General features: G+C 40.8%; 5 protein-coding genes across 11 annotated transcripts; 3 read left to right on the top strand and 2 right to left on the bottom strand.

Annotated features, from left to right (window-relative positions):
• Positions 1 to 2,240: 2,240 nt before the first annotated feature.
• LOC135243910 (cytokine-like nuclear factor N-PAC) lies at positions 2,241 to 33,637 on the top strand. 4 transcript variants are annotated; one of them, XR_010326837.1, is made up of 16 exons: positions 2,241 to 2,364; positions 3,190 to 3,226; positions 3,561 to 3,640; positions 3,741 to 3,879; positions 4,044 to 4,190; positions 6,093 to 6,176; positions 10,428 to 10,478; positions 18,743 to 18,793; positions 20,005 to 20,078; positions 20,340 to 20,439; positions 23,282 to 23,392; positions 23,599 to 23,700; positions 27,375 to 27,537; positions 29,566 to 29,714; positions 29,923 to 30,047; positions 31,667 to 33,637. XR_010326837.1 is itself a non-coding variant. In XM_064316047.1 (16 exons), exons 1-16 carry the CDS (start codon positions 2,327 to 2,329, stop codon positions 31,739 to 31,741), a joined length of 1,557 nt encoding a protein of 518 aa, XP_064172117.1. In that variant the 5' UTR covers positions 2,241 to 2,326; the 3' UTR covers positions 31,742 to 33,637. The 4 variants fall into 4 exon arrangements, 3 of the variants coding, with proteins under 3 accessions (XP_064172117.1, XP_064172118.1, XP_064172119.1); XM_064316047.1 differs by having other exon boundaries at positions 29,566 to 29,745; XM_064316048.1 differs by lacking the exon at positions 10,428 to 10,478 and having other exon boundaries at positions 2,242 to 2,364; positions 29,566 to 29,745.
• An 8,239-nt stretch (positions 33,638 to 41,876) lies between these two features.
• On the top strand, positions 41,877 to 51,541 carry LOC135243909 (uncharacterized). The gene is made up of 2 exons (XM_064316046.1): positions 41,877 to 45,053; positions 45,820 to 51,541. Exon 1 carries the CDS (start codon positions 41,877 to 41,879, stop codon positions 43,512 to 43,514), a length of 1,638 nt encoding a protein of 545 aa, XP_064172116.1. The 3' UTR covers positions 43,515 to 45,053; positions 45,820 to 51,541.
• On the bottom strand, positions 51,105 to 62,324 carry smim22 (small integral membrane protein 22). The gene is made up of 4 exons (XM_064316055.1): positions 62,180 to 62,324; positions 53,939 to 54,077; positions 53,621 to 53,691; positions 51,105 to 51,869 (listed from the first exon to the last, which is right to left on the bottom strand). Exons 2-4 carry the CDS (start codon positions 54,066 to 54,068, stop codon positions 51,822 to 51,824), a joined length of 249 nt encoding a protein of 82 aa, XP_064172125.1. The 5' UTR covers positions 54,069 to 54,077; positions 62,180 to 62,324; the 3' UTR covers positions 51,105 to 51,821.
• Positions 62,325 to 71,734: 9,410 nt separating this feature from the next.
• Positions 71,735 to 82,667, top strand: wipf2b (WAS/WASL interacting protein family, member 2b). 2 transcript variants are annotated; one of them, XM_064316053.1, is made up of 7 exons: positions 71,735 to 72,185; positions 74,002 to 74,113; positions 74,588 to 74,720; positions 77,629 to 78,165; positions 78,520 to 78,702; positions 80,744 to 80,845; positions 81,896 to 82,667. In XM_064316053.1, exons 2-7 carry the CDS (start codon positions 74,048 to 74,050, stop codon positions 81,934 to 81,936), a joined length of 1,062 nt encoding a protein of 353 aa, XP_064172123.1. In that variant the 5' UTR covers positions 71,735 to 72,185; positions 74,002 to 74,047; the 3' UTR covers positions 81,937 to 82,667. The 2 variants fall into 2 exon arrangements, with proteins under 2 accessions (XP_064172123.1, XP_064172124.1); XM_064316054.1 differs by having other exon boundaries at positions 73,931 to 74,113.
• Positions 82,668 to 84,179: 1,512 nt separating this feature from the next.
• si:dkeyp-113d7.1 (uncharacterized protein LOC407709 homolog) lies at positions 84,180 to 107,716 on the bottom strand. Of its 3 annotated transcripts, none has more exons than XM_064316050.1 (2): positions 107,397 to 107,716; positions 84,180 to 86,132 (listed from the first exon to the last, which is right to left on the bottom strand). In XM_064316050.1, exon 2 carries the CDS (start codon positions 85,941 to 85,943, stop codon positions 84,459 to 84,461), a length of 1,485 nt encoding a protein of 494 aa, XP_064172120.1. In that variant the 5' UTR covers positions 85,944 to 86,132; positions 107,397 to 107,716; the 3' UTR covers positions 84,180 to 84,458. The 3 variants fall into 3 exon arrangements, with proteins under 3 accessions (XP_064172120.1, XP_064172121.1, XP_064172122.1); XM_064316051.1 differs by lacking the exon at positions 107,397 to 107,716 and adding an exon at positions 106,985 to 107,349; XM_064316052.1 differs by lacking the exon at positions 107,397 to 107,716 and adding an exon at positions 104,271 to 104,452.
• Positions 107,717 to 117,270: the final 9,554 nt, after the last annotated feature.

The raw sequence follows: 117,270 nt of genomic DNA, 5'->3' as shown, positions 1-117,270 counted from the left end.
ATGCAATGTGCTTTATATTTACATGCATATTATGTGCAGTAATAAAATAAGAGCTTACTGCAATATTGTCTCATTTTCATTGTTTACAGGTAAAAAGTACAATGTGGGCAAAGACAACCTTTCGATACGATTTGCTGTAGGTTACTGTAATATTGTTAGTCATAGGGTGTCCCACAAGGTTCTGTCCTTGGTCCCCTCCTCTTCATCATCTATATGCTTCCCCTTGGCCCCATCCTCCGCAGCTTTGGTCTCAATTTCCACTTCTATGCAGATGACACCCAAATTTATATCAGCTCTACATCTACAAATCAGCCACCCACTGCCATCATTGAAAATTGTCTGACACACGTCAAATCCCGGATGCAACACAATTTTCTTAACCTCAACTGTGAAAAAGTTTAAATCATTCGCATCGGACCAAAACCCCAGCTCACAAAACTACACAACTTCTCCCTCGCCATTGACAGTACCCCTGTCTCCACCTCCCCCCTGGTCCGCAACCTCGGTGTCATACTCGATCCATCCCTCTCCTTTGAAAAGCACATCAACAACACTCTCAAGGTTTCATTTTTCCATCTACGCAATATCTCCAGACTCATACCCTCTCTCATCCATCGCGATGCAGAAAAACTCATTCACGTATTCATTTTCAGCAGACTGGACAACTGCAATGCACTCCTCACTGGTCTTCCCTCCCGCCTCCTACACAAACTGCAATTGGTTCAGAACTTGGCCGCAAGAATACCGTCCCGCACATCCTCCCAGTCTCACATCACCCCTATCTTGAAAGATTTACACTGGCTCCCAATCATATCACGCATCACATTCAAACTCCTCCTCCTAGTTTACAAATCCCTAAATGGCCTCGCACCCACTTACCTCTCTGATCTCCTGCTCCCCTACCAGCCACCCAGACAGTTACGTTCATCCACTCCCGGCCTCCTCACCACCATCCCCTCTCAGCGCTGTTCTTTTGGCGACCGCGCCTTCTCAATTGCCGCCCCCAAACTCTGGAATGCCTTCCCCCCTGACATCCGTATCTCAGTCTCACTCACCTCCTTCAAATCTAGTCTTAAAACCCACCTCTTTTCCCTAGCCTTCCGTTGATGTTTGTCTTCCCCCTCTCACACCCCTCCTTTTTTTTCCTCTCTGAATTGTATGTTTCATTGTATGTATGTATGTATGTATGTACCATTTATTGTAAAGCGTCTTTGAGAACATAAAAAGCGCTATATAAAATAAATTTATTATTATTATTATTACTACCCTGAACTACGGTACTACCGACATAATCTAAGCAGAGCAAGGTGGAAATTACTCAAGATACCATTGTGCTGATAAATGTACCTCATCACTAACCATCCCGGTCAACAGTGCTTTATATCTGCGTTTTTTTTTTTTTTGTTATCATGAAATACACGCCAAGAGATGAAATGATCGTATCCTTAGAAAAGCGATGAGTAGTAGCCTACAATTAAAAGGGAACCGCGAAGGGAATTCTATAATAATAATAATAATAATAATAATAATAATAATAATAATAATAATAATAAACTTATTTGTATAGCACCTTTCATACACGAAATGCAGCTCAAAGTGCTTTACAACAAAGAAATTACATGCACACACGGCGGTATTCTACAAACAGCTGTAGCCACTGACGTGATGGTCGGTTTATCACAGCACACAGGCAAATTTTTGTGTGCATTGAATTATGAGTTAGCCAAGAAATAATAAATAAATTAGCAAAATGCAAAATTTACGTCAAATCTTGATAAATTAGGCTTATATATTATATTAATACAATCGTCATCTTCATCACCACTTCATCTTAATTAGCATCATTTGAAACATAATTTAAGAGCAACTTAAACTATGTAAAACTATTTATTTTATTTTATTTATCCAGGAAAACCCCATTGAGATTGAAATCCCTTTTGCAAGGGGGACCTGACATGAAACACAAAATTACCCAACAAGACTTGCACCTAACGAAATGTACAAACATCAAATGGCGAATGAGACAGAGGTGCAACAATAATTAAAAGTACAGAAGAGATTAAAATGCGGACCAAATTGGAATTAAATATAAACTCTTATATCTTCTGTGGGACTCGGTGCCTGGGTCGTAATTAGATCAGTGTGAAGAAAATTTAGAGATAAAAAGTTCTGTCCAAAATAATTTCGTTTGTATAAATATCTTTGGCCATAGGACGTCATTTTTTTACCTATTCGGACGCAGCCCAGTTTCCCCTGGCTCAGGCTATCTGTAAAGAGGGCGTGTTTTCTTTCCCGGCATCCTGTGCGATGTATTAGGAGTTCTAAGATGGCGACCGTGCATTTGAGGATCGGGGATTTGGTTTGGTGAGAAACGTCTGATTGTGTTAAATTATTTCAACTTCTGGTGTATATTACATGGAAATATGCGTACATTGCCGTTTATTTCAGGTTTTCTTTTAGCGTTTAGCGAACCGAGTTGCAAAGAAGTGGTCGAACACTGAGCTGCCTAACGTTGGCTAATGACGTTCTGACCCAAACAAACCGAGTTCCTTTTCAGGAGAAAATAGCTAGCACATTAGCAAAATAGCCGCACCCAGAAATGAACCTCTATGTAACCAGCTGCATTTTATACTGTAGATTTTAAAACAAATCGTAATAGTGTTGTTTTTCTGATCTATGACCAAAACCATTAAGATTGCAGTTTTGCTACGGTTAGGTCTATCTGTATGGCAGCAGATGGTAGCAACAATAACCAGCTTGGTTCTATAGCTTGTGCTTCCGATATTTGAACAATTTAGCAGCTAGCAAAGATGGAGGCTAAGTAGCTAAAATAGCAAGAGTGCACGGACAATCATAGTCTTGTTTTACTGCACAAACATTAAAGTTACGCTTTAAAATAAAAGCAATCTTAGGTAGGTAACGTTAGCCAGGTTGTAAACCAAAATATTGTAGGGGCCTTAGTGGTATCAGAAACCTTGTAGCTAACTAGCTTGCTAATCTTGGGTTTGGAATATACGGCATACAATAGCCTACTTTGCAACTTATAGTTTTATTGTCCTCATTCAGCAAGAACGTTATTGTTTGCTTGCGAGCTAGCTGAGTCTCAGACTTTGCCAGTAAGTTAGCAAGCTCCTCACTGAGTAAATGTGGCCTAATGTATTGATGGGTATTTGGGTTAATGTTTTATAGGGGAAAGCTGGGACGGTATCCACCTTGGCCAGGGAAGGTGAGTTTATCAGTTTAAAAAATATACATTCTACAACGAAACATTGTGGCTTCCTTAAATTAATAACAGGCATGTTTGACAATTGGTGCTGAGAATGCCATCTAGCTTTTTAAGTTTTTGTTTTAATCAATTTAGTTTGGTACAGATGTTGAGTGTACTATGAGCAATATGACCGTCTGCAAATATCAAGATCAGGTTTGAAACTATGTTCTGCTCACTAAGCTTATTCCGTGTAAATATTTTTTGTAAACCTTGTATATATACGTATGTTTTCAGTGGAAAGTTAGTTCCTGGAAATGCTCCATGTAATGTGACAGGTTTTTTTTTGTTTTAGATCGTAAGCCCTCCAAAGGATTTGAAGAAGCCAAGAGGCAAAAAATGTTTTTTTGTGAAATTCTTTGGAACTGAAGATCAGTGAGTACATATCTTATTTTAATAATTTCACATTTCTGAAAGTGCTCTTGTGCACATTGCCAGAACGTTTGTCAGGTCAGTAAATGGGTTGTATTTGTAGCGCCTGGATAAAAGTGGAGCAGCTGAAGCCTTACCACCCCCACAAGGAGGAAATGATTAAGATCAACAAAGGGAAGCGCTTCCAGCAGGCAGTGGATGCAGTGGAGGAGTTTCTGAAGAAGACTAAAGGAAAAGAACAGGTGAATGGGTTACAGCTATGTAACAGATGCACAGTATTGTTGTCAACAGCAATGCACTTTGATTCAAGGTGACTTGTGCCACTTTATTTTTGAGATTCTTAAAGACTAGAAAATAAACTCTTGCTTCGTTGGAATTCCTACTCTTAATTCCTACTTTGTTGCAGGGGTCCCATAATTCCGAAGACAAAAACAAGTCAGCTGCATCTGATGTGAAAGGGCGAAAGAATCCTGGGAAAGCTGTAAAACTGCTTCTGGAACAGGGGGATGACCGGAGTGCTCTTGGAGGATGCTGTCCTCAAAGGGATGACAAGGTAAAGGACAAACGCCATTGTGGGGAGTTCACACTACATTAGGGGTGCACAACCATTTCAGGATTTTGTGCCAACATCTGCTATTAGTTTAACTGGTTCAATTATATCTTCATCTGACATTGGTATAAGCTCCAGCTACAGGTGCGGATTACAAGTGTATCCTAAATATTTAACTGCTTAAGTAGAGTGAACCAGGGTCGTTTATAGAGCTGTCAGAAAACTAAAGCTATGGTAATTGTTTGGGGCAAAGACCAGCATGCGACTGGCCCTCCAGGACTGGAGTTGTGGACCCCTGTACAACATCCACTGTTCTTTTTTAAATTAAGTCATTCAGATCTGCTTCTGAAACAGAGCTGAACTCTAAGACTACCCGCCCCACACCTGCAGTCGGGGTCAGATTATAGTCACGCATTTCTTTCCAGTGCTGTTGACCATTATGGGATTATGGCCTGTGCTGCCTGCTTCTCTCGCTGCCTCTAGTTCTTAGAAAGACAAGCTCATTGTATAGCCGCGTTTCCACCGCAGGAACTATACCCCGGAACTAGGAACCTTTTGAGGAACTCAGTGCGTTTCCACCGCAGGAACTAGGGTCTAAATTTAGTTCTGGGGGCTTTGTTTTACCCCCCAAAACGTTCCTGCTCGGGGGGTAGTACTTTCCGAAAGTACAGGAACCTTTTGGGTGGAGCTTGCAGCGCTGAACATTTCTGATTGGTCGAGAATTCGTAGCATTTGTGTTGTATTTATTTTCCGCCATTACCCGCCATTTTTGAAAATATGCAGCGGCAAACCAATTTATTTTCATAATAACTTCAAATCAAACTTGTATATTATGCGGCGCAGTAGCCTACTTTTGGTTATAACCTGTCAACGCCTTGGAATTATAACGTGTGCTCTTCTGTTCTTTTCTTGCTTTAGTATTCGTTTTATAAAATGCTAAGCATTCGTGCTGGGACAGCATATTACGTAGGCTACCAAAACATTCAAACGGATTAATTCGGTTGCTGAATATTTTCTTCCGGATTTTCTTTGTTAGCCCGTTGTAATTGACTCAAAACGTTTGATACAGTTATGTGAGGTATGCGGTAGTTCTGCATAATTAACATAGGTGATACAGTACAAGCAAACTGGAAATCACCTTCCGCACTTTTTATCCGGGTAAAATAACAGGTTAATTCTAGTAATCTTCGCTTTAGCTTTTTCAGACTGCCGTAATTTTACTCAATTTTACTGCCATTTTTCAATTCCACAAAAAGACCAGGAAGACTATGGACTCATTTATGGTGCATGGTTTGCATCTGGAGGGAACACTTCGCTGCTCGGCTAGCAGTAACTTCGAAGGAAAGCAAACGGTGGCTGTACCACTACTAATTTACATTTTCACGCAAATCCGAGTTTTCGTTCTATTCTTGTCATTTTGCAATTAGCCTCTATGGAATTGACGACGAGAAAGTAATAAAACAGCAAATTGTTTACAACGTGTGCATGTTTTCTGCTGTTAATGAATGTGTTTGAGAGGATATATGAAAATCAATAAATACAAAAGTAACCATATATAGTCATTGTTGGTAACCCGTTGTATATAAGTGGAATAAACCCCTCCGGGCTGTCCCGGTTATTAGAAAATAATGTAGGCTACTTCGGTGGTAGTATGGGGTTACAGAAGAAATCATATGACAGATGGACCGACGACAACGTCAGTGGGCTAATTTGCCTAATCTTCGCGGTACTTTAGACCCCGGTGGAAACGCAGACAACCATTGGCTGAAGGAACCTTTTAGTTCCTGGTAAAGTAGTTCCTGGGACTGAAAGTTCCGGGTAATTTTGGTGGAAACGCGGCTTATTTCAGACATATTACCTGGTAAATCTAAATACAAGGTAAATGTTCTTCATTTCTTCTTTAAGGATTTATCTGACTCTGACCCTGAGCCTTCTTCTGTTGAATGGCTGATGCCTGGAACAGTCACAGGATTCAAATGGGACAGCAGTGTAGGTCATATGAACCCCTTTCTTCACCAATGTATGACAGAGCCTGGCTCACAAACATTTCAATTTTGTATGTGTGCAAAGTGTATTCATCAAACTGATCACATTGCTTGAAAAATCCTAATACGCATTTTTCAGTTCATGAATAGAATTTTGATTCATTTCACTATTTGATTGAATTGAAATGGATTTGACCCCAACCCTGCTGCACATACATATATATATATATATATATATATATATATATATATATATATATATATAGTGAGCACCATAATTCATTAGACAGGGACACATTTTTTGTTATTTTGGTTCTGTACTCTAGCACTTTGAGTTTGAAAGGATGCAATAAAACGAGGTCGAAGTGCAGACTGTCAGGTTTAATTTGAGGGTATTTTTATCCATATCAGATGAACCATTTAGAAATGAGAGCACCTTTTGTACTTCGTCCCCCCATTTTAAGGTACTACAAGTATTTGTTGAATTGGCTTCACAGATGTTTCGTTAGGCAGGTGTATTCATTTGTGTCGTTAGTGAATGCAGAAGAGAGCTGTTGATGTCTAGTCTTGATTCTAGACTTTGCAATTGCCTTTGGAGATTGTTGTTGGGGTGTGACAACATGAGGAAGACAGCAATGTCGATGCAAGTTAAGCTGGCCGTCATAAGTCTCAGAAATGAAAATCAATCAATCAGGAACATTGCAAAAACCCTGGGCATGCCCAAGTCAATAGTTTGGTTCATCATTAACAAGAAAAAAACAACTGGTGAACTCAATTATGTCAAAAGACCCGGTCAACCGAGGAAGACCACTGTAGTGGATGACCGGAGAATACTCGCTATGGGAAGATAACCCCCCTGACAACAGGCCAACAGATCAAAAACACTCTCCTGGATGCAGGTGTAGATGTGTCAAAGTCTACCATACGTAGAAGACTATACCAGCAGGACTACAGAGGGTACACTACACGATGCAAACGACTGATAAGCCTGAAGAACAGAAAGGCGAGATTACAGTTTGCTAAAAAGCACCTAAAAGATCCCCAAGAGTTCTGGAACAAAGTCTTGTGGACATATGAGACAAAGATTAACATGTACCAGAGTGATGGAAAGAGGAAAGTGTGGAGAAAAAAAGGAAATGCCCATGATCCAAAGCATACCACTTCATCCATGAAACATGGTGGAGGGGGTGTTATGGCTTGGGCCTGTATGGCTGCCAGTGGAACGGGCTCACTTGTCTTCATCGATGATGTGACTGCAGACAGAAGTAGAATTGAGAAGTAGAACAATGAATTCTGAAGTCTACATAAATATTTTATCTGCTCCGATAAAACCAAATGCCTCCGTACTCATTGGACGGCACTTCATCATGCAACAAGACAATGACCGAAACATACTGCTAGAGCAATGAAGGGGTTTTTGACTGCCAAAAAGCGGAAAATCCTTGACTGGCCGAGTCAATCACCGGATGTGAATCCAATTGAACATGCATTTTACTTGCTGAAGAGGAGACTGAGGGCAAAAAGTCCCCGAAACAAGCAGGAACTGAAGATGGCTGCAGTACAGGCCTGGCAGAGCATCACCAGGGAAGATACCCAGCGTCTGGTGATGTCTATGCGTCGCAGACTTCAAGCAGTCATTGCATGCAAAGGATATGCGACCAAATATTAAAAATGATTACTTTCTTCTACATTGTTAAACTGTCCAATATTTTTTGATGCCCGAAAATGGGGGGGGGGGACTATGTACAAAAGGTTCTATAATTTCTAAACGGTTCATCCGATATGTATGAAAATACCCCCAAATTAAAGCTGACAGTCTGCACTTCAACCTCATTGTATCCTTTCAAATGCAAAGTGCTAGAGTACAGAACCAAAATAACAAAGAATGTGTCACTGTCCAATGAATTATGGTGCTCACTGTGTGTGTGTGTGTGTATGTATATATATATATATATATATATATATATATATAATATATATATATATATATATATATATATATATATATATATAATATACACACAGCCTAACTTTGTTTAGGTGCCAAGCCACGTTAGATACTAACGTTAGTTCAGTCGAGGTATCTTTATGTAATGTAAACTAACTAGCTTCGCTGGCTAATGTAACTTAATTCAGTACATGAATATCTATGTAAGGTAACTAAGTTAGCAATTTCTTTAGTTGTAAAACTGGCTACATTAGTTATCTTCTCTCTATCTGCTATCGCTATTGTTACCATCCACAAGAATTACTCCTTAACAAAATAAGTTTATACTTCATTTATTCTTTGTATAGGCTTACCTTATTGATGGCTTGCAATTTGCTTATCCGAGTCGATGATTGTGACTACCATTCCAAGTTGACGGTACAGAGAAATATCCAATCAGCGGTTTGATTAGCTTGGCGATGAGCATCTGTCACACACCAAACACACAAACGTTCGTCCAAACACTTATTGTTGATTGGCAGGTCATTCCTGTTGCCGGCTTACCTTTCCGTTTGAGATCAAGCCACCTCTGTTTTTTTTTTTTTTTTTTGTCAACGCATAGAACTCTGACCGTTGTTTTTACATTCATTCTGATATGTCGCCAGCAGCCATACCTCCATGCACTCTGCTCCTGCCAAATGGCTGAAGCTAAGCGGGTGTGGGCTTGGTTAGTACTTGGATGGGAGACCACCAGGGAATACTGAGTTGCTGCTGGAAGTGGTGTTGGGTGGGCCAGCAGGGGGCAATCTTCACACAAGTACAAATAAACCCCAATGCCCCAGTGCAGTGATGGGGACACTGTGCTGTAGGAGATGCCGTCTTTCGGATGAGACGTTAAACCGAGGTCCTGACTCTCTGTGGTCACTAAAGATCCCATGACACTTATCGCTAAGAGTAGGGGGCCGCCGTAGACTTCCATGGCAGAAAGCAATTGAAGCATTTGTCAAAAAAGTTTAATTTGTGGAAGATCACAGCTCTAGGACACAAAATGTCTAATTAGCAGAAGATGGGTCCTAATTGGACGATGGGTCCTTGACGAGTTGCACATATGTGCAAAATTTCATGACTGTAGCTCAAATGGGGCCGGAGATACGCTTGATCAAGTTTATCTAAGAAAAACACCTTTTTGCTCATGACAGCGCCACCTTTTGGCCAATCGGCTTCATATTTGCTCCCTGTCCATTTGGAGTTCCCCAATACATGTGTGCCGAGTTTCGAAAACATCGGCCTAGCGGTTGTGTCTAAACAGAAAATGAGCTCTCTAGCGCCACCACTTTGCTTGATCGGGCCGAAAATGGAGGGTTAGCCTCCACTCATGGCTGCCGATGTGCCTACCAAGTTTCATGGTGTTCGGAGCAACCGTCCAGAATTTACACACCTTCATGTTACAAGCCACGCCCTCCTCAATTTTCATTGGCTCATTGTGGCCATATAAATAGCTTTATCAAAATTCTGTGAATAACTTTTGGTCAGCACCATCTGTAGATCATACGTGCCGAATTTGGTGGTGATCGGATCAACGCCCTAAGACTAGTTCGCAAAAGTAGGTTTTTCGAATAATTCAAAATGGCGGAAAATCTATTATGACGTGTTTTAACGGCAACGGGTGCATTAGCATCGGCATGACCCAAGGATTCAGGGGAAACAATCCCCACAACTCTAGGCCAAACGGTTCAAAAGTTATAAGCAAAAATGTACCTTGAAGTTTGGCCTGTTGGTGGCGCTACAGAGTTGGATGGATTGACCCCAAATTCGATGCCTGGATACATTGGACTGTCCTTTATCAATGTGCGAAATTTCATAAAAATCCACCAATGGGTTCTATGGGCTGCCATAGACTCGCATTGCAGAAATAATAATAATACTAACGATTACAATAGGTGCCCTGCACCTTCGGTGCTTGGCCCCTAATAATAATGCCTTTTTACGTTCATTCAGCTTAAGGTGCTCCGCAGAAACACTTAAAAAGGCTTAAGCCTTTCTATGGTAGGAAAAACCCTGATATATATATATCTGGTAGGTTTGTGTGTTCTGGTACTAAACAAACTCTACCCAAACCCAAAAAACAGTGGAGACATGGAAAACCACACTGCTTTGCAAAACTTGGCCAGTCTTGATTACAGTGCCTTGTAGTGACTTCAAGTAACTAATGTATTATATTTTATTGTGTTGTACCCATGTAACTTCATTCTAGATTTAACTCTAGATTTAACATTGCAGCAGCACTCTTTCAAGCTGAGTTTCCCATGTAACTGTTTTCTATTGTAGCCAGTAAAGGATGATCCTCATTTCCACTTTCTGCTCAGCCACTCTGAGAAGGTAAGCAGCAGCACTGCTGGACTGCACTATGAATTTGAAAGTAACATAGTTTTGCCTCTGTAGGAATTCAATAAATAGAGGGGTCTGCAACCCTAGTCCTGGAGAGCCCATCAGAAATTAAATTATATAGGGATGGGCAAAACTCGTTAAAAAAATGGCTAAACAGTTACAGGATGCAAAAAAAAGATGTATTTGCACGTTTAAATGACAATATATAACCAAGATGTGCCTTTAAATATAAAGTTGCAAAAGCATTCACGGAGCAGATTTGCAATGCAAATGCTGTGGCCTCTCTATAATGGGTAATACAGAGTGCCGTATGATGGTAGTACCGAGCGCTGTATTACAGTAGTACAGAATGGTAGTACAGAGTGCCGTATGATGGTAGTACAGTGCTGTATGATGGTAGTACAGTGCTGTATGATGGTAGTACAGAGCGCCGTATGATGGGTAGTACAGAGCGTCCTATGATGGGTAGTACAGAGCGCCGTATGACTGTAGTACAGAGCGCCGTATGATGGTAGTACAGAGCGCCGTATGATGGGTAGTACAGAGTGCCGTATGATGGTAGTACAGAGTGCCGTATGATGGTAGTACAGAGCGGCGTATGATGGTAGTACAGAGCGGCGTATGATGGTAGTACAGAGCGGCGTATGATGGTAGTACAGAGCGGCGTATGATGGTAGTACACAGTGGCGTATGATGGGTAGTACAGAGCGCCGTATGATGGGTAGTACAGAGCGCCGTATGATGGGTAGTACAGAACGCCGTATGACGGTAGTACAGAACGCCGTATGACGGTAGTACAGAGCGCCGTATGATGGGTAGTACAGAGCGCCGTATGATGGTAGTACAGAGCGGCGTGTGATGGTAGTACAGAGCGGCGTATGACGGTAGTACAGAGTGCCGTATGACGGTAGTACAGAGTGCCGTATGACGGTAGTACAGAATGCCGTATGACGGTAGTACAGAGTGCCGTATGATGGTAGTACAGAGTGCCGTATGATGGTAGTACAGAGCCGTATGATGGTATTACAGAGTGGCGTATGATGGTAGTACAGAGTGCCGTATGATGGTAGTACAGAGTGCCGTATGATGGTAGTACAGAGTGCCGTATGATGGTAGTACAGAGTGCCGTATGATGGTAGTACAGAGTGGCGTATGATGGTAGTACAGTGCCGTATGATGGTAGTACAGAGTGCCGTATGATGGTAGTACAGAGTGCCGTATGATGGTAGTACAGTGCTGTATGATGGTAGTACAGAGCGCCGTATGATGGGTAGTACAGAGCGTCCTATGATGGGTAGTACAGAGCGCCGTATGATGGTAGTACAGAGCAGCGTATGACTGTAGTACGGAGCGCCGTATGACTGTAGTACGGAGCGCCGTATGATGGTAGTACGGAGCGCCGTATGATGGTAGTACGGAGCGCCGTATGATGGTAGTACAGTGCCGCATGATGGTAGTACAGAGTGCCGTATGATGGTAGTACAGTGCCGTATGATGGTAGTACAGAGTGGCGTATGATGGTAGTACAGAGCGCCGTATGATGGTAGTACAGTGCCGCATGATGGTAGTACAGAGTGCCGTATGATGGTAGTACAGAGCGGCGTATGATGGTAGTACAGAGCGGCGTATGATGGTAGTACAGAGCGGCGTATGATGGTAGTACACAGTGGCGTATGATGGTAGTACACAGTGGCGTATGATGGTAGTACACAGTGGCGTATGATGGTAGTACAGTGCCGTATGATGGTAGTACAGTGCCGTATGATGGTAGTACAGAGTGCCGTATGATGGGTAGTACAGAGCGCCGTATGATGGAAGTACAGAGTGGCGTATGATGGTAGTACAGTGCCGTATGATGGTATTACAGAGTGCCGTATGATGGTAGTACAGAGTGCCGTATGATGGTAGTACAGAGTGGCGTATGATGGTAGTACAGAGTGCCGTATGATGGTAGTACAGAGTGCCGTATGATGGTAGTACAGAGTGCCGTATGATGGTAGTACAGAGCGCCGTATGATGGGTAGTACAGAGCGTCCTATGATGGGTAGTACAGAGCGCCGTATGATGGTAGTACAGAGCAGCGTATGACTGTAGTATGGAGCGCCGTATGATGGTAGTACGGAGTGCCGTATGATGGTAGTACAGTGCCCTATGATGGTAGTACAGAGTGGCGTATGATGGTAGTACAGAGTGGCGTATGATGGTAGTACAGAGCGGCGTATGATGGTAGTACAGAGCGGCGTATGATGGTAGTACAGAGCGGCGTATGATGGTAGTACAGAGCGGCGTATGATGGTAGTACAGAGCGGCGTATGATGGTAGTACAGAGTGGCGTATGATGGTAGTACAGAGTGCCGTATGATGGTAGTACAGAGCGCCGTATGATGGTAGTACAGAGCGCCGTACGATGGTAGTACAGAGCGCCGTATGATGGTAGTACAGAGTGGCGTATGATGGGTAGTACAGAGTGGCGTAAGATGGAAGTGCAGAGCGTCGTAAGATGGGTAGTACAGAGCGCCGTATGATGGTAGTACAGAGCGCCGTATGACGGTAGTACAGAGCGGCGTATGATGGGTAGTACAGAGTTGCATATGATGGGTAGTACAGAGTGACGTATGATGGGTAGTACAGAGTGGCGTACTACCCAGCACTACCCATTTAGCATGTTTTCTAATGTTTAACGATTCAATATTTAGAAGTCACTCTGCTGGTTAAAGTTTTGAGTTAGTTACGCATTTGCAGCTTCGTGAAAAAGTATTTGCCCCTTTCCTGATTTTCTCAATTTTTCAGGTCCTGCTACAGCAGGTCTATTGGGTTCAAGTGATGACTAGAGCCGCGTTTCCACCAAAATTACCCGGAACTTTTAGTCCCAGGAACTACTTTTCTCGGTACTAAAAGGTTCCTTCAACCCATGGCTGTCTGCGTTTCCACCGCGGTCTAAAGTCCCACGAAGATTAGGCAAATTAGCCCACTGACGTATGAAAACATGCACACGTTGTAAACAATTTGCTGTTTGATTACTTTCTCATCGTCAATTCCATATAGGCTAATCGCAAAATGACAAGAATAGAACGAAAACTCGGACTTGCGTGAAAATTTAAATTAGTAGTGGCACAGCTTTCCTTCGAAGTTACTGCTAGCCGAGCAGCGAAGTGTGCCCTCCAAATGCGAACCATGAACCATAAATTTGTCCATAGTCTTCCTGGTCTTTTCGTGGAATTGAAGAATGGCAGTAAAATGGAGTAAAATTACGTCTGAAAAAGCTAAAGGGACGTTTACTAGAATTAACCTGTTATTTTACCCTGACAAAAAGTGCGGAAGGTGATTTCCAGTTTGCTTTTACTGTATCACCAATGTTAATTACGCAGAACTACCGCATACCTCACATAACTGTATCAAACGTTTTGAGTCAATTACAACGGGCTAACAAAGAAAATCCGGAAGAAAATATTCAGCAACCGAATTAATCCGTTTGAATGTTTTGGTAGCCTACGTAATATGCTGTCCCAGCACGAATGCTTAGCATTTTATAAAACGAATACTAAAGCAAGAAAAGAACAGAAGAGCACACGTTATAATTCCAAGACGTTGGCAGGCTATAACCAAAACTAGGCTACTGCGCCGCATAACATACAAGTTTGATTTGAAGTTATTATGAAAACAAATTGGTTTGCGGCTGCATATTTTCAAACATGGCGGTTGAAAATAAATACAAAAAAATGCTGCGAGTACTCGACCAATCAGAAATGTTCAGCGCTGCAAGCTCCACCCAAAAGGTTCCTGTACTTTCGGAAAGTACTACCCCCTGAGCAGGAACTTTTTGGGGGGTAAAATAATGCCCCAGGAACTAAATTTAGACCCTAGTTCCTGCGGTGGAAACGCACTGAGTTCCTCAAAAGGTTCCTAGTTCCGGGGTAAAGTTCCTGCGGTGGAAACGCGGCTTAGGTCACTCCAGAACTTTCATTTTGATTATTTTCAGCCATTCAGATGTGGATTTGCTTTTGTGTTTTGGTTCATTGTCTTGCCTCATAACCCGATTACAGTTTAGCTTCAGCTAACTGACAGTTGACAGGACTTTCTACTTAAGAATATTCTGGTACAGAGCAGAATTCATGGTCATGGTTCCTTCAATAATGGCTAGTCCTCCAGGTTCCGAGGCAGCAAAGCGTCCGCACATTACCACACTGCCACCATCATGTTTGACTGTTGGTATGATTTTCTTACAGTGAAATGCTTTATTTGCTTCATGCCAGGCATAATTTGGATGCTCGTTGTCCAAAAATGTCCACTTTTAACTCATCTGTCCAAAGAACATTATCCTAAAAAGCTTGGGGATCATCCAGGTGCTTTTTTGAAAATGTGAGTCAAACACTGATGTTTCTCTTAGTTAGCAGTAGTTTCCACCTTGCTACTCTCCCTTGAATCCAATTTTTGCCTAGTCTCTTTCTTATTTCGGAGTCATGAACACTGACCTTAAATGAGACTAGAGAGGTCTGCAGCTCTTTGGATGATGTTCTGGGATCTTTCATGCCTTCCTAGATGAGTTGTGCCCTTGGATAAATTTTGGCAGATCTGCTTTTCCTGGGAAGATTCACCACTGGTCCAAGTGTTCTCCATTTGGCTCTCACTGTAGTTCGGTGGAGTCCCAGAGCCTTAGGCTTTGTAACCCCTTTCCAGATATTTTTTTCCCTCGTCGCTTCCGGAACTTTCTTTGATCTTGGCTAGAGCCTGACCGCTGCCAGATTTTTGGGTCCGATGCTGATCCTGATTTTGAAGAGTCCTAGCCCACCAATTACCAATGTTTCGACCGATATTTTGTCAAAAAGTGCAAATTTTTCAAATCAATTTGAACAACTTGTATTTTATTAAAGTTTCTATATTTGAGAACATTTAACTATTTGTTAAGCAAACAAATAAATAAAAATAAACACATGTAATTTTATGAATATTATTATTGTTGTTATTAATTTGTTGTTATTGTTTCTTATTATCTATTCTCAGTAAATTAATTTTGTTTTCTTATTTTATTCCTACTACATGATCTCAAAGACTTTATCTAGCAAGCTTCCCTGTCCATAAGAATTCAGTGGTGAAAAAAACTACAATGCGCTCTGACGCGTGACTAGATGACACACACTCACTTGCAATAACGCATTAGCTATTGACACAGCCTCATTATTTCTTATCTGTTCTCAGTAAGTTAAATGAATTATATTTTCTTATTTTATTCCTATTACATGATCTCAAAGAGTAAGACTTTATCTGGCGGAGCTAATGAGTGAATCAAGTGTAACGTTAGATGAAATTAAATTGACTGGATGAAACGTGAGGCTTCCCTGTCCATAAGGATGTCTGGAAATTTGTGTTTGTGTTCGATCATGTCTCTGTTGTCACTGTATTATTAGCATTGTATGTTATATCATTGGAAAGCCTGTTCATTTCCCTTTACAATGATGTCCCATTTGTAAGGATCATGCATTTGTGGGATGAGCAGCACAGCTGATTATGTGGGTGGGGTCCCAAGTGAAATGTGGCAAATTTCCCTGCCAATGTCAAACAGTGTCAGGTCAGGGACAAAGTTGTGGAGAAGTACAGATCAGGGTTTGGTTATAAAAAAGATATCCAAAACTTTGAACATCCCACAGATCACCATTAAATCCATTATTACAAAATGGAAAGAATATGGCACCACAACAAACCTGCCAAGAGAGGGCCGCCCACCAAAACTTACAGCCCAGGCAAGGAGGGCATTAATCAGAGAGGCAACAAAGAGACCAAAGATAACCCTGAAGGAGCTGGAAAGCTCCACAGTGGAGTATCTGTCCATAGGACCACTTTAAGCCGTACACTCCACAGAGCTGGGCTTTATGGAAGAGTGGCCATTGTTTAAAGAACAAAATAAGAAAACATGTGGGGTTTGCCAAAAAGCATGTGGGAGACTCCCCAAACATATGGAAGAAGGTACTCTGGTCAGATGAGAGTAAAATTGAACTTTTTGGCCATCAAGGCCATCACTTTTTGGCCACTGTGTCTGGCGCAAACCCAACACCTCTCATCACCCCGAGAACACCATCCCCACAGTGAAGCATGGTGGTGGCACCATCATGCTGCAGGGATGTTTTTCATCGGCAGGGACTGGGAAACTGGTGAGAATTGAAGGAATGATGGATGGCGCTAAATACAGGGAAATTCTTGAGGAAAACCTGTTCTAGTCTTCCAGAGATTTGAGACTGGGATGGAGGTTCATCTTCCAGCAGGGCAATGATCCTAAGCATACTGCTAAAGCAACACTCGAGTGGTTTAAGGGGTGACATTTAAATGTCTTGGAATGGCCTAGTCGAAGCCCAGACCTCAATCCAATTGAGAATCTGTGGTATGACTTAAAGATTGCTGTACACCAGCAGAACCCATCCAACTTCAAGGAGCTGCAGCAGTTTTGCCTTGAAGAATGGGCAAGAATCCCAGTGGCTAGATGTGCCAAGCTTATAGAGACATGCCCCAATAGACTTGCAGCTGTGATTGCTGCAAAAGGTGGCTCTACAAAGTATTCACTTTGGAGGGGGGTGGGTGTGAATAGTTATGCATGCTCAAGTTTTCTTTTTTTTGGCCTTATTTCTTGTTTGTTTCACAATAAAAAAATATTTTGCATCTTCAAAGTGGTAGGCATGTTGTGTAAATCAAGAGATACAAACCCAGGGTGTTTTTAATTCCAGGGTGTAAGGCAACAAAATAGGAAAAATGCCAAGGGAGTGAATACTTTCACAAGGCACTGTAATCATTATAAACTTTAAACATGCTAAACTTTTATGAAAGTCTCTAAACAAATACATTTCTGTAACTCTCTTCGCCTGGTTCCTGGAGTCAGAATCACCTGTTTAGTCCCTCCAGGAAATAATTAATGCAAATTCAACCAAATTCCGCAATATTTGCAGAGGCTTGCAATTTAGCAAAATTCCCGCGATTTCTCTGCATTAATTGTCCAAATCCAGTGCCGTATATATGCATTAAAGCATATTTTAAAAAATATGTAGCAAAATGCATCTGCAAGGGCTGCAGTCATAAAGAAATGCATGACAAAATGGTTAGGGAAAGTAATCATAAGTACTTATCTGTCACAGGAGTCTTTGATCCATTTTGTGAATAAATTTGTTCTCTGATAAATATCTTTGTTGGCAGATGGCTCCTTTGGACAATTTCTGTTATCAACACTGCTATCTAGCATAATTAGCAAGCATAGCGTAGCTCGACCTGTGTAATGTTACTTGTTGCTCCCCTGGGAAAGACCGTTCATCACTGCATACTGGTTTACTCCAGAAATCCGTATTTTAATACAAACTTTGTATTAAAATAACTTCTCATTTACAGATATAGTTGAGTTGTAGTTTCATACATGAGTTTATACACCCTTACAGTTGAATTCATATTATTTAAAAAGCATTTAAAGCACTTATTTTTACAGAAGATGTAGCCTATGTATTCTATATTGCAGTCCAGACTGTGTTTTGTAAAGCTATGTCACTTTGGAATTTTTTTGTTACTTTGAGCCCATGGTTCTTTATGTTCTGAAAATAAAAAAAGACAGTATGAGATGAGAACTAAAATTATTATTATCGTAGGAAGTGATTACATATGACTCTTTGTTCATTAGGTAGTAGTTAAAAATAGATCACAATTTATTTCCTCGACTTAAAATTTTTGCCATTTCCCACAATTTTACCACAAAAAAATCACATAACCTCGCAAATTGCATTGCAATTTTTGAGAAAAGCCGCTGCAAAATCAAGCATTTTTGATCGCAACAATCACAAAAAAAACGAAATCCTGGAGGGACTACCTGTTGATTTTGAGGTGAAAACAAAAACCACATCAGACCCTGTTGCTCTCCAAGGCCAGGGTTGCAGAGCCTTGCATTAATAATGAACAAATGACAGTGGTTCATTCATTTTTTTATTCATTTCATTTTATGAAATTCTTTTCTCCCCCTGTTTTTTGTTTATATTGTTTCATGTTTGGGAATACTGTGCTCCACGTGTAATTGGTACAATATGTTTGCAAAGAGGTCTTTTGCTCACTTTGAAAGTGCTTTTGAATGCAGCATTGCAGACGTCTGCAGAATTGCTTCTGTTTTGGGTGGAACTTTTTCAAATTCTGATTGGGATCCACCTGTTCTCTGGTGTGTATGTTTTAGTCTGTGAAAGACATGTCTGCTTTTCATAAGGAAACATCTCCCTGAACTTCATTTATTTTCTTCACAGCCTGGTTCGTCGATGGAGCCCATTAGCAAAAGACTGAAGATTATTGAGGAGGTTAGTTATCAGCCTGAAGATGTTTGAGATTATATTTTTATTTTTGTAACTAGGCTTGCCATGTAGAATTGATCATAATTCACATTTTATTTATGAATGTTTGATTGATTACTTGGTCGAGTAATTTGCCTGTCAAGCTTGCGAATGACGGTGTTTACATACACATCATTATTCTGCTCTTTTTTGGAAACTTCAATTATGCTATCAATTCAGCCATTCTGTTATACAGTTATACTTATCTTATGCAATACATTTGTTAGACCACACTTTAGTATTGTGTGCAGTTCTGTGGACCGTGCTACAAGAAAGGCTCTGGAAAAGGTTCAAAGAAGGGCAACTAAATTGAGTTCTGGTATGGAAGATAAAAGCTATGAGGAATGACTTAAGATCTCTTAATCTCTTCAAGCTTAGTAAAAATATGATCCTAACCAAAATAAGGATTGTTACTTGGAATACGGTTGCATGTAAACGTGGTTAGTGTCTTTCCTTGTTTGTTTTCTGTTGAAAGAGATCAGCCTACCTTATTCAGAAGTAACCAGTTTTTGAATGCCTTATACAAAATGTGATTACATTAAGGCAGAGATGTCTCAAAACTATCAGATCACATTTCATCTAGTTGTGCGTGAAACTGGTTTTGGACCTGGTTGCTTTCAGCAGTAAATAGACCTGGTCAGCTTCAGTCCATAAATTTACTGTGACTGTAGATCACCACACATCATTTTTCCATTGTATCTGTGAGGTGCTGGCCTGTTAGCCTTTAGGTCGAAACCTGGGCCTCAGATTCACCAAGGACTGGTAGCCCAGCTAAAACTACACCAGCCCTAACCCTAACCCTAACCGGGCTGGCTCTTATTTCTACCAGATCTGCCACTGGACAGTGACACGCGCTAGGACCTAGCTGTCTTAGCGCATGTCAGTACTGCATTCCTGTCAATTATTTCACATCAGACTTATACTGTTTTTCATTGCTGACTGCACTCATGTTGGCCCTTGAGTGAGTGGGTTTGATGAGTACAGTGTTAAGTAATTACACCAGTATATATCTACTTTACAATCCTGTTATTGTAAACCCATCTCTAAAAGTTGTCAAAAATAGACATGCCAACATGTCCTTATAATTATTATATTATGATTTATATGTACTCCTCCGGTTAAAGTTCCCTTTAAAGTATGGCTTAATCTATATTAAACCCAATGATGACTTTACACAGGACACGGGATCAACTTCTATCCAAGCAGCAGACAGCACAGCTATCAACGGCAGTATTACCCCCACAGATAAACGGTAATAAAATGCACGTTATTCACGCTGTTAGTTACACTAGCACGCAGCGCACGTGTCTCTCTTTATTCTACTCCCACTCTGCTGTTTTCCAACAGAGAAGGTAGTCATAAGTTGAGGTGGAAACATCCCATAATGTCCTTGCACTACTTGCCAGTTTGTGTTAGTGTTACTGACTGTAAACCATTTTGTATGCGGTTTTGATGCATCTGTAGCATAGTATGCATGTGCTGAGAGGGCCTGCTGAAAGTCTGTTCATTCCAGGATAGGATTCCTTGGACTGGGACTCATGGGAAGCGGAATAGTGTCAAATCTGCTAAAGATGGGCCACATTGTGACTGTATGGAACCGCACTGCCGAAAAGGTTGGTTCACCTGCTCCAGTTGAGACCTGTTTGATTAACCCCTTAAACCCCACTTCAAATCCAGGTTTTTTTGTAAAAATCCACCCGTCTTAACTAAACCCCATTATCTCCAAAATTATATAAAGTATAGACATAGTTCCAAGCTTGAAATAAAGAGCACATTGACCAAAATATGGAGTCTCACTCAGCAAATGTACAGGACATGTTTATTATGAAAAACAACACAGAAATCCAAAAATCATTTTCTATTTTATTTATTCTGTTGTGATATTGCCATATTACACTTCCAGTTGCTAATTTCATTGAGGGTGGTACCCTCTGGGTAAGCCATGGCAAAGAAGGGAGACCGTTGTTTCCCAAATAATAATAACAGATGAATTTATTAATGCAAGTTAGACAGAGTGGAGTGGGGCAGTCAGTATTGTCAGCAGTACATGCGGATGCTTGGATGTAAATAAGCGTACACATGTGAGGTGTTGTAGGTGCAAGACAAAGAACACAAACCAAGCAGCGAAAAATTGCCCATGGCTCCAACACAGGCACAAAACAAAGGAAGGGCAGAGCACTTGCAAAGGGCAATGTGGGGTTTTTATTACCTGGGATGCACCAGGCCAGATGCACACCATCAAGAATGATGACTAGCTCCGCCTACCAACCAGTGAACACCAGAGTCGTCACAAACCCCACAAAACATATATTCTTTATTTACCCATTCTCTGTTTTTGACTAAGCCGTGTATTTCAGTCAGATGCTGTCCGTTTGGTGCGCATATATATGCAAATAAAGTGTGCGCTAAGCTTTCACTCGTGCCCCGTGCAAAAACGCAAAATGAAGGCAAGCTGCTACAGGGTAGAATAGCTAAGCCATAGTTTCAGCTAGAAGGAAGCTGTAAGCTTCATTTGAAAGCTATGTAAATGAGCTTGAAGAACACGACACTATCATTATTCTAATCTATATAGGGTTTCCAAGCGGGGGAAGAGTCAGGATGTGTAGATCTTCGGGAGGGTAGTAGTCGCTTGCTTTTAGGTCATTTACTGAGCACTGGTATGATCTCAATTTCTAAGTCTGATAGTTTTTCTTACTGTTTGTAAGACAGACAAGAGGTTTCTTTTCTAGAAAAACCACACTTTGTCATTTTAGTTACATACATAGAAATGCTTGTTTTCAAATGCTCATGCTCACGCTTTCAGTTCAATGGAAATAACGCAAAATGAATAGTGACTTTTGCTATACAAAGAGCAAATTGATTGCTTTGGGCTCAGCGGGGGATTTTAGCAATATCAACACCACTGTAGTATTGGCAGTTGTTTGACTTGTGGACAGTTATTAGGTTATAAAATGCCATAATCATCAACCTGGTTTCAGCCCTCTTTTGGGGAAGGGGACTGTTTCTTCTGTTATCTCTAGTGCTTTTACTGATTGCGACAGGGCTTTTTGCATCGAAGTGCAAAGAGATTTACAATGGTGTAGGTGTTACAGCAGTGGATCAGTGACAGATGAAAGCAATCAATTAATTCATTTGAGATGGGACTCACCTGCTTCACATTGGGACATGTTTAATAATTTCAGATGGGGCTCATCTGCTCCACATTGAGACATGATTAATAGTTTCAGAAAGAGTTAACGTGCTCCACATTGGGACATGTTTAATCATTTCAGATGGGGCTCATCTGCTCCACATTGAGACATGATTAATAGTTTCAGAAAGAGTTAACGTGCTCCACATTGGGACATGTTTAATCATTTCAGATGGGGCTCACCTGCTCCACATTGGGATATGTTTAATAGTCTCAGAAAGAGTTAATGTGCTCCACATTGGGACATGTTTAATAGTCTCAGATGGGGCTCACCTGTTCCACATTGGGACATGTTTAATAGTTTCAGAAAGAGTTAACGTGCTCCACATTGGGACATGTTTAATCATTTCAGATGGGGCTCACCTGCTCCACATTGGGATATGTTTAATAGTCTCAGATGGGGCTCACCTGCTCCACATTGGGATATGTTTAATAGTCTCAGAAAGAGTTAACGTGTTCCACATTGGGACATGTTTAATCGTCTCAGATGGGGCTCACCTGCTCCACATTGGGACATGTTTAATAGTCTCAGATGGGGCTCACCTGCTCCACATTGGGACATGTTTAATAGTCTCAGAAAGAGTTCACCTGCTCCACATTGGGACATGTTTAATAGTCTCAGATGGGGCTCACCTACTCCACATTGGGACATGTTTAATAGTTTCAGAAAGAGTTAACGTGCTCCACATTGGGACATGTTTAATCATTTCAGATGGGGCTCACCTGCTCCACATTGGGACATGTTTAATCATTTCAGATGGGGCTCACCTGCTCCACATTGGGACATGTTTAATCACTTCAGATGGGACTCACCTGCTCCACATTGGGACATGTTCAGTAGGTTCAGGTCCTCTGAATAGCTATGCTGATGCAAGATAAGAAGCATAAATTAGGTGGTCGTGCACCTGTGACCCACGGGCTGTACGCTTGCCTGTTCCCCAGCACTCTGCCTGGCTTTAGAACAAAGCCACTTTATTGACCTGTCAGTGAGTGGAAAAATACCAGGATAATGTTGGCCCATATGCTGTCATGGTCTTTTTATCATGTTTGCACTGACATTGCAAATAGCTCTGCTTTGTTTGCTAATTGAGCCACACAGATTGTGGACAACTGTTTTGGTCTCTTTCTCTGGAGTGTGTAATTGTTCTTGTTGCATGTAAGGTTTTGGTTTTGAGAGTGACCTGAAGTGTTGTGAAGCTGTATAATGTTGACCATGATGAGGCACATCCAGAGTGCTGAGCTCACTAGACTTGCCTTTGTTTCAGTGTGACCTGTTCATCCAGGAGGGGGCCAGGCTGGGCCGAACCCCAGCAGAAGTGGTGTCCATGTGTGACATCACCTTTTCCTGCGTTTCAGATCCAAAGGCAGCTCGGGATGTAAGTGCAGAATCGTATTTTGACCTATTTCTATGTTTTTAAATAGCATTTAGGGAATTTTGTTATTCTATTTATGTAAGTTTTTAAAATGTGAATGAAATGATTTGTGAAATGGCCCCTGGAAAGGACAGTCCTGAAAGAAATTAGAGCCTTAGAGCCCAGTATGCATGCAACATGTGGACACGCCCTGCTCCTGTCTCCTCCAGTTGGTCCTCGGGCCCAGCGGCGTCCTGCAGGGAATCAGGCCAGGGAAATGCTACGTGGAAATGTCCACCGTGGACCCAGAGACCATCACAGAGCTGTCGCAGGTACATGCTGTGCGCAGTCTCACACAGGTACATGCTGTGTGCATTCTCACACAGGTACATGCTGTGCGCAGTCTCTGAGCTGTCACAGGTACATGCTGTGTGCAGTCTCACACAGGTACATGCTGTGCGCAGTCTCACACAGATGCATACTGTGTGCAGTCTCAGCTGTCACAGGTACATGCTGTGCACAGCTTCACACAGGTACATGCTGTGCGCAGTCTCACACAGGTGCATACTGTGCGCAGTCTCACACAGGTACATGCTGTACGCAGTCTCAGAGCTGTCACAGGTACATGCGGTGCGCAGTCAGGTTTTCACAGAGCTATCACAGGTACCCACTCTTTGCAGTCTTTCTCTGAGCTGTCACAGGCACATGCAGTGTCCAAAGGTCCTTTACTCCTCTTTTTCAGACCAGGCTTGAATAACGGTAAACAAAAATAAATACATATTAAAGCCGCAAGCGGCGTTGGGAGGGGTCCAAGTTTTGGCACCATCGCACCCCCTATGGAGCGATGTTAAAATGGCTTTTTCCTCATCATCATATGCCTTCACCCAACATATCTACTGAATATCATGGTGATTGTATAAAATATTGATGACTTATGGCCAATTTTGTGCTAAGAAACGCTGGCGGATGACTGAGTTGCGTCGCCATGGATGTGTCCTGGCCGCGTCCCGTAAAGGTCTTTACTATGTTGTAACATTTAGATGGCATGTCGTAACACTTAGATGGCCCGGTGTGTATGTACAGCTGCAGCGCTTCCATGCCGCAACTAAAAAAGGTGTCACACTAGCGTTGTCTTGATACCAAAATTTTGACTTTGATACCGATATCAGGTTTAGTATCACGATAATTGATACTGAAACGATTCTGATTCAATACTCGGTACCTAACGATACAGAAATTACCTTAATAGATCAGAAACATAATGACCACAAGGGTTGACCTCATTTTCGAATTCACGGTTTATTAAAAACCTGGTTTATTAACAACCTTTAAGTTGAAGCCTGTTCAGCATATCAATAAGCATAGGCCAATAGTGTAGAAAACTATAGAAAACTATATTAAATATATTTCAAAAATTAAACAATTGTAAAGTAAATTATCTTTAAACAGGTCTTTCACTTTAAAATAGATCTAAAAACAGCATATTTCAATAACAATACAGCATCTTCCTATAATAAAATATTTACAAATTAGAACACCTATTGCTACTGAAGTCAACTGAGTCTAAGCTTGCGCTGTATCAGTGACGGAGAATGTACAAGCGCACGTCACCTCAGTTGCCAACCTTAGTTGCTACTGCCATCTAGCGAAGATTCTGACAAATTATACTTTTCATCCACTCAATCGGTAATGCGGGAGACACATTTCCCTGGCTTTGACATTTGACGCAAAACTACCGAACGTCGGAAAATTCTAATAGCGAACCGTTTCTTTTTTCTTTCTTTTTTTTAGTACCGAAAAAGTGGTGAAGTTTCGGTATAACGTGCAACAGTACGTCAGACACATATTCCAATCCATTGCTCAGCTTAGCAGAGAATGCACATTTCAGAGCGCCTCAGAGACAGATAGAATAATAACACATAAATACACATTTCAAATATTAAGTACGACATTGAGAAAAAACGAAACAAAAGGCGAAATATCAACTCGCGACCTGCATGCTGCGCGCAGAGCAGCCTACCATTTTATTTATTTAGACATTGGCAGATGAGAACATTTTCGGTTACGCTGACCTATAAAACGCGATTCCAAAAGCAAAATCAGACATGTTATACATCGTTAGAAAGCTTATACTCTCACCTACTGAATAAATGAATTGTCAATCAAGCCAAATTGCACTAAAAAGGGCGATAACACCGTAAGCAACAGGTGTGGTATTACGCACAGCTATTTTTGAAGAGAGCTGACCCAAGCATCACAAATGCGCGTATATTTCACAAACGAATTGTCCAAGACAATATATGACCACTCATTCACAAAAGGGACATCTTTACGCGTAAAACCAATTGTAAGATTGTATATTTATTCAATGTTTAGTCCCATATATTGATTGTAGAATGACATGGTATAATTTAAAAAAATATTTGTCTCGTTTATTTTGTTATTCAGTGAGCAGCGTTTTCACTGCTGTATTGGCATATTTTAGGGCTAATGTCGGGTTTATCTTGTTGCTACGGAATATTACATTACATTACAGGCATTTGGCAGACACTCTTATCCAGAGCGATGTGCACCAAAGTGTATAAACATAATCAAGAACAAATGTGTCGAAAACCCTAGAGAGAAGTACCGTTCTAAGTGCAGGGAACAACCGCATAGTTCAACTTGGACCCTGTAGGTTAAACTGATTAACACTAACACAAACAAGAACAACAACAACAATGCAGTCTATGCAAAAATACAAGCAATAGTTAAGACGAGTGCATTAACTAAGTCACCTATGAAACAGCTAACTAGTTACAACCCTAAGCTTACAAACAATTTAGAGATTAAATAGAGAATACGATTTATCTCAGCATAATGACGGACTTAAAGACTAAACGAACTCACTCGATATTGTCTTCAAATGGATCCATGCCAAAGAAAAGTGATTCATCCTCTCAAAGCTTTTACTAACAAACTTTTAGTAGCAAAAGATATCAACTCGCCAACCATGCTACCTGCTTCCTACGCTCAGAGTACCGTATTATTTATTTAGACATTGGCAGAGTACAGCATAAATTGCGTCTTTTGTTTATTTAGTGTTTGTTTAGTGTAAATGGCGGGCAAACAATATGGCGGACATAGGTGCTCCCAAAAGCAAAGTTGTAGAGCACATTCAGATGCATCGGCCGATGAAGTTTTGTGTTGATCTGACTTACGGTGTGGGAGTTATGACCTTTTAAACATGACCCTTTGTTATAGCGCCACCATCTGGTCGACATAGGTGATTTTTCGTGCCTGAGTAGTGGGGGGCCATAGGAACCCACCTACCAAATGTGGTTGGTCTACAACTTATGGTTGCTGAGCCTCAGACATTTTAGCGGAGAAAACTTCCACGCCCCAACTAAAAAGTGTAAATGGCAGGCAAACAATATGGCGGACATAGGTGGAGCCAATGGCAAAGTTGTAGAGCACGTTCAGATGCATAGGTCGATGAAGTTTTGTGTTGATCTAACTTATGGTGTGGGAGTTATGGCCTTTTACGCATTACCCTTTGTTATAGTGCCACCATCTGGCCGACATACGTGATTTTTAGTGCCTGAGTAGTGGGGGGCCATAGGAACCCACCTGCCAAATTTGGTTGCTCCAAGACTTATGGTTGCTGACCCTCAGACACTTTTACCGGAGAAAAATAATAATAAGAATAATAATAATCCTAACAAAAACAATAGGGTTCCACCAGCTTCGCTGCTTGGACCCCTAATAATAATAATAATAATCCTAACAGATACAATAGGGTTCCACCAGCTTCGCTGCTTGGACCCCTAATTAAATGAATAAATATGCAAAGTACCCCATGCACTCCTGGACTGTATGGAAGAGGTTTGTGTTTGTGGTTAGGCACTCGCCGAGCTGGTTTCCTTGTCTTTATGAGTGTGACGTTTGTGGTCTTTATGAGTGTGACGTTTGTGGTCTTTATGAATGTGACGTTTGTGGTCTTTATGAATGTGACGTTTGTGGTCAGGTCATCACATCCCGAGGAGGGCGCTTCCTGGAGGCCCCAGTGTCCGGCAGCCAACAGCTCTCTAACGACGGGATGCTGGTTATTTTAGCCGCTGGAGACCGGAGCGTATATGAAGACTGCAGCAGCTGCTTCCAAGCAATGGGAAAGACCTCTTTCTTCCTCGGTCAGTAGAATGAGCAGCGCATCAAACACAGTGTACACGCTTCAGTTCCTGGTGTTAGCATACAAACACTGTACACGCTTCAGTTCCTGGTGTTGGCATACAAACACTGTACACGCTTCAGTTCCTGGTGTTAGCATACAAACACAGTGTACATGCTTCAGTTCCTTGTGTTGACATTTAAACATATAGAGCATATAGCAAATAAATTGTAAATGAACTGTTAGTATACATTTGTAAAAATACACTTTGCAGCAGGTAACCTGCAAGGGGAAAGCACCTTAAAATGGAATATAAATATTATAAAATAGTGTATGTACATCGGTGCCGGATTTTTGGACTGAAATCATAGGTCTGGGCTTCTGTTCCTTCTTTGAACACACAAAAGTTTTCATCTCCTTTTTTTCAAATCATTAACATAGTTGGGAACCAATTGAGAATGCCTTCTGTTCAGCCTTTTCAGTTCGAGCCAGAGCGGGACACTACTCAGCAGGACAGCCCTCGTCAAATATTCAAAACGTTGAAGGTTGGGGGCCAGAGGAGACGAGAGTAGGGTATAAGAGATGGTGTCTGTGCAGAGGAGACGAGAGTAGGGCATAAGAGATGGTGTCTGTGCAGAGGAGACGAGAGTAGGGCATAAGAGATGGTGTCTGTGCAGAGGAGACGAGAGTAGGGCATAAGAGATGGTGTCTGTGCAGAGGAGAGGAGAGTAGGGCATAAGAGACGGTGTCTGTGCAGAGGAGAGGAGAGTAGGGTATAAGAGATGGTGTCTGTGCAGAGGAGACGAGAGTAGGGCATAAGAGATGGTGTCTGTGCAGAGGAGAGGAGAGTAGGGCATAAGAGACGGTGTCTGTGCAGAGGAGAGGAGAGTAGGGCATAAGAGACGGTGTCTGTGCAGAGGAGAGGAGAGTAGGGCATAAGAGACGGTGTCTGTGCAGAGGAGAGGAGAGAGAGTAGGGCATAAGAGACGGTGTCTGTGCAGAGGAGACGAGAGTAGGGTATAAGAGATGTTGTCTGTGCAGAGGAGACAAGAGTAGGATATAAGAGATGGTGTCTGTGCAGAGGAGACGAGAATAGGGTATAAGAGAGGTTGTGCAGAGGAGAGGAGAGTAGGGCATAAGAGATGGTGTCTGCAGAGGAGATGAGAGTAGGGCATAAGAGATGGTGTCTGTGCAGAGGATAGGATCGTAGGGTATAAGAGATGGTGTCTGTGCAGAGGAGAGGAGAGTAGGGTATAAGAGATGGTGTCTGTGCAGAGGAGAGGAGAGTAGGGTATAAGAGATGGTGTCTGTGGAGCAACTGCTCACTTCTGCCAACAGAGTTGCCTTTTAAAGAGCTTCACTTTCTAGCAGCAGCCGTTCAGTCACTCGACCATACAGATCAATCTATCATTTTTGGTGAAACTGAGACGTGTACGTTACAGCCATTAATTTAAATGACGTAACAGTATTATTTGTGTCATATGAGCTTAAATCAATGATAATACCTCTTTAAATGCATAATCCCTAATGATAATACGTGCTGATACACTAACATGTTTTGCTGTTGAATCATCCTCTTTACAGAAAAGTTGTGTATCACACCACACACAAATTCTGTGGCATTGTATCGATATTTTTCACTATTAATAACCGCAACTGCTGGACAAAACAACTGAGTTAACTTCCAGTGCAACCATTTTACGTCATCTACCCAAAGTGTATTGTACGTCAAAATAATGGCAATCTCCATTGGTCAAAATTTCTATTAAAAGCTTCGGTTTTTAAAATCTTTTGTGTGGGCTTTACAATATATTTCCATAGTTTAGGGCATTTGCAACATATTACGCTCTGCAAGTCTTAATAGGCGGGGTTTCCTTTAAGAACATAGTTATTAGTTGTAATTGTAATTTTTTTTTATTCTTTGAATATATTTATATCCTTGTGTGAATACCCACAATGCATTTCTAATCAGCATTGTACGAGTGTGAATGCCATTGTAATGAGAGGTGTAATGCAAACGGCTCTGACGGATTTCGTGGTCTCTCACCAGGTGAAGCGGGTAATGCTGCGAAGATGATGCTCATCCTAAACATGGTGCAGGGCAGCTTCATGGCCACCATCGCTGAAGGGCTGACACTGGCACAGGCCACCGGCCAATCGCAACAGACCTTCTTGGACATTCTCTGTCAAGGGCAAATGGCAAGCATTTTCCTGGATCAGAAATGCCAAAGTATGCATTTTACCAGTGTCTTTGCAAGAAAAAAAATTCACTCATTTCTACATTAAAATGATTTTTTTTCTAATGTAAGGCAATTAATCCAGTGCATTTTGTTCATTATTATTTGGCATAGTTGAAGCATGAAACTGTAGAAGTATAAGCTAATTAATACAATCCTTTTTTTCTCAGATATCTTGCAGGGGAACTTCAAACCAGATTACTATTTAAAACACATTCAGAAAGATCTTAGGTTAGCCATTTCAATGGGCGATTCCGTCAATCATCCAACTCCAATGGCAGCTGCAGCCAACGAGGTAATATTCAATCTTAATGAATTTACCCTGAATACCAAATACCTTCGTACTATGACTGGATCAGGATTTTTCATATCTTTACACACATAGTAGGTGTACTTTAGTATGGATATGTATGGATATGTACTGAAATAACATGTTCATTATTTATGCAGCATGCCATGTACAATAGTTTTTATGCTTTAGAAATTAGTTACACAATTATAGAAACAATGCCTTCAGAAATTTTTCACCTCCACTGATTATTTCTTAAGTCAAATTAAAAAGTATTTACATGGGATTTTTTTTCTACCTCCCATAAAGTAACTCTACCCTGGCAAAAATAATTTTGTCTTCAGAATTATGTATAAAACAAAAACATGAAAAAGGGGGTATACTAACAGCCAGGTGTATTCCATTTTCATGAGAGTGCACACTAGATATGTTAACCAGGTCTGTCTATGTTCAACTACATAGTTGCAGAATTAATATTACTGACTTAGTCGTTGAAATCTGTATGTTGTCACAAAGGTCAGGGAACTGCCCATGGCACTTTGATATAAAGTTGTCAGGAAGGAAAAAGCTGTAGGTGGTTATTAAAAGAACTTCGTAGGCCCATTGTAACAAAACGGAAAAAAATTTGGCACATCTTGGACACTACCTACTAAGATCAGTCGTCCTACCAAACTGAAGAACTGGCGAAGAAGTGAGCAAAGAGGCCTGCTACCACATTGAGCCTTGCATAGCTCATTGGCTGAACTGGGAGAAACTGGCAAGAGATCCACAATCTCTTGAGGACTTCACATATTTAGCCCTTTTGGGAGAATGACTGGATGGAATGACTTGCGAGAAAAGCTAACATGACACCTTCTGGAAAAAGATTTTGTGGTCTTGCAACTAAAGTTTAAGCTCTTAGGTCTGAAAGCAAAACACCAAACAAATTGCATTCCCAGGTGGCACCGTCCCTATCCACAAGCATGGGGGCAGCAGCTGCATGCTATAAGGTTGCTTTTCAGCAGAAATTGTTGCCATCAAAGGCAAGATGGATAGAGCCAAATACAAGCAAATCTTGAGAAGATCCTGTTCCCAAAACATTTGTATTTATGGTGAAGATATCAGTTCAAATGGAACAATGACCCCAAGCATATGGCAAAACAGAGGAATGGTTTAAAAACAGGATCATCAGTATTCTGAAATTCTCCAGTCAAAGCCCAGTCTTGAATCCAAAATCTGTGGTATGACCTGAAAATTCTGTCTGTCATTTCTAACTGTGCAGTTTGAGTAAATTTTCATGGAGGAATGGGGAAAAAATTGTTATTTACCAACATTTAATTGTTCAAATCTCATTCAGACAGCGACAGAGCTATAATTGCTTCCAAATGCCTATTTACAAAGTATTAACTCTACTAGGGTGAATACTTCTGTAAATCTGAAATTTCGTAGTAAAAAAACAACTTGAATAAAAACAAAAATTGTATCGTGCTGAGTTCATTAAATGTGAAAAATATTTTTATGCTTTAAAATGTTTGTGTAACATGAAAAAATATGAAAAAGGAGAGTGAATACTTTCGGAAGGTACTCTGTGTCTCCTTTACTGATTTGAAGGGAAGATGTAAAATGTTTTATGTAATGTCTCCTAGGTCTACAAGAGGGCAAAAGCATTGGACCAGTCCGACAATGACATGTCTGCAGTCTACAGAGCCTATATCCACTGAGCCGATAGACTCACTTCAAACTGGACCACGTTCCCCACCTCCCTCCCCCATATTTTGTTTATCAATATGATCAGATATCTGCCTGCCTGGAAAGCAGCTGTATTATTTCCCACAGGTAATGGGAACTTCCAACAGCCAAATGTGAGCATTGCACTGACTTTATAAAAGAGCTAAATATGTGCTCTAATTGGAGGTTTTCAACTTTAATAAATGTGCAAGTTTAAAAAGTATAAATATACACTTTGCTAGTGAGTCAGTTTGGTAGGTGAAATTAATGCTGTGTGTTCTGTATAATTTTGAATTTACCCACTGCAGATAGTCAAGTAGTCTTATCTGATGTGTTTTGGTTAAGGATTGTTTGTGCTCATCTGCACACTGAGTTTATTTTGTTTATATAATTTGCTTTGAATATCCAATATTCCTTAAATTGGGAAACTCATAATACAAACACCTTAGGAAAGCACCATGACAATGCCATTTCTATGCCTTAATGTTGTAACCCATGACTAATAGTGTATTTATTTCTTTTCTTTAGCTATCATTATTCTGCAGTCAGTACTTTTTGGCTGTACATTTATTGACCATACTGAAAATGGGGATAAATTTGTAATGTCTTACAAATTTAGAATATTCCAATGCCTTAAAATACAGTATGTATTTTTGTTTACTGTAAAAAAGAAAATGCAGAGGTTAGTCTGAACTGTGAAACTTCAATGTCATTGAATTATGTCAATGAGTCATTGTACCAGTCACCTGCCCTATTTTAAGAGGCATGTTCAGTGTTTCTAGAATCGCAAACTGTAAATTGTTACTTGTGAATTTATTTGCAGTTTGTCTACCTGTGGTTCATTCCATGGCAAAATGCTATACAGTAACTACAAATTGTTTCACTGTAGTCATACAGCTAGTGTGATTAGAATTTTTGGTGGTGGGGGCCTATAATTGTTTTATAATGCAAAGTGAGAAGAGCAGCGAAACTGTGAGAATAATCATTTGTGAAGGAGGCTTTTTATTAGCCCACCCCCACCCCCCGTGCTGCCTTTATGGATTTAAACCCAGTTTTGCATGTTCACACTTTATTTTAGCTTTAACATTTCTTCATTGAGAGTAGGGAATACTGCCACAGGTTGAGTGTTTAAGGAAGCACAGGCAGTGGGTAAATTTAGCCATGGTCAAGGTAACAAAGTGAATTACTTTTTTATGAAAGAAATGGCATTCATATGAATTCATATTTTATGGAAGTTTAATTTGCTAGAAGAAGAAATTATAAGCTAATTTTGTAATGTTTTTATCCCTTTTTATTTGAGTAAATATTGTTTATGACAATGTAATTTGAGAAAGTTTGATAAGGTTTATAAAGTGTTTTAAATCATGTGCAGCCCGTGGCATTCTGCAGAAATCCCACTTAGTTTCTTATGGAAAATTAGTTTGCATGTGCAAAACTGGTCAAAATCATCCCACTTCTGTTTGATTTATAAGCGTTTTCTTCTACCAAATACAGATGTGAATTGGCTGTTACACAGAGCTGTGTATAAAAACCTTTTATTAATTTAAATATGATGTAAATAGCCCAGTCAGTCACAAGGCGGTGATATGCTTTTGATTGGACTGAATTTATTAATCATTTAGTGTCTTATTACTGTAGATTGTTCTGTTAAGTGTTTGCTTCTGGGTTTTGTTCCTGTTTTGTTCCTTTTATTGTGAATTGATTACTGACCTATAGGACACATGCATTCACTGATCAAGTTAAAAGGCATGGAGAAGTTGACTAATTAGTCACATACGGTGTTGCAATTTTGTCTGGGGAATATTTATAATTTGGTATACTGTTGGAAATGTCCAGGCATTTTGTGTAGTTAAATGAAGCCTTTGCTGATTAAAGAAGCAAAATACTCAGTGTGTCTACTTCATTATCACACATGCAAAAAACACATAGATGTTTAAGGGTGACGCAAACCGGAAGTTGTACTCAAAGGAGGAGCAAGCTTTGAGTATATGATATGGAGAGACAGCGACGCCCATAGAAACCTATGGAGAGCACTGTTGCTGCCCGATCTGTACCTGCTGCCCGATTTGTACCATGTATGCACATGGTTTGTACCTAAATACGTAAATAATGTATTTCACAACAAGATGTCTTCGTCTGAGGCAAAGATTGCTACCTACCTGAGAAAGATGGAGATCGCATGCTTGCTAGCCAGTGACAGAGAGAAAGATTGCTACCTAGTTCGGTAGTGAGAGAGACATATTTCACTAGCTAGATGGCAACAAATAATTATCAGTGTCATGACATAAATATAGAAATTTAAGGCTATATGCCAAAACTATGTATTTGCTGCATTGTGTAATGCTATTTCTTTCGAATGATTAACGAAGTCGACAACACAAACAACTTCACACGTCCACAAAACAAAGCCCTAAACGTTTTGTTTTTTCCTCCTCCTGCTGCTTTTTCCTGCTGATTACATCACAAATGCCCAGGCCCACAAAGAATGAGTCTCCCAGTTGGACATTTAGCTACATCAGCCAATAAAAACATCAGATACACATGCAGAATGGACATAGGATATAGAAGTGCATACATCTTTAAAAAATGTAAAATTGCTGCCCGTGACACTAGCTTGGTTGCTGACTAATAATTGCCTTAAAAAAAGTAAACTTGCTTTTGCAACTGTATATTTGCAGAAACTCTTATTTTCAAAAGTCCATCCTCTCGCTTCACTCCCACATACCCCACAATATCATTTATTGACTAGGCAAGACATCCCGGGCAAGATGTATTAATGAATGCATGTTATAGCCCACAAATTCAGGGCCATAAATCAAACTTCAGCATAGTTGCAATATTCTATACATATCTCATGGCTAAGTAAAATTCTTATTGAAACAGAAAGAAGGATAAAGTTTCTATACATTCTATGTGGTATATTATTCATTAAGACAACAGGCCCAGTATACAGCAAAAACTGTCTTAATTCAGTTGCCTTCCACATACTAATTTCCAATAGAGATCTGGGTTTCCTTGCAAACTTTTTGGGCAAATCTTGCCTAATGGAGACCATAAACTCATAAATTACTGAGAGAATACCAATGGATTGTCTGCATTTTAGAGGTCCCTTCAGCCAAAGATAAATTAGCTTGCGCATAGCCCCTAAGCACACAAGGTGCATATAATCAAGCATAAAAGTTGACACTAAACCCACACCTAACTCTTTTAGGAGTGAAACTCCTACTTGGTGCTCTTCATAAACTCCATCAAATCTAGGATCAGTCCTTTGCTCTGCATTAATTTCGGGAAAAGTCATTCTTCCATTTGTATACACACCTTTGTGTGTGCAACGTTCACAAGCGTAATTACCAGTGTGACCTTTCACACATTTTTGAAAAGCTTGCGCCGGAGCATCGCAAATGAAGGCATCAGGGGGAGCAGCTCTGAACTGTTCACCATTAAAGTGCAATCCCTCCTGAACAACAGTGTTTAGATCAAGTGGCCAAAAACAGACTTCGTTTTTGAAGCTCATTTCCTGGTCTTGTTGTTCCTGGTTGCTCACTAGCGCCACTGCGGTTGGCTCCAGTATAGGTGTTTTCATATCCGGTTTCCATGTAAGTCTACAGTACAAATGCGGTCAAAATACAAAGTCAATCATTTTTTCTCACAAGAACAAATAATCACAATGGCCCTCTGTGGTGTGGGGATGGCTGGTTTAAGCAGCCACACCTGCCCTGGGTCAAGCTAATTAGACCTGGCCAGTTGGATAATTGGTTATTAATTAGATAATTGGCCAGGCTAATTGGACCTGGGAGCAGGAGTGGCTGCACTTGTGCGTAGTGAGGTAATCGGTGCGCACAGGTTAAATCTGCCATCCCCACTCACACGGGAGAGCTTCTCTGTCATGACAGTGTTGGAACATCATCTCCCTGTGTCTCTGTGCTGGAGGGCCCCTAGGAAAGCCACTTCGGTGGCCTGTGGCAGGCTTGTTTGTCACAGTGGCGCCCAACGTGGGGCTGCTCCGGCACAGGAAAGAGGCACAGGAGGGCCAGCCAGGAAGCACACTGGAGGAGGGGCAGCTGAGGTGTTCCCGACAGGGCTTCGGACAGATCCTCCAGGCCAAAGACAGAGACACAGGGAGAAGATGTTCAAATAGTCCACATTTATTTACAAGGGTTTGGCAAGATGTTACCATCAAGGAGCAGATGTAAAACACTGTCATGACAGAGAAGCTCTCCCGTGTGAGTGGGGATGGCAGATTTAACCTGTGCGCACCGATTACCTCACTACGCACAGGTGCAGCCACTCCTGCTCCCGGGTCCAATTAGCCTGGCCAATTATCTAATTCTTAACCAATTATCCAACTGGCCAGGTCTAATTAGCTTGACCCAGGGCAGGTGTGGCTGCTTAAACCGGCCATCCCCACACCGCACCCTCATTTACGAAACGAACGTACAACAGAAAACTGGGCGTACGGTCATTTCCACGCAAAGCTCGGCATTTATCAATTTGGACGTGAGCGGAGGCTACGATCAAATCTCACGTCAAGTCTCAACTCGTGTACGCAAGTTTTCATGTCAGCGTGGACTTGCGGTGCAGCATAGTAAATCTGGCTGAGTCGGAGAATTGTTATTAGACCATATTCTGACTGGCATCTAAGCATATGCAGCCACATATTCATCACTTAGAATATTTTGCCATAGGCTACATATTTTTATTTTGTAAAGGCCTACATCGACTGTGTCATATCCCTAACATAAATAGTTATTTTCAAATTGTTTGCAATTAACGGGGTTAACAGTTTTTTGGTGTAGGCTATGAGATTTATTTCTCTTTCATTTTGAGATAGCCTACTTGTTAGGCTACGCTACTGGTGACATAATTACAAGCTATTAGGTTAGATGCTTATTCAGTCACCTATTTAAATGAGCTTTGACAGTCATCAAACCTCAGCAATAGCAGATCTGGATCTGTTAGAAGACCTCTACGCGCCCGTAAGACGAAAATGAAACGAAAGCATGTTTATAACATCATTAAAATATCATTAAAATGAAGAAATGAAATAACCCTTCAACCGTGAACCAATTATAATTATTTAAAAACTAGTAGCCTAGGCTATTAAATTTTTATCATTATCCGGCTCGGACACAGGTGTCTCCTCCGCCACCTGTTATGCCCAAAATGGAAGCAGACCCGATAAGCCCGGACACTCGCTTCTCAGTCTGCGCCACTGCAAGGCTGGAATCCAGCTGGCCTCCTCCAGTCAGCTGGGTGCTGTGCCTACGGGCTGCAACACGCTTTTTGGTGGCAAGTTCGAGTTTGAGGTCTGACCATTTTTTTTCACCTAAATGTAAAGAATTACAATATAAGCTAATTACTATTATACATATATATATATGCTATACATATCACGGATGTATAAATTAAATATTCCAACCTCAGCTGGAGTTCGATTGTCTACGGCAATGCTGTTGACCGCAGCAGTGATTTCCTTCCACACTGCATTTTTCTGAATTCCTTCTATGCCACTTTTCAGGCTGCCAAATAGAACTAATTGGTTCAGATTCCATTTCTAGGTCGGAGAAATTTCTCTTCTTGGCCGTATTACGCTTCTCCATGTCGTAAACTCTAGGGGCGAAGCCTCTAAACCAAGAATATATAGGGGCGTGATATTTAAATGACGATTGTTTTAAGCCGCCACATTTATCAACGCCCGATCATTCTTACGCTGTGATTGGCGAGATACAAACATTTCATGAATCACATGTGAACCCTGTCGTAAGATGATTTCTGTGCTTGGATCTGCACTGGTTTCTACGTTAGATTGATAAATGAGGGCCAATATGTGTATTTTTTTTGTCTTATGACTGTCCATGGGTCGATTTCATGATTTATTGTGTCATTTGGGCACTGTTATAATATATGTTGTGGACCAATGAGGTACAGTTTGCGTCACTTCCTGATTACTGCGGAGGACTAAGCTATAGCAGGAGCAACAGTCTATGGTCACTGGGGTGGAAGGTGGTGCCTCTTGGCCTTGACATTGCGGCTCCGACTCATCGTCCACGGTCCACCTGTGCGGTCAGAAAATGCAGGCATCCCATTTCGTAGTGATGTCATTATGGCGTGTGCTATTTATAGCTGCACTAGACAACCATAAAATAATCCTCCTCTGAAGTTTTTTCGGTAGCCAAGTCATTTTTATTATTTCCTTTAGCCTACTTAACCGAATAATTCGTTGGCAGAAAGAGTAATCAGCTAACACTTATTTGCTATATTTGGTAGTCCAGTAGCCTATGATAAAACAGTTCGCAACTTCGGCTACCAAGCCATTTGACTAGCTAGCTAACCCTAACCAGCAAATATTCAATCTGTCAAACGTGTTTGACGGCTTGTCAGTCGTCATCCCGCAGCTGGCTGAGAAAGACAAGCCTCTGCGAGACCTCATGTCAAAGAAGAACTTCTGGCTGTGGGGCGTCGAGCAAGCCAGAGCGTTTCAAGATCTGAAAGATGCGCTGTCGTCCCCACCGGTGTTAGCCATGTATGATCCAAACAGGGAATGCAAAGTCTCAGCAGACGCGTCTTACGGCTTAGAAAGTGTGCTTCTCCAAAAATGGGATGAGGAGTGGAGACCGGTAGCCTACGTGTCGCAGTCTCTCACACAGACGGAGCAGAGATACGCACAAGTGGAAAAGGAGGCCTTAGACGTGATCTGGGCTTGTGAGAGGTTCCACAACTTTCTCATCGGCAAACACTTCCAGCTGTAGACAGATCACAAGCCTCTCCTGAGTCTCCTGGGGTCTCAGGCATTGGATGCTCTTCCTCCATGGATTCAGCGTTTTCAGATGCGCCTGATGCCCTATTCCTACTCCATTGCTCCTGTGCCAGGAAAGTGCCTGTGGACAGCCGATAAGCTGTCACATGCTCCTGTGAAGAAGGGAGAAACACCAGACGAAAAGGAGTTGAGAACACAAACATCTATGTGGACATGATAATGGAGAACCTGTCGGTGAGCACTACCTACCTGGATGAGCTGAGACAGCAGCTGAAGAGGGACAGTGTGCGCGCACGAGTGATGTAGCTCTGTGAAGAATGATGGCCAGCACACAGCAACAGTGAACCGGCACTCAAGCTATACTAGGCGGAACAGGCGTTCCTCACAGTAAAAGATGGACTCTTGCTGAAGGGAAACAGACTCATCATCCCTTCAACCCATGAGAAATGACATGCTCGCCAGAAAACATGAAGGTCACCAGGGCGTGGTGAAGTGCAGGGAGTGCACGCGACAGTTAGCATGGTGGCCCGGGGTTCATATAGGACTCAAGTTAAAAGTTATTTGATTTGCTCAGGTTCAGATAGGAACAGACCTTCTAGCTATAGAGGCAGAATAATCCACTAAGGTTTAGTGAATCAATGGCAGTCTACCCATTGATTCTAGGAAGGGGAGATTTGGTGTTATTGTTACTGTTATGTGGAGCGATACTACAAAAGACTACAGGCGACTTAGTGTGACGTCATACAGGGGCCACGGGGGGTAGTAGCGAGGACCTGTGGAATGTAAGCATGCTCGTGGAAGTTGTCGATTGAACACTCACGTTCAATATACAGTCAGACTCATGTGTATTCATCAAATAACACGACAGTTAACGCAAGCCTCAAAAGGAGAGATCAGACTTTGAATGATTTTTGACCAAGCTACAGGCGACCCAACTCCTGTCGAATACGAATGAACCAAATGCGCACTGCGCACAGCTGGAACTGTTTACAAACAAACAGGACTTTCCTCAAATTAAATACTTAGAAAAACTATTATCTTACCTCAGACATACGGCTAGCCGCTGCTCCGGGTCAATCGGCTCTCTGAAATTACTCCTCTGCTTCTTCAAGCTAGGTGCCAGCTGTTGCAGCAGTGCTTCAAATTATCCAGTGGACATCCTGAAGTACATTATGAAGCAGCTGTGGTACAGTTTAAGCTCCGGAACCTCTCTTTGCCAATATTGGGTGTACGTAGGTATTTCGTTTTTTTTCTTCTTTTTATTAAGTAAAAGGAGCACCAGGTCATCATCGCTTGATGTTGTTTCCATTTTTTTTCAGTGGCACGATTTTTTTTAGAACCTTAATAATTTATTTGCAAAGTCGCGTCGCGCTTGATGTGAATAGTCAGGCGCGTCAAAATTCACCTCCAAATTATTCGCATTTTCAGTCATTTATTCGTCACGTCCCTGGTGTGTAAAGACCTTTACTTGAGTCCTTCAATTCTGTTGCTGGAAATGATTCCTGGGTTCCAGTGCAAAGTCTGTGGGAGTTGTGGTGGAAAAGGGGAAGCCGCCAGCCATTCACCCTTCTCTCCTGGTTCCAAAGCATGCAGCATGATCCTTGATGCAGTTCGCATGCTTCATGGGACATTCTCTGCAGGATGCGTCGGTCATGCGTAGTACTCTCCTGGTTCTTCGACCACCGCTAATCATAGGAGCGCTTTGGAGCGCCTCGTTCCTCCCATGTCCGGTAGCCAAGGGTATACGCGCCTAGCTCTGTTGCAGGCCTTGCAACCTCTTCCTGGCATGTGGACTCACACGAGAGGGAGACGGGAGAAAGGTGGCGAGTCCAGGGAGAGGAAAATGGAACAGAGAGCGAAACAACAGCAACCTCCATTTTAGTGCACATTTCAAATTTACAGTAAGCCAATACTGTAACAGGAAAGCTGTGGTGGGGGCGTGGTTAAATGAGTCACTGAGGTGGACAATATGGGCTTTGTAGTTTATGTCTTTTGTAGACCATGGTACCTACAGTACTATTCTGCAAAGAGCTTAGATATACCCATTTAGTGCAATAAATTAAATATTTTATTCTGCAACTGGTTTCCAAATAGGGTTTATCTTTCCCTAAATTCAGTGTTGTCTGACCTTGCTGGGGTACTTGCTAGGTAAAATATTTAAACTGTGATATCCTGACTAATGTGACATGCGTTATTAATATTGTGCTTTTGGTCCACAGTGCATGTTGACTTTGAAGTTCAGTGCTGCTTCAATCTTGAACCAGGTGTGGCGTGGATCGGGGCGTGGCCCCGCAGCGCCCCTCTCAGCCTAAACAGCGTAAGCTGAAACCGGACACCAGACAAGCGATTCAGGACCCGGGACAGCGCCGGAGTAAGAAGCCCAGCCGCAGGACCCTGGAGAGCGGCACGCTGGAAAATCACCAGCTCCCTGATTGCCAAGCTACACACCTGGAAGCACTAAGGAGACACAGCTGCCGCCACTCCAGGGAACTGGGCTGGGCACATAAAAGAGGGAGCCTAGCTCCCTTGGGGAGCGCCGTTAGTGAGTGCTGCGAAACACCACGTTCGCTCTGCTGACCTATATTCTCATTTTATTTCAGAATCTGGTTGAGACGCGGGAAGGTCACCATTCAAAAATTGAAAGAAGGACTTCTCTCTGCACCGTCACACCCAGTACGGTGCCACAGTGGTGGAGAATGCGGGCATAGGCACGGAGGAACAGCAGAAAAGCAACTAGCTACTCCGAGCTCAAGCTTTAATCTTGTTCTCGCAAGAAAAAAAAAAAAGAAAAAAAAAATCCTCCCCGTGGAGGATTTTCTCTTAATTGTGTTTTGTTTTGTAGTTGCGACATGGAGGACCTGTTGAAAGCGTTGGTGGAGGCTAACCTGGGGCAACAATATGCCGCCCAGGCTATGGCTGAACGGGTTGTCCGGCTCACCGACGCGGTCCAGGCTCACCCCTCGGCTACTGTACCGCTCCCGCTCACAAGGACGAAGGCAAAGAACGTCCTCACAAAAATGACGGAAGCCGACGACGTGGAGGCCTACCTCCACACCTTCGAGCGGGTGGCTGAGCGCGAGCTCTGGGATCCCCGGGAAATGGCCGACATCCTGGCCCCCTTTCTCACCAGCGAATCCCAGCAGGCCTACCAAGACCTGGACACCATGGAGGCCCGGGACTACGACAGACTGAAGAGGGAGATACTGGCCAGAGCCGGGGTGTCCTCCACGTCCGCCAGACAGCAGGTCGCCACCTGGGCCTACCAACCAGGGGGCAACGCACGCAGTCAGATGGCAGCACTGTGCAGGCTGGTCACGCATTAGCTCCAACCAGACCACCTAACGGTGGAGCAAATCCTCAACCGGGTTGCCATGGACCGGTTCCTCCGGGCCTTACCATACGAAACGAAGAAGTTGGCGGGACAGCATGCTCCACAGGGGCCGGAGGAGCTAGTGGAACTGGTGGAGCAAGTGGAAGCCACGCATGAGATGCTGAAGGTAGGGCAGACTGAACGCTTCCCCTTCCGGGCCCGAACAGGAGACGACCGGAAGCCGACACCACTAGACGCGGCCCAGGCCCGGGCCCCAGGCGACCATGGCGGACATGCGTGGACACCACACTTTTCCCACCAGTCTGGAAGAGGAGGGAGAACGCCCACCCTGCTACCCACCTCCGGAAAGATGCCATCTGACGTGTCCATGCCCACCGACCCGGCCCCCGCACCAGCTCGCCTGCCTTACGGAAGAACCTGCTTAGCGGCGGAGCAGTTAAACCCTCACCAGGCGACCTGTCCCCTCCACTGGCCTGTGATCGTCGGTGGCCAACCCTGGAAGGTCCTCCTTGACTCCGGAAGTACAGTCACTCTGGTCCAACCCCGGGTACTCCCCAGCAGTCAAGCCGCCTCCTCCGACCGAATTTCCCTCACCTGCGTACACGGAGACGTGCACCAGATCACGGCAGAGGGCCTAGAGGTGCAGAGCGACAGGGGCTGCTGGGCGGTCACGGCCGGGGTGGTGCCAGAACTTCCGGTCCCACTACTGCTCAGCCGGAACTACCCTGGCTTTGACGCCCTATACCAGGCTGCCAGAACAATCCATGGAGGGGGCAGAAAAACCCAAAGCAGGGGAACAGGGAGGCAGCGGTCCCGACAAACCAAACCCCAGATCCGGCCATCAGGGGAGCCCTATGACGCTTGGCTGGGGGAACGTGCTACAGCGGGCAAGGTGGCAGAAGCGGATGGGGAAGGTGAGCAATTACCATTTATAACAAGGTCTGATCTCTTTCCCCAGGCACAGCTTAAAGGACAGTTCGGCACCGCGCAGGTCCAGGATGACCGGTTGCGACACTGTTGGGGCCAGGTTCGAGTCCTCGAGGGGGTGAAGAGGGGAGAGGGGCCCCTGGAAGCGAATTACTTCTCGGTGCGGAAAGGGCTCCTGTATTACAACACCACGAGAAGAGGAGAAGTCCGGGAGCTGTTGGTGCTACCCAGCCAGTACGTAGCCACCGTCCTGCAGCTAGCCCACACCCACATCCTGGGAGCTCACCTGGGTGTACAGAAAACCTTAGAGCGGGTAGCAGACCGCTTCCACTGCCCAGGAATGCGCAGGGTGGTGGAGGACTACTGCCGCAGCTGTGAGGCGTGCCAACGCACCTCCCCGGTAAAGCCACCGCCGGCTCCTCTAATCCCTCTCCCCATAATAGAAACCCCGTTCGAGAGGATCGGCCTGGACTTAATCGGACCCCTGCCCAAGTCAGCCCGGGGACACAACTACATCCTGGTCATCCTGAACTATGGCACCTGCTACCCGGAAGCTGTGCCCCTCCATGTCACCACCTCCAAACTTTGTTTTTTGCGCGTAGTACGGGGTTTCCCCGGTTGTACTACGCATGTTAATGATAATAAAAAGCCCGACTGGGTTAATTTTTCTAAAACCTCCGCTCTGTGTGTTCTCTGTGCTGCCCACCTGCACCGTCACACCCAGTACGGTGCCACACAGGGAAAAAGATAATCTAAAAGAGAGAAAATATGGCATAAATTCTGTCTGTGATATCAGATACTGGGGTTATTTGTGTTGTGTGTGTGCTTTTTTTTTTTTTTTTTTTTTTTACAATCAGCATTACCACGTAAATGTGAGTTCAGCCTCAGAGCATCATTTGGGTATGGCAGACTAAAAAACAACACAAAGCTTAATAAAATGTTAAGCATTTGCAGTTCCTGTTCAAAATAATCACACTTTCATATGCTAGTTACCAGTTAAAGCTAATTTCCTAGCACGACGCACCAAGTAGGGCTGCTAACCGTTCCATAAAAACAGCCTACAGAATCGTCACATAATCAGAAAGTTAAAAACATGATCTGTATATGGGTCGGTGAGGGCCCGTATCCCCACTGTGAACAACAGGTACTACCAATACTTTGCCCTGCATGGCTTCTCCACAGCCAAACACAGATATGGCGCAAGGAATGTTTATAATCCAATATGCAAATCACAAATGGCCTCAGTTTCAGTATGGCAATGAGTGGGAGAAGCCTGTCTCTGAGTCTCAGTGTGGCAGTTAGTGGGAGGCGCCTGTCTCTGAGTGGCAGAAGTAAGAAGCCTGCAATAGTTATGAATTGGCTAACTAAATTGATTGTAGCTAGCTAGCTAGCTAAACGTAGCTAACATTGTATAAATTATGCACAGTAACGTTAGATCAATAACGTAGTTGATACGCTTTAGCTACGTTTTGAACTAACGTTATGATACCTGTTTCCAATGACTTCAGTGTTACATTGCCTGATCATTTTTTGTTGTGGTAACCTAGCAAGATGACCCAAATTATTAAGAGCCACAATGTTTTTCCAGCAATGCATGCTACACAAATAAATAACCTACAGTAATTGCATTGGCTACACATGCTGCCCACTACTAGCCCCAGTTTGTGTCTCTAATCATCGTTTTTAAGCAATATCATAGAAAGAGTGCACTTTTTACACAGGAATGTGCATGAAACCCAGAACAGTTATGGATTATGCAAGGAATGTATGATGCTCAGCAAGGTGCAATACTGTCAACAGTTATCTGTTTGTGTCACTTGTTTTTCTGGTAGTGTAACGTTATCACATTTGAGTTTGGCCAAGTAACGGTTCGTTTCTTCGACTGGTAACCTCAAATAATACTGGCTAGACATAGATTTAACTAGCTAGCTAATGTAATTTACTTGTTATTTAGTTTGCTTGTTATCAGAAATAGTTTAGAGTGGCCAGAACAAGGCACATGCGCAGTAACGTTTGTTTATGTTGTTACCATTGAAAGCGTCTACATGTAAAGCAGATGCTTCCATGTTGGTGTGGTTTCTGATTTATTCAAGCCATTAACATCCCAGCATGCAGTTTCATTCTTGGTATGAATGGCTCCAGGAGACCCAGAGATGTCGCTACAGATCTGTATTTAACTATGGTTTCACTCTAGATCCAAGATGCCAGGAACCACGTCAACCAAGCACTACAGCTACTTGTGAGCAGGGACAAGGCATACCACTTTAACACTGGAGCCCAAGTTAATGAGGTGTGTATTCACATGGGATCCCCCTTCTGTGCCGGCTGATTGGTGTTAAACATGTCCTCATCAGTAATGGATGGGGCAGTGAGCCAATTACTTTATTCAGCTCACTTTAAAGACATCCAAATAGTGTTGAAATGCCAGGCATATTCTTAAAAAGGGTAGAATGAGTGTCTGTCTCAGATTCAGTGCTTGGGCTGCAGCTGGCCTCAGTTGAATGGGAATCCTGGGAGCTGCCTTCAATTTAGCCTGTTCATAGTAGCATCTTGCTCAAAGCTGCAATTGTATTGATCTTATGCAAGAGTGTGTTGCTTAAATTAAACCACATGGTGCAATTATTTGCAGAATTTTTTTTAGTGAGATTTTGGTATTTTGAGGTGTGTCACAACAAAAGTAATAAGCAATGAATGAAATGTATTGCTGTCTCTTGGTGACTTCTGTCATTTAAACATTGAGCCGTTGTACCATTTGTTTTTATTTCTCCCAGGAACTAATGATTTCAATTAGCAAGTTCCAGTTGTATAATGTGAGATGGACGTTTGTAATCACCTTTCATCAGAAACCATGCAATAATTGTTCATGCGATTGTGAACAAGGTAGTTAATGAGTGTGTTCCTGAAGCAGCTGATGGATGTAGAAATGTTGAACTGGCTGCCAGCGGGCTAATGGTGAGCCTGTCACACACCCCTACTGAAAATCACAATGCCTGCCCCCCTTCCTAAAATCCCAGCCTCTCACAACTTTCTGCTGTTTCTCTTTGTCTCTTCCCCAGAAAATGTCCCCCATGCCAGGAGACATGATGGTGAACTTCTACATCAACCTCAGCAAGCTGTGCCTGACTGCATGTCCTCCTGCCAGACACCGCCAAGGCATCACCATGCCCGATTCCCACACTCCCAAACACCGCCAAGGCATCACCATGCACCATTCCCACACTCCGAAAGGTCCAAACGGTGGAATGTGTGGTTCCGTGGCCCAATGACACGCTGGTCTGAAGTACGTGAAGGTACTTTTTCACGTGGACTACAACTAGACATGAAAGTGTTTGGCATGTTTGAAAATCGAAGTGTTTAATGGGGTGTTGTAGACACAACAGATGAATAAATTGTGTCAGTTCAGAACATGGCTTGCTAACGTGGCGTTTGCAAGCAACATTAGCAAGTAGGCTATTTAAAAAGTTGGTAAACAGTAGAACCGCCACAGCAGTGAGCTATTGTCAGTTTTTCAGAAAATCAATAAATCTGCCATCATTAAATGCATATGGCTCCCCATTAGTGATTTGTGCTAAGTATACTGTATGTATTGAACATTGTGATATAATTAGGATATCAATATTACATTACAAGGGAATAAAGTTATAAACACCTACTTAATGAAATGTCCACGAGCGGCTTTGCAATGAGATGTTGTTTAATGCCGTCATTTGCTTGTGCTTTTAAAGAAGGTAGTCCAGTAAGCACAAGCCCGAATATAAAATGAATATAGACGTCTAAAAGGGATGGAAATATAGGTTGACATGATTTGGCATACACTACCGATCAAGTTTTAGAACACCTCCATTTTTTCAGTTTTTATTGAAATTTACACAGTTATCTCAATGTACTCTGAAACAAATAAACACAATGGACATAAAAAAAGAAATCATGGAATCGTTGTTTAACACAATTTATTCAAATTTTTTTGACTCATCAAAGTAGCTGAACACACTTGTGGCATTCGTTCTACAAAGGAAATCAAATATTGTTCGGAAAGATATTCTCAACACTGTCGTAGAAGTTCCCACAAATGTGTTGCACTTGTAGATTGCTTTTCTTTCACCCTTCTGTCCAGTTCAACCCAAACATGCTTGATGGGGTTTAATTCCAGAGACTGTGTTGGCTATTCCATATTTGAAGCCTACCGTCTTGTTCTTTTCTTCTAAGATAGTTCTGACATAGCCTAGAGGTATGTTCTGGGTCATTATCTTGCTGTAGGATGAACCCCTGACCAACTAGGTGTGACCCAGAGGGTATTGCATGGCACTGCAAAATGCTGTGGTAGCCCTTTTGGTTCAGGGTGCCAGTCACTCTGTGCAAGTCGCCAACTCTGGATCCAGCAAAAGAGCCCCAGACCATCATGCTTCCTCCTCCATGTTTGACAGTTGGTGTCACACACTGAGGAACCATCCTTTCACCTACTTGACGGTGTACAAAAACCCTGCGTGATGAACCAAAGATTTATTTAGTCATTTTAGCAATGGCTTTAGTACTGCCACTCGACCTGTCAAACCTGCAGCTCAAAGTTTTCTCCTCTTGTTGAAACTGAGACTTGCTTACTTCAACCACTGTTAAGCTGTGCTTGAGGCTGTTGTCCTGTGAGCCACCTATCATGGAAGCTGTTGACTCTCAGCCAGACCTCTTCCTGTCAGAGTTTCCTCCAGTTTGTAAGTGCCTTTCCATGGTGTAGGAAGCTGTATTCACTGACACCTTGGCTTTCTTTGAAATTTCTCTAAAGAAAGACCTACACTTTTAAGGGTTATAATGGTCTGTCTGTCTTCCTTTGTAAATTGCCTGTTTACTGTAAACAGTCTGTTCCAACACTGATTTTATGCAGACAGAGGGTTTGTAAGTAATCAACAAAAGTTTGGAAACCTGTAGGACTTGTTTGCATCAACTTTCAAGGCTTAATTTACTTCCATTGCTGCAGAAAAGCTGTAAGTTGTCAACTTGTTCCCTGAAAAAGGTCTTTTTTATAACTCTGAAATGTACATTATTTTTCAGTTTTTGGTAACCTAAACTTTTTTTAACCTCTGGCAGTTTACCACTTACCTTTGTACCATTTCATGTCATTCACTGGACTTTAACTGCTTAAATGTCAATAAAATGGGGGTGTTCTAAAACTTTTGACCAGTAGTGGAAAGGAGTAGTTTAGCTCAATTTAACCGCTATCAAGTCAAGTTTTATTTTCATATGGATGGCTCCTAGCCAGCAAGAAAACTTTCATTGAGCCAAATGTAGCCAGTGAACGGAACATGTAGGTATGACATAATACAGTGTATGTTTGGTGAAAGAGCAGCGAGATTAGGTTGAAATGTGACCTGCTAGGACATAGGCAGGCTATATCAGGGTGAAACATGAACGAATTTGAGGTAAATAGAGCCAATCTAGTGCGGTTATGTGAAAATATCAGTCAGCGTATTTACATCTCTTCAGACGTTTAAATAGCCTACACTGTGGAATGATAGAGACAGTTCCCACAAGGATTGTGCAGTTGCAAAATCAATAGTTTTAATGTAACAGGCATTTATAAAATATTAGTAAAGAAATAAGCTTGCATAAGATTCACCTGAGGCGGTATTCAATCCGAGCCTGAATGGTCCCAAAGGCAAGTGCTTTACCAACAAGCCACCGACAGAGTAGCTACACTGGGAGCATATTTTTGGGCATAAGACAACATTATAAACGTTATAAACACCTACTTAATTAAATGGCCATGACTGGTTTTGCAATAAGAAAACAATATTAATGCTCATGCTTTTAAAGGAAGCAGCCTTTAAAAGCTTTTTCAGCTCTGGGTCTATTCCATATGGCCTGGCTGTATCCGAGTCGGCTGGAAAACTTTCACATTGCTAGATTTGGTCCACACGGATCTAGAATTGTACAGTTGCAAAACAAATAGTTGAAAAGTAATAGACAATTATTAGTTAATAAATAAGCATTCATAAGAAATCAAAAATTTGTCCGAGCCTCAGGTGGGATTCGATCCTATGCCACAACAGTTAAGGCAACGACATTACCAGTGAGCCAGCAACAAAGTAACTGCACTAGCCCTGAATTTTTTTGGTCAAAAATATGTTTCGTTACAGCTAAGTTAATATGTTAGACGTCTTGTTTACGTTTTTTTAACGTAATTTATGTGTTTCTATATTTCGTTGTGGTCACTTTAAGAATCACAGGATGTCAGTAACAGGAAGTTATCTCATGTGACCAGTAATCAGGAAGTAAATGAGCATGAGCACGTTGTTTTATTGTATCTGAGCTATTCCAGCCACAGCTACAAACATCTTATGTCTTTGGTAGCATCGTGGGTATGTATTGATTGTTTTTATCGTTATCTACGATTGCAGATCATTATTTTGGGACAATGATACATTCTGTAAAGTTAGATGCTAGAATTCTACTGAGTTGCTATTGCTAATGACTACATTGTTCCTAGGTCATTGGAAGTTCATATAACAATAATTACAAATAAATAAATGAACAGGTAATTGATTACATGTAAAAAATATGATGCCATATACTACGTTTGAAGTGAAATATATAATAAATATATGCAACCTGTAACAGTACAAAACAAGGGGATTTAATTCATATTAAAGATTGAGTTGGTATATTTACATTGTGTATTTCTGTACATGTTAAAAGCAAGCATAGTGGATTATGTTTTTTGTAGCCTATGTTTCAGTTTTACCCTTCTTGCAACGTCAATAAACCTGTGGACAGGGGGCCAACTGTCTTCAGAGTCTTGATGTTAGGAAGGCATTTATCTGCCTGTCAACTTATATACAGCGCATATACTGAGGACAGCACAATATATATGTCTATTTTGCATGTATATGTAATGTTTTGATTGGCTAGTGTAGTTAAATGTCTGTTACGGCCGGCTCGCAGAGCCGCAACAACAAAGTCCAAAGCACAAAAAACAAGACAGAAACTGATCTAAAAACATAAACTCAGACATTTATTAATCTAAAACACAAACTAAAACAAACAAAAACCCAAAAAGTTCACAAAATAAGAGTCTTCACAAAAACCTACCAAACGCAAACCACACAAAAGATACCCCAAAGAAGATCTCCCCAGCCTCATACTGCAGGGCTTATATTAGGCCACAGGCAGGTGGAGGCAATCAAGCAATTAAGCAATTAGGTATTACCTCCACCTGCACTACCCAGGCAAGCAAAGGCTGGAGATGTAACAATGTCCAATGGGAAGACACCGTTTGCGGGCTTGGAGCATTGTGATGATGTATGTAGGCAGGAGAAAGAAGAAGGAGAAAATGCAAAATCCCAGTTTGTTTGCGGCTTTGTTATGTGGCTGTGTGAAGTTGTTTGTGAATTCTGTCTGTTGAAATGGGGTCAGAAGATACAGAAATTAATGTTTTAAGGGCTGAAAATGTGTGGTCATTGTGGTTATTTCTGTTGGAAACCCTGAAAAGTGCCAAACTCTCGGTACTGTATAGGTATGGGGCATGCCGCCCCGCAAAGGCATAACTTTCCCTGCCAAGGCATAACCTGGCAGGATGGCATACCTGCCATCCCAATTTCTGTGCACATTAAATGGTGCCCTGTGTGAATAACACCAGTTCCTGACAGCCAGCGAGCGAGCGAAATGGAGACGAAATCGCTTGTAAAACTGTCCTGATATGTAGCGACGCCTGTCATAGAGAGACTAGCCTGAACTAATCGAATTAACTAGGGGCGTAAACAACTCCTCGGGCGGTAAACAACGCTATTTTTGGACATTTTCCATTTGCGCTGCATGATGAGTGAGTAGCTAATCCTTCTCATTTCAAATAAATGGTTGCTAGCAACTACATAATTAATGCAAATAACATCCTATGTCTACAGCATTGTAGCATGTTAGCTGCTATCATGTCTCAAAACCACTATGCAAGACTACATATAGCAATGCTAACAGGTGCAAAGTAGCCTGCGGATCTCGACCAATAAAAAGTGTTTGGGGGCGGGACACGGCCACGAAAACTCACTCAACTAGAGACACACCAAACAAATATTTGAGGGGTGAACAACATCGCTGCTCAGTTCACTGTCGCTCGCGGCAGGTCAGGATAGTCTGATTGAAACAAATGCCTTTTAATCACTTTTTCCTTGCTCGCTTTATGTGAGGAACGGGTGTGACAGAGTGCTTCCCCTACAACGGTGATATCAACAAGGCAGTGATATCAGCAAGTCAGCCTGATATCAACAAGTCACCCTGATATCAACAAGGTGATGTTATTTTATTGTTTTCCTCTCAGAACATTTGTACATACATGCACACATGCCCACAGACCGACTGTGCTTTCATAAAAAATTTAAGCCATACTTTTATTTTGAAAGAATACACAAGGTACAATCATTGATTCCTTTTAACTTTTTTACCTACTTTATAGTGAAAAAGGTGTTAATTTTGTTATTTCAACAACACCCTTACAGGGTTCAAAAGTTTAAACCAAGAAAAATAAAATTTTCAGATGATATTCTAATTTCAAAAAGTAAAAGGAAAGTAAATTAGAATAAAATTTTAAAAAATGCAAAATATTTTAATAACAATAATCCCACATAGCAATTTTTGTTTCTGTGGTTGTGACATTCACAAAATGCTTCTCAAAATAAGTCTGATCTACTGCTCTCACTTCATATCAAAAACAGACATTTCTTCTTGGTCAGACAGCTTTTTCCCTGAGGAATTAGTCAGTGCATTAAAATTTTATTCATTTTATTTATTTATTTATTTATTTAAAAAAAAAGTTTTTCCCCACACAGATTAAAAACTTACAGAAAGTACAACTCAGAGGTTTTTTCATACATATTCATAAGACATTTTAAGTATAGCAGTTCCACCCTTGATATGGTCATTTCCGATGGCGTTGCAATACATAGTTCAAGGAGTGGGAATCAAAACTGGTGGTGAAATAGATTTTAACTGGTTCCATATGTTTGTTCTCTTATGTCTTCATATGCCAGGAGTTTGGCAAAGTTGAGTCAGGCCTCCTCTCCACTCCCTGCACCTTCTATGGCTCCATTGCTAAATTCTCAATGCCCACTTTTGTCCTATATGGCTGTGGGGGGGGGGGGGGGTGGCGGGGGGTGGCATGGGAGAGAGAAACACCAGTGTAAATGCACAGAACACCATGTGGACCAGGCTGCCATAGGGTAAAGAACAGAATTTTCCCCAGTACTGTATCATGCTTAAAAATCTTACGAACCATAGGTCCAACAGACTTGCAATTTTTCATATGGAATATTTACCCCTGCTTAAATTGAGATGCAAAAGGTTCTATGTCCAAATATGACCAAATCAGAGTCACTCAGTGTGCAGTATCAACAAATTGGCATTCATGACAAAATAACATACCAAATTCTTATTTTAGCAGCATGAATTGCACATTACCAGTCACCAATGGTAATTCATTGCATTTTGTTAAGCATACATGGTCAAAGATGGCTAAAAGAGGCAAAGTGATACCATTATTAGTGCATGGGTGCATGAATGATGCCAATTCTATAAAACTATGATGTTCTACCTCGCCCGTCCAACCTGTTCTGCTAGGGAACGGCAGAGTCACCAGCATGCCCGCTGTGCCTCAAAAGAGGAACCCTGGAGCGCATCCTCAACTGCTGTTTAAAAGCCCTGGGTGAGGGGCGCTACCGGTGGCACCACGAACAGGTCCTGAAGACCATCACAGACACCATCTGCAGCGGGATCAGCCAGTGTAAGCGCCTCCGCCCAGTGAAGAAGACTATCGCTTTCCTCAGGGCTGGGGAGAAGCCAACACCAGCTGCCAGGACCACCTCCGCTGGCCTGCTTGCAACAGCACAAGACTGGGAGCTGAAGGTTGACCTGGGGAGGCAACTCAAGTTCCCAGGAAATGTTGCTGTGACAAAGCTGAGGCCAGATATGGTGCTGCTCTCTGAGACTTCCAAGCAGGTTGTCCTCTTGGAACTCGCCGTTCCACGGGAGGACTGCATTGAAGAGGCCAACGAGAGGAAGAGGTATGCGGAGTTGGTGGAGCAGTGTGGCGTGCGAGGTGCAAGCCCATTGAGGTGGGACGCAGAGGTTTTGCTGGCCAGTCTCTCTGCAGGGCCTATAATATGCTAGGCATCATAGGGGCCAGCAAGCAAAGGGCCATAAACTTAGTCACCGAGGCGGCCAAAGTTGCCTCAAGGTGGCTGTGGATCAGGAGAGGTGATCCGTGGGTTCGGTAGTGCTGCCTGGACACAAGCTGAGACTTGATCAACCCCAGCTGGGTCGCCTGGGTGATGGTGTCTGCTTGTTGAAAGACCCGAAACACAGATGACTCCAGGTAACATCACTGATGATGTGTCCAAGTGCATTGCAAGATGTATTCTACAAAGTCCTCTCATCTTGATGCCCAGCAGACAAACAGTGAGAACATCCACAGGGCTTTGTGCAGATAAGTCCGTCACAGGCAAATTCAGTTTGACCATAAGTCTGATTTTGGGAAATATCATGCGATTCTCACGATCCTTTATTCTGACGCACATTCAATTTGGAACAAATAGGCTGCTTGGGTAGGCCACTAAGTCGCGATACAAGGTTGCTGAATATATTGTCCCAGGCCTACAGTTAGTTTATAGACGGCTGTTCATCTTCATTCCCTGAACTCTAACAGATGCTCAGCGGGGCCATATTCGCGGCTTGCACATATATTTACCTTTGAAATATGAAATAATAGAATCAACAATCATGACTGGGTGCTTGTTCTTCTTTTATCCATGCATTTCTGAGAAAGTGGAAAAGGAGGGAAGTTCATATCTTTATAAGAGCATTTTAAACACAGTGGCTTACCTTCTCTGCATCACAGCAGCAGCAACAGCAGCAGCGAATGAGGACCAGGAGAATGAGGAGCAGAACCATACCTTAAAGACACAAAGGGAGAGCTAAGCCTTCAGTGGTTAGGGCTGGAGGCACGCACTTAGGGATAGGGCTTAGTGTCAATCAAGATACTACATTTTGCTAATTGTTTTAGGGTTTTTTGGCTGCTAATAGTGTGACACCGATTCTAACATGAGTCACTCAACCAATAAGTATGCAACATTAGTATTTCTCTTTTTTAGTTTTACTTGTTTTCTAAAGATATGTGCATGTTTTTATATTTTTACTTACCAATGAAAATGAAAAAGATTGCAAAGGAGGCGATGTCCCAGTCAGACTGGAAGAAGTTTTTGGACTGCAGCCTTGTTAGGATGTCCTGCAGCTGGTTCTTTAGGTCTTCCTCAATGTTCTGCTGCGCCATGGCTGATACCTATTTCAGCACAAGTGCAAGCACAGCTGAAAACACGTCGTGCTGAATATTAAATAATGAGAGTTTTACTATCTGACCTTGAGTGTAGCTCATTATAGGACCATGCTTTTCTAAATTCAGGGATGTGTATTACTTACAAAAAAGATCTGACTTAAAAGGAGAATGAAACCTACTCCACATCTGGCACTGTGGTGTTATGAGCCTGGCAGGGCAGGTTAAAATAGAGCAGGCATATTCTGCCCTGAACACTGATCCTGCATCAGTTTCCCTTATTTAACATAGTGTTCAGGTAAGCAGATTCTGAATTGGCTGTCCGGGAAAAGTTGTGGTTCACTAATGTGCCTTCACTACTATAATGACACAAGCCCCATCTATAATTGTTTTATAAATTGAGTGTTTGTGCAGGGCCTACAGTAAACAAGCTAACTAGTTAAATATAAGAAGTTGTGCTGGAACTTTGATGATAGAATGCTGGTTGGTTGTATAACAGATAGCGTGATATGTCTATGCAATTTGAAAAAACGAATGTTTCTTTCGTAGGCTACATAGCCTACCTCCTGATTACAATAAGTCTACAGTAGGGTTATTTATAGGCTTTTTGGTGCTGCTCAAGCACCAGAAGCATGTGTTTTTTTAAAGAACAACACAGAGACTTGACTAATAAGCTTCTGACTGAAAACATTAAGTTTGCTTACTTTACTGTTCCATAGAATAGTGCGAATTGCGAACAGAATTGACCCTTACACTGTAGACAGTAGACTACCACTACGGATGGGCATTTTCATTTTTTTTTTGTGGTTGACGACTAACAAGAATTTCAGTCGATTAGTCGACTATTCGTGACGTCATCACCCCGCCCCTGTGACGTCATCACCCCCCCAACATAGACCATTAACCGCACGCAACTACCATGAAACAAAGTTACCAGTACATGAATATAGCTACAACAGGTGCTATTTAAAATTATTATTGTATTTTTCCAAATAGGCCAAGTGCTACAGTGACCAAACAAAAATAAGTCTTACCAGAGATGACAAAACGAAAATGGCTACCAGTACACATAACTACAATAGGTGCTATATGAAATAAATATTTTTATTTTTTCAAAATAGGCCAAACATGCTACAGTGACAAAACGAAAATAAGTCTTACCAGTAGGGGTGGGCGATATGACGATATTAGATTGTGAACGATTAAAATGTCTCCACAATCTGCCTTTCCAGAGAGATCGGGAATATCGGGCTACAGTGAAACTGCACATTCTATCAGTTGCACTGACAACACTCATACACAGCATCCAACGTTGTTTTCTCAGCCAAACCTAAAATCACACTATTCGCTAGTCCCTGTAGCGCCTCCCCTAACAGACACACCAATAAACCAATAATAGCAAACAGTACATAGCGCCTTGGATTTATTTTCCTCCCCCTTTTTTATTTGACAACATAGCGGCATGGCTGACACCACAGAGGAGTTGGTCCCTAAAAAAAACCTGACGTCTGTGATATGGGACTGGTTTGGGTTTTCCAAAACCGACACGGCACAAAACATCGTTATTTTCAAAGTTTGCAAAGAGAATGTTCGCACATTGGACGGCAACATGACAAACCTTTTTAATCACCTCAAGAGAAAGCACCCCAAATGGCATGGGGAATTGTTTTGGAATTGTTGAATGTTAGTACTTTGCAGAATTGCACTTGATTAAAATCTGGTACTTTGGCCCAAATGGTCTCTGTTATTCTTTTTCTTTTAGGTTTTGTTTCCTTGAAGGGAAATATTTTCTTGAATAGGGATATTAGTTTGATTGCACTGTTCATTAACTTGCAAAATAGTCTTAAAAACCAACATGAAAAAGAATCATGATCATATCGTGGATCGTGATCATGCCTGAAAAAAATTGTGATGATATTTTTGCCATAACGCCCATCCCTACACCAGAGATGGCAAAATGAAAATCAGTCCTACCAGATTACTTATTATAAAGGAAAACCAGCATGTCAATGTGTTCTGGGGATAGGCGTGTGGGCAGCCTGTTGACAACCTGTCCGTGATGGCTACACTCTTGGCAGCATTCAGATTAGTTAGCAACGTAGCTGCTTCCTCGTACTGGTTTTCAATTTGGCTGGTAATAGTCTTTTGTGATGGCACAGAGTATTCCGGTTCAACAAATTCAATTAACCTACGAAAGCCAGCTCCCTCCACGAAACTTAACGGTAGCATATCGCCAGAAACCATTGAAGCGACTAGCTGGGTGATTTGTTCTTTCCAGCTGTTATCACATTTGCGTTTAGCTCTAACAAAATCAGTCATACTTTTCTGTTGTTCGTCTACTTTGTCTTTGAGTTTAATACTTCGGTGCCGAAGTTGCAAATGACTCCGCATCACACTAGTAGAACCGTGGTAAGGCAGCTTCATCCCACACAACGTGCACTCTACTTTGTTCTCAACTTGGGTAAAATGATGCCACACTTCGCTCCGCCAAGCACTTTCTTCTATGTTACAGGTAGTTTCTGTCTCTCTGCTCCACCCACCTAGCTGTCCACTGCCGTTATAATGTGATGCGTGTGCTACACGTATTAGAGTCTGAGCGGAAACAAAATCATGAATAGTTTCTCGGTCGTGTAAAAAAAAAATCTATAATTATTGATATCAGCTAGTCGACGTCACTGCCCGAGTCAACTAATCGATTAGTCGAATAATCATACCCATCCCTAACTCCTACATGTGAAATAACTAAAAAAAAACATCAATTGAAAACATCTGGCAGTAGAACTAGTAATAGGCAAAACCTAACGTGGGGTAAAATGTAACAGACCATTTAGGTAGATGCATCGAGCTTGAACAATGCATTTCAGCTTAAACCATTACCATTTCTTTGTCTCCAACAACGGCGGGAGAGTTCAATAAATATTTCAGGAGATACTATATATTTTGGCTACAGTATTGTGTGTGTATGTCAAAGAATCCAAATGTATGTAATCATAAACAGTCTTTTAGTGACTAACAGATCACATAGTTTTTATATCGCTTACTAGCTAAACCAAACAGGGTTGCAAGCCTGTTGTCAGTCAAAAATTAATTAACCAATTGATTGGATTTTTTTCAACTCAGACTGGATCTTTGTACATTTGTGTAATGGTGTGTAATCATAGCAAAGGGATGTACATTTTTTTGTATTAAAAAATGATTAATCTATCTCAAGTAATATTTTCAGAACTGCCAAATATGAAAGTTGTTATTTCCCCACTCTCCACTAGCCTACTGCAAATTTATTTCTCAGACCCACATAGCCTACTTCTGTATTAATTTAATTGAAGTGACGACAAGTCGAGAAGGTCGTGTCTCGCTGTTGATGTGTCCCTTAGAATGTGGAGAATATACGCATCAAATTTTCAATGAGGGAACAGTTACCTCGGTCAATAATTCAATTCTTTCCGAGTCATGTATATTGGGACAATGACAATAATCCAATTAAATCTCATTTTTGGCCAAATCAAGCTATTAATATAGCTCAATTTCAACTGTGCATGTAAACGTACTGAGTGGCTCAGAATGAAGATACTCCGGTTTCCCCCCCCCCCCCAAAGACATGCAGGAAGGCTAATTAGAGACTCTAAATTGCCCATATGTATGAGTGTGCCCTGCGATAGATTGGAGGCCTGTCCAGGGTTTATTCCTGCCTCTTGCCCAATGCATGCTGGGATAGGCTCCAGCACCCCTCGCAACCCTGCTCAGGATAAGCGGGTATAAATAATGGATGGATGGGTGGATCTTATTCTGTAGGACTCAGAAACAAAATCGGCGCCTGGAGAGTAATTAGTTCAGTGTGAGCTAAAAAGTTCTGTTCAAAATGATTTAATTTGGCCAGGGTAAATTCGTAGTTTTGAATGGACTTCAGTGGGGAAATTAGCTTTTTGGCACCAGACGCTTACTAAAATGCAATACCTCGAGTAACTGTAATGTTTCTTATTTCAAAGAAATAAAAACATATACGGTTTGGAACTTCACACTAGCTACTTTATTGTACCTACAATAATGCCACATTCTCCCTGCCCCCACTCCCTAATACTTTCTGTATCTACATGTTATATACAGATATTATACTGCTACCCACTGGTAACACATAAGTAAATACTTGTCATAACACTAATCAATACAGTAACTACTGAGGTTTATGAGTTTCACCAAGAATAGAAATCCCTGGTCCCCTGGCAGCAAGCTCGTTTTCACTCAACAGCAGGCACGTGCACAGATAGACCTCAAGCCCCCCCTTGAGGTCTATCTGTGCACGTGCCCTTTTGCCCTCTCACTCGACGAGTGCCCTTTTGGTCGATGGTATTTATAATTTGTATTTAATATAAAATACAAATGATAAATACCACCAACCATAATATAATTATTATATATTATTAATAATTTTATTATATTAATTATATATATTATAATATATGCACAGGTCCGCAGTTTTAGCGTCATGCGTAAATCGCAACCCCTCAGCTGCAGTACAGGGCGCTGCTATTTTGTCTTGATCAACACAGTTGCCCACTTGTTATGGATACACGCTGCTGTACTGACATCCGTAGATAACAGGTAACAATACTGTGAATTTCCTACTATGTACTCTTTTGCAGTGTCATAAAACAAAATCACAGTTGAAACAACAGCACTGCTCAAAATAGAATAGACCGGTTTATATCGGATTTGCCAACTTTAGACTAGGTTAAGTTATCCTATAGGCTACTAGCCCACAAGCAAGCTAGTATAGCAAATTATGGTTAATGATAATTAATGAAAATAGCCCCTTTGTCAAGCAAGACAACTTACAAATAGGCAATGTTTTAAGCATGTCGCTAAGATGAGTGATGTTGTAAGTGTCCCCTTTTCTTTAGTAATGCCACGGACAGTAGTCCGTTTGTTTAGCTGGCTGTTTCAAATGGGTGGTAGTGGCACGCTGCTAATTTTAAAAATGCAACCAAAAAAATGCAGTAGCCTGCTTTTTCATGTTATAGATTACTCAGAACTTAAAAAGGGAAATAGGACACGAGAAGAAACACTGAAAAAGGATTGGTTAACATTTAATTGTTTTCCTTAGTAATGTTTACTTAATTGCTGTTAAAACCAAACATATTTGCATGAATGAAAACCTTTATTGCCCCGAAGGGAATTTTGCTTGCACACAATGAGCGATACAATAAACATATAACAAAGTAACAATAACAGACAGTAATCATAAACAAGTCATACATTTCAACAGTGTTTCCACTATATTTCTGGGTTTACATTGGTTACTTCAGAGAAAAAATATGTTTATCTTTTCAGTTTACCATTAGGTCTGATATTTATTTATTAATGTTTATTTTAATGTTGCTATCTTTCATATTTTTTTATTATCTGCACTTTTCGGCCAAGTTTTCTAGCTCTAACTAGTCCTACAGTTTTTGCACTACATTCAAACTTTTTACACCAAAAATGACCAACTAGTTCCAGACATTATTGCTTGTATTTAGATTTTTTGAAATATTCAACTTTTTGTGAGCAATTTTTGTGGTCACTCCATAGGGGGTCACTCGTGGACCTTCAGTGTGACACACTTCCAGCGGCACAAGATTTTTAAGCACAGCTTTATCGCCTAACATTACTTTAGCTAACCCTAACATGTTAGCGTTTCGCCTACTTTAGCTAACATATCGCGTACGGATGCTATCCTGCACACGAGTAGGAGCTACGGACACACAGCTACAACCTGCGTACGGATGCTATCCTGCACATGTGAGTAAGAGCTAATGACACACAGGTATACCACCGATACAGATGTATGGACACACGGATGCTACAACCACCGATACAGATGTAGGACAACAAATAACATTACAGAGGTGAGGACATGCCATAGCTAGCTAGCTATATAGGTAGCCAAGTTTTACTCATGACACTTTTAGGATATGACTAATCCCTGGAACATAATCGCTACTTGCTGATCCCCGGCTGTATATGTAACACTACGGTACGCCGTGGGTCTTGGAAGGTTTCGTGCTTCTTCTGAGCTATGCGCCCTCACTGAAATGCATTGAGGCTTGAGGACAGTGCCAGTTGGAATTTGAAGCAAGCCCACACAATTCCTTCAGGAATTGTAACCTTTCTAGTTTTACTAAACTGTATGTGACATCTGTGTGAAATGCTGTTGTAGTGTTGTGGGGGATACTATCTGTAGAGCATGAACATGTCTGGATAACTTTATTGGGTCCAAAAATGAATGATGTATTACTTTAAGGAATTATGTTTCAGAAGACCCAAAACAGGGCCCATATTATGAAAATAGTGTGTGATTATGAATGCGGTGTCATGTGGCAATCTCAGGATGAAAATAGTGGGGATGGTGCGTGGGAGGTGGAGGGTGCCCTTTTTTTCCAATTGAGCCCCTGCCCCCCAAAATGTCTGTGCACGGCCCTGCTCAACAGTTGTGAACATGCGCAGTAGAGGCCGTTTCCCAATACTTCCTAGGCTTCATTGACTGGCCACTCCTAGGCTTGGGCCACACCGCTTACCTCACATGTGGGTGACGGCTACCTCGCTGAACTGCTGCAGCTCGCACGCATGTGTGTGTCCACACCGCCAGCGTTGCTGCTGCGGCGCTGCTACTGCCGGCCCTATCTTTCTACATTGAGTTTGCCTTTGATAATGGCCATCAATAATGGAATGTTTGATTTCATTTCATTATAAATTTAATTTATATTTAGTTTAGACAGAAAAAAGTTAAGAAGCGTGTGCTCAATTATTGAAGAAGGAGAAGGAGAAGGAGAAGAAGAAGAAGAAGAAGAAAAGAATGAATGAATGAATGAATGAATGAATATACAGCAATCCCTCTTCACTTGGCCTGGCTCGGTTTAAAAGCCATTTCCATGGGGGGAATAATAACATGCAATTGTTAAAATGTTTTTTTTTTTTTTTAATAATAATTTGATATTTTTTTCTTGTCTGTGACATATTCGGATATAGCCTAGACATATATATAGTGAAAGGTGTCGGTTACGTAATGTTGCTGGTATGATGATATGACTGATATGACTATCAACAGATCTTTTCACTGTCTATTTTTGTTGAGAACCGCGCCCATCGCGCGTGAAAAATAGGCTCCACGCCGAAACTCTAGATGACGCGTCGCAGCAGCAACGCTGGCGGTGTAGACACGCATGCATGCGAGCCGCAGCAGTTCGGCGAGGTAGCCGTCATGCACAGGCGAGGTAAGCGGTATGGACCAGGCGTTACCCTCTCCAGTTCCTATGTACGCTCTATGACGGCAAAAGCTCCAGGTTTGCCGTATGGAAAGGGGGAGACTATCATCCACACTGCATATTACGCGAGTTATTTTGATATAAAGAATTTCAAACACAAAATGTCTATCATGATTTGTGAATCGTGATGATTCTGCGTTTTAACCTCGATGCTGTAAACCGGCTAATTCTACAGCGCAGGTACAAGGAGTAGATACATTTTTTGTATCACAAAGCCGGAAGTATCTTGAGTTTCCCTAAGACCTAATTAAATAGATAAACATGTAATTTCACTTTAAATCACTTAAATAACTTTTTCTGTTGATGTTGATTTTCCTATCCAGTAAACATGTCCCTTCAAAATTACTAAGCTATATCAAAATATATTTTGTTTATTATGTATTTATTTTTTCGTTTGGGATTTGCCCAAGCAGTAAAAAATTCGAATGCGCAGTCTAACGCGCAAGAAGGAAGCGCAAGAAACCAGATAAATGGCTTGATTCGTGACTTAACATGTCCAAGGTTGTATAGTTCTACACATTACGCTTTTACGTATACCCAGGACACCTAAAAAGGGCAGTTATTTATTCTCGAAGTGAAGGAATTAAATCGATGTGTTCGGCTAAAACGGAGACAGAACATAAAGGCTATAAACCTACTTGTGCGAAGTGAACTAGCGTTAAGTTTTCTTAGTTTTCTTTTCTTTTTTAAACTCAAAGACAATGAGTTGTATTATCACAATTATTCTTGTTCTTCTTCTAATATTTTGGTTTCTTCTAATATTTTGGTTTCTCAGCTGATGTATATATAAAATAACTCAGATTTACTTACCTGAGACTGTTTCTATTTTTCTTTAAATGTTTTCCGGTAGCTCTAAGCAACACCTGACCTGGAGACACAAAAATGAGAGTGCATATGCAAATAAGGCACACACGTGTGTAGCCTGCTTGCTGCACTTGTACCATAGAGCGTAGCCTGCAAAGGGACTGGAAGGGAGGGGCCAGGCCAGGCCATAGAGCATACATAGGAACTGGAGAGGGAGGAGAGAGGGAGGGGCCAGGTGGTGAAGCCCAGGAAGTAAAAGGAAACAGCCTCTATTGTGCATAAGTAAGGGAAAAAGCGCTTGCTGCCCATTGAAATAATGTAGAAAGCCAAGGTAATTTAACAACCAAAGAAAACCTCATTGGTCCATTTTTTGTGATTATGAATTTTATTATGTACAGCAGTGTCTGAAACCATGGTCATTTTGGTCCAGAAGTCTTGGGAAAATATTTATAAAAAAGTGTATATTTTATTACATAATGCATTTTTTCAATCTGCTTTTCATATGAAATGTAATAGTCGTCAATCAAGTTTCAAAATACCACCCAGGACGTTTTATTCTTCCTTCAAAAGTTTGATATTCCATGTTCAATTTAATGGGAGCTCCAATGTTTTGCCTTCAACATGTGCAGTACAGGCTTACTTCCGGGACTTCACAGATTAGCTGAAGGCATGCTGGCCTCTCTAGTTAAATATGTATGTCTATGCTTGCTGCCTGGAGGTACAGAATAGTGTTAGCCAACCTAAGTTGTGAAGCCCTAGGACCAATATATGAAGGACTAGACACTGACCTGCCACAACCCATAATCCTTTGCGTTTTTTCCCCAGGAAGTATTCAACCATGGGAGCTGAACCAAGGGGCTGTCACGTGACATTACACAAGCTAACATACACAAATACCCCACACACACAAATTTGTATTCTGTTCATGTGTTTATTGTTTGTTGTACTCATGTTTTTGCAATATGTATATATACGTCATGCCAATAAAGCTTATTTTAATTTGAATCTTCAGATAAAGAGATCTGACTAATCGGCGCAATTTTACGACACAATGTAACACATAACGGCGCAACGTAACCCGGGAGGGAATAGGGGGGATGAAATTTGGAGGGGGGGATGAAATTTGGGCTGCATCCGAATAGTCAAAAAAAAATACGTCCTATGTCTTTTCCTAACCATTTTTACTTGACCTCGATGGAAAACGTCATGAGGTCAAGGAAAGATGTGAACGAGAATTCATAAGGACTTAAGGAAAAGACAACCGCGGTGCTAAGAGAATCCGACTGCACTTACACTAGGCTACGTAATTATGTGATGGCGGATGTTATTAACATGAGTCTGCTGTGGTGAAACTACAATGTTACGAAGATGGACTACTAAAAGCGCATCTTAGATACTTCACCCCGCGCATTCTTACCGTGTTGTTTCATGGAGGCTATATAAATTTGGAGAACCCGGTGAAAAATATTTCTTCATTACCAAGGTTGGAATTGAAATAAAAAAAGGAATATAGGCTACCAGTCACAAAAGTGAAATGAAATGGTTGTCACATTGAGAATGGTTGCTCACGCTCACTGTCCTGTCCACTCATATTTATCGACATGAATCCCAATTAGTATGATGTATGAAAATAATTAATTAATGCAAGATAGGCATAGCATGTGAGGCCTACAAATCTACTACTGTACATATCATCATTCATAAGTTTCAAACATGAATTAAAAACATAATCTGGCTAAAAACGGATCATTTCCCTTTTTCTTGAAAGACAGACTTCTGTGTTATGGTTAATATGCTGATTATGATCTGATTATAAGCCCATGCATATAATAGCTTAAGAACCACCACACAACTCAGTCATGTTGATCGTTTGTTTTCATGAACGGCCGAATGGTGCATCGCTTCAAATGTTGCTGCCGTAAGGAATTGAGGGACGGAATTATCTCCTTTCCTTTCGTAAAGGACGGTCCAGTGTGCCCTATGCTAAAGGAGATAAGAAAGGAAGCACTGAAGCACCTTTCCTTAGCATTTAGAGAATTCGACCAGCTCTTATCATGGCTGCCACTTAGATACTTCCGGGTCATTTCACTCAGTTAGGAACCTTCCTAAGCAAAAAAGACTATTCGGACCAAGCGGCCAAAACCAGACTTCGTTTTTGAAGCTCATTCCCTGGTCTTGTTGTTCCTGGTTGCTTACTAGCGCCACTACGGTTGGCTGCAGTATAGGTGTTTTCATATCCGGTTTCCAAGTCTACGGTACAAATGCGGTCAAAATACAAAGTCAATAATTTTTTCTCATGAGAACAAATAGTCACAATATGTGTATTTTATTCGTCTTATGACTGTCCATGGGTCGATTTCATGATTTATTGTGTCATTTGGGCACTGTTATAATATTTGTTGTTGACCAATGAGGTACAGTTTGTGTCACTTCCTGATTACTGCAAAGGACTAAGCTACAGTAGAGGCTACAGTCTATGGTCACTGGGGTGGGCGGTGGCGCCTCTTGGCCTTGACATTGCGGCTCCAACCCAAGCGGCCAAAACCAGACTTCGTTTTTGAAGCTCATTTCCTGGTGTTGTAGTTCCTGGTTGCTCACTAGCGCCACTACGGATGGCTCCAGTATAGGTGTTTTCATATCCGGTTTCCATGTAAGTCTACGGTACAAATGCGATCAAAATACAAAGTCAATAATTTTTTCTCACAATAACAAATAGTCATAATAGGTGTATTTTATTCGTTTTATGACTGTCCATGGGTCGATTTCATGATTTATTGCGTCATTTGGGCACAGTGCCAATATTTGTTCTGGACCAATGAGGTACAGCTTGCGTCACTTCCGGATTACTGCGCAGGACTGAACTAAAGTAAGGGCTACAATCTGTGGTCACTGGGGTGGGAGGTGGCGTCTCTTGGCCTTGACATTGCGGCTCCGACCACGGTCCACCTGTGCGAAGTCAGAAAATGCAGGCATCCCATTTTGTAGTGGTTTCATTATAGCGTGTGCTATTTACAGCTGCACTAGACGACCATAAAATAATCCTCCTCTGAAGTTTTGTGGTAGCCGAGTCATTTTTACTATTTCCTTTAGCCCACTTAACCAAATAATTTGTTGGCAGAAAGCGTAATCAGCTAACGCTTATTTGCTATATGTGGTAGTCCAGTAGCCTATGCTAAAACAGTTCGCAACTTCGGCTACCAAGCCATTTGACTAGCTAGCTAACCCTAACCGGAAAATATTCCATCTGTCAAACGTGTTTGACGGCTTGTCAGTCGTGTACATTACGTAAATGTCTACCTGGGCTAGGCTGCACGAATGTGACAAAGCTAGAAGCTAGCAAGAAAATAATATTAATTAGAAATTCAATGTACATTATTTTTGTCTTTATGCAACAGGTGCAAAGTGCGTTGTCATATTTACACGCCTGTAGATCAGTTATTAAAATACTTGGTAGATTTGTTAAACACCGCTGACAGTGTCAATTTTTATTCGGTAGAAAGTGACTTGCGAACGATCGGTCAGCTAGCGTCACCCAGCAAGTGAACACCACAAACGACGATGGAGTAGCTAGTAGCAGTTACTGGCTCATTAACTGACTGTGGCGAAAACCTACGACGATAACTTGCTCGGTTAACAGCAGGTCTACCAGACACGTTATACGAGAATTAGCCTAGTCAAATCACCAGTAGCCTACACATCTCTGATTGATTGACCATCATCAGTGTGGTCGATGTTCTTCCCCTGTGGTTCATATTGCTAATGCGTGAGCTAACCACGGATAGCCTACCTAGCTCACTGGCAAGCTGCTACGCTAGCTAAGCATATTCGTTTTGCTGAGAAACATAAATTGAAGATAACTGAACATAATTGTATTATTAATGCCATACATATAACGTGATTACAGTCACGGATGGAAATTAAACTCCGTAAACATTTGATAATATATTTTAAAACATAACGACAGACAGTCAGCTAGCCTCAAGTTCGTTCTGCAATCGTTCGTTCAGGTTGATGTGCTTTTCCGCACCGGACTGTCAATCACATTGTAAAAATCACAGAACCGCTTAACTCTATGGTTTTGGCTCCAAATCGACAACATGGCCACGCCCGCCATTGAGCTTCAAAACGTGTTTTAGAGACCCACGGAGAGTCAATAGGTGACGTCACAGTAGCTTTGTCCATATTTTTTTAGTCTCTGGTTGCCACCCGTCCCTGTCATGGTGAGGTGGAGGGTTAGGACCCAAATGCGGAGGGGGAAAAACTCAAACTCCAAAAAAAGGTAAGAACAAGAGACTTTACTAAACAAAAGGGCAACAAAGGGAACAAAAGGCCTCGCAGGGCAACTCTTCAAAATAAGGAAACTTCAGAACCACAGGGAACATAAGAAAACCAAAAGTCCATAAAGCATGTGGAAACAGAACAGGGCAGGAACACACAGGGCAGGAACAGGATCAGAAACACAACCGAACAAACTAACTAACAACGAACAAGGATCCAGCACTGAGTTCAGGTGACAGGAAACTTAAATAGGCAGACACAGACGAGACACAGGAGGGCACAATGAACAATCAGGCCACAGAGAGGGAAGGGAAAACGAGACACCCAGAAAACAATAATGGGATAATTGAAAACAATAATACAATTAAACAGGACACAAAACAGAAGTGCCGCCATCTGGCGGCCCAACAAGGAAACACAGACAGGAAAACACAGAACCATGACAGTCCTGTATAATACGGGATCGTCCCGGATTTCAAAGTAAAATGCCAGTATTGATTAAGCTCTTCTTATGTGTATTCCGGCTCGAATCGACAGGGAACAATAATCCCATGATCAAAAACAAAATCTCCTTCGTCCTCAGACATTTTCGGTTTCACTAGCTAGTGGGGGCAATTGTAACAAGGGGCAATTGTAACATCTCAAATTACACCAATCAGAAACGAGACAGAACCATGAAACTCATTATGCACATGGTCTGTGATGATCCCTCTCTGCCTGTCAAAGGACAAAATGATGTCTCATACTTCTCATAGTTTTTCTGCTAAGTCTCATTTTTGAGGTATGAAATTAATTGTTTTCATCTACTGTATTTTCCTTATACTGTTTTAACCTTTAGTGTCTATAAATTTAAATCTGTCTAGTTTTGTTGACCATTCTGTTGTCTAACATTTGATATCTTTGTCAAATGTTAGCTTCGTTGTTTCTATGCAGCAGGGTAGCTTGTTTCATGGGTGGCACAGTTGGGGGCAATTGTAACGCTGTGTTACTATTGCCCCCGACACCATCAAAATGGTGTCCGGCTTAGTAACGACATCAAAATAATAGTTTTGTTTTCTAATAATTTAAGAGAAGTGTCTTGTGTTCAGTTTAAATGTCTATGTATACTCTATTTATTATATATTTTGTGGCATAGTCCAGTGGTTAAGTCTTTTGCCTCTCAATCTGGGGACCCAGGTTCAATTCCTGCCAAAAGCCAATTTCTCATGCTGTCAAAATCTTCAATTTCTATGAATCAGAAGTCGTCTTAACTTTAAATACTGCCATATTGGCAAAAAATTAACATTTTTCAACTGTTATTTTGTAGTAGTAGTAGTAGTATAGAAACTCACCCCAACCAACCAGTAGGAGTCGCTAATGCAACAATCAGGACTCATACCCTCACTGGCTTCCCACCTGTGAACACTGCCAATTGTGTTCGTAGGAACATCTGACCAAGCCAGAGGTATCGCTGCTGGGTTGAACCCCGGTCTTTGCAGTGGTAGGTGAGTGCTTATACCTCTACACTACCCAGAGGGCCCAGAGGGCCCTGGAACCATTTAATTTTTTAATAAGAGTTCCTCCATTTGTTTTAACTCCCATATGATTGTGTTCCCATTTTGTCAGTTGTCCGTTTTCCAGTTGTTGTTTTTTTATAACTGTTGGTTATAGGTTTTATATTTGTATAATTATATGATGATACTGTTTTAATTAAACTGGAATTAATTATTTAATGAATATTAAATTGTTTTAACTATATAAATATTCTTGGGAGTTTATTGTGGTCCTTGGTATTTATATGAAGGTATATGAGGGCAGATGTAACATTTGACGTCTAGTGTTTCAATCAATATTGTGACTCAAACATTGCGTGTAAAAACATTTGATGACTGTTAACAAGTAGAACACAGATACAAGTTACCTACATAAAAATTGTATCCAAATAGTTCAAGAGGTTTTTGAGTAATGACATAAAAACCAAAAATTGTTACAATTGCCCCCGGTCTCCCCTAATACAACACTACTTGTACGACTAACCTAGTGTTATTGTCTGCAGGTATGCCCAAATCAGAAGTCGCGCAATGACATGCATCCTCGAGTTCGACACTCAACTGCCTGGATCTACTTCCTGCAGTTGTGAAGGAAAGCAACATAACAGCGTAAAATATGAACCTAATGAAATAATTAATCGAAAAATGAAGGGCGACTAATTAATTAGAAGGACAATATCAGTCATGAGGAGAAGCAGGGACATGTGTTTACAATGAGTCTAACGTGGAGTTTGATGTTGAATGGGCTTCTATTGCTCACACAGGAATCAAAAATCTACAAATATCTAAATATTGAAGCAAGTAACATAAAAACCGTCTGGGATGCACACAAAACTCCAGGTAGCTGTGAAAATGAGCCCAGAAGTGTTATAAGTGCAATTCCCCTTTAATGATTTAAGCAGTTACTGTTTGTTAACTCTGTTATAACCGCCCTGCACATCCTTTGCAGTTGTAACATCGGACAGGTAAAGTTTGTTTAAATTGTACAGGAACAAACTTAATGTGATTTATTGTCAGAGACAAGTCCTCTTTGTAGTATCATTTCACAGCTTTTGATCAATTTACTTCTAATTCTGTAAAAACTGAAAATTGTCACCATTCTGCCAGGTTCTCCCCTATATAGCTTCATCATTTTGTGACCATCAGTAATTTAAAATTAAGTATACATGCCAAAAATCTTTTTTTTTCTTGACACAAATATTGTGCGAGTATAATGGGTAAGCAACTAGTCTTGTGACCTAAAAGGTAACCTGTTTGATTCCCAAGTAGCACACTGCTGTTGTACCCTTGAGCAAGGTACTAAACCTGCATTGCTTCAGTATACATTCTGCTGTATAAATGGATGCAATGTAAAATTAGTGTAAGTCGCTCTGGATAAGAGTGTCTATGAAATGCCTGTATATTATTTTATGTAGAAAAATACTGGCAATCCATGTTCAAGCTGATTAAAAAATGTCCACCAGTAAAATAAGTTGGACTGCTGAATTATGTTGGTATAGGCTAATACTATAATGAGTTTCACTCAAATGCTAATAATTTCCACATTTTTAAAAAATGTTGATATTAAAATGAGAAGATTGTACAAGTTGCATTTATTGTCATTCTTCTCTTTACAGATGAGTGTAAGAAAAATAAAGAAATACATGACCACAATGTAGTATAAGAACAGCCATAAACAATTAAAAATATAAATAAATACAGGAATTAAAATTATTCAAAAAAAAAAATGAAAAAAAAACTCCTGGAATTTATATCAAAATCAAATTTGACAACATATGATCCATGCAAACCATTGATTGCCTTTTGAATAGACTGTGAAACATGCGGGCATTGCAGAGTAAAGCCCCAAAATTACCAATCCGCCAGACAATGTCCTGCGCCATACGCCTTAGATGTGGTCTGGGCAGGCGGGTGATGGATGGCGCAAATGACAGACTGGAATGACCCAAAAATTCCAATGAGCTGCCAAAATTGCACTGTGCCCCAGCAGTGGCTTCCCTCCCACTTTGGTGCACAGTAAGACACAAAATTACCAAACATCTCAGGTGGGTCAAAATATATGACGAAAATACCATTTTGTCAGTGCGACAGCTTACAACATACCATGTGCCGGCTGGAAAATAGAGCCCTTTGTGTAACATGAATTAGCTTGCAAATTGTTAAGAGAAACCTTCTCAAATTAACTCTACTCAGGTCGATTAAGAAGGGAACTCATATTACAGGAATATACAAATTGTAAAATGTTAGTGCAGTCAGGTATCCCTCTTTTCCCATTTCTCCTAAATCTAAAGAAGTCCACTTAAAAATAATTAATGAGATCTGATTTTCATTATATTACATAGCATTAAGGTGCCAGGTTCCGCCTCAGAGGGTGGTTGTCTCAGCGGGAGTTCATCTATAAATAAATGATAAAAATCAAACCATTGTAGTGACCTTTTATTTTTTTGGGTTTCAATTATGCAATGTTTGGTTTATACTGCAAAAGCAAATGTTTAAATTTTGAATACAAACTAAGCACATAGGTAACACTTTTTAAACACATGGACATGTTGAAGAAGAGAACACTTATTCAGAGACGTCACTAGGGGGGTGCGGACCGCACCGGGTGACACCTTCAGAGGGGGGTGACACGAAAATGCAATTTTTGTGCAGTGTTTTGTGCAGCGACGGGTTTACTCTGATGCAGTTTACTGCCGGTTGATTTAATTAGCGGTATTAATGTGACGAGAAGCGACATCAAACCATTTTTTTACTTAATCAGTTGTGCGCCCTTCTCCGGATACAGCGTTCACTGAACGAGTATTAACATCCCATGCATCTTTTTTGTGTTGTTTTATATCCACTACTGACGCTACTAAATATGACAGGTCGTTTGCTGTTCACTTCCTGCAGCAATACCGCCACTTCAGAACTACTTAAGTTTTTCTTACGCTTGGAGTCCGGTGCTTCACCGTATTTAGATTTTCGTTTGGGCATTATTGACTTCGCTCTCAACTTTTCTTTTCGATTTCTGTGTGCAAAAGGCACTGCAGTCTCATGCCCTTTTATGGGGATTGGTGGGCCATTTACCCATGCTAATTAGGACCAACTGGCACGCGCTTTCCATTTATGAGGGCAATGGGATTCATCATTTTAAGAACACATGTGCGAACCATTCTGCGGTTTAAGAACACGTCGTGAATCTGACGTAGGCTAGACTTTTCTTAGGACCTTTCTCAAGAAAAAATTTAAGAAAAAACTTAGGAAGATATTGGTGAATGCGGCCCAATCTTATTATTTTGGTTACATTTTTTTATTCACAAATGTTAATGGCTAATGTCTTCTGTTGTAGGATGTTTCATTAAAAATTGTAAAAAGTAAACAACCCAAAAAAAATTTCTTTCTGTTTTCTCATTATAAACTTTTGGGATCCCAGCATTTTGTTTTTATTGGTATATTATATATTTATATATATATAGGTGTATTATTATTATGATTATTATTATCTATGCTCATACTTCATATTTTTTATATTGAAGCAATTGTAAATCTTTCAATCAAATAAAAAAATTTTTTTTAAAAAAGCTCTATGGTTGGAACGCACCCAAGTATAAGAACTTGGAACCAAGGACGTTGATGACAAGATCTGCGCTATAGTAAAAAATAATAATAAACAAATAAATAAAACATTTAAAGGGATCGGAAATTACCTAAGCCCTTCCCATCGTCTTCCTTCCTCCATTTTGTTCTGCAGGTCTCTCAATTTCCGGGATTCCACAGTCGGGATAAGATTCGTGGGAGAGGGGGAACAAGTAGCTAACAAGCTAGTAGTTGCCAAGGTAGTTAGTTAGCTAGCTGCAAATCATGCCGAAACACACAAGATAAAAAGTCCTGCGTGTTATTTGACGTATTTCAGTCATTTAATATAGACATCAATAGACACGCCTATTTCATTATTTCGATGTGTAGCCTACTACCGTTAGCTTGCTTCACATCAGACTTCATTTCATAATGGAAATACCAGCATTAGCTTGCTAACGTTAGCTGTAGGTTAATTAGGTTGGCTGGAATAAACGGTGGCTCTTTAAAACAAGAAAATGAGTTTCGATTGTCTCTTAAAACGCACTTTCATTTAGAAATCTTAAGATTTTCCGTTCGGCTACACCCACATTTCCTATTGATGCTATCAAAGGATACAAAGAAACCTGCATCTTCATTCTAGACGGGTAAGCAACTGTGCCCTTAGCTTAGGTTGTTGTTCTGCGGCGGGCTAGCTTCTAATATTTTTCTCTAGCATACTTGCTCATTTGCTCAACTGAGCCATTATTTAATAACTTTATTGCGAGCCACTGATAGGGTACATGAACGCATAGGCACCCCAATTTAGTATTTTATATTGTTATTTTTTAAATATAAAAAGTAGTGCACAGGCCATTACGATGCACGGACCCCACTAACTGAGCTATAGCTTGCTAACTTACTTGAAGTCATGCATTTCACAGGAATATAAGTAGCTAATATGTAGCCAACTAAGTTTCCAACCCGTAGATTGTTATTTAACGTTACAGTGTCTGCTCTGTTCCCACCGCTGTGTGTTGGTCGGCAAACATTAGTCAAGCTATCAAATGAGTTTTAATTGTCCGAGGCAGCTTAATGTCATTTGATAATAATGTTAATAACGACTGTTGTTAGCTGTTTGCTAACTATTATTCCTTAATGTGCTTTGGCAGCAGATTGACGTTAGTTTCCTGGTGAGCGAATACTGACTAACATTACAGCTATGTTATTGATGTCTCCGCGATGCAGCTATTCAGCAGGGTTGCTTTAATGTCAAATAGCTACTTTCTGAATTTTTAAACATTTTTTACCATCTACTTGTTACGAAACATCCCAAAGTGAATCTTTTAAATTTATGTTTATTTTTATTTTTTAAGAAAAAATAAGCTTATCTCCGTCTGACATTGGACAATCCCTAAACTCTGCCTCGTGGACATCTCACTTGGACGCTGTTTAATTACCCAGCTCTTAAGTCACTGCCAAGGTCCACGACTTGGGAATTAGTTTGATTCTGCATGCACTTGGGCTCAAGCCTAACCCATTATACAGCCTTATTTATACTTACTGAAAATAGTTAGACAGCAGATTTTAGGGTTGTGGATATTGTTGAAACAGCTGAGTATTAGTCGACTTGTTTTGTGTTGGTACAATGACTCGTATAACGTGGTGTATGTCTTTAAAACTTTGTTGCGTGCACTCTGCACATTATTGGGCCTACTTCACATAAGAAACTACTTAAGCAAGTTTATTTTTCTAGTTTATTCAAAAAGAACATTATTTTCAACAGTTGAATTAGTTTCTTCTGTTTCTTTTCTGTTTTAGAGTACAAATGAAATTTTCTTTCTACCAAAGAGATCTCTTGAAATGTTTTCAGAACAAGGTATCTATAAATAGTTAACAAGTCAGAGCACAAAAGAGTTCACTGAAACCTGAAGACATGGAAGAGCTCCTGAAGAACTAGTTAAAGATAAAGTAAAATACAGGATTGTCTTTTTTGTCCAAGGTCTAGCATATTTATTGAGTCCCAATTTCTAAAATTATGTTTATTGCTCAACCACTGGTGCAAATACCACTTTATTACTGTGAGGGATGTGTAAATATAATTTCATTATTATTGTATTTCAAAGTAGATTTCTTGCATCTATGGCACTAGAGAGTAGCAGATGGTTTGTGTTAAAGGTGATTTTAAGGGGTATGTATTCTCAGCACTACAGCAGTCAAACCAGCTGAGAATTAGCATGTCCCTTGTGCACCATGGAGTTATACAAAGATCCATCCGCTAGTTTTGAAGTTTGAGAGAACCTCTGAATTCAGAGAATTAATTCACTGGGAAGTTGTGTGTGCTTAGACTCTGAATAGTGCCATTGATTTCTAACTTGAATTTTCCTGTTTTTTTTGCCTGTTTCTTTGTCAGCCCTTATAGACTCTTAAAACATAGCTCTTGTTTTGCATGGAATGATTGGTTATGGTGTGTCTGGGTGGCAGGTGTGTGAATGTGTGCTGAGACTGGGAAGCAGTGTTGAAGGTCAGGATGCCAGCTCCTCCCCCAGCCCCGCCTGCCCCAGGTCCACCCCCACCACCTCCCACCTTCAGCCAGGTGAGCAAAGATAGCCTCATTTTTACATTGACATAATAGAGAGTCCCATCAGGAGGGGCTGATTTCCCCACCAATGCTAATATTGCTTGACATTCTAATTGTGGAAAGGGGCAGTTAAAGGAGACCTGCAGTGGTTTCCCCACTCCTTCATTTCAAATGTTAGGATTCTTAATGAGCTTAGCAGATGGGACATTGCTGCTGGAGCGCCTTCTTACCAGATCCAGACATCTGACTCTCCTTGGCTAAGTTTTTAAATAGAGAAACAGTTAGCGAGCTTGGAATTGAGGGGAAAACCCAACTGGTGCACATCCACTAGGCCATGCTTTTAGTCATGTACTGCCCTGTGACAACGTGTCCATTCACCAAGAGCGCAAAAATCTGTGTTTTTAAAATCTGTTTAGTAACGGCAAACAAAGCAAAAAAGGCTCCAGATTTGAAAGATGATGTGAACATAAGACTTACTTACCCTCCCAGGCTAACACCACTCCACCCAAGCTGAGTCGCGATGAAGCGAAGGGGAGAGGGGCCTTGCTATCAGACATCTGCAAAGGCACTAAGCTTAGAAAGGTTTCTGTGGTCAATGACAGAAGCACACCTATCCTGGAGAGTAAGTATCTACACTGCACACACACACACAATACACATGGAACAACCAAATGCATGTACACACACATACAGACTCCTTATTGCTGATCCCATGTTCCATCGTGTTCGTGGCATCTGCATGCTAGCTCACATCTCTGAGTATCCCCATGTTTGTCTCCCCTCTATCAACAGCAGATGGGCATCAATCATATTATCCAAGTTGCAGAACTGTAATGGTTCTGCAGTAGGTTTTGAAATGCGACCCCAGCCAGCCACTGTGCACAGTAAGGGATGTGATTGGTTAAAGCTGACTGTAGCTGAGCACCGGGGTCACAGCCTGATGGATGGCATTCTCACTGCCTCTGTATGGTGGCATCACATGCAGCAGATGTTCATGAGCAAAACAATGTCTCTGAACTCTGCACACATACAGTTGAAGTCGGAAGTTTACATGCACTTCATGTTAGCAAACTATAGTGTTGGCAAGTCAGTTAGGACATCTACTTTGTGCATGACAGATTATTTCACTTTTAATTCACTATATCACAATTCCAGTGGGTCAGAAGTTTACATACACTAAGTTGACTGTGCCTTTAAACAGCTTGGAAAATTCCAGAAAATTATGTCATGGCTTTAGAAACTTCTGATAGGCTAATTGACATTATTTGAGTCAATTGGAGGTGTACCTGTGGATGTATTTTAAGGCCTACCTTCAAACTCAGTGCCTGTTTGCTTGACATCATGGGAAAATCAAAATAAATCAGCCAAGGCCTCAGAAAGAAAATTGTGGACCTCCACAAGTCTGGTTCATCCTTGGGAGCAATTTCCAAACACCTGAAGGTACCACGTTCGTCTGTACAAACAATAGTATGCAAGTATAAACACCATGGGACCACGCAGCCATCATACCGCTCAGGAAGGAGACGCGTTCTGTCTCCCATAGAGATGAACGTGCTTTGGTGCAGAAAGTGCAAATCAATCCCAGAACAACAGCAAAGGACCTTGTGAAGATGCTGGAGGGAACAGGTACAAAAGTATCTATATCCACAGTAAAACGAGTCCTATATCAACATAACCTGAAAGGCTGCTCAGCAAGGAAGAAGCCACTACTCCAAAACCGCCATAAAAAAGCCAGACTACAGTTTGCAACTGCACATGGGGACAAAGATCATACTTTTTGGAGAAATGTCCTCTGGTCTGATGAAACAAAAATGGAACTGTTTGGCCGTAATGACCATTGTTATGTTTGGAGGAAAAAGGGTGAGGCTTGCAAGCCGAAGAACACCATCCTAACCATGAAGCACGGGGGTGGCAGCATCATGTTGTGGGGGTGCTTTGCTGCAGGAGGGACTGGTGCACTTCACAAAATAGATGGCATCATGAGGAAGGAAAATTATGTGGATATATTGAAGCAACATCTCAAGACATCAGCCAGGAAGTTAAAGCTTGGTCGCAAACAGCTCTTCCAAATGGACAATGACCCAAAGCATACTTCCAAAGTTGTGGCAAAATGGCTTAAGGACAACAAAGTCAAGGTATTGGAGTTGCCATCACAAAGTCCTGACCTCAGTCCAATCGAAAATTTGTGGGCAAAACTGAAAAGGTGTGTGCGAGCAAGGAGGCATACAAACCTAACTCAGTTACACCAGTTCTGTCAGGAGGAATGTGCCAAAATTCCAGAAACGTATTGAGAAGCTTATGGAAGGCTATCTGAAACGTTTGACCCAAGTTAAACAATTTAAAGGCAATGCTACCAAATACTAACAGAGTCTATGTAAACTTCTGACCCACAGGGAATGTGATGAAAGAAATAAAAGCTGAAATAAATCATTCTCTCTACTATTATTCTGACATTTCACAACTTAAAATAAAGTTGTGATCCGAACTGACCTAAGACAGGGAATGTTTACTAGGATTAAATGTCAGGAATTGTGAAAAACTGAGTTTAAATGGATTTGGCTAAGGTGTATGTAAACCTTCAACTTCAACTGTAAATGCACACACGCAAGCACACATACACTACCATAGCAGTCATTTGGAGATCTGTGTGTAAATGTGTATTTTGTGTGTGCACAACTGTAAATGGATGTTTCATGTGTGTGTGTGCACAGCTGTAAATGGATGTTTCGTGTGTGTGTGTGTGTGTGTGTGTGCACAGCTGTAAATGGATGTTTGTGTGTGTGTTTGTGTGTGCACAGCTGTAAATGGATGTTGCATGTGTGTGCGTGTGTGTGTGTGCACAGCTGTAAATGGATGTTTGTGTGTGTTTGTGTGCACAGCTGTAAAAGGATGTTTCATGTGTGTGCGTGTGTGTGTGTGCACAGCTGTAAATGGATGTTTTGTGTGTGTGTGCGTGTGCACAGCTGTAAATGGATGTTTTGTGCATGTGTGTGCGCAGCTGTAAATTGACGTTGTGTGTGTGTGTGTGCACAGCTGTAAATTGATGTTTTGTGTGTGTGTATGTGTGTGCGCAGCTGTTAATGGATGTTTTTTGTGTGTATGTGTGCACGCTGTAAATTGATGTTTTGTGTGTGTGTGCGTGTGTGTGTGTGTGTGTGTATGTGTGTGTGCGCAGCTGTAAAAGGATGTTTCATGTGTGTGCGTGTGTGTGTGTGCACAGCTGTAAATGGATGTTTTGTGTCTGTGTGCGTGTGCACAGCTGTAAATGGATGTTTTGTGCATGTGTGTGCACAGCTGTAAATGGATGTTTTGTGTGTGTGTGTGTGTGTGTGTGCGCAGCTGTAAATGGATGTTTTATGTGTGTGTGCACAGCTGTAAATGGATGTTTCATGTATTTGTGCACAGCTGTAAATGGATGTTTTGTGTGTGTGTGTGTGTGTGTGTGTGTGCAGTGTAAATGGATGCTTTGTGTGTAAGTGTGTGTGTGTGTGCAGCTGTAAATGGATGTTTTGTGTTTGTGCGTTTTACAGAGAATTCATCTGGCAGGTCCATGCTGCTTGCTCGGGCGCCTCGCCCTCCTGGTGAGAGTGACAGCTGCAGCCTGCGGGCTGTGTCCCCAGATCTTCCTCCTCGCCAGCGGCCCTCCCTCCCAGACCTCCCCCGAGCGGCCCGCACTGGATCCTCCCCTACAGTCCCCAGACAAAAGCCGCCAGCCCCGCCTCCGCCCCCACCTTCGCCCCTTTCCCGGGAGAAACCCCTGCCACCCACACCTGGCCAGGACAGTGCCCGCCCTCTGCAGGCCAAGCCACCCCCCTCCCCACTTCATCTGCCCTGCTCTGTGGCAGGAGGGGGGTCTTTGTCCTCTCCCTCCTCTCTGGCCCCGCCCCCTTACTGCCAGCCAATCACCGTCTCCAGCAACCACTCCAGCCCTGTCAGTGAGGCGGCTCCTAAGCTCCCTCAAAGGCACAATTCTCTCCCGAAGAAAACTGGCCCTGGCTGCCACACCCCAACTCGGGGCCATGCCCCACCTCCTCCTCCAGCCAGAGACCCTCCCAGCCGAGGAGCAGGTAAGCCTGTTGGCCAGACCTGGAATTACAGGAATAAAGTGCCATGGTTATTTTATTGTTGTTTAAATATGATCATAATTGCATTATTTTACAACATTATTAACATTAATGTTGTGCGAGTGTTGTGAAATTGTATAGTGGTTAGGGAACTGGGATTGCAACCTAGGATGTTTCAGGCTCAAATCCAAGCTGGAGCACTGCCATTTCAGCCTTCAGCTGCCTGAACTGCTTCAGTAAGAAATATACAGCTGCCTATGTTGAGCTGTCCAAGTGATCATGAATATGAGCACCTGCTAAGCAAATAACAAAATTAATAAATTATATCCTGATGGCTCTAAAAACATTTTTTTTTAGCTCCACCTCCTCCTGTGATGCGCAGTGGCGGCCGGGAGGCCCCGCCCCCACCCCCACCCCCTTACAGGACACAGTCAAACTCTGAGTCCCATAGCAGAACCAAGAACCCACCCCCCCGCACACCTGCTGTAGCTCCCCCTCCCCCACCCGTTCGCAATGGTCACATCTTCAGGTGCTTTGTAGGTGAGTGAAGAATCATCACGCCCATTTCACACATCTAGGACCTAACATCTGGAAACTCACAGAACCCCAGCACTCATGGCAATACACCAGTTCTCACACAGATACTCATCAGAAACTCCTAAAAACAATGTGACCATATCAGGGATCGACCAAGAACTTTCACTTTTTTTGGAAATTCATTCACCTTCATATCATGCTGCATGTCTGTTATGATTGAGTGTTAAACAAGTGGAGAAAAACCCTTAGGTAATCTCTGGCATGCAATAGATTGAGAAGCACAAAAACAGAACAATAGCCATTTTTATTTTAATGTAAAATGCCATGCGTATGCTCTTGATAATAGCTACTTACTCATAAAGTAAAAGCATATGCATGGTCTTTCACTTTAAAATAAAAATATGTTTAATTATACAGAAAGACGCTTGCTTTATACAGGTCTGATGAAACAGACATAGCATAAGCTGTGTAAAAATACTTCATTTTTTGGACCCCCTTACAGAGGACTCTTTGTCCTTCTGAAATGAACAAATTTGATAGCGTCAACAACACAGATTTTATCTGGGGGAAGGGAGTTTTGAATCTTATGTATGGGGTTTATTTTGTTAACTTGTCAATGTATTGTTTTACTTCTGTGGCAGGGTTTTTCCTGGCTCAAAATAGGGCTTATGTGGTGACTTTACCTGACAGCGCATGCACACGGTCCGGCTTTACTGCCACTGTCCACGTGATGCATTGTCTCACTATATTTCGCTACATTTAGAATGTAAAGTTCTGCAGCACAGTGCATTGAGATGTAGGCTACAAAAACTTAATAGGGTGGCAAACATTTTAAATTGGAACTATTTAAATATTTATTGCAGAGATACACATTGTGTGTCAGAATTGGGTATTTAAATCATTTTTATACATTCACTCGAAAACTTGCACAGTCCTTTTTTGTCACTGCTGTTACTTCTACCTTGTAACAACATGGAAAAGTATTAGAATTCTATTTCTCTGTTCGTTCTGCACATACTGGAAAAAACAGTGTAGGTTAATGATAATACTGTAGAATCCACTTAATTTCATAACAGATTATCACATAATTTTGGTATTTGCCGACCATTTCCCATCCATTCCATTATAAATTGATTGCATATTTACATAAACCAGTATTGTATATTTAGGATATTTTCATGGAATTATGTCCAATTACATTGCATAATTGCATCAGGGAAGATGTAACCCTTGGTGAACATGGTCAATAAGTAAACGTACAGTGCGGGTACCGGAGTCATGTCAGGTTTGTACATGTGCAGTCCAGTGCACCAACTCCCAATGGAACAGAGCAATGTTAGAAATGTATAGAAATATTTTCAAAAAATATTTTTGTTCAAGCGAAGTACAAATCTGTTCTGGAAGGCTTTATTTTATTTACAATAAATCAAATTGTACATTTTTAAAAAGCTACGAGTATGTTGAGTGCAATTGAAACAGCTAATGGTGTTACATGTCATATAAAAAGTGTTTTGAAGTAAAATTTCATAGACTACTTTCTGAGTAAAGTAGCAAAATCCAAGAACTTGCATTCGTATACATTCAGTCGATGCCTCGTAAATAAACCGACAATTGCCCTATAAAGACACAAAACCTCAAAATTTCTGAAGGTAGGCTGTTTCTGTTGAAAATCACATCTATAGCAGCCACCCAAGTAGCACGTGCAGTTGTCAACACACTGTCTACTGTCTCAATCTTTTATGCAATTAAGTAGATTCTACTGAAGTTTATTTCTAAGTTTGCACGTAAATCTGAAGGCAGTCAAAACAAAAAATAAAAAGCTTAAAATGCAGTATCAGTATCGAACAAATTGTACCGATAAATGCATGGACCATTTCCTTGTTTTATGGGTGTCTTTTTGGCGCAATTTCTCCTGTCGGGCTGAGGCGGTTTGAAGTAACACTTAGGCGGCCCACCTGAGACATTTCAATGCAGGGAAAAACCCTGAGTAGAACACTCTGGGTTACTAACATATCTGAAAGGTGCCACGTTTGTTTGTTTATAGATGATTTTGAGTCCAAGTACTCGTTCCATCCACTGGAGGATTTCCCAGCCCCCGAGGAGTACAGGCATTTCACCAAGATCTACCCAAGCAAGACGAACAGAGGTAAGGACACACAGACAGGCAGACAAACAGAAGCAAGTGCTGGTAACAAATCAGAAAAGGTGTGGGAATTATTACTGATACAAACAGATGCAGCACATAGTACAGTCCCTTTCTGTGTTGATATAGCTGCAACCTGCTCCCAGTCTCCTTTCTCAGGTTTGTTCATGACTGTATTTCTGTAAAGATGGGTATGGAGTTTATTTGGCTCCAAAATTACTTACCCATTTCCCAACATTTGTGGAGTGCCAAGTACTAATATTACACTCCAACTGCATTTCTACTGTGAAGCACATTAGTTGCTAAACAATTTAAAGTATGATTGTGGCCTTTTCCTTACTAATATCCTCCTTAGACCCAGCAATTCAATAACAATATATTCTACTGTGCTGAAACCTATACTACAAGGGACATTCAACAAAAAATGAATAATATTTTTGAAGACATTTTCACTGGAACATGTTTTTGTCATCCAAGGCATTGTTAAAAAAATAAAAAAGTAAATACTTCAATTATGCTGGGTCTCAGAACTATGCAATGTGCCAAGCTATGCAGTTACTGTATCAGTGTGAATGCTGTGCATGGCCAGCCAGGCAGAGGACCAACAATAATCATATTTCTGTCCTTCAGCTAGCTGCCCTACTGCGACCTAACAAGCTAAGGCCTTGTTTACACTCGCCCCATACAGTTGACAGTATGGATTCCTTTATATCAAGTATATTGTGTGGTCATCTGTTTACACACAATTTAATATGTGCATTCTATCTGCATCTACACCAAGATTACAGACATTTTGAGTTGCGGTGTGAGCGTAAAAAATTGTGGAGTATGTGGATAAATGTTCATGTTTGACCCAAGGAAGTTCAGAAAGGCTGGCTGTATTTGAGGGGAAGGTAATCTGTTTGTCAAGGTAAAACAGGTGCTAACTTTCAGCAGTTTGTTTTGCGCAGAACAGAGTCCACACACCAAATTAATTAACATGCTGTTGGGAGGGGGCAGTGAGTGGGAGGAAGTGCATTTGGCTGATTTCTCATTTCCTGTTTCTCTTCACAGTGATGAGAGGGGCCCCCCCATTACCCCCTGTGGGACGGTGAATTGTGAGGTTTTAATGGACAAGAAACAAGGGTTCCCCCACCAAACACAGACATACCCACAGGCACAGACAAACACATTTTATGCACATTAAGAACTAGCCTGCAATAAATCTTTGTAAACTGTACACCACCACCCCCAGCTTTTCACATCATTGACAAGGCCCCACTTATGGTCCACATTCCTTTATTTTCACTGCATGGCTACAGCAGATCTTTGGAAGCAGGATGAGGGCAAGCCCAGGTTGGGCCAGCGCAGAATGGAGGAGCTGTGTGCTGAGTGACAGGCCCAAAGGTCACCTTTGCCTGACGCACCTGACCATTCCAGACTTTCAGGTGGAAGAGAGACCTTTAGCGGGTTCACAGGGATCCGTGTCCAGGCATGGCTGTTCGATTTTAGATGGTACTCATGCAACTCCACCTGTGAGCCAAAGAACTTTTTTTTGAGTCTTTTGGCATATGAGCAGGAGCCAGACTGGAGAAGCACTGAGTGGGGTGATTCATTGATGTTCACTGAAGTGGCAAACACAGGCAGATACAGTAGCTCCTTGCTTAACAGGATATGAGGGTGGCATGAAAAGACCATAGAAACAACCCCTATACTTCAACCTACAGGAATATCATTTGGATAGCTGTATGTTCTGTTTGAGTTAACAGCTTAAATGTGTCTGCTTGTGCAATGATGAAGCATGCTTTGTAAAATTGCTTTCAAATTAAACTATACTTTCAAATTCCCTTAGCACACCTTTTAACAAAACACAAATAATCAGGCAATTGCTGAATTAAATGTTTCCACCAAAAGCAAGGGAAGGATGTGCATATTTGAGTTTTTCAGTTCAACACGTCAGACTGATAAAAACACAACCTGGCATTTTAATTACACGTTATGCAAATAATATATTGACAGAGTGGATGACAACAGTATTGACTGAGAATTTAACCTGGACCATAATATTTGTCCTGTTATGACACGCACTGTCACTCTCGAGGTGAATTGCATTCCTGTTGTAAAACATCTTGCTCCCGTTTTCCTGAAATACCATGGTCAGTCTAAACCAGTTTGCAACACTGCAATGGGGATGTACATTAATATCTCAGAGTGAGGATACTGGTTGGAAATTAAACTTAGATGAAGTAAAAACATTCTTCGTATTCATAAAATTTGGATTTCCTATGTAGCCTTTGTTAAAACTTGTTTGAAATGCACTAAAATATGGATGTTATGTTTAGAGTAGAGAAATCAAGTATCCAGTCAGCCAATTATTTACATCCCTCTTCTGCAACAATCCAGAATAATTTGTTTCTGTTCCAGGGGTGCTGTGGTGTAACCAAAAGCAGGAAGTGCATTTAAGTATGCATTTAAGAATCGGTGTCCCACCGAACACATTTGGCATAGTAACGGCGCTGTGCAAACGGCACCACGCTGTCTAGCACAGCACCCTTTATAAAACAATTCACAGCATTTCTCTCATCCAGAGTGCAGCACTGATGATGTACTACTTCCTTAATATTAAAATGCTATTTGCCCTTAATTTGACTATTTTAAAATATCACCAATAAGATGGGAAACTAAATATGTTATGTTTTATATACTGCTGTGCAGCTTTGTGCCAGAAAAATATTTTGCTGCGATCCTTCCACTCATGTAGTCCCCTTACTGTAAATGAGACGAAATGGTTAATGCATAACATTCCACTAATAATGTGTTAGCTGCAAGTCCCACAGAATTTTCCTGTTGTCATTTGCCTGATAACATTGTCTATCAAGGTGTTCAATTAAGGCTTGAAACAGTGCTAGATGCTCTCTTAAGACTATTAGTAAATTTTAAACTTAGGCAGAACTGCCTGTTCTTTCTTTTTGCTGCAGTTGATGCTTATTGTGCAAGTGCTTCGAAACGTTCACAATGCTCTTTCTAAAGCTGCAAGTATGACTAGAGTGGGAACACCTAGAGTAGACCAACACTTGTAGCATATGCTATTTATTATGAAACTTAACATTGCATTGGATTGTAGTGTGCACTGTAATACATGTTACTGTATGCGTGTGGTTGTCAGTACACAACTTCAAGTGATGCAGATTGATGTAGGCTAAATAAAAATCTTTGAAACGGTTCACAAATGGACAAGTGCATTCAGAATCTCAGCTTGGAATTTCCTTCTAATTAATAAAATTGAATCAGCAGCAGTCTCAATCGATGGTGTGTATTAAATTAAATGCATCAAAACCATGACTATGCAAAACCAAAGTTTGTGTTAGTTTCTTTAATAATTCTTTCCATTACATGGTTTAGGATTTACAGATTATCAATGTGTGTGTACAAGGTGACTGATCACTTAAGTGACACGATACAAAACACAGAGGAGACGAGAAACACTACCATTCTCTCAAGACCTTCTCTCTGCAGCACCACCCAACATGCGCCTACAGCTGGACCCAGAAAACAAAAGGCATGAAGGACATAAAATATGAAAACATAAGGAAACTGACATATATAGCATTTATAAAGGAAAAGGAGTAAACATTGTCTAACTACTATCATTAAGACTGCTGTTACTACTTCCAGCCCCCTCTCGCTTGTGTATTTGTTCATGTGCTTTAAGGTGACCAGACTGGCTAAAGCTCTTCGCACACTGTGGACAGGAATATGGCCGCTCTCCTGTGTGGATCTGCTGGTGCGCTTTAAGGTGTCCTAAGCGGCCAAAGCTTTTACCACAGTGGGTGCAGGCGAATGGTCTCTCCCCTGAGTGGATCTTCTCGTGGGTTTTTAGGACTCCTGAATTGCTGAAAGACTTGCCACACTGGCTGCAGCAGTGCAGTTTGGTCCCAGTGTGACCTTGCTGGTGAGAACGAAAGGTCATCTCCTTAGTGAAGGTTTTCCCACAGTCGGGGCAGCAGAAGCTGCGGTCCCCAGTGTGACTGGTCTGGTGAGTTTTAAGTTCTTTTGACTGGCTGAAGCTCTTCCCACACTCTGTACAACAAAAGGGCTTCTCGCCAGTGTGGATCCTCTGATGAGATCTCAGGTCATCTGCTTTAGTAAATCCCTTGGAGCAATGTGTGCAACTGTAAGGTCGCTGTCCTGTGTGGATAAGCTGGTGCCTCTTTAAATTTCCAGCCTGGCCAAAACTCTTTCCGCACTGTGAACACGTGTATGGCCTTTCTCCTGTATGGATGCGTTGGTGGGTCTTAAGGTTCCCCAAAGTGCTGAAGTTTTTCCCACACTGGGTGCAGGAGAAGGGCTTCTCACCAGTAAGGTTGCGTGGTTTGCGCTGTGGTATGACCTTCTCCCCTGTCTGGCTAGACCCAACTGAGCCCTTCCCCACCTGGGCTGACTGTAGCTCGTATAGGCCGCCAGCTGTGAAGTCAGAGTCCAGTTTCCCAACGCCGTCTATGGCACTCTCTGGCCTCAGCTTGTGCAGTTCAGATCGGAGCTCGGCCATATGAATCGATTCCAGGCCGTTCATTTCTGTTTTTATGTGACTGGATATCAAGTTTGGCTCATACTCTGTTTTAATGGAGCCTAGCTCTGTCGTATAGTAATACTGTAGGTCAGCATGCTGCTCTGACTTGATGTATTCGAGACTGTCGGATACGTGCGTAATATAATCGAACACAAGACTTGGCTCGTACTGCGCCTTGTAGGAATCCAGGTCGGCACTATGGAAAGAGTGAAGGTCGGTGTGATGCTCAGACTTGATGTAGTCTAAACCACTGATTTCCATTTTGATTTGCTCCAAGCCAAGCGCTGCAGTGCTGAGTGGCTGGATCTCAGAGAGATCCACTGTGCGAATAGTGTCCAAATCTGGGTCGCTTTTCACACAGGGCAGCATGACCATTGGTTCTGCTACCTCAGATGACAGTGTGTTGACAGCTGGCGTGAAACCGTTGGAAGCCATTGTGTCGAGAGACGGAATGACACACTCCGAAGGTAGAACGTGAAGTGTTGGCGTGGCACATTCAGATGCTAGTGTGTTCAGTCCTGATGTTATGCACTCAGCTTCAAACTCTGCCATAAGAATAGACTATTCCCACTGTTTTCTGCTAACACTCCTTGCCTTTGTCAAGGCTAGTCCTGATACTTGTGGTAAATCCTTACTTGGGGTCGGCTGGTACCTGTTTTGGCCACAGTTTGGTAACGATGGTCATTCAAAAGAGTCCTTTATTTTTCCACACATTAAGGAAAATGTTGAGGTCTGTGGCCCCTAGATGAGGGGGGAAAAAAACAACACAAAAAGAAAATTATATATGAATAGTCACATTTGGCACTAAGTTCAACTACAGAATTTTTGGGTTGAATCTGAGTTGGATGTAAATCTCAGGTATTTGCACTATTAGATTAACTTTGTTCCTCAGTGTAGACAGCTGACAAAAACAGTCTACTTCAATACAAGAGACCGATTTGTCTGTTCATGCAGACAAATACATGTCTCCGGTGCCTCGGTTAAGCCAATTCATATAGTTTAGGCATATAAACAGCAAGCAGTCTGTGTTCCTTGGTGCGTATTACATAAAGATACCATCAAACATCCAGTACAGAAGCAACTGTAAAATATTCTCAAATTTGAACACAACTTTATAAACCCTTCTGTAATAACAAAGTTCCTAACTTTACTGTCTTATGTCTTTGACTGTCTTATAGCTTTAAGTTTATCCTTAAATTAAGTCACTTCTTATAAGAAGAGGGCATGTGAACAATCCTGACTTGTTAAAATCAAGTGATCTAATCTAAGGACAAACTTAAGGCTATAGGATGCTATAGCATGATGCAACAGTCGAAGATTAGTCAGCCATTTTGAATAGTGGATTTATTTATTTAATAAATAAATACATGTGCAAATTGTTGTTCAATAGATAGCTGACACAAAGGCCCAACAGTTTAAAATAACCTACATGTTTGTGTTTCTGTTTGTAAAACAGAATTTGATTTAAGATTTATACCATAAGATAAAATACATTAACATAAATACAATTGTAAAATATAAACGCTAATGCAAATAGTTTAATGGAAAATTTACAGAGACAGACCAATGAGCCAAAATTTCTATTAAAATTTGGACTTTTGACAGTGTGATCACTATATGGGTCTGAGTTACAGGGTTCAGTCAGTACACTAAATGGGATAAACAACCAAGAGTCCCCGCATGCTGTATTCTGTAGAAGAGAAATAGAAATAGCCAATTGAAATTGATTTCCACTAATTGTACCAGTCCAAAAAAAACTGCATAAATTTGGCTACATTCAAGTCTACATACTCCCACCAATTTGAAGCACTCACAGAGCTCAGCACTACAGCCAGTCCCCTCAGTCAGCTGGTCTTGAAATTATCCAACACAAGTTCAATCAATTGACACATAAATTTCAAACCGGCACTGCTGGCCAAACTCCAATTACAGTAAACCAAATCATGAAACCACTCTTATTTGGAACTTTTGGACAAAAACAAAATCTCCACACAAAGTAGAATGCTACTGGGACCAAGAAAATAGCATTGTACTTTTCGTGAAGAAATAATTGGTAGATTATTTCTTCGCCTTCAGAGATATAAAGCAGAGGCATATTCTGACCAAGTATATGACCAATGACCAGTCTAGCCATAGAAATAGGCCGATCAATAGGCAAATCATGAAAACCCAAGGAGAATAGAATATATTGTCACAGTATAACAGGTGAGGTTGAGAGATGAACCTTCAATATGAACTTTTTTTTTTTTTTTTTTTTTTTAAATGAGAAATTTGTTTCTGAAATTCTAAACCTTGAAATTCTCCCAATTACCCACAATAGATAAACTTCCTGTCGTATTGGGAAAAGGACATACAGCGGCAGTTGCTGCAAAATATGACAGTCTGCCATAGACCAAGAGACACAGGTTGAGAATTTATTTGCGGTGGTTGTGTGATAGAAAACAAGCTTGCTTACTGTGTAACTATTTTTATGTGTTTATAACAAAACCATGTATGTAACTAAGTGTGCAAAATGGAAAGGTACTGGGAAGAAACAACCTTCGAGGAGGAAGGAATGTGGATGAGCTAAGATAGATAACGATCTGGGTGTACCACCAAGTTTAAACTGCAATCATTTTTAGTACAAAAGGGACAGAAGAGGCTTAACACAGGGGTCTGAGAAGGTCACGAATACGTAAACATGACTTGAGGGATACTTTGTAAATGAAGTAAATTTCATAGTAAAAAGTACCTTTGCTATAAGCATATAATCAGGTTGTAGCCTATATGTATGACCATTACTTGCTCATATCCTAATCAGTAGCCTATGTATTTGTATTTGAATACTGCATGTATTGTGTATAGTGCGGCACGGTGGTGCAGTGGGTAGCCACTGCCTCACTGCAAGGTTGTGGGTTCAAATCTCTGCCTTTCTCTGTGGAGTTTGCATGTTCTCCCTGTGTTCGCGTGGATATCCTCTGAATACTCCGGTTTCCTCCCACAGTCCAAAGACATGCAGGTAAGCTAATTGGAGGCTCTAAATTTCCCACAGGTATGAGTGTGTGAGTGAATGGTGTGTGTTCCCTACGCTAGATTGGCGGCCTGTCCAGGGTGTATACCTGCCTCGCTCAATGCACGCTGGGATAGGCTCCAGCACCTCTGCGACCCTGCTCAGGATAAGTGGGTATAGATAATGGATGGATGGATGTATTGTGTATGATGTCAAATGAAGAGAAGCTGTACGAAACAAGATGGATAATAAGAACACCCTCCTCCGCCTTGAGGCGCCAGGAACCTCAACGTTTCGTCAGGGTTTCTGGGATGAAGCAAAAAGTTTCTCAGGAAAACAGAAAGTTGGTATGGGAGGAGGAGTAAGAAAGTGTCATACCATGCAAATTACCCCGCAGAAAGACAGCTTACAGAAAGATATAAGAGGCAGAACTTGTGAACAGAAGTTGAAATGAGTGCTTGAACGGTTTCTCTTATTTGGTCAAATAACAGTTCTATTGCTGAATTACTTTGTGACCTGACTAAATTAGTTGCCTCCATTGAAGGTAAAATCCACAACAATTGGCTGTTTTTTTTTTTTTTTTTTTGGGGGGGGGGGGGGGTTTCACCAAAAACGTACTTCTGAGGTCTGTTTGTACCATTTATTAAATTGTATTGTACTATTAGCACATTATTACATTTTGCTGCACAGGAGTTCACATTTTGTGTTAGGGCACTTTTAAATTGTTTTTACCGTGGCCATGTCTCCAGGTGAAAATGAAATCTGTATGGCACTTTTCACCTCAAGTTGTACCGGCGACACAGATAATGAACAGAATTAAAAAGCCACCCATAGACTGAAACTATTTTTGCTGTTACGGTCTCAGTTATAGACAAACCTTTATGCTATTTGAATGATTTTGACAATTTAATCACATAAAAAAACCCTTAACTTACATTTCAAATTTGTAAGTAATGGGTACCTCATAACCAAAATGGCATAATTTCTACAGAACACAATGGGTTTCATTAATTCAATTAAAGATAGATAGATAAACCCTTATTGATCCCCAGAGGGAAATTCTGGTGTCTTGGCAGCAACAGCAGTGAGATGAAACACAGGAGAGGTACAGACAAGAGTAAGAGTCAACCAAACCAAAGATAAATAAGTAAGAATAAAAATAAATAAAAAAGATAAAATAGAAATCAAATAAAATACTGACCTGCTGGTCCAATAAATATAAATAAATGTACACTGAATGGCCCAATAAATATAAATAAATGTACAGTGAATGTCTGTGTGCAAGTGCGTCAGAGTCCACGCAGGAGTCAGTAGTCGAAGTCATTATGTATCATTAAAGTAACTTAACATTACCACTGTTACTATACCAGTAATGTTATGGTAACCTATTGGTGGTGCATTTTCACTCTCCTCCAGCTTTTTTTTTTTTTTTAAACATAATATTTCTCAAAAGTGACAAGTTAACATTTTTATTAGCTTACTCCAGCTATCTAACGTTAGCTGGGTAATCACTGATGCTTGCTAAATGCAAGCTAACATTAAACCATAATGTTGGTAACTCTGCAGTCTAGCTTAAGACAGAGGACACTTTCTTTTAAGGAAGTGATGCATAACGACAACTAAATTTTACCAATTTTGAAAAACTTAAAACATTTAGTTACCTGGCACAGATATGGACGCATGACTGTCCTTCAAATTACATTCAGGCTCTTATCCATTTTTTGAGTTTATTGGTACCTTGCATAGCCTTTCACCATTGGTGTGTGAGTGTGTGTGTGAATGGGTGAATGAGAGGCATCAATTGTAAAGCCCTTTGGATAAAAGCGCTATATAAATGCAGTCCATTTAGTAGGAAAAGAAAAGGGTATTAAGTGCATCAGCAATGAAGAAGGAGCTTTATAAGAATAACTAGAAATACCGCCTCACGGTTGAATGCCTCCGCCAACCAGTAGCCAGTTTGGATAAAAAATTTCATCACTTCATCATTTTATCCTATTAGACATTTGTGTGAAACTTTATCATAATTTGCATATGAATTCTTGAGTTACGGCCTAACAAGCATTTTGTGAGGTCACTGACCTTGACCTTTGACCACCAAAATCTAATCAGTTCATCTGTGAGTCCAAGTGGACGTTTGTGCCAAATTTGAATAAATTCCCTCAAGGCGTTCCTGAGATCACGTTCATGAGAGAATGGGATGGACGTGAAGTCACAGAGACCTTGACCGTTGACCACCAAAATCTCATCAGTTCATCCTTGAGTCCAAGTGGAGGTTTGTGCCATGTGTGAAAAAATTCCCTCAAGGCAAAAACATGTTTTGTGAGGTCACAGTGACCTTGACCTTTGACCAACAAAATCTCATCAGTTCATCCTTGAGTCCAAGTGGACAAGTGGACAAATGCCAAATTTGAAGAAATTCCTGCAGGGCGTTCCTGAGATATCACATTCACGAAAATCAGGACAGACGGACAGACAACCCAAAAACATTGCTGTGCTGTCGCAGAGGCATAAAAATATTGCTGATGCCTTAAATAGTTATTTTGTTAAAAGTTTTACTAGAGAAGAGGTTGCTAGTAGACTGGAAGGCATATTCAGTACTGAGAATGTCTTATCAGATATTTAGATAAAGGATAAAGAAGTAGGCCTTCTGGGTGAATTACTTAAACTAAAGACAAATAAGGCAGCAGACCCTGATGACATGCACCCAAGAGTACTCTAAGGAGTTAGGTGTGATCATCTTTAAACCAATGGCAGTTATTTTTAGACAGTCCTTAAAAGCTGGAGAAATACCTGAAGACTGGATGCAAGGTAATATAATACCAATATATAAGAAAGGGGACTGTACTGATCCAGGAAACTACAGGTCTGTCAGTTTAATCTCTGTCACATGTAAAATACTGGAATCTATCATTAGATTAGTGCTTCTGGAAAATAACATCCAGCATGGAATAGCCAGCATGGTTTTTGCAAGGGAATGCTTGACAAACTTTCTGGTATTCTTTAAAGAAGCTACCAAGATTATAACAAGGCTTATAATATTATCTACTTAGATTTCCAATGTTTTGATAAGGTACCACACAAGAGACTTGTTAGCAAAATGAAGACAGTAGGAATCAGAGGACATATTTCAGAGTGGTTTCGAAACTGGCTACAGGGTTGAACACAAAGAGTAGTCGTAGGAGGGATATTGTCTGAGAAGGCAACTGATGGAAGTGATGTCCCACAAGGATCGGTGCTGGGACCACTGCTTTTCTTTATTTATTGGGATGGCAGGTATGCCATCCTGCCAAGTTACGCCTTGGTGGGGCGGCATGCCCCGTACCTATACAGCATAGAGAGTTTGACAGAAATAACCACAATGTCCACACAACAGAGCCCCAAACTTAGGGTTTTTTATGTTTTTTTCCTTCTTTGGCTTCTTTTTCCTGCCTGATTACATCATTACAAATGCTCCAGGCCCACAAACAATACATCTGCCCATTGGACATTTAGCTACACCAACAATAAAAACATCACATACAGATGCAAAATTGACATATATATTTTTAACCAAAACAATTTGCAGCCACAGCAACTACTTCTTGGTGGCTCACTGGTAATATGCTTGCAGTACATTACAGGCATTTAGCAGATGCTCTTATCCAGAGTGACTTACACAACTTTTTATGTAGCATTAAATTTTTTTTTTACATTGTATCCATTTATACAGCTGGATGTATACTGAAACAATGCAGGTTAAATACCTTGCTACCTAAATACCTACCCAGGAATCTAACCTATGACCTTTCATTTACAAGCCCAGTTCCTTACCCACTGTGCTACACTGCCACCCATGCTTGCCAATGAGACTGTTGAGCCACAGGATCAAATTCCACCTAAGGATCTGGAAAATCTCCAAATCGTTGCACACGCTTATTTGCAAACTAATAATTGCCTATTATTTTTAAACTATTGCTTTTGCAACTTTACGATCCTTGTGGACCAAATCTAGCCAGTCTTTTACCGAACATATAGACTGTATTATGACATACCATCTAGACCAGTGGTTTTCAAACGGTGTGCCGTGGAAATTTGAAGGACCATGTTCTTAATAATTAAAAATGTTTGGTTGCAGTCATTTATTTAAAGCTTTCTGTAAATTATATCTCTCCATGGCCTTTATTCATATTCTCAGTTTGATTTCTGAGGGAAATTACTTGCTGTACATCAACAACGCGATAGCACTGTGACTGTGTGTGTACCTGCTTCATCTGTTATTGTTCATTAATGAAGTAATGTTTTAGTTGCAGACATGGTAACACCAGAGACTGTAAAAAATATGGACAAAGCTACTGTGACGTCACCCATTGCCTCTCCGTGGGTCTGTAAAACACGTTTTGAAGCTCAATGGCGGGCGCGGCCATGTTCTCAATTTGGAGCCAAAACCATAGAGTTAAGCGGTCTTGTGATTTTTACAATGTGATTGACAGTCCGGTGCGGAAAAGCCCATCAACCTGAACGAACGATTGCAGAACGAACTTGAGGCTAGCTGACTGTCTGCCGTTATGTTTTAAAATATATGATCAAATGTTTACGGAGTTTAATTTCCATCCGTGACTGTACTGTGTCATGTAATTACGTTATATGTATGACATTAATAATACATTTATGCTCAGTTATCTTCAATTTATGTTTCTTGGCAAAACGAATATGCTTAGCTAGCATATCAGCTTGCCAGTGAGCTAGGTAAGCTATCCGTGGTTAGCTCACGCATTAGCAATATGAACTACAGGGGAAGAACATCGACTGCACTGATGGTCAATCAATCAGAGATGTGTAGACTACTGGTGATTTGACTAGGCTAATTTTCATATAACTGTCTGGTAGATCTGCTGTTAACCAAGCAAGTTATCGTCGTAGGTTTTTGCCACAGTCAGTTAATGAGCCATTAACTGCTACTACTCCATCGTCGTTTGTGGTGTTTACTTGCTGGGTGACGCTAGCTGACCGATCGTTCGCAAGTCACTTTTTACCGAATAAAAATTAACACTGTCAGCGGTGATTAACAAATCTACCAAGTATTTTAATAACCGATTTACAGGCGTGTAAATATGACAACGCACTTTGAAGAGCAAGTTTTCCACCTGTTGCATAAAGACAAAAATAATGTACATTGAATTTCTAATTATTATTTTCTTGCTAGCTTCTAGCTTTGTCACATTCGTGCAGCATAGCCCAGGTAAACATTTACGGAATGTACACGACTGACAAGCCGTCAAACACGTTTGACAGATGGAATATTTGCCGGTTAGGGTTAGCTAGCTAGTCAAATGGCTTGGTAACCGAAGTTGCGAACTGTTTTAGCATAGGCTACTGGACTACCACATATAGCAAATAAGCGTTAGCTTTCTGCCAACTAATTATATGGTTAAGTGGGCTAAAGGAAATAGTAAAAATGACTTGTCTACCGCAAAACTTCAGAGGAGGATTATTTTATGGTCGTCTAGTGCAGCTGTAAATAGCACACACTATAATGAAACCACTACAAAATGGGATGCCTGTATTTTCTGACTTCGCACAGGTGGACCGTGGTCGGAGCCGCAATGTCAAGGCCAAGAGATGCCACCTCCCACCCGTGACCACAGATTGTAGCCCCTACTGTAGCTCAGTCCTGCGCAGTAATCTGGAAGTGACGCAAGCTGTACCTCATTGGTCCAGAACAAATATTGGCACTGTGCCCAAATGACGCAATAAATCATGAAATCGACCCATGGACAGTCACAAGACGAATAAAATACACCTATTATGACTATTTGTTCTTGTGATAACAAAATACAAAGTCAATAATTTAATTGCATTTGTACCGTAGACTTACATGGAAACCGGATATGAAAACACCTATACTGGAGCCATCCGTAGTGGCGCTAGTGAGCAACCAGGAACTACAACACCAGGAAATGAACTTCAAAAACGAAGTCTGGTTTTGGCCGCTTGGTTAACACTGATGCTGGTTCCATGTTGATCTCTTGCTCCAGTCCATTTCAATGCATATTTTTCATAAATGATGAGATTGTCTTTCTGATTTAAATAAGCCTATATCTGTTTGATAATCATTTGACAGTCTGGTGCAACGTAGCCATGTGCAATATGGGGCAAATCGTCCTAATAAACATAATGTGCGTGACATTCTTAATAATTAATTACTATGGCTAATTAATTACTTGGTGTGCCTTGAGGATGTGGTTTGATATTTGGTGTTCCTTAGACCCAAAAAGACTGAAAACCACTGATCTAGACGTTCAGTGAACCGGCTAGATTTGGTTGCAATGTGAAAGTTACCTAGCTGGCTAGGATATAGCCAGGCCATATGGAAGTAAACCCAGAGCTGAATTGTGCTTGCTGGGCTGCCTTCTTTAAAAGCACAAGCAAATAACAGACACCACCTTATTCCCAAGCCATTTATGGCCAAGTATGTCAAAGTGTCCCTGAGCAAGACACCTAACCCCTAATTGCTCCCAAAAACACACCTGCAATTACCGCTTCTCGCCATTGGCACCGCCACAGAGAACGAAACTGAAATCTTCGAGATTGTCACTTTAAGTTAAAAAAGCTGACCACTGTGGTGTTTCTACTGTTTAACTACTTTTGTACTAAGTTACTGCAGCTAACGTTACCTGCATATGCCACGTTTCTAAATTAATGTTCGCTAGCCCTATTCTCTACCGACATACAATTACAACATCCCATTAAAAACACTTACATTTAAAAACATGGCAAACATTTTCATAACCAGCAGTAATTTATGTGCACAAGCCCTTTTATTGCATCTGAGAAACTCGTTGGACATCACAGAATATGGTAATTGGCTGGTGCCATCTGTTTTATATATGGTTCAATAAGCAAACGCATATTGTTTACACTGTTCAATTAAATACTTTGTGGTCATTTCTTTGGTACTACTGTTATTTTCTGAAATGCAAAGGTTGCTGTGAAATATGCCTGTGTGTGCTATTGTCCAATGTCAAGTGTCTATTTTTTACAACTGTTGGCTTTAGTTTTACCTGTCAAATTGGAAGGTCAGTACGCTCACTGAAGAAAAAAGCAAAGAGGAGTCCTAGCTACACTTAAGCATAATAACATGCCTTAGAAACCTTATAAACACAAAAAGTGGATCTCAGAAGAGAAAACAAAAAATGAAGCAGGAGGGAAAGGTACACAACTTGCGAGCTTGGGAGTTAAAATTGAAGGAGATTGCTGATCATTTCGTAAATGAAAGCTTGTCAGATGTAAATCAAATGAGTGAGTACATAATTGCTTTTCAAGGAGATGTGTGCTGGGTTTCTGATGGTGCAAAGTTACTCACACATACAAGCACTATAAGCACAATCCCCAAGTGGTCGGCCCACCAGCGTGCCTAGATTGCTCAACTCAGACATTCATTGCTCCTGCAATCAAAGTATGAGTTGAAAACAGAAATTCTGTGTTCTAGTTTCATTAGTAGACGATACACAACAACACTGCCGAATACGAAGTTACGCAGCGCCACCAAATTGCGCTGGTCATTCATTTAACAAAGCTCCCTCCAAGCAGTCTCATCTGCAATTACACCCCCTGACATAATGGACAATAGTGTCAATCTGGGCATTCATAGAAATATTCTTTCACCACTCAAAAATCGTATTCCATCATATAAACAAGATAAACCCAACAATAGCCCTAAGATATACCAATACAGCAGTAAAAACGCTGCTCATTGAATAACAAAATAAACGAAACAAACACAAAAAGACAATTTAAAAAAGAATTATGCCATGTCAGACTATATGGCAATATCTGGGACTAAATATTGAATAAATATACAACCATACCATTGGTTTTACACATAGAGATGTCCCTTTTGTGACTGAGTGGTCATACATTGTCTTGGATAATCCATTTGTGAAATACACGCGCATTTGTGATGCCTGGGTAGCTTGCAATACAAAGCCGGACACCCACCGCACGCGTAGCGGCCGCGAGCGTACAACGCACGTAAGTTAACTACTGTTATTACAACGGCAGCGGGCGACGTCCTCTACACCAGCCGCGAACACGGTGTGAACTGGGTGTAAAACTTGTGCGACACAAGCGAACTAAAGCGTAGTTTTTCGCTTCTGTTCTATTTTTCGGCTTGCCGCCGTCATGATGACCTGTTTATACACAGAAATATGCTCTAAAATGCTAGGTATACATGCTCTGACTTAAATTTCATCCTTATATTACTGGGGGTATGTCCCTAGTTCCCTCTTGCAGTAGTAGTGAACAGGATAAAGCCAGATAAACACCAGATATTTCATAAGCAGCTAAAAAATACAAGCCTTTTTGTTTATGTATTGTCCTTGCAGAAACAAAAATTAAAACTGGAACCTGGGAAAAAGGCAAACTTACTTCTGCCATCTAATTTTTTGAAAATACAACACAGAGAGACATAGCCTATTGAATGATGCAGAAGTGAATGCACTGAGCAGCGGTTTGTTAGCTTGAAGTGTTGGAAGGTAGTTTTTAACCAACCACTGCTCAGCCTATTTGACTTCTCCGATGTCTTCGTTTGTCGTGCTTTCAAAAAGGGCTTGTTAATAAAAATAAGATAATCCACAGAGCTTTAATCAATCAGATTATTTAGTGGTCTGGCTGATGAAAATAAACCTATTTTATAAATAAAGTTGTAAGCAAGCCTTCATTGCACTTGTACTTCAAAGCTTCCCGTATTCATGGCGTTGTGGTGTTCATATCCCTTCAAGACTAAACTGTTACGCTATCTTTATGATGATTAGCTGATTTTACTAAATCTAATCATTTAAATGTTTTGACGTGAATAACAAGATGACACGGGAATTCCCAATGGTTGATTACAGATTATTTATTATTATTATGATCATTACATATTCTTCATAAAGTTGGCACAGTTGTTAACCAAGCAAATAAATTAATACAGTTTGAGATTGAGTATTATGTAGGCTATGTTGCGGTTTAAGCTCATGGTAATTCTTTAAAGCGTTTACTTTCTCACATATTTACATGAGTTAACAAAATATTACCAAATTAACAAACTGAAAAAGGTCTCTCACCAAGTATTCACTTACCCATAATGAACAGTCGTGAAAAAACATGAAATACACGATGTAGGCTAATTCCACTGCAGACTGCGAGAGCTACTAGGAATACAGAGCTTTAAGCAAGCCTTTGCGCGACACAAACGGAACCGGTGTGGACACACGACGCGCCGCGCCACGCTGCTTCGCCATGCTGCTTAGGCGGCGCTTATGCTACGTGTGAGGTGGGTGCCCGGCTTAACTGTGCGTAATACCACACGTGTTGTTTACAGCATTGTGCCCCTTTTCAGTACAGTCTGGCTTGATTGACAATTCATTTATTCAGTAGGTGACAGTGTAAGCTTTCTAACGATGTATAACACGTCTAATTTTTCTTTTGGAATAGCATTTTATAGCTCAGCGTAACCGAAACTTTTCTCATCATCGCTTTCACTTACGTATTCACTCTATGGTAGCAGTAAAAGACACTGCACCTGACAAAAAGTTATCAATGATTTTCATAAATTCTTGGTAAATATTCTTATTACTGAGGACTTCTGAGCATAGCTGAGCTGACATCGTTTTCTGGAGTAAGACAGAAGAGGACAAAATGACAGGATTGGTTGACTGAACACAGATAACATTTCATCATCGCTATGCAAGGATTATTGCTCAAAATATTTCGGTTATATGCGTTATTTTTTTAAATTAAGTGTCTTTAAATAGGCTAGTGGTATTTTATAATGAGGATATTTCACACTGTAATGTAAATGTTCATTAGTAGCTTAGTAGTTTTTGTGGTTCATACACCAGATATGACGTTACAGTTGTAACACTGCCAAAACGTGGTGGATGGTTGAATATTGTTTTAATGTTGTCCCATCCCCATACAAGAAAACATTACATACTGTGGAGTACAGAAATAGGCTACATACAAGAGGTCATTATTACACATTTGGGTACTGTACCGCATTGTGACAATGTTCTTGCACTATTTTTAAATCTGATATCAACGTTTCATCTTAAACATTCATAAGGGGCTCATTTATATGCTTTATAATGGACAAAAAGCATTTTATCCATTTTTGGAGATATTCTGGATGTTTCTGGACCCCTAGACATGTTTGACCACTGCACTGATGAAAAGCTTGTAATTCCCACTTGGAAATGATGCAACAGTGAGTTTCCTGAGTCAAAACAGTTGATTTGTAGTGCATTTGTGCACTTGTAGTGCAACAATTGGTTTTGTGGCACTTTATTCCTTCCTAAATTATGAATAAACTAATCTAGGTTAGTATTGTAAATGGTACAAATGTCTTGCTTCATTTAAGCCATTCTTTGAGTCTCTGTGGTGTTCACTCTGTGGTGTTGGAGAGTTATAAAGCTTTAAATAGGGTATCCCCTAAATGGGCAAGGATTGGCCAGATTTGGTATGTGCACTAAGGGGTTAAGACTTGCAAAATCCAGGCCTGCCATTTACTGTTCAGTACTGATATCAAAATTAGGCCAAGTTACAAGAAAAAATATTGGCTATTTTAGCCAATACAAATTAAACATGCTATATTCCAAAGCAATACTGCTACCCAATGTTTCCTAAATTATTTCAAGTAATGGCAGGCCTAGATTTTGCAAGTCTTAATGACTTATAGTGCTTTGTATGTGTGAGTAACCTGGCATTTATGTACATTGAAAACGTGTTCTTAAGATATCAATGTTCTTGACTGGGACATAGAAATAAATTTGTCAAATGTGCAGATGATACAAAACTGGGAGGCCCAGCTAATAGTTTGGAATCTACTAAAGTAATACAAAATTTAAATAAAATCCAGAAGTGGGCAGAAAACTGGCAAATGAAATTCCATATAGCCAAATCTAAAGTTCTCCATGTGGGAAATAAAAACATTAGGCAGGATTACTACATGGGAGGAACAAAATTGTAATGTGCTCAATTTGAAAATGACTTGAGTAATGGTTGATCAAAGCCTTTCAGATTCTAGGCATTGTTCTGTAGCAGTAAAAACAATTTTTTATTTATTTATTTATTTCTTTATTTATTTTTAAGTAAATCCAAGAAAGTTATACTTATCATATACAATACATTTGTTAGACCACAGTTGGAGTATTATGTGCAGTTCTGGGGACCATACTACAAGAACCATATAGAGGGGCTGGAAAAGGTTCGAAGAAGAGTAACCAAATTGATTCCTGATTTGAAAGATAAAAGCAACGAGGAAAGATTTAAGATGCTTAATCTCTTTAAGCTTAGTAAAAGGAGACCTAAACCGCGTTTCCACTGCAGGAACTTTCCCCAGGAACTAGGAACCTTTTGAGGAACTCAGTGAGTTTCCACCACAGGAACCATCTAAATTAAGTTCCGGGGACTTTATTTTACCCCCCAAAAAGTCCCTGCTCGGGGAGTAGTACTTTCGAAAAGTACAGGAATTTTTGGGGTGGGGCGCAAGCGCTGAACATTTCTGATTGGTCGAGTACTCGCAGCATTTTATTTCAACCGCCATTTTTAAAAATCTGCAGCCGCAAACCGATTTATTATTTTCAAAATAATAACTTGAATTCAAACTTTATAGCCGCGTTTCCACCCAAAGTACCCGGAACTTTTAGCCCCAGGAACTACTTTTCAAGGGTCCCCTTCAGCCCATTGTTGTCTGCGTTTCCACCACGGTCTAAAGACCCGCGACAATTAGGCAAATTAGTCTGCTGACATATGAAAAAGCGATGTCGTCGTCAGTCCATCTGTCGTATGATTTCTTCTCTAACTCCATACTGGCACCGAAGTACATTATTTTCCAATAACGGGACAGCCCGGTGTGATTTATTTCATTTATACAACTGGTTACCAACAATGACTATATATGGTTACTTTACTATATATGGTATTTATTGATTTTTATCGACTTAATCACCTGAAATTGAAATATTCTTCCGCGGCCGTTTGGGCACATTATTTTACCGTTGTCAAGTTCGTAGTTCGACTTGGACTGTTATTATGCAACAAACAGGATGTAACAGGCCAATATACGGATTGTAACTGTTTTATATATCCTCTCAAACATACATTGTTTTTATGCAAACATTCACTTTCATGTCTTGACATTCGAGGCGACAGAATGCATTCACATTCCACAAATAACTGGTAACAACATTTATAGCAGAAAACATGCACACATAGTAAACAATTTGCTGGTGAATTGATTAATTTGACTATCATCGTCATTTCCATATCGCAAAATGACAAGAATAAATAGAATGAAAACTCGGGACTTGCGTGAAAATTTAAATTAATTTTGCAGTGGTACAGCCACCGTTTTTCTTTCATCTTTTAAAGTTAGCGGAGCAGCTAAATACTTGGTGTGCCCTCCAGATGCGAACCATGCACCATCAATTAGAGTCCATATATCTAGTCTTCCTGGTCTTTTTGTGGAATTGAAGAATCGCAGAGTAAAATTATGGCAGTTTGAAAAAGCAAAAGGGACGATTACTAGAATTAACCTGTTATTTTACCTTAACGAAAAGTGCGGAATGTAATTTTTATCCTGTTTTCTTTTACTGCATCCCCAATGCAAATTACGCAGAAATTCCACATACCTCACACTTACTGTGTCAAGCGTTTAGAGTCAGTTATAACGGGCTAACAAAGAAAATCCGGATGAAAATATTCAGCAGCCAAATTAAATTGTTTGAATGTTTTGGTACGTAATATGCTGTCCCAGCACGAATGCTTAATATTTTATAAAACAGACGTAATGCTAAAGCAATAAAAGAACAGAAGAGTACAGGTTATAATCCTCGAATCTTAATTTCTCATCTGTAGACGTTGGCAGGGTATAAAAAAAGTAGTCCAAAGAAACCAGGTGAGGAGAGTCATCTGTGTAGTCAACTGCTTTAATTGATTAATTAACTGCCAAGCAAAAACAAAAATAGCAGACCCTGCAGCTATCCAGGACCTGGGTTGGTCACGCCTGCCCTATGACCTAACTTGTAACTGCTAAATGAATCACATTTAGGCCTATACTTGTTCAACACGGAAATGTATCAGGGATAAATTTTTAAAATCCTCTTGTAAAAACCCCTCTTGGATTGGTTTTGAGAAGCACTGCATTAACACTCTGAAACATAGTTCTTTTGGACAAATACCAATCAATAAATCAGCTAAGAGAAATACAACAGCTGACTTATCATTGTTCTTGGCCTATGCCATAACTGCTATTTCAGTACAGCTGCGCACAGGGAACAACTGAGGTGCCAATCTCTGTATACTGTGCCCTCTGGAAAAGCAGTGCTGCAATGTGGATGGACAGGGCAGTCCCAGCTACACACTGGCACACAGAGTAGCACTGTTATGTCATGTGACTAGGTCTGTGTGCTTTAGGACAGCAATAATTAGGAAAATCAAAAGGATTAACTGCCTATAAGGGTGTGCTCGATTCATAAATTATTTCAAGCATATTAACACAGAACCATCAGGCAAAAACATCAGACTATCCAGAGACAAAGTTAACATCATCACAATGAATGTGTGTGCTTCACCAAAAGCCGCAGTCAAGACTAATGAAATGAACTTGAACAAAACCCCGATCCTGCTGACATCTGAGCTTTACTGCTCGCTTTAGCAAGATGATGGACATCAGGTACCCTCTCTTTTTCGGCAGTTCATCCAGGCATCGAGTATAAAAAGAGCCAGAGAAAGCAGCTGCTACAGGCTAGCTATCGAAACTAGCTGACCTGCAAGGTACATAAAACACACAGGAGATGGCTAATATACCAACAACGGTTTAAAAACTGAACTGAACACGTTAGCCAACATTATTGTGTATAAGCATGTAAAAGTCAACAAGAATTTGTATGCATACTAAAACTAGAGCATGACCGATGCCAGATTTTTGGGTCCGATGCCGATCCTGATTTTGGAGAGTCCTAGCCCACCGTTTACCGATGTTTTGACCGATATTTTGTCAAACAGTGCAACATTTTCATATCAATCAAACTTATATTTTATTAAAGTTTATATATTTAAGAACATTTAACTTTTAACAAGCAAACAAATAAAAACAAAAATAAACACACAAAGAACTTCTTAGACAAAAGTAAAAGATTATATTAAATTACACATATATATTAACACCATCTTTAAGTGTGTGAAATCAAAATAACTCCACACCTTGCTTTTACTCCTTTCTTTTCCAGCCATCTATAAAAAATGAATTTTAAAAAAATCTGTTTTCCAGTTTCAAACATGTATTTTTATGAATATTATTATCATTATTGTCGTTGTTGTTATTATTATTAATTTGTTATTATTATTTCTTAGTATCTAATCTCAGTACATTAATTATATTTTCTTATTTTATTCCTACTACATGATCTCAAAGAGTAAGGCTATCTAGCGAGCATCCCTGTCCATAAGAATTAGGCGGTGAAAAAACTACAATGCGCTCTGACGCGTGACTAGATGACACACTCGCTCGCAATAACGCATTAGCTATTGGCACAGCCTCATTATTTCTTATTATATATTCTCAGTAAGTTAAATTAATTATATTTTCTTGTTTTATTTCTACTACATGATCTCAAAGAGTAAGACATTATCTAGCGGAGCTAAAGAGTGAATCAACTGTTGGTTGATTCACTTCAACAGCAATCCTTCTCTCATGTTATCACAACAAAGCTAGATAACATGGCTTAAAATGATCCATGATAGAAGTGTTTTATCTGCGTTTTTACTGTCTGGTTAGCTTGCTACGATGACGCGTGACTAGATGACACACTCGCTTGCAATCACGCGTTGGCTATTTACACAGCATCATATAGTAGCAAATATCATTATCTCAGATAAGAAAACAAATGTGTGATACATTCAATCACCATTTTATTTTGGCTGGTTATTTATTTGAGAATACAGCGATGTCCTCTGGAAATGTCGATCCTACGCTGCTTATGTGCTCACTTCCAGTTCATAAAGGCTTGCTAAAGTGAACCAAATATGTTAGCTAGCTCGCTCGTTTGATAATGAGGATTGATAAACATAGTGGTCGTATAAACACATTTAATTAAAAACTTTCACTAAATATACATACCTTTATTGCGGCAATCGAATCTGTGCATACAAGTCTTGCAGTGGAGAATATTGGATGAGGCACGAGTAACAAACGTCTTATTAGAGAAGTAGCGCGTCAGCTGCTGCAGTTCACACTTGTATTAGAGCTCCCTCTACTGGATAATTCTAGTAAATAGCAATTACAACGTTCGCACAGACAAATACACATAAATAATCATTGTTTTTTTGTTTATTATACTTATTTAAAAATCGGGGCACATCGGCGGCATAACTGCCGATCCCGATGTCGTCAAAAAAGTCAAATAATGGCCGATATATCGGCCACACCGATATATCGGTCCGGCTCTAACTAAAACTACTGAAAAATTGTGCTTCATACGGTCTTACCTGCAAATAAAACAGCTTTTAGCTGACCACATACTACCAACAAGCTGAGCGACTGTCTGTATTCCAGCAGCACCAAGCAAGGCGTCCTGTGCCTACGAATCTCACACTAGCCACGTTTCCATTAAATGGTCAAGCGAATTTTAAGCAAACTTTTGAAATATCGCAAAAAAGAAAATGCGAATTAAGAGTGTTTCCATTAACTGGTTTGGAGGGAATGAACCAGGCTACGCAAAGCGTAGTTACGTCCGAAGTTGGTGGTGTAGGCTACGTTACGCATGGCTGTAATAAACAGAATAGAAGAGGAGGTTGCAAACCAGAAACAAAACAAGTCTACGAGCGAAAAACTACAGTGAAAATGGAGAGAGGTCTTCAGGAATTACTTTCAGTTGGGCAAGTTGTAATTGTTCTTTCACATCAGCTAGTAGCCTATTTGCCATGTTTCATGCTGTCCGGAGACGAAGAGAAATAAATGCAATGATTCTTCCCGTTCTGGGAATATCCGAGAAGACGCTGACAACGGAAACGGCTGATCAGTCATGTGACTTAAATGTTTGCTACGTCAGAACTTATTCGAACTGTTTCCATTTCTCATTTTGCGCATTAACTCTTTTTCGAAGAAGGCAAAAACCACCTCAAGCGAGCGTAAAAACTTATTTGCGAATCTGAGGTACTTTCTGCGCATTTTACTGTTTCCATAAACAGCAACATGCGCGAAATGGCAAAATGCGCATCAAAATGCGTTTATGGAAATACGGCTAGTGACTGGCAGCCACTTCCATCTACTGGCATCAGCTGGTATCGCACTGGCTAAGAGAGACAAAACGACTCTTCCAGTAATGTATCTTATGAAAAACACGTTTTTCAACGTACAAGAATGGAAGGTATTCACACACAAGGTAGCTAACGTTAAACATGCTGAAAATGCCGAAAGCGGAACTGTCCCGGAAAGATTTTCCAGACACAAAAGCAACTATAAATGTTGTCATTTTAGCTAGCCAGCAAGCCAGTGCAAAGGTTAGAGATTTGCTGCAGTCAGAAGGGGGAATTTAACCCCAGTCTCTCAGTCTTGTAAACAGTTTCAAGCAAAAGATAAAAGCAGTACCCACCAGGCTACGGGGTAAGTAGACATCAGATATGCAAAGTTGTATTGTTTTAAACATGCGCACTTGTATATATGATCATTTCATGTTTGCATCCAAACTTATTAGTTGATGTACGTAAAATGACCAATGGAGAAACATATTCTTTGTGGGCTAGGAGCATTTGTGGGAGGAAAAAAAAAGGAAAAAACGCAAAATCCCCTTAGTTTGGGGCTTTATTGTGAAGTTGTTTATGAATTCTGTCTGTTGAAATGGGGTCAGAATGTACAGAAATTAATGTTTTTAAGGGCTGAGTCTATGGCTGTAGTGGCTATTTCTGTGGGGAACCCTGAAAAGTGCCAAACTCTCTGTGCCATATAGGTATGGGGCATGCCCTGCCAAGGCGTAACTTGGCTGGAGTTACGCCTTGGCGTACAATGTAAATGTAAATGTAGGAATTCAATGCTTATCAGGGTAAGTGTGCTTTATCTACTACCACAACAGGAATGGTGTATTCATATTGGGTTAAAATAAATTATTTCAGGTTTAGTGTAGGTTTATATCTTTATATGTGATGACAGGTTTAGAGATTTCTGACCACCTGCTCTCTTCACAATGGCTGGTATAGGGATATTCTAGGGTCCATGGTTTAAAGCAAGGAAAACACTTAAAGTAACACCAAAGCATATTATACAGAGTTTGATTCCAGATATTACATGTGTATGTGCGAATATTATTCACATAATTCTCGTTAATCCTATTTTCGGTCGGAAAAAAATCCCTATGGCGCAAAACCTGATTCGGTTGCACTGAAGGAAGTAGGCTACCAGCACAATATATAAACTTTTTTATCTTTCATGTTTGTAATTGCAAAGGGAAAGGGAAACGCCAAAAAACATATGCAGCCTCTTGAAACATGTCAATGAGGGATTTTTTTTAATGAGCAAGTCGACATCGGCGTTTTTTTTTAACAAAAGGTGACTTCGGGGGGTGAACCAAGCATCCAGCGGCTTATTTGGTGAGATTAGGCTAGATGCGAATGTGTTTGTCAATTCTAATTTGATGCACTGACACATCGGGGAATGAAGTACGCAGGTGACCTTACCGCCTACTGTCATTTCTGACTTTAGTTCAAGTAACATAAATTAAACATAGCAAAAACGGCTATACGTTGTACTTTATTGTGCCTTTAAGTTGATAAAGGCCCTATACCAAAAAATAAAAAATAAATAAATTCACAGTTGTAAACAAGCTAAATCAATCCTTTGTATTTTCGGAACAAAAACTGCAGCCTATGCCCAAACCTCAAGTAACTAGTTTACTCGTTATTTATAATCTATATACATACATTTAACATCAAGCACACACTTTGTAATCCACTACATTAACACAACAGTACAAAACACTAAGTTTAATTGTTTATTGTTTAATGAAATTCTTTGTTAAACCGGGTTGTTGTGGGCTAGCTGATTGTCATGTTTCGAAGTTGGTTCAATTTAATTGGTGCTGCAAGGCGCACTTCGTCCTGAAAGCTTAATTCGCTGTACAACTCGATACAGTTTAGCAGCAGACTAGCAAAGGATGGACGCATAACGTTTGTTGTACAGACCGTCACATACCAGTTGTCAGATCATCTCTTGCCCGAACATGCAAGTTAAGGGTTAGACGGAACGTATTCAGTTCACCGATTAGCGCTAGACTACCTGGTAGCTAGGTTTGTCTATTATTTCAGTTTGGTCCATACTCACATGTGCAGACAGAACAAGTTAGCTAGCTGGAATCCTGTGAAATGATAAACATAGCTATGGTACGCTACCCACTGTTAGAAAACTAGCTTAATTAGACGACTCCAATCAGAGCCAGCTAGTTTAAATAAAAAACACTAGCCTACACACAATATAATATTTTCAGAAGAAATGCAACTATTCCCGTAAACTATCTCCCTACGGTTATATTAGCAAACGGCTATATAAGAAAAATACAATGAACAGACCCAACTAGCTCGCTAACGTTACCTTGCTAGTCGTAGCCATCTTGTTTAGAGTACCGCCAACGTTCCCGGCAGCCAGCTAATGTTAGCGAAGTTGACGAAAGTTAGCCTAGTAACTAGCTAGTTTCATATCAAAACCACTTAAGAGATACTACCGACTGAGTTTTCCGTCCTTATATCAGCGTGATAGCCAACTTAGCGTGTGTGCTAGGCAATGCAACAAACTCTCTAGCCAACAAGTTATCTTGGCAGTTAGCACAGCTAGCTTAGCTTGCATAGTCAAAACAAAAGGTAACGTAGCTAGCGCGCTATGACAGTAAAACCCGTGCTGGGCCACACGCTTACCAGTTACTATCGTCATAGCATTCATTACACGTATATCAAAAGAGGGTAGAAACAAAGGGGGGAATAGAAAATGTTATTTTAAAGGCCGCTACCTGCTTTTTTTTCTCGGTTCATTTCTTGCTGCTATCCGTTTAAATCGCTTTTCGGATGGACTTCGAGGTACTTTTAACCCTAGCGGATTCGCCACGTCTACCTCGGCCTGAGCCTCCCTCACTCTCCGATCACCCTTCCTTCCTTTTTCTCTTTCTCCTCCCTCCCCCTCTCCTCCCTCTTTCTTTCTTTCCTTCACTCTCTCACTCCCCTCCCCTCATCGTCGGCGATTTACCCAGGGTTAAGGGGTTTTCATAGGTATTTTTCTGTCCTACACTAATATTATGAATGGTGATTGCGCGCGCAACTTGCTCCAAGATGCGGTCAATTCGCTTCCGCACCCGGGAGCGAATATGCATGGCCGCAATCCAATAGGCTACCTCTTCGTTTCATCGTTTTCAACTCTAGTTACTTCTCCCCTTATAGCGTACATAAAAAAACGTCAGAAGAGAAGAAGCGACTCCACAGAGGAGCTCTGCAGGCAGACCCCTCTCGAAGAAGACGGGGGCACAGTGTCCGTTTTAGAAATCGAGGTGTGTTCCAAACCATTCGAAATAACTAGGATACAATGTAGGCTAAACGATAAAATATGCCATTAAATAAATTACAGCCTAGTTTGTTGTAACGTGTGATAGATTTGATATCAGTCATTTGTCATGCCGACTCATTTTAGATTTTACATTACATTTATTTAGCAGGCGCACTCAAGAGCGACATAATGTAGAACAGGACAACTGTATTCGCATGATTTATATTTTATTTATAATTATATATTTTGTTAGATAACATCAGTTTATCTAGGGCACGTGACCCAAAATGTATTTTAACTGGCATTACCGTCTAAATCCCCTAGGGTCACAGTATGCACTGGATTGTAGCAATCACCTGACTAATTATACAATTAGTGATGTATTGTGACCAGAGACTGTAAAAAATATGTACAAAGCTACTGTGACGTCACCCATTGCCTCTCCGTGGGTCTCTAAAACACGTTTTGAAGCTCAATGGCGGGCGCGGCCATGTTCTCAATTTGGAGCCAAAACCATAGAGTTAAGCGGTCTTGTGATTTTTACAATGTGATTGACAGTCCGGTGCGGAAAAGCCCATCAACCTGAACGAACGATTGCAGAACGAACTTGAGGCTAGCTGACTGTCTGCCGTTATGTTTTAAAATATATGATCAAATGTTTACGGAGTTTAATTTCCATCCGTGACTGTACTGTGTCATGTAATCACGTGTATGACATTAATCATACAATTATGTTCAGTTATCTTCAATCTATGTTTCTCGGCAAAACGAATATGCTTAGCTAGCATATCAGCTTGCCAGTGAGCTAGGTAAGCTATCCGTGGTTAGCTCACGCATTAGCAATATGAACTACAGGGGAAGAACATCGACTGCACTGATGGTCAGTCAATCAGAGATGTGTAGACTACTGGTGATTTGACTAGGCTAATTTTCATATAACTGTCTGGTAGACCTGCTGTTAACCAAGCAAGTTATCGTCGTAGGTTTTCGCCACAGTCAGTTAATGAGCCATTAACTGCCATTAACCGAAACGTGGATTTGCGATGGAGTAGTAGCAGTTAATGAGCCATTAACTGCTACTACTCCATCGCAAATCCACGTTTCGGTGCCTGCATTCGAGTTGTTTCTGCGAATTGCAGCCATGCATCGCTTCTCTTTTCTTTAGCTTTCGGCAGTCTAAAAAAGATAGCTCCGATTTCTTGTTGAATCTATTTGTACAGTCAATCGCACAACAGCTCTTTCCCATTTTAGATGTGTTTTCACGGCATTCAAGCTGAACGCTATCCCTATCACTCAATAGTCTTTCTGCCACTCAGTGGGTGTAACCGCAGTGACTTCCACCTTATGTGACGTCATGCCCATACCCTCGATATTGCAGGTTGGAGACCCCAGTGAATCAGTGTGTAGGAAAATGATGTAGGAACTAGATTTTCATTAAAAAAATATACTGAGTCTCCACTACCGTGACTTCTGGAGTCGTTTTGTGAGATAATTTTACTTCCGCACCTTAAAAAAAAAGAAAAGCCAAACCCGGAAGTGACGAACGAAACAAAAGGGAGCGCAGTCAAGTTTTACAATAAGAAGAATGGGTAGCATGTCATTCTACAGTCAATATCTGGGAATAAATATTGAATAAATATACAACCTTACCATTGGTTTTACAAGTAGAGATGTCCCTTTTGAGACAGAGTGGTCATATATTGTCTTGGACAATGGCTTGATTGACACTTCATTTATTCAGTAGGCGAGAGTATAAGCTTTCTAACGATGTATAACATGTCTAATTCTGCTTTTGGAATAGCGTTTTATAGGTCAGAGTAACCGAAATTTTTCTCATCATCGCATTCACTTACACATTTACTCTGTGATAGCAGATGCTGAAACTGACGAAAACGTTGTCAACGATATTTCGTAATTTCTTGGAAAATACTATTATTGAGGACTTCTGGGCTTGGCTAAGCCATATGTTTGCTGATAGTCTTAGCTGACATCGTTTTTTGGAGAAAATAAAAAAACAAGCGAATAGAACATTATCATTGATTTACTGTCTCTGTCTCCATCTACTGAACACAGGTAAAATTTCATCATTGCTATGTAAGTATTACTACTCAAAATATTTTGGTTATATAGCCTACGTTATTTTTGAAATTGTGTGTCTTTAAATAGGTTAGTGGTATTATGTAATGTGGATATTTCACACTGTAATGTAAGCGTTAGTTAGTAGTTTAATCATTTTTACGAAATGTAGGCCTAAACTTAACCTTGTCTGAAAATGACCATTTGAAAAGTTAATGCAGGATTTAATCATTTTTACAAGACATAGGCTAAGGGCACAAATTTTGAGGAAATAGAGGGAGGAGAGAGAGAGAGAAGGGGGAGAGAGATGCAGCAGTGAAGTCCCGTCTCTAGATCACAGCATTTTATTAATGAAATTAAGAGCCATGGGTTTCAGTGGGCTGACACTGAATTGGGTCCAGTCATACCTATCAAATCGTACTCAAATGGTTGACGTTAATGGGACCCTTTCAGAGTAAAGAATCATGGGATGTGGGGTGCCACAGGGTAGTATCCTGGGTGCTGTATTTTTTAAAAATATATAAATGACTTAAAAGCAGCCGCCTCATGCAATCTTTTTTTATATGCTGACGATTCTTTTCTATTGGTAGCACATAAAGATAAAACAGTGGTTGAGAACACTCTCAGTGAGGAACTTCAAAATGTAAGTAGATGGCTATCAGATAATAGATTATCCCTACACTTGGGAAAAACTGAAGCCATTCTTTTTGGTTCTAAAATAAAATTACCAAGGTCACCAGATTTTAAGGTCAAAGTTGGATAGTTCCATATAACTGCTAAAGACAGTGTAAATTGTCTTGGCTGCAATTTAGACAGGTTTTTATCGGGTGAAAATATGGCTTTAAAAGCCCTCACCAAGATAAATCAAAGAATTTAGTTTCTAGCCAGAAAAGCTACCTTTCTGGACAGCTCAATTCTTCACACACTAGCTGGAGCTCTAGTTCAAAGTCATTTTGATTGCGCTGCCATCTCCGGGTTCTCCGGATTATCACAAAAACTCAAAAACAAACTACAAAAGGTTCAAAATAAACTGATAAGGGTTATATTAAAAGTCAACCCACATACACATCTTGATCCTGCACATTTTAAAAAGCTTAACTGGTTGACAGTGGAAAAAAGAACCATTTATATTAAGATGCACACTTACAAAATTGTTTAAAAATATGGTACCAAAGTACTTAATTATTTCTCACTACTAAGAGACCCTCATAGCTACTTTACAAGAGGTAGCTTGAGAGAGTTCATACCTTTTCGATTCAATAGCCTAATGGGCAAAAACACATTTCCCTAAAGTGCAGCAGTACAGTGGAATAATCTTCCCACAAATCTGAAATTGAGTGTTTCACAGAGCACGTTTAAAGTGACCTTAAAGAAATTATTACAAAGTACCATGTAGCATATTCAATTTTAATTTTAACCTTTTATGGCCAAGAAAGCATGAGCATGTTGACATAGCTACCCTGCTGCCTGCTATTTAGGGGTCCTACGAAGTTAAAAATTGCTTGATTTGAGGCGTGACAAAGTTAGCACTATATGCTAATTCACATTCATATTACGAAGTAATGTTTCTCATGAACTGGAAGTTGGATCGTCTCACGCACGGGTATGTGGATTGTCCAAAATCCTGAAATCTATTCCGCTTGGACTCTTTTCTTCTTCACCTTGTATTTACCCAGATTGGACATGTTCGTAGGGCCCAGCATTGCTGCTTGCAGCTATATTTATATGTTGATTCTATACTCTTCACTTGCTGTCTTCTTGTTGTCTTGCTTTTATCTTGTGCTGTGTTAAGTGTTATACCAGAGGACCGCAATGGAAATAAGCCTTCAGGCTTTATTGTGTTTTCATTCTCAGTGATTTTTAATGTCTGTAATGACTGCAGTGCAGTGTTATATGTGTTTTTAATCATCAAATAAATGAATTCATTCATTCAAGTTATGGATATCTTGAAACAAGACCAATCTTATTTCGGCGTTATCTTCAATTATCCTTCTGACTAGTCGGAAACATTTATAGATATCTTCTATTATCATTTCGACTAGTCAAAATGCGGTTGTAGATTCTTAAACCACAATTGATCACACTAAGTTTGCAAAACATTACATTTACAAATATTTTATTTGGCAAACGCTTCTATCCAAAGCGACGAGCAATAAGTGTACACCGGTGGTCGTTAGAACAACTACATAACATCAGTCAAACAAGGTACAATTTTCATAAAGTATCAGCTACCCTGAGCAATGAACAAACAATAAAAATAGCTAGTTCAAACAGTTAGCATAAAGACCAATATCCATTGCGAAGCTTTGCATAAAAGTCACGTCAGGCACAGCAGATTTGACTAGGAATAATCCTAATTCAGATATCTGAAAATACCATTTTGACTAGTCAAAACAGAATTACAGACATCTTTATCATTTGGCACGTGTAACAAGTCGAATGACGATTGTTGTGACGCCATTATAGATATCTTTAAAGGTATTTGGCTAGTCAAAATATATTTGCAGATATCTAGAATTCCAGTAGAGTAGCTGTGTGCACATCCAACCAGTATTTGGCCAGGTGCAGGATAAAAGTACATGTGAAGATTGAAAAAAAATGGATATCCGCACACTGGATTACAGCTCCCAATACTTTCTTGACTAAAAAAGCAAAGCAACGTTTCAACCCAACAGGGTCTTCGTCAGGCAAATGACTCGCATGACAAGTAAAAAAGGTATATACTAGAGCCCGACTGATGCCAGATTTTTGGGTCTGATGCTGATCCCGATTTTGGAGAGTCCTAGCCCAACGATTACCAATGTTTTGACCGATATTTTGTCAAAAAGTGCAACATTTTCAAATCAATTTGAAAAACGTATATTTTTATTGAAGTTTCTATATTTAAGAACCTTTAACTTATAAGCAAACAAATAAAAATAAAAACACAAAGATAAAAAAATGTAAAAGATGATATTAAATTAAATATATATATCAACACCGTCTTTAAGTGTGTGAAATCAAAATAACTCCACACCTTGCTTTTACTTCTTTCTTTTCCAGCCATCTATAAAAAATGTATTTAAAAAATCAGTTTTCCAGTTTCAAACATGTATTTTTATGAATATTATTGTTGTTGTTGTTGTTGTTATTAATTTGTTATTATTATTTCTTAGTATCTATTCTCAGTAAATTAATTATATTTTCTTATTTTATTCATACTACATGATCTCAAAGAGTAAGACTTTATCTAGCGAGCTTCCCTGTCCATAAGAATTCGGTGGTGAAAATAACTACAATGCGCTCTGACGCGTGACTAGATGACACACTCGCTCGCAATAATGAATTAGCTATTGACACAGCCTCATTATTTCTTAATATATATTCTCAGTAAGTTAAATTAATTATATTTTCGTATTCTATTTCTACAACATGATCTCAAAGAATAGACAGTAATCTCGAGTTGATACAGTTGTGAATTAATTATAGAAATATTACTGTATATCAACAGAATCTTCTTCATGGCGCTATGAGTGAACAAGTAGTAACGGCAATAAATGATGTGAATGAATCGGTGTTTTGTACTGTTGTTGATTCATTCTCTACCTGACAGGCAACTCCTTCTCTTGCTTTACACGACAAAGTAGATAACATGCATGATCCAGTAAAAGTGTTGTTCATCTGTTTTTACTGTTTGTTAGTTCTCGAGAGCGTGACAGAAGCCTCCTGGCAATAACTACGTGGCTATCCAGCACATAAGTAGCTAATTCTTATCTCAGATAAACAAAGGTTCTTCAATCACCATTTATTTGGACTCTTCTATTAGATACACGAATCCTTGAATGTAGATCCTGCTCTTCCCTGTCATGCCCACATCTAGAAACATTTCGAACACTGCCTCATGTTAATCCTCTCCTCTGTCTCCGAAAAGACCCACCTCAAAACCCCAAATTTCATTACATTACATTCATTTGGCAGACGCTTTTATCCAAAGCGACGTACAAGAAAAAAAGTGCATTTCATGGTCGTAGACAACTGCTGAACACGGGTTCAGTAAGGTACAATACTTATTTTGTACAGCTATTTCTAGCTGAGAACAATGAACACTATTCTGGCCTAAGATCTGCAAAGCCAACTAGGCAGAAGAATAAGCTACAGTATTAGGACAAATACAAATTACCAAGAAGTGCAGGGATGGGGCAACATGTAACAAGTGACAGGAAAAAGGTTTTTTTTTTAATTATTATTATAAAAGAGTGAAATATACAGCGTGGTGGTGGTTAGTCTAGGTATAATCTGAAGAGATGAGTCTTCAGGCCACGGCGGAAGATGGGTAGTGAGGGGGAGGTTCAGAGAGCCCTCCGATGTAACAAATTATCGACCCATATCGCTTCTACCCTTTCTGTCCAAAACCCTTGAACGAGCAGTTCTTAAACAACTAACCTCTTTTCTCCATCAGAACAACCTGCTAGACCCTCACCAGTCTGGTTTCCGATCCGGGCACTCAACAGAGACTGCGCTCCTAGCTGTGACGGAGGCACTTGCCACTGCAAGAGCCTCACGCCTCTCCTCTGTCCTGATCCTCCTTGACCTGTCTGCAGCTTTTGACACGGTCAACCATAAAATACTCCTCACCACCTTGGCTGGGATGGGAATTGCCAGGACTGCCCTGTCTTGGTTCGCTTCCTATCTTTCAGATAGGACCTACCAGGTCATCTGGAAGGGGTCTGCCCCTGCTTCTCATCCACTTGTTACGGGAGTACCGCAGGGATCTGTACTGGGTCCTCTGCTGTTCTCCTTATACACCAGATCTCTTGGTTCAGTTATCAATTCACATGGCTTCTCCTATCATTGTTATGCAGATGACACACAACTCTTCTTTTCTTTCCCCCCCTCGGCCACACAGGTCAATGATAAGATCTCTTCCTGCCTGGCTGACATCTCCACCTGGATGGCCAGCCACCATCTGAAGCTCAACCTCAACAAAACTGAGCTGCTCTTCTTCCCGTGCAAGACCTCCTTGCTTCGTGAACTCTCAATCACGGTTGATGGCACCACAGTGACTGCCTCTCACTCTGCCAAGAGCTTGGGGGTGGTCCTGGATGACCAACTGGACCTCAAGGAGCACATCAAGGCAACATCAAGGTCCTGCAGATTCCTTCTGTACAACATCAGAAGGATTCAACCATACCTGACGACGCACTCCACTCAGCTGCTCGTCCAGGCTACGGTGACCTCTTGCCTTGATTACTGCAACTCTCTCCTTGCAAACCTGCCAGCTTGTGCCATACAGCCACTACAGATGATTCAGAATGCCGCTGCCCGACTCATCTACAACCTCCCCAAATTCTCCCACGTCACTCCTCTGCTGCGATCACTTCACTGGCTACCGGTCGCCGCCAGGATTCGGTTCAAAGCCCTGACCCTTGCCTACACTGCTGCCAACAGGACAGCCCCCATCTACTTGCAGGACATGACTCGATTCTATGTGCCTGCTCGACCACTCTGCTCTGCGGCAGCAGGGCGCCTTATAACCCCTCCCACCCGCCCAAAGGGATCACAGAGCTTCTCCACCCTAGTTCCCCAGTGGTGGATCGAACTCCCCGTCCCTCTCCGAACCTCCCCCTCACTACCCATCTTCCGCCGTGGCCTGAAGACTCATCTCTTCAGACTATACCTAGACTAACCACCACCACGCTGTATATTTCACTCTTTAAAAAAAAAAAACCCCTTTTAATGTCACTTGTTACATGTTGCCCCTTCCCAACACTTCTTGCTAATTTGTATTTGTCCTAATACTGTAGCTTATTCTTCTGCCTAGTTGGCTTTTCAGAGGTTAGGCCAGAATAGTGTTCACTGTGTTCTCGGCTAGAAATAGCGGTACAAAATAAGTATTGTACCTTACTGAACCCGTGTTTAGCAGTTGTCTATGACCATGAAATGCACTTTTTGTACGTCGCTTTGGATAAAAGCGTCTGCCAAATGAATGTAATGTAATGTAATGCTTATGTGCTCACGGCCACTTCATAAAGGCTTGCTAGCCAGCTAGCTTGCTAAAGTGAACCAAATATGTTAGCTAGCTTGCTCACTTGATAATGAGGATTGATAAACATAGTGGTCGTATAAACACATTTAATGAAAAACTTTCACTAAATATACATACCTTTATTGCGGCAATCGAATCTGTGCAGACAAGTCTTGCAGTGGAGAATATTGGATGAGGCACGAGTGACAAACGTCTTATTAGAGAAGTAGCGCGTCACCTGCTGCAGTTCACACTTGTATTGGAGCTCCCTCTACTGGATAATTGTAGTAAATAGCAATTACAACGTTCGAACAGACAAGTACAGATAAATAATCTATGGTTTTTTTATTTATTATACTCATTTAAAAATCGGGACACATCGGCTGCATAACTGCCGATCCCGATGTCGTCAAAAAAAAAAAATAATGGCCGATATATCGGCCACACCGATATATCGGTCGGGCTCTAGTATATTTAGGCAGTAAGCCAATGACATCACACCGATATCACTGTCAGCCAGTAGGCCATAGCACATTGGCCATTCGATAATATGGTAAAAAAAAAAAAAAATTTTAAACTATTATTCTTATATGATATGTAAAAAAATGTTTTACTTGTTGCTTTGTTGGTATGCCGTTTGATACTTTTTATATTATGTATCTCTATATATTTTTCTATTGTGGTATTATTAAATGTTTGTAGGTATTGCACTAATTTTTTTTTTAACCATATTATCGAATGGCCAATGTGCTATGGCCTACTTAATTGGCTGACAGTGATGTCGATGTGATGTCATTGGCTTACTGCCTATATATACCCTTTTTACCTGTCATGTGAGTCATTTGCCTGACGAAGGGGCGACATAGCTCAGGAGGTAAGACCGATTGTCTGGCAGTCGGAGGGTTGCCGGTTCAAATCCTGCCCTGGGCATGTCAAAGTGTCCTTGAGCAAGACACCTAACCCCTAACTGCTCTGGCGAATGAGAGGCATCAATTGTAAAGCGCTTTGGATAAAAGCGCTATATAAATGCAGTCCATTTACCATTTACGAAGACCCTGTTGTATTGAAATGTTGCTTTGCTTTTTTAGTCAATAAAGTATTGGTAGCTGTAATCCAGTGTGCGGATATCCATTTTCTTTCAATCTTCAGATAACTTGAATTATCATTCTGACATTGTAATTATGACTAGTCAAAATGCATTTTTAGATATGTAAAATGGAATTATGGACAGTCAAGCAAGGCTATTAAATGTTAAGAGAGCTTGCCA

Source organism: Anguilla rostrata, chromosome 17 (assembly GCF_018555375.3).
Source record: "Anguilla rostrata isolate EN2019 chromosome 17, ASM1855537v3, whole genome shotgun sequence".
Lineage (NCBI taxonomy): Eukaryota > Metazoa > Chordata > Actinopteri > Anguilliformes > Anguillidae > Anguilla > Anguilla rostrata.
Note: the sequence above shows the minus strand (reverse complement) of the source record. Positions and strands in the feature narration are given on the sequence as shown.

What these genes read in the sequence shown, in the direction of transcription:
- si:dkeyp-113d7.1 (XM_064316050.1), bottom strand. Translation starts at nt 85,943, where the DNA reads ATGGCAGAGTTTGAAGCTGAGTGCATAACATCAGGACTGAACACACTA.
- LOC135243909 (XM_064316046.1), top strand. Translation starts at nt 41,877, where the DNA reads ATGGACCGGTTCCTCCGGGCCTTACCATACGAAACGAAGAAGTTGGCG.
- LOC135243910 (XM_064316047.1), top strand. Translation starts at nt 2,327, where the DNA reads ATGGCGACCGTGCATTTGAGGATCGGGGATTTGGTTTG. An exon ending in AGACTAAAGGAAAAGAACAG is followed by an intron (nt 3,880 to 4,043) that starts GTGAATGGGTTA and finishes ACTTTGTTGCAG; the next exon opens with GGGTCCCATAATTCCGAAGA. An exon ending in GATTCAAATGGGACAGCAGT is followed by an intron (nt 6,177 to 10,427) that starts GTAGGTCATATG and finishes TTTCTATTGTAG; the next exon opens with CCAGTAAAGGATGATCCTCA.
- smim22 (XM_064316055.1), bottom strand. Translation starts at nt 54,068, where the DNA reads ATGGCGCAGCAGAACATTGAGGAAGACCTAAAGAACCAGCTGCAGGAC. An exon ending in AATCTTTTTCATTTTCATTG is followed by an intron (nt 53,692 to 53,938) that starts GTAAGTAAAAAT and finishes TGTGTCTTTAAG; the next exon opens with GTATGGTTCTGCTCCTCATT. An exon ending in GCTGCTGTGATGCAGAGAAG is followed by an intron (nt 51,870 to 53,620) that starts GTAAGCCACTGT and finishes CCCCCCCCACAG; the next exon opens with CCATATAGGACAAAAGTGGG.
- wipf2b (XM_064316053.1), top strand. Translation starts at nt 74,048, where the DNA reads ATGCCAGCTCCTCCCCCAGCCCCGCCTGCCCCAGGTCCACCCCCACCA. An exon ending in AAGCACACCTATCCTGGAGA is followed by an intron (nt 74,721 to 77,628) that starts GTAAGTATCTAC and finishes TGCGTTTTACAG; the next exon opens with AGAATTCATCTGGCAGGTCC. An exon ending in CCCTCCCAGCCGAGGAGCAG is followed by an intron (nt 78,166 to 78,519) that starts GTAAGCCTGTTG and finishes ATTTTTTTTTAG; the next exon opens with CTCCACCTCCTCCTGTGATG.